Source organism: Schistocerca americana, chromosome X (assembly GCF_021461395.2).
Source record: "Schistocerca americana isolate TAMUIC-IGC-003095 chromosome X, iqSchAmer2.1, whole genome shotgun sequence".
NCBI lineage: Eukaryota > Metazoa > Arthropoda > Insecta > Orthoptera > Acrididae > Schistocerca > Schistocerca americana.
Genome location: NC_060130.1, coordinates 439,541,078 through 439,685,256, shown reverse-complemented (window position 1 = coordinate 439,685,256; position 144,179 = coordinate 439,541,078).

Below are 144,179 nucleotides of genomic sequence, written 5' to 3'. Positions count from 1 at the left end.
CAGCTTGAACTCTTAACGATTTTCTGCCGAGCTCGCTCGCAATCTCGCTCAAGGGTTTTGAGGCTGCTGTCAGTAGTCGAACAAAGTATGTTTCAGTGCATTTTGTTAGTGCAGGTTGCCCACATGAGGGCCAGGTATGCACTCAGAGGCAAACCTATTGTTCTCCTTTGATTGACAGGTCATTAACCAATTGTTCTCCTTTGATTGACAGGTACTTAACCTATCGTTCTGCTAAAAGGATCGTTCGTTTTGACTGACAGGTCCTTAACCTATTGTTCACCCCTCCCATCCCACCCCTCAGGAAACCTCCCACCTCACTGCTGCAGGTACATTTTCAGATCTGAGTTACTGGAACAGCCGCTATCAGTTTGATTGACTACTTAATTAAATTGATCAATTAATTAACCTCACCCATGCTGGTAAACCCCCCTCCCACCCTCCCTCCCAGAAATTGGCGGGAAAAAGACACAGTTGATCGGTCATTCGGACTAAATTCGATTGTAGTGTATGGAATATTCTTTAAACAATTTAGACAATGTATATAATATTGTTTAGTTATTTGTGGCAGTTTATGAAATACAATTTATTTATTTATTTCAAGAATTTTTCAGGAAATCGATCACCACCCCTACCACCCCAACCCCACCCCCTCACCCCCTCCCCTCTCCACCTCCCCTCCTCTACCTGGAAATTGGCGGTTCTGTGGTGGAGAGGAAGGATCTCACGAAGGGAAATTGAAGGGTATATTGTTTTTTTTTTTTTTATAAAAAAAGTCAGTTTGCAGGACTTGAATTTCTCTTGCTCATCACTCTCTGCTGTTTGGAAACATGCAGGTCTTATGAGAAGTAATTACATCGATCGCACTTCTTTTCTTATTCTGATTGCGCAAGGAATACCGTCATGACACACACACGTCACACGTAATTACACACAGTTACAAATCTTTCGATCATGAAGCACGCACTGCCCGCCGTCCCCTGTCCACTGGACCACACAGGACACTACAGCACACACTCCCAGGAGTTGGGATGCACCTGTGCCCCCCCGCGAAGTGACAACACAGCTGTCAGCTGCCGAACCATGCATAGGTGTCAGATCAGGTCCCGCAAGGATGGCGCGGTGGCATCCCTTTCATACTTGACACTCGAGAAATTCCTGTCGAAATATGTGTTCACCTAGGCACCATTGCTGGCATGATGACACAGAGCTGCGGGTACAGCATTATAGAAATCTGTTCCAATGCTTCCCAGGATAGCTCAGGTTGCATTGTTCCTAAAGATCCTAACGGGACATGCGAGACACCACGACCCACCGCTGGACAGACGAATACAGGGGCGTGATCCATCGCTCTCACGTCACTGCAGATGGCAGCCAGCAGGTGAAAGTCTCGTCTATTTTCGGGTATACAGTTAGAGTTCTTTGAGTGTTATACTGACGTCACATGTCAATGTAAATAAGCGCCAAGTCACTCTGTGAGCTGTGCGCATGTGTTTACCCTTGCTGGCACGAAACCTCTCTACCTGTGAATACTGACATCACAGGTCGCGCTATAGCAATCTGTTCCACTGCGTCCCAGAATAACATCAACTGCAGCCTCCGTCGTGATCCTAATGCGACAGTCCGTCCATTACTTATCAACTTCTTCTCAGAATTGTAAAGTTTCACAGAAATAGTTAACTGTCGCTTATGTAAGAGCTTTCGTGATGTCTCAGCTTGTCTGAATGGAAATTCTTGTCCTGACAGGATATGTTCACGAAAAAAGCTGAGAATAACACCGATTGTATTGTTCCTGATGGTCCTAACGAGGCTCCCCATCCATCACGTGTTACCCTTCTTGGAAATCGTTAATTCCTGCTTTCAACAAACATCTCCGAAACAAAAACTTTCTCACCGCTATGTAGAGACTCCTGTGTCCCAGCACAAAGGATGTCCTGTGAATGAATGGAGCATTCTGATTGGCTCTTACTGAATTTACTGGCCAAATTACTGATGCTGCCAGTGTGGAAGCAATGTCCGCCTTTTTTTTTTCTTTTTTTTTTTTTTTTTTTTTTTGCAGATGAGACTTTCAGCGGCAAAAGACTATTTTGTTGTACAGATCCCTATAGTGCACTGACAGTTAAACCCTGCAAAAGTGATCTGCATACCATCAAATACATCTCACATATTCACTGTGCCGCTGTGCAGTGCCGTCGGAGGAAACTACCATCGTAAACACTGCCATACATTTTATTTTTTCCACCACGACTTCGAGATCTGTGTCAGGTTCTCAACTGACATTAACACATTCTGATCCATTGCTTCTCACAGAAAACTAGACGTCCCACAGTACAAGTCATGTTGTTACTGCTGCTACCATAACATACCACATGCACAGGATGATTTTAAATAAAAGACAGTTACAACATAAGGAAACTGGAAGAGTTTTGGCAGTATTTTGTAGGGATTCAAACTGCTATCCAAAGATGATTGATGACCTCTACATTTAGACTCATCTGTCACAGTGACGGAATAGCTCATGGCTCTGCATCCCATTTCTACTGATTCCTCATATTGCAGTCATGTACGCAATCACTGTTTCAGTGCTAGCCATCCTCAGAAGTTGTTGCCTCTCCACCAATACTCTTTCTCCAACTCAAACAACCGATGTCAGTCAATCATTATGTATAACCAACAGCATACCAGTGGATGGATGGGATAGAAAAGACACCGTCGATGTACTGAAATAATAAGCATCACAGTTGATAGTGCGAACAATTTTAGCAATTTTACAGTAATTTCAACACTGACCAATGATGTGAAAGTATGTTTCCCAATTTCAGTATCATAGCTAAACCATCCCTTCACTACTTTGCGAGTATTATTGCGAATGTAGATATATGACTGTGCAGTATGTCCACTCATTGTTAATTCTCGAACATATATATAATCAAACTATACCAGACAGTGTTCTACATATTTCTAGCACCTCGAGCATAGTGCTTAATTTACGATCTACACTCCTGGAAATGGAAAAAAGAACACATTGACACCGGTGTGTCAGACCAACCATACTTGCTCCGGACACTGCGAGAGGGCTGTACAAGCAATGATCACACGCACGGCACAGCGGACACACCAGGAACCGCGGTGGTGGCCGTCGAATGGCGCTAGCTGCGCAGCATTTGTGCACCGCCGCCGTCAGTGTCAGCCAGTTTGCCGTGGCATACGGAGCTCCATCGCAGTCTTTAACACTGGTAGCATGCCGCGACAGCGTGGACGTGAACTGTATGTGCAGTTGACGGACTTTGAGCGAGGGCATATAGTGGGCATGCGGGAGGCCAGGTGGACGTACCGCCGAATTGCTCAACACGTGGGGCGTGAGGTCTCCACAGTACATCGATGTTGTCGCCAGTGGTCCGCGGAAGGTGCACGTGCCCGTTGACCTGGGACCGGACCGCAGCGACGCACGGATGCACGCCAAGACCGTAGGATCCTACGCAGTGCCGTAGGGGACCGCACCGCCACTTCCCAGCAAATTAGGGACACTGTTGCTCCTGGGGTATCGGCGAGGACCATTCGCAACCGTCTCCATGAAGCTGGGCTACGGTCCCGCACACCGTTAGGCCGTCTTCCGCTCACGCCCCAACATCGTGCAGCCCGCCTCCAGTGGTGTCGCGACAGGCGTGAATGGAGGGACGAATGGAGACGTGTCGTCTTCAGCGATGAGAGTCGCTTCTGCCTTGGTGCCAATGATGGTCGTATGCGTGTTTGGCGCCGTGCAGGTGAGCGCCACAATCAGGACTGCATACGACCGAGGCACACAGGGCCAACACCCGGCATCATGGTGTGGGGAGCGATCTCCTACACTGGCCGTACACCACTGGTGATCGTCGAGGGGACATTGAATAGTGCACGGTACATCCAAACCGTCATCGAACCCATCGTTCTACCATTCCTAGACCGGCAAGGGAACTTGCTGTTCCAACAGGACGATGCACGTCCGCATGTATCCCGTGCCACCCAACGTGCTCTAGAAGGTGTAAGTCAACTACCCTGGCCAGCAAGATCTCCGGATCTGTCCCCCATTGAGCATGTTTGGGACTGGATGAAGCGTCGTCTCACGCGGTCTGCACGTCCAGCACGAACGCTGGTCCAACTGAGGCGCCAGGTGGAAATGGCATGGCAAACCGTTCCACAGGACTACATCCAGCATCTCTACGATCGTCTCCATGGGAGAATAGCAGCCTGCATTGCTGCGAAAGGTGGATATACACTGTACTAGTGCCGACATTGTGCATGCTCTGTTGCCTGTGTCTATGTGCCTGTGGTTCTGTCAGTGTGATCATGTGATGTATCTGACCCCAGGAATGTGTCAATAAAGTTTCCCCTTCCTGGGACAATGAATTCACGGTGTTCTTATTTCAATTTCCAGGAGTGTATATTTCCAGCGCATGACATGCATCCTTCTTGCAGGTTTCTCTACTACAAACTATGGTAACAAATTGTAAAACGAAAAAAGGTACTTCCTTAAAACAGTGGTTCTGTGTGGTATGTGCACAATATAGCTTTCCAGAGATGTATGGCTTCCACTGTTCACATCTGATCATGGTTCAGAAATTATACTGTGCCCATATCAGTCCTATATAAAATGATCGTTAGTAATGTAGAATAACTCTTACAAGGAAACAGATAAACGCATAACAGCAGCGTCATAGATGTGGAATTCGTCATTCCGCCACTAACTCAAACAAAAGTTTCAGACAATGAAACAGGGTCACAGGGAGGGTCTCTTCGACTTGCAGTATAGTTTGTGGGATATGATCGTCCTCCTACAGTACAGGCGATGCACCTTTACACTGGTCCGTGCAGTGGATCAATAGCTGTATATTTAATAGGATCGTCACATGTGCTTGATGCCGGCATGTAGACAGTATTTATTTTCGATATATGGGAGGAGAGAGATGGGGTAGAAATCTTATCGAGTTCTCTGTCAGATAAAGTTAGTGGAGCTTTTATAGTTCGTAATTTCCCTCTGTTGGATGGTACGGGATAACGAAGATAGCAAGTTGGGGTGATAGACGTCAATGGGCCCTGAGGGACGCGGATCAGCTTCGGACAACAGTACTTGTATGTAGTTTGGGGACACACCACAATGCAGTAGCAAAATCCTCGTCCTTCTCCCAGTTCTGATACTGTCTTTTATACTACTTTTTGTTGCAGGAGCAGGCTTCGTCTAGCGCTGACCTTACACATCGTACATAGTTGACAGAGCTACGACAATATGTTCCCGTTTCCAGCGAATGGTCAAAACACAGTCATTTCACACTAACTCAGCTTGGCCTGTTTCTACACAGGTTGCAGAAGGTGGTAGATATAGCTTTTTCCGACTTCTACTCAGTTCCGACTTAAAATTGGAACGATCACAGGCGTAAAGCTGCAGAAATGGCAGCAGTTGCAAAATGCGTAGGGACTACCTAAACCGACATTGGAATTTTACTGTAGCAGATACTGAGGTGGGGGGTGGTGGTGATCGATTTCCTGAAAAATTCTTTAAATAAATAAATAAGCTATATTCCAGACACTGCCACAAATAACTAAACAATAGTCTATAAATTGTCTAAATTGTTTAAACAATACTCCATACACCACAATCGAATTCCCTTCAAATAACCGATCAACTGAGTCTTTTCCGCCAATTTCCGGGAGGGAGCATGGGAGGGGAGGAGGTTTACCAGAGGGGGAAAGGTTAATAAATTGATCAATTTAATTAAGTAGTCAATCAAACTGATAAGCTTGCATCGTGCTTTATGACATGTCCAAAACGACAACACCATAAAGTTGCAAGTTTTTGTTGTGACTGTGAACTTAGTTGCTCGATGGGAGGTATTATGAACCCCCAACGTAAGTGCCCCCTTGATAAAACCTGTTCTTCAGGTAACTCCACAGCCAGAAATCACACGAGTTCAAATCTGGTGATCTTGGTGGTCAAGCAGTTTGGAATGATTGACTACTGATTCGGTTTCCTCCATATGTGTTAGGGAGTAACCGAGCTACCTCATGAGCAATGTGAGGTAGAGCTGCATTGTGCATCAAAACAGTCAGCCCACAGCACCTCTCTCCCATGGAGCAGGGATCACATATTGCTGAAGAAGATCACAATACTGTGTTCTGTTCATGCTGCATATCGTTGGTCCTTGAGGTCTGAATTCCTCCTATGTCACTGGTGCCTTAGGGAAAGTCATGACACTAACGGTACTAACAACGCAAATCCTGCAATGCACAGTGTGAACATTATTCTTATAAAGCTGGGTACCTATGTGGTAAATCGTTTTCCATCTGCATTTGGTTATGTAGCGAAAGTTTAATTACAACCACCCTCTACAAAAATAAATTATATTTTAAGACTTGTCGCTTTCTTTTAAGTGCTTTCAGAAAAAAATCTGCATTTTTGTTAAAATACAGGTGTGGTAGTTTGGGAAAGTTTGATAAGAATAATCTTATTACTATACTTATTCACTACAAAAATTTGATCATTTTATGCTGTATGGTAAGTGTACAATTATCAAGATAACAAAATGATGTAGTGTGTGTTAGGGGATCATGTAAAAATTTGAAGTAAATCTGCCAAGAACTATTGACTAAACAACGTTAAACATTGACTTATTTTTATGTAGTAGTATAAATACAGGTTTTTAAAAACCACATATACTTAAAATGTGTAGTCTATTTCTCTCTGAACGTTAATTAGCATTGCATGTAAAAATCTGAAGAAAATTAATAAGGAACATATGGAGATTTTGCTAACTACATTTCCTGTTTATGTAGTATATATTTATATACCATGTGTATTAAGAAATACGTAGCTTATGTCTGTCTGAATTTTTATTAGAGCACCATGTAAAAATCTGAAGTAAATCGATGAAGAATTTTAAAGATTTTTGGTAACAACATTAAACTATAACTTGTCTTTATATACTAGTATAGACTACATACACCCAGAACTATGAACACCATCGTAGTTATCTTAATATGAACATAATATTAATTTTCTGCAGTCAAGGTTGCTGATAGTTAAAGGTTTTGTCTGTTGCTGGATTGAGAGCATTATTGGTTAATCTGTGGGGTGAAGCTATTTGATAATTCAGTGCACTTAAGCACCTGTCCATGGACTTGAGAAAGGAAGCAACAAGGTTTCTCATGGTGGTATAATTTCAGCTTGACAATAGTTTTTCATAAAGGAACATGAATAGCCAATCGCCAACTATAATGCAGTGTCTTTTAGTGCACTTGCATAAGGCATAACTATAGAATTTGGTATATAATAACTTTTATAGTTCATTTTATTTAACTGATGTCAGGTGCAAGAATGAAAATATTAGCTCTTAAATGAGTCTTCTGGGCATTGTACTAGTAAACAACATCCAACACATCACACAAGAACTTTCAAATTGCAGTTTCATACTGGAGAGCTGGCAGGTAATCTATATATGCCAAATATCGAAGTGTCACTTGTAGTTTCAATGGAGCCAGTACTGAATATGAATCCAATTATTTGAATAGAATTCAGTATGCAGCTTGAAAAGTGGCAAGCTATTTGGTTCGTCTGTTTTCATCTATTTATGATTAAAAAAGTGAGTCGAGGGGAGTCGAGTTAATTTACATGGGTTAATGAGATTAATATTCTTTAATCCAACAGTCAGTTACTTTTCTGGGTGAGCTTTGGAAGTGAGAAATGCTGTTGATACGAGACAGGTGACATGTAGGGAAACTCTCAGCTAACCAAGGGAATGTGGCAATTTGTAGAATTCCAGCCATGTGACCAACAAGTATAGCTGCTCCTGTGTTGTATTGGGGAAAGGTGGCATGGCTAGTATCATGCAAGCGCCAGCCTAGTGAGCAGTTTATTGCACATATCCACTTCAAACAGCCGAGCTGAAAGCATTCATTCCGGCCGACGAAACTCTGCCTGCAGGAGGTAGATGTTCGGATCATGTTATGAAAGATACTTTCAGTAGATAACCATTTTCCAGTTTTCCAAAAAACATGGTAAAACAGCTATGACATACCATTTGTTTGCAAGATGTTGGAGAGTTGGTGGCTAGCCTAGAGTGCAGTTTCTTTATCTTTCTCCAGGACCTGTAATCCAAGACTAGCTGGTGGCTGAGAGGGAACTGACTGGTAAGATCAAAGTGACGTCAGGAAGAAATAGCATATAGCGGGAATTTTTTAGAAAAGAGAGGAGGAAATTGATTATTTGTTGTTTGGTGTTTCGCCTCTTCTTGGCGGGATATTTTGTTAAAGAAACTATCACACCATTGGATGACCAATTTAGAGCGGACTGGCAGTCGAGTTTTTCTTTGTGGGAAGAAGGGAGCTCTCAGTTCTTTACCGACTTAGAAAAAAAGGACTTGGCGTTGAACACAGGCTGCACTCTCAGCTGGAGTCGCCGATGGGTTCGCAATGTTCTACTTCTTGGCAGAGCGACCCTAGCGTTGAACTTCACGGTGGCGAGAGATAGTTTCACCAAGCTGCTCATATTACACGAAAGATTATGGCCAGCATAGCTACCAACTCTGGGATATTAGGACAATCGAGAATTTGAATTTCAGATTCATGATAAATTTCACTGTCCCACTTCCATCCATACGTCCTCATATCTATTGGTTCTTTGGTTCTCTATTCAGTTGCTCACTGTAATTGTTATATTGTCAGGTTGAGATAAATTTCACAAGGTTAGATGCGACATCATGAAGCAATTTTGATGCCATTCAGTAACTTTGGCAGCCAATAGTCCAGGTTTTCCAATTCTCATGGTTGGTTCTGTGAGTGCAGTTCTAGTAATTTTATGATTGTTTTGGATGCTTTAAGTTTCTAATGCTTTTTGAAATAATCCACCCAGTTCATTTAAATCTTATATTTGTTATTAGATTTAATACTTTTCAGTGATAAAAAGCAAATTCTCTTTTTTGAGGTTCAGTGATAGGTTCACAATATTTCATAGTATTAAACAGTCCTTTGAGTACATTAATTCCAGAATCTATTTGTGTAGCAATCATATCAATTTTCTTCTGATTGTATTTGACTATTGGTTCAGTTATAATACCACAATCTGCACTACTACATAATAATTTCTGATGTTTGTGATGTTAATTGATGCTATGTTGAAAACTGTACAAACAGTAGAACGTGTGGCACCCTGTGGGAAGGATAGGTTATGGTGCCAGTAGAGTATGTCAACGAGCTGTGGTGCACTTTAGTTGTGCGTGTGAACCTAGTTTCAGTGAAACATAATATGGAATTATCGATTATAACGAAATTGAGGTTGTCTTACTTTTCAGTGTGGTGCGAAGTAGTGAGGTGGCATTTGTGATAGGTCGAGGAGAAGTCATGTGTTACTTGATATAAATCGAGTTAAGTGCAACAACAAAGTATGTAACGGGATTCTGTGCAACACCTGTGACAAATGGAGTCAGTTCCGCTGTGCTGAACTTCAGAAAAATAATCTACCAGACGAAAATACCAAGTGAAGGTGTCATGGTTGTATAGATACAAACGGAAAACGCGTTCTTCCAATCGGAGACATTATATCACTGTTAAGAGAAGATAGTAAAGTTCTTCAGTTAGAGAATGTGAAACTAAAGGAGAAGGTTAGTGTAATGGATTAGAATATTGAGCCCAACAACCGTACTTGTAACAACACTGCTGAAGCAACTGCTCAAATATATAACGTTGTTAGGCGATGGGCATCTCTTTCATGAGAAGCAACATTCACAAAGAAACTAGAAGGCTTTAAAACGAATTTCCCCTTTAAAAATAGCTTTGAAGTGTTAACTAGACTCGAAAATAAGGAATCAAAACTGTTAACTGATAAAGGAGAAAACTTGTTAAAAGGTAAGGGGTAATAATTTAAAAAATCGTGTGGCAAAGCCGGTAAAGAGAGACAAAGTAATTATCGAATAACCCCATCGATTCCACTATGATTGGATAATTTTAATTATAGCATTCCAGTTTTATCGTGATGAAAGCTGTTGTCACGATTTATAAGATTGTCGGCAAGACGTATTTCCATCAGTACTTTGATTACTGAATCCCAAAAACTGGAAACTGCAGCTAGAATTTTTGTTTTATTGTATCCCATTTAGTGTCTGATGGAACTGCTGACTTTAACGGTTGACGAAGACGGGTGTATCTTTCGTGTTCTGTACAATACTCCTGGATAATTTGTGTCATCTGGCCTATAAATGCAGCACCAGACTAACAGGAAATTTTATAACGTCCGTTTTTTTCAGTTGTAAGTCATCTTTAACGAATGCAACCAGGGACAAGCTCTCTCTGGTGAACAGAAGATAACCTTAATTTAAATTCTCCTATGCAATCTGCCTGTTTTAGAGGATACATTCCTGGCATATGGAAGTAACGCAGTTGATCTGTAGTTATCATCAGTGTCCTCAGTGCGATGCTTCTTGTTATTATGGCTGTGTGAGGACTTACTCATTTGGCGTTTAGTGTAGCCATTCTATGTAAAAACCTTGTCCAACACTTCTAATTCCGCATGGAGGTTTTCATTCTATGATATTACATGCGCCCAAGGTATTAAGGTACTAAGGACACTGGCGGTTTGTGTGGTTTGATGACAGTTAGACGCTTGGAGATATAGATGTATGTGCATGGGTTTTCTGTACGCAGAATGTCCCAATGACCCATCATGCTTACGGCGTACTAGGGCGTCTAGAAAGGGTAAAGTCCCATCATTCTGATTCTCCATCGTAAACTCCATGTTCGCATGTACTGAGTTTAAGTGCTAATCGAATTTCTTAAGTTCTTGCCTGCCATAAGTCCATACAACAAAAAAGCAAGTGATTGAAAAATTCCCTGCTAGTGTAGTGCCACATGTACAGAGTTATAATAAAATACTTTGAGAGGTGGTAGTACTCACTGAAACAAGAAAAATAAGTCCAACATACATGGATCTGGAAATGCATACTTTTCAAGTCCAGTAAACATGGGTCCGAAAGTATACAATTTCTGCGATAAACAGGTGTTTACAGGAGGTGTTCAACGTGGCGTGCAGTCATGGTAATGCACACCTTTTCCCTCTAGTGTAAGGAATGATGCACCCTTTGAAGTATACCCTGTTGCAGTTGTACAGCTGGCACGCAATGAAGACGCGACCCTGTAGTGTCCAAACGTTGTTGATTGGCGTGGCACAGACCAGTTTCTTCAAATGTCCTCATAACCCCAAGTCCAGGGGATTGAGGTCTGAGTAACGAGCAGGCCAAGGATCCCCTCCCTCTCCACCGAACAATCCAGTGGTCCTGAAATGTCTACATCAGATCTTCACGAACATTGTGACTAAAATGTGCTGGTGCGCCATCACGCATGAACCACATTTGATTCGTTGCTGTAATGGCACAGCCTCCAGCAAAGTAGGCAACAAATTAATGAGAAAGTGGTAGCACATATGGGCTTATGCCTGCCCACACATTGATTGAGAATCGGTGTTGATACCCTCTTTCCTGAATTGCTTGGGGATGTACATCTGCCCGTACGTGCTGGTTATGGAAATTAACAACACCATCTGTTGTGAATCCTACCTCATCAGTAAATAAAATCTTGGATGTGAACAGTGGATCTGCGGCACACTGCTGCAACAGACATTGACAGAACCACCGATCACCATGATGATCCTCTGGCCTTTGGGCCTGAACGCCCTGTAGATGTTATGGCTACATCAATTGTTCATGAAGTACCACCCAGATAAGGGTGTGAGGCACGCCCTACTAATTGCCGCACACTGGTTCCAGGGATTGCTTTCACCAAACGTAGCACATGCTCCTCCATGTCAGGCATACGGACTGTGCAGGACCTTCCAGTGTCAGTCTGCTGAGGTGCAAGGGACCTGTGTCCCTCAGACACTGGAAACGTCTACTGAGCAGCTCATCAGAGGGCACTCTGCGCTGTGGATATTTTTCGACATAGATCATGTGTGAACAGCAGTTAGGCCTCCGATCTGTAAATCCCATGATTGCTGGACTCCTTACTTCTGAAAATTTTGATGGTGATTATAATAATAATAATAAGAAGAAGAAGAAGAAGAAGAAGAAGAAGAATGATAATAATCATACAGTAGTGTACTACCTATTACAAAGTTACTGTTGTGTTGGGCTGTTAATGTTGCGATATAAATAATGAAGTAATATCAGATCAATTGTGGGTACTACGTACAACTTGGAGGAGGCATTTTTGTGAGATATTCAAGCACATGTGATGTTTATGTCTCAGTTTTACTGTTATGTAAAGGACGATCAAAAAGTTTATCTTTGAAGACTCTTCAGTCGATAATCGGTATGCCGATCAGGCACAATCGTCATGAGTTTTGAGACAATCATCCCACCAACGCACCAGGAGTAGTGGCCCAAGGTGGTTACAGCCCCACTCCCCACTGTTGCCAAATGTATCCAAGATGGCGGCAAAAGCGTCATCCAAGATGGCAGTGTGTAGACTTGGCAACAGCGCATGATTTCATCCAAACGTCATCCAATATGGCGGATTTTGGCGGGAAAATATGTCAATTGTGTTACCTCCACCAACCTAACTCCCCTCCCCTCCCCCAGAAAATGGTGGGAAGTTCAAATTACATCAGGACAATGCAACACACCTCTACTAACCTAAAAAAATGGCGGGAAAAAGGTCACTTGGGCTACCTCCACTAACCTAAGTCATCCGACCACCACCTCTTCCTAGGGATTCGTGGGAAAAGGACCCAGCCTGTGATGGACATAAGTCTTTATTTTGCATGCAGTCTTTATTTAAACAATTTGATGCAGTACAGCCATCCAGTGTATTCACCCCAAGGTCCAGAGTCCAACTAACCTAGAACACACTCCCACCACCAGAGAGCACTGTCATCCATTCTGTGACGAAATCCAAGATGGCGGCCATGACGTCAGCTGATGACACAAGTACCGTTATCCAAGATGGCGGATTTTGGCGGGAAACAGTGTGGTCACCACGAGGTCTGTACCTAGTACACAGTACTGTCACTAGAGCACACTGTCATCCCCCCCCAATTATGTAATCCAAGATGATGGTCCAGGGTGTGGGAAATGGTGGGAGCCAATAAGAACCCTTAATCAAGTCATGCGTTAAATTTCATCCAGTTGGACGGCAGTATCTGGTAACATCATTGGAGGGGATATAGGGGAGGCTCAGCAGTTCTGGGGCCTCAGTCTTGCTCAGTTATTCAGCAGCAGCAGAAGAAGAAGAACCATTAGGTTTCAACAGCAGTCGCAACCCAACACGGCCCTGCAGAACAGGAGGAAATGGAAAAGTAAGTACCCTATATCATATCTTTCTCTGTGGTTAACATTATTATTACTACTATTCATTGTTTCCGTGTGTTGGTTCATGTCTAATGCTTCCTTGTCTTTGTTCAGGAGTAGCCCCGATACATCAAAGCCAGCAGGGTCGAGTGCCAACATGCCAATCTGTGCCACATCCGGACCTGTAGCAACCTTGGCAGCCATCTTGTTGAGACCTGCAGTGACCTCTAGGCCTACGACAGCAACAACCTCCAGCACGTCTGAACCAGTAGCAGCCATGTGGGATCCTGTAGCACACATAGCCCACTTGCTGGAGCAGGACACGAAGCTGCTGTTGTCCATCCCACTCATCGATTTGTGTGATGAGGACACGTGATCTGCCCCCAACACATCGATCGCTGTTGCTAGTGGTCCTAAACAACATCAAGATGGAGGACAGTACTGCTCACCAACATACAACCCATCCCAGCAGAAGGCCCCTGATATAGTGCAACCACAGAGTGCAGATGCTGTGGATAAGAAGGCATCGACTGTACTCATGCTTTTCACTTCCACGTACAATTTAACTCCCAGTGGAATGAAACATGTGAACGTTGGTGTAGAAGCACATCATATCTGGGGCTTGCATGCAAGAATGGAAATTTAAAATGTATCAAAGTGTGTTAAAGTGCCAATTCCCGAGTTCGGCTGGGATGAAATATGCCGTGTAGAGTGCTATATCAATCAACAGATGACTACAGAGTATTATCCAACTCGTTCTCCCCCAGGCATTTGCATTACTGGTGTGACACTTTCTATTACAACAGTGTATGATGACTGTGCATTATGAGTGAAATCGGGCGACAACTGTGTTTATCTAAGGCATACCTCAGTTATGAAGTTATACGATCTGTACTCTGTGCTACGTCTTGCATTGGAGAGACTGAATCGTTGGTTGCCAAGCATAGAGTGCATACAATGATGATGTAAACTCCCTACGTTTGCATAGTGGAGATGTTGATGATCTGAAGCAGCACCTTTGTTTGCACATGAACGCTGAACCTAAAGAGAAACAGATGAAATACGTGCGTGAAAAACCTGAGTACTGTGAGGGAGATACACACGGAATTTATTGCATGTCAGAAAGCTTTGTTTGGGAATAATGTACAGGTGAGAAGAAGAAGATACATAAAGAGTTTAACGATTTTCCTGAAATACTACATGCCCTGTATGATATTTAAATAAATAACTAATTTATGTCTATATATAATGTCAAACCATGTTTGTGTTTTATTTCATTCCTTTCTCATTATAATCAAAGTATTACAATTATTAATATTTTTTTCAATGTTATACCAGTTATTGAGAAAATGAATGATCAAGTTACTCTTCATGGGTTAAATATATAGCTGTTTTCTCTATGTAGCCAATATAGCTCAGTCGGTTAAGTGATGGAGCTATAGTTGCTACACATACTATTACTGTCCCTTCAAGTCCATCTTTCTATATATGTCAACTACTTGTCAGTACCTGGTGTAGTTAGTATCATTGCAGGGTGGGCCAAACATCCTCATCGCAAGGACTTTGTTGTCGGTGACTGGTCCTGTGAAGATGCAAAAGAAGATCTGAAGAAGAACAAGAATTGAATTCTCCTTTCTGATAATATACGAGCAATTATTGTAGGTCCAACCAATTGTGGGAAGACTAATGTCCTCATGACGCTGCTAACGCATGTAGACAGAGTCTGATTTGAGCATGTTTGTGTATTCTCAAAAACACTGTTTCAACCCAAGCATCAACTATTGCAGGAGATACTGCGTGGTGTAGATGGTGTTGCATACACGACATTCAGTGAAAGTGGTGATATCTCTCCACCTGAAAAAGCAAAGCCAAACACTGTCTCCATATTTGACGATGTTGCTGTGGAAAACCAAGACCAAATTCTAAAATATTTCTGTTTCAGTCGTCATATGGGTGCTGATGTATTTTATCTAAGCCAAACATATTCCAGAATCCCGAAACAGTTTGTTAGGGATAATGCAAACCCCATTATAGCCTTCAAACAAGACAAAGGAATTTAAAACACATTAACCAGGCACATGTCGGAACTAACATGTCGTTCAATGATTTTGTAAAGATATGCGCTGACTGCTGGAATCATTCACGGTATTGGTTTCTCGTTATTGATAAACAAGAAAACTGAGTGATGGTAGGTACAGGCGAAAGTTTCAAGAGTTTTTGCATATATAGCACGGTAAGAGAGGTTAGTACGTCAGTATACGCTGCACCATGGACAAATTCGCGCGTATGTCTAGCTCTCAACCCGAGAGAATGGGCGTACACAGACAGGACACTCGCCTGTACATGGATGCGAGAATTCAGGCTATTGTGCATAAAGTTGGAGGTATGCGCAGGGAACTAGAGACGTATTACCAGACTCTTCTGAGAATGGTGAATGCGATAAATGAGTTAGTTAATGAAGTCCATAAAAAAGTAGCCGACTAAACAGAAGAAGTCGACGCTATTCAGGGGAAAATAGATGTAGAGTTCCTTGTTGTTGAGAAGGGGGAGCAGGTACACAGTAAGAGGAAGAAGAAATGAGCTGATATGGTTCAAATGGCTCTGAGCACTATGGGACTTAACATCTTAGGTCATCAGTCCCCTAGAACTTAGAACTACTTAAACCTAACTAACCTAAGGACACCACACACATCCATGCCCGAGGCAGGATTCGAACCTGCAACAGTAGCGGACGCGCGGCTCCAAACTGAAGCGGCTGGAACCGCACGGCCACTGCGGCCAGCGAGCTGATATATAAAGCCTCAAGCTTCGGAGATGTCTGATTAGTATACACCGAGATACCGACGAAGCAGAAAGTGCTTCAAGCGCGGAAAGCAGTTCGACAGAAATTACGGTTGCTGAGGATAGGGCATATGGATCGACAGCAAAAACTAAGAAAGGCCTTTAAGCCCCAATTACAGAAACCTTAATAAACAATCTTTTGTTGTAAAAGAAGTATGAAAATCGGTCTTCATGACATTAATGACAACTACTGACGACAAAATTTACACTTGTGATAATTTGATCAACAGGAATGTCATGTGAATAATAATATTTATCATGAAATAGAGATTGAATGAAAGAATCTGATAAGATACACCACAAAAACATCAAAGAAAGAATTGCAAATTAATTAATAACGAAGGTTAAAGCCTAGATGGTAAACTGGCCAAAGATAACATTTACCATAGAAGAGAGTTGTAGCCGCATCGAAAAGGAAGTTCGATGTGACTACAATGTAACTAGAAAATGGAAATGTTTGCTTCAGTTGATATCTAGTCGCTCTCTAGTACTATTGCGATAGTAGCATGCACGTAAGCGCTACTAAATTGTTTTAAGCTAATCGGAAGTTTGAAAGTTTTGTGATATAGACTGAAGTATTATTCAGAAGTTGTACTAAAGCAAAGTCATCTTTACCGTTAGCAAAATAACGGGATACGGAGATTCGCGACGAAGTTAAATCGTGTGAGATGTTCGATGGGACTTAGCCTTCGTGATACTGAACAAGCACGAACATTCAAGGACACTGAAAAAGAAAGATCGCCGACAGAAAAACAATTATTAGTCTCGAGTAGGTAACGTACAAACGCCAACACGAAGAATGTACAATTGCGTCGAGTTGTCAGAAGTTGTCGTCAACGACAGGATTACTGATACAAACGGAAGCAATTCTCTGAGTGAGAAATCGGTGTGCATGCTCAGCTTAGGGACAATTAATTACAAGGAACAATAAAATTGGATTCAAACTTTAATACTTCGTGTCGCCTACATAATTGAATGGACCTTATCATGTGTATTAGTGAAAATTAATTGAGTATTAGAATATTATGAAGTGAAAAGTGAATGCATGATTATTTAACAGTGAACAATCATCGATTTGTCCCAAGATTACTACGCATTCTGAACACTGCTTAAGTATATGTTATCTCTGGAATTACGTCGTGTAGTTATTGAACACACGACGTAGCGACGTCTTGACGACGGAATAACAATTTATCAACTTAACATCCTCGCAATTCCATAATGTGGCCTCGACTTGGGTGATGAATTGAAGATTCAAGGCATTATATTACTAATACTCAACATCTGTTATCTGACCAGGCGTAATACAAAGAAGAAGTAAGAGCGGCTTACACATTCTGACGTGCTGCTCTATCGAATATTGCCATTAATCACAAAAGACGGTATCTGAAATATGACAAAACCACGCGAGGAGTTTGTGTTTTCTTACTATTTACAGGCTGGCGTTGTCGTGAGCGACGGACGCCGTTTCACGTCATACCGACTGGGACTACCATCACCGGTGAGTCGTGTCAACTCTAAGGAGACGCAGACGCCACATTACTGACTCTCTCCGACAGCTCTCAGCAAAAACAAAAACACACGATAACGATGGTGTTTGCCATTGATGAATTCATTATCCGTCACGCCCCTGGTCAGATAGATAGAACATTCGGCGTTTAGCAGGGGGATAACGTACATGTTGGGTATGCATCATATAAATATAACTGATGACACAATACAGATTGGTGATGGGCGGTTTGAGAGAACACCTGGCTTAATGAATCTTATTTTCCTAAGACCTACCAAAAAACCTATAAATTATTCTGTTAATGATAGGGAAACGTACCGCGAAATACTGCACGTGACTGGTGTACATAAGATCACGAACACCCTGACTAACAAGCAATATAATACCATTATAAAACCAATACTTGAAGGTGAAAACAACAAGAACATCAGTAGCAGCAGCGGTGATGGTATCGACATTGAGCATAAAGCAGTGAACAATCGAATCCCGCAGCATATACACTCCTGGAAATGGAAAAACGAACACATTGACACCGGTGTGTCAGACCCACCATACTTGCTCCGGACACTGCGAGAGGGCTGTACAAGCAATGATCACACGCACGGCACAGCGGACACACCAGGAACCGCGGTGTTGGCCGTCGAATGGCGCTAGCTGCGCACCATTTGTGCACCGCCGCCGTCAGTGTCAGCCAGTTTGCCGTGGCATACGGAGCTCCATCGTAGTCTTTAACACTGGTAGCATGCCGCGACTGCATGGACGTGAACCGTATGTGCAGTTGACGGACTTTGAGCGAGGGCGTATAGTGGGCATGCGGGAGGCCGGGTGGACGTACCGCCGAATTGCTCAACACATGGGGCGTGAGGTCTCCACAGTACATCGATGTTGTCGCCAGTGGTCGGCGGAAGGTGCACGTGCTCGTCGACCTGGGACCGGACCGCAGCGACGCACGGATGCACGCCAAGACCGTAGGATCCTACGCAGTGGCGTAGGGGACCGCACCGCCACTTCCCAGCAAATTAGGGACACTGTTGCTCCTGGGGTATCGGCGAGGACCATTCGCAACCGTCTCCATGAAGCTGGGCTACGGTCCCGCACACCGTTAGGCCGTCTTCCGCTCACGCCCCAACATCGTGCAGCCCGCCTCCAGTGGTGTCGCGACAGGCGTGAATGGAGGGACGAATGGAGACGTGTCGTCTTCAGCGATGAGAGTCGCTTCTGCCTTGGTGCCAATGATGGTCGTATGCGTGTTTGGCGCCGTGCAGGTGAGCGCCACAATCAGGACTGCATACGACCGAGGCACACAGGGCCAACACCCGGCATCATGGTGTGGGGAGCGATCTCCTACACTGGCCGTACACCACTGGTGATCGTCGAGGGGACACTGAATAGTGCACGGTACATCCAAACCGTCATCGAACCCATCGTTCTACCATTCCTAGACCGGCAAGGGAACTTGCTGTTCCAACAGGACAATGCACGTCCACATGTATCCCGTGCCACCCAACGTGCTCTAGAAGGTGTAAGTCAACTACCCTGGCCAGCAAGATCTCCGGATCTGTCCCCCATTGAGCATGTTTGGGACTGGATGAAGCGTCGTCTCACGCGGTCTGCACGTCCAGCACGAACGCTGGTCCAACTGAGGCGCCAGGTGGAAATGGCATGGCAAACCGTTCCACAGGACTACATCCAGCATCTCTACGATCGTCTCCATGGGAGAATAGCAGCCTGCATTGCTGCGAAAGGTGGATATACACTGTACTAGTGCCGACATTGTGCATGCTCTGTTGCCTGTGTCTATGTGCCTGTGGTTCTGTCAGTGTGATCATGTGATGTATCTGACCCCAGGAATGTGTCAATAAAGTTTCCCCTTCCTGGGACAATGATTTCACGGTGTTCTTATTTCAATTTCCAGGAGTGTATATTATGACGACCCCACCGAGCTAATAGATCGACTACGGCTGCTCATGGCATCAGCTGCTGCAGCTAATACAACTCATTCGAATGAGGTTGTTGCAATAATCTCTGAGCTTAGAGAGAGAAGTATCATCGAATAAGTATGGAGACAGTAGTTCGAGAACTGCACAAACCAGCGCGAAAAACATTCCCTCGTAGACATGTTATGATTAAAAGTTTGTATGAATTATGTCAAGCTGAACATGACATTGCCGCAAATAAAGATCTATCAAGTCGTCACCTTGCAGACAGGATTTTGGCTGATAAGGCTAAGGCGATACGGAGAAGAAAGGATATTGGTATAGATCAACGCATCGCAGCATTTGCAGTTGATAACCATGCGAGGAAAAATTAAGTTGGATTTAGGAGTGTTGAATTTCGAGTGAGTTATGAATGCTGCACGTTGCGCACTAAAAAAGAAGAAGGACAAGGGCGGGAAGCAGAGCTGTTTGAAGAACTGTATCCTGACAGCGATGTATGCAGCTAAGAACGCACTGAAGCAGAATGATGCGGGAAGAATAAGAACAAGAAGAGGATCGATTAATGCACCTCGAGTTCCACCGATACCAAAAACATCTGGCGGTTTTATTCCATTTCTCAATCCGGCCCTCTCCGCGCTCTCGACGGTAGGTTCCCTCGCAGGTGGTGCTGCAGCTATCGCTCGAACGGTCAAGAACGCGCAAAACTCCCAAGCGCAGTTAGAAGAGACAAGAAGACATAACCACGCGATGGAAATCGCAGCCATCGGAAAAGGACTGTACTTGAAACCGTACAGGAAATGACTTGGTCTACTCATAAATTAAAAAAAAGCCCATTAGCGGTCCTACCAGATCGACCACTCACAAATACTGATCTTCTTAAGTTTGTTAGAAAGAAATTCAACATACCAAGATTCCGTGGTGTGTTTATGCGGGATACATTACCAAAGACTATGTGGAAAACTGGTGAATGCGGCACTGTGAATTTAGATGTTGCTGGAGGCCCCGGCACCCACTGAGTATCATATGTTATGAAAAGCCGGCCGGTGTGGCCGAGCGGTTCTAGGCGCTTCAGTTTGGAGCCGCGCGACCGCTACTGTTGCAGGTTCGAATCCTGCCTCGGGCATGGATGTGTGTAATGTCCTTATGTTAGTTAGGTTTAAGTAGTTCTAAGTTCTAGGGGACTGATGACCTCGGATGTTAAGTCCCATAGTTCTCAGAGCCATTTTTTTTATTATGAAAAATGCAGATACCGTCTACTATTTCGACTCATTTGGTGACCTGCAACCACCAGAAGAATTACAATGATACTTTAGTCACAGAAGACGTGTGTTCTACAGTTATCGGCGCTAGCAGGACTTTAATACATACCTCTGTGAGCATCTATGCATCATGTTTCTCTTGACGTTTGCACAGAAGAAGAAGATGCATGGTATATAAGGAGGAGCTTTAAACATTCCTTCGTCACTTGAGGTTCAGATGCAGTGTCATAAACTTTGACGTTCAAAGAACGATCATCTGTATTGCGTGCAAATTACTTCCCACCAACTGATTTTAGCTTTGGTTAATTGAGTATTGCATTGATTGGACTGGAGATGTACGACAGCATCCCAAATATAACTGAGAGTAACAACAATCTGCATCTGGATATTAATGGTGAAAAAGGTAGTATGGAAATGGAACTGAGTGCATATGATATCGACAATTTAAACGAAGTCTTAAAACAGTCTGGAAAAGGTATTGAACTACGTGCAAACATCAACAAACTTAAATCTGAAATAAGGACTGTAAATGCAACGATTGACTTTAACCAAAAAGGTTCAATAGGGCACCTGCTGGGTTTCACAAAAGGGCAGGTTTTGAAGAAGGATCCAAGTAAATTTTACAAGTCAGATCAGACTGTGGACATAGTTCCCGTCAGCACAATCCGAGTCGAGTCTAACATTGCACGCTTCAGTCCGGAACTGCGCGACTGCTACGGTCGCAGGTTCGAATCCTGCCTCGGGCATGGATGTGTGTGATGTCCTTAGGTTAGTTAGGTTTAAGTAGTTCTAAGTTCTAGGGGACTGATGACCTCAGATGTTAAGTCCCATAGTGCTCAGAGCCATTTGAACCATTTTTTTCTAACATTGCAATAAACTCCTATCTCAACGATAGTCTAATTCAGGCTATTTACAGATTCTTCCCCTCTGTTGTAACGGGTTATAAGATTGTTGGGACCCCTGCCAATGCAATATAACTTCCAGTGACAGCTCAGACAGTGGACTATATTGAGCTGCGTATTGTAGACCAGAATAATCAACTTGTTGACTTTCATGGTGAGGAAATCATTGTACGATTACATCTAAGGCAGGATGGGCATACAGTATAAAACAAGTGCACGCAATCCACAGCATGCCACTTCACTACTGAACAGCAAAGTGATAACACGTGCGAACTACGAGTTTCTTAAATCAGTTAGCCTGAAACCACGCAATGACGTCCTCACTCAATATAACCAGTCAAGTAGAGTATGATGAGAAAATTATACGTCAGAAATACTCCTCCCATAAACTTCAACCACATTTAACAAGAACAATGAAATTAGGATCGTCATCCAGCACCAAGATGCACTCACGCTTCCATGCAACAGTTGCATATATCTAGAGGGCTCGTTCAAGAAAACGACAGCAGCGATACAGTGGGATCCAAGCTTACACGTAACACTTTAGCATTTTTGTTCCAAGAGACACGCTATGAACTCAATGGGTCTGAGATCGACCATACACGCAATGTCGGCATAACATCAACCCTTAAAACATACATCTCTGCATCACCTGTAGATCTGCATAGTTTAGAAAATGCAGGATGGTTCATAGACGAACCTGAGCATAGAACAGTTGCAGAGTACAAGTTCAAATGGCTCTGAGCACTGTGGGACTTAACTTCTGAGGTCATCAGTCCCCTAGAACTTAGAAATACTTAAACCTGACTAACCTAAGGACGTCACACACATCCATGCCCAGTCACGCGGTTCCAGACTGTTGCGCCTTGAACCGCTTGGCCTTTCTGGCCGGCCAGAGTAAAAGTGATTTACTGCATGCATACCTCTAAAAATTCTTACGGGATACTTTGAGGACCTGAGACAGATTATTATGAACGCTAAACAGGAACTCATTCTGGTATGGAGTGCAATGGACAATAACTCACTCATTCAAAGAGCACAAGAGGATAATGTGATCACAATCAGCAAGATAATATGGAAAATGCCTCACATCAGTGTATCAGAGGAGGAGCGTTTGAAGCTTTTAAAAGTCCTGAATTCCGGTACATTTTTGTCACTGACATTTCACTTGTGGGAGGTTTTTGAGTACCCAGTGTTACCGATTGCGAGCAGACAAATATGGCTTATGGTCTTTCAGGTATGTGAAGACATGGAAGAGTGCAAGGTGGTTAACACATTTCTACCATGGAATTCACTGGGATGATCCTGGCATTCCCTATAAAGATATGGTGTCTGCACTTAAATTATTCCATCTCACGGGTACTATCATCTATGTGAAGGGGAAGGAGAAGATCTCATAGATGTGTCAAATCTTTAAGTTTGCTGCTATTCAAGACCTGGAATTGTACGGGTGCCCTTCTCTCCATCCAGTCAAGAACATGTATGAAAAAAGTGTTGCTGTATCTGCTTATGAAAATGTAAAATTACTTTTAAGTTGTATGAGAAATAAATGAATTTTTTCCTCACAACCTCTATGTTCTTCTTTCTCAACTCTGTTCCCATTGTGACAATGTACAGTTTTTCAACCACATGCTATGTCTATAATTTTCTTCAAGCACAGGGGATAAAATTTTAGACATGTCTGCTGTACTTTTTTGGAAGCGGACACAGCCATGTGCCTCCTACTCCCATAACCCAATTCGTGCTGTATGATAGGCAAAATTCCATGTAACTATTCTATATATTTTGTTATCTCCCATGTCAAACTTCACCTCCTTAATAGCACTCTTCTTCTGCAAAACTAATGTCATTTGAGGCATGCACAGCATTTTATATATACACATATACATACATAATGTAATAGGGATAGGGTTTATTTTTGTAAATAAAAACAAAGATGTATGGTAACTAATTTTTTCCTTGCTTTATTCAGTTCACCCAAAAACAATATAGTACTGTTGAGGTACAAAATAGTATTCTTGAGGACTAATACAGTATTCTTGAGGTACAAACTGACTCTGCTATCCCAATGCACAAATACTTTTAACTTACACACTGCAACAGTAACACTGGTAGGAAATTTTTTTAATAAATCTATACTAGAAAGTAAAGTGGAGATACTTTGTTTACCACTATAACTAAATTCGACAGCCCCAGTAGCAAAGCTTTTAGAATAATTCTGATGGACTGCACACACTTAGAATCTAATTTCAAGAGTCCACAATAGGAAAGGTTTTTACAATAACAATTCTGATGGACTGTGAGCTGTATATTCATTTAAAAACGATTCTGGCTTGGATGTCTAGTGGCAGGTGAAAACCTTGAAACTTATTCTATTTATAAAAAAAAACGCACATTGTGTGTAGATATATTTACGGCATAGAAATACATTGTGTATCAAAAAAATACTGAATATATATAATTTTTTTTATTTTTAGTTCTTTTAATATTTTTTGTGCTTTTTTTCTTTCTTACACACACATGGGGTGTGTTTCCCCTTTCTTTTCCCCACATTCTCTCTCTCTATGTATATACACGTGTACATAGTACACAAAAATATTCCTTTCTTTTTCACATATTCTCTTTCTCTCTCTCTCTCTCTCTCTCTGTCTATATATATGTATATGTATATATATATATATATATATATATATATATATATATATATATATATATATATATATATACACATGTACATTGTACACACAAAAAATATTTACACTACTGGCTATTAAAATTGCTACACCAAGAAGAAATGCAGATGATGAACGGGTATTTATTGGACAAATATATTATACTAGAACTGACATGTGATTACATTTTCACGCAATTTGGGTGCATACATCCTGAGAAATCAGTACCCAGAACAACCACCTCTGGCTGTAATAATGGCCTTGATATGCCTGGGCATTCAGTCAAACAGTGCTTGGATGGACCGCAAGACCGATACGGTCGCAGGTTCGAAACCTGCCTCGGGCATGGATGTGTGTGATGTCCTCAGGTTAGTTAGGTTTAACTAGTTCTAAGTTCTAGGAGACTAATGACCTCAGAAGTTGAGTCCCATAGTGCTCAGAGCCATTTAGAGCTTGGATGGTGTGTACAGGTACAGCTGCCCATGCAGCTTCAACACAATACGACAGTTTATCAAGAGTAGTGATTGGCGTATTGTGACGAGCCAGTTGCTCGGCCACCATTGACCAGACGTTTTCAATTGGTGAGGGGTCTGGAGAATGTGCGGGCCAGGGCAGCAGTCGAACATTTTCTGTATCCAGAAAGGCCTGTACAGGACCTGCAACATGAGGTCGTGTGTTATCCTGCTGAACTGTAGGGTTTCGCAGGGATTGAATGAAGGGTAGAGCCACGGGTCATAACACATCTGAAATGTAACGTCCACTGTTCAAAGGGCCATCAATGCGAACAAGAGGTGACCGAGACATGTAACCAATGGCACCCCATACCATCACGCCGGGTGATACACCAGTATGGCGATGTCAAATACACGCTTCCATTGTGCGTTCACCGCGATGTCGCCAAACACACATACGCCCATCATGATGCTGTAAACAGAACATGGATTCATCCGAAAAAATGACGTTTTGCCATTCGTGCACCCAGGTTCGTCACTGAGTACACCATCGCAGGCACTCCTGTCTGTGATGCAGCTTCAACGGTAACCGCAGCCATGGTCTCCGAGCTGATAGTCCATGCTGCTGCAAACGTCGTTGAACTGGTTGTTGTCTTGCAAACGTCCCCATCTGTTGACTCAGGGATCGAGATGTGGCTGCACGATCCGTTACAGCCATGCGGATAAGATGCCTGTCATCTCGACTGCTAGTGATACGAGGCCATTGGGATCCAGCACGGCGTTCCGTATAACCCTCCCGAACCCACTGATTCCATATTCTGCAAACAGTCATTGGATCTTGACCAACACGAGCAGCAATGTCGCGATACGATAAACCGCAATCGCTATAGGCTACAATCCGACCTTTATCAAAGTCGGAAACGTGATGGTACGCATTTTTCCTCCTTACACGAGGCATCACAACAACATTTCACCAGGCAACGGCAGTCAACTGCTGTTTGTGTATGAGAAATTGGTTGGAAACTTTCCTCATGTCAGCACGGTTTAGGTGTCGCCACCGTCGCCAACCTTGTGTGACTGCTCTGAAAAGCTAATCATTTGCATATCACAGCATCTTCTTCCTGTCGGTTAAATCATCTTCGTGGTGTAGCAATTTTAATCGCCAGTAGTGTACATGACACACAACCACACACACACACACACACACACACACACACACACACACACACACACAAAATTACTTACACTGTGCCCTTAAACATCCCAACAACCATCACCACCACCACCACTTACACTGTGATAAATGAGTCATGCTACTACTCTGCAGACTCTCTTTCTCTCTCTGTCTCTCTCTCTGTCTCTCTCTCTCTCTCTCTCTCTCTCTCTCTCACACACACACACACACACTTACACACACACATTCACTGTCACTCAATCAGAGTCCCCAACCCCTTCTCTCGCTGCAAGTGAGTAGTGTAAGTATAGGCGAGTTTCAGTCCCGTCATCACAGATGACCCTCTTATTGTCATGAGGCGACAGACTGATTTTAGACTGTAGTACAGTGTACACCTTGTGTCCTCTCGATCGAATACTGGTCTGCCATACCATATGCGGTGGTTGAGGTGCAGCACCGCAAACACCACTGTACAAGCACTGCCAATAGTCTTCAATAGAGAGGGCTCTCGATGCCATGTGACGCACACTCTTAGTCCGCCTCTGTGTGGCACCTTCCAGTGTGCGATACGCATACATTTTTGAGCGTAGACCTACAGACTCCACAATCGGCACATACACCAGGTTCCTTAAATGGATGAAGCTGGCCTCCCAATCTACCCGCATCTTGTATCGAGTCGCGACCAACACGGAACTTTGTGAACCTTTCCGCAAGGGTGGTTTCCGCCAGACATGCTGCCCTATACACATCTTCATTCTCTGATGGATGTCTATCGGTGTTTGTTCTCCAGTAGCCAAGAAAAGAATAATAGCATGTCGGCCCTATTTGGACGCATTTGGTATTAAGGTCGCCATTGTTAACGTTTCCACCTCCACGACACTCACGCACAGGGCCAGCGCAAGGCATGTGCGAAACGTGCGGCCCCATGGGGCGGCACTTTCCGATGGGCGGCAAATCTGCCGCCCCCCTTATTTTTAAGGACAAACTCGACATTCATGCCCAAGAGGGGATTCCAAACCAAACCTCAGAGGAAGTGGCTGTGGAAACTGTGCCATGGCACCTCGGCTACCTGCCAGCCTCCCATGTTGAACAATGGGAGGGAGGAGGACAAATTTCTTCCATGCCACTGTGGCAGCACCGTCGTATTTACGCAGGAGGAACACAGAGGGAGAAGCAGTCTGGCATACACGCCAGTATTCTTATGAGTGGAGCGCTGCCAGCCTGTTATGCACAATGCGTTTACTCACAACTAATTTTGCAGAAGACGAAATCTAATTTGGAAATTCGAGTGCAAAGTTCGATACTCTGGTTACATGTTAAGCCTGAAGCAATTATGCTAAGCCCTTCAATGGCAGTTTCCGAGTGTTTTATTCTTCCCGCATGATCGAAAAGAAATGGTTGAACATTGCTACAGTCAAACATGTTCAACACCTTCAATGGCTAGAAGTATTCCGAATGGGTAAATACGCTGCGAGTAATTACAAGGGATAAAGACATTGCTGATAAGCCTGGCATAAGTTGGATTTCGACGTATTTTTGAAAATTTTTGCTATCCGTTTCTGAGTGATAGTCGGACGTTTTGGTTTTTGAGCCATGAAACATCTGTCTCCGCCTGCATGAACAATAATTAAACTCTGACCGGCACTTTTGTTTGACAATACGACTCGCACACTATCACTTTGCAAACATTTATTTACTGTATAATGCGTGTGAATCGATGTTTCATCTTAGTAAACTACTGGTCGCTTTGATTCTGATGAAAACCTGAGAAAGTATGGTCTTTTATAGTCTGGGAGACGAGTCTTTGGTATTGACAGCTCGGTAGCGTCTTTCCGTTGCCTAGCGACCGCAGGCAGGCAGCCAATGACGGCCTGACTTTGAGCGGGTAGCAAGGGCCACGTTGCCGCTCTGAAACCCGGTTGCGCACGCTTATGAAACTGACCAGTGTCTCGCGTGCAGGCGGTGCGGTCGTTCGTCTTTTGTCTGAAGTTGAATTCGCAGTTTATTTCGTTTTTGTTGTTTTTAGTGTTTCTTTGTTTATGTTTCGTTGTAAACAATGTCTAGTGCGGCGGGTAGTACCAGCCCAACACAAGAAGTGAAACGGAGGAAGAAAAGTGTGCTACACACCCAGGCCCGTGAATTCGTGTGCTCTGTGAGGGATTACTTTGAGAAAGTAAAGGACAAAGGTGGGCCCTTGATTCCTGTTGTTCAGGTTGTGAAGAGAACTGCAGCAGCATTGAAAATAAGAACACTGTTGTAAAGATAGGGAAAGAACAGTATAGTGTAGATTGTGACGAGAGTGGCACAACAAAGCTGCACACACCAGGAAAGAAGCGACCGAGATTCGAGACATCGATTATGACGAATCTGACAAGTTCATCAGTGATTGTTATGGACAATGCGCCTTATCATTCCGTTGTTCACGATAAGGCACCAACCTTGGCAACAAAAAAAGACGATATCATTCAGTGGTTGAAACGGCGAAAAGTAGATTTCAGAGAAGATTTAAGGAAGGCGGAACTGCTCGAAATTGTGGCACAAAAGAAACCCCAATTTCCAACATATGTAATTGACGAGATTGCTAAAAGGCACGGGCATGAAATCGTTCGGCTTCCTCCATACCACTGTCACTTCAATGCAATTGAAGGAGTGTGGGCGCAGATAAAAAATTACATTGCTGCAAACAATAAAAAATTCACGATCTCTGAAGTGGAAACTCTCCTTCCAGCAGCTATCAATAAAGTGACAAGCGAGACGTGGGCTAAAATTGTAAAAAGCACTGCAAGTGCCATCAGAGAGGCGGCCAAAACCGAGGGGGTTGTTGAAGAATGCATCGAAAATTTAATTATACATCTGGGAGAGAGCAGTGATAATTCGAGTAGTGCTGAGGAAGACAATGTCAAATCAGATTCTGACAGTGATGTGAGTGGTGTTTTTCCATTACAGTAACTACAACGTATTCAGGAATGTAAGGAGGGAGTTTGCTATCGATCTACAACCAGATCATCATATTGTGAGTACTTTCTTCGGTTTATAACTCTTAGTACACTGACCAATTATTCTGTAGCTTGTAGTAGAACAAATTAATAATGCTAATACTTAACAATGGAAACCAAAACTGCTAATGTTCAACAACTTGCGAAAATAGTTTTCATTTCAGTTGTGAAGCTTAACAAATAACTTTATTATGTTTCAGTATCTTAGATACTTGTACTAAATAGCTCTTATCAGTTTTCGAGTTAATATGTTTCAAGCATCAACTTGAAATAAATTCACGCGTACCAATACGACTTGTATTTTGTCTCGCTTTTATTTCTGCTGCTAGAGAATGCGTGTAGCAGACAGGGCGCCGCGTGCTGTGAGCCACGTTCGGCAACAGCGCCGTCTGCCCGCTGGAACTGTCAGTACCAATCACTCGTCTCACGGACTATAGAACTTAGAACTAATTAAACCTAACTAACCTAAGGACATCACACACATCCATGCCCGAAGCAGGATTCTAACCTGCGACCGTAGCGGTCGCTCGGTTCCAGACTGTAGCGCCTAGAACCGCACGGCCACTCGGGCCGGCAATTAACCTGGAACGGCGTACAGTAGGACTGGATGGAATACAATTTCGCCTAGGTTCTGCGGCCGAAAAACCATTACTGTCGCAAGGAACCGCCCAGACGTTGGGTGGGCCACCTAAACTGCGTAAAAGATCCCTTAGGGATAACTCGTGAGATGCTATACCGAAGGGTACGGGGAAAATAATCTGGGCAGATGTTGGAGCTAGCGTGCCGGTAAATTCGTTGTGTGTCGTTGCACCTTTGTCTGAGAATGAGCCGCTGGATAAAATGAAGTGTTTTACGCGCCGTAGCGTGTCCTACGTGCGGGAGATAGAAGGAAAATAGGTTGTGCCTGTCAGTATTGATAATTTTCGCCTTGAAGAGGTGCAGTTAGCACGGGGTACCGTAATAGCGAATCTGGAGATAATAGGGGAAGATGAACTGGATAAGGATTTCGCAGCAGATTACACAATGTCAGGAGAGTCTGTCAGCTGGTCCGCACTGAAGGGTAAAGTAGCACATTTAGAAGTGCAAGACAGAGAAGTCATGGAGAACCTTTTGACGGAATATAAAGAGATATTTAATTCTCATGGTCCACTGCCCGCCACACCGTTAGTTCAGAATTACATCCCCACTGGGAATGAAGCACCGGTGTATAACGGTCCATAACGTGTTCCAAAAAGTTTACAGCCTGTCTTGGAAGAATTTATTAATCAACAGCTTAGGGATGGGCTAATAGAAACCAGTAGTAGTCCCTGGTCCGCTCCTCTCGTAATAGTGGGTAAAAAAATCACCTGATGGGGCAAGGCATATCGTTTTTGTTGTGATTATTGTTTCCTGAATCTAAAAACTGTATTGGATGCATACCCAATGCCTAATATCACTGAAACTCTGGATAATTTGAGTCAGTGTCTGTACTTCACGACCTTGGATCTTCGAAGCGGGTACCGCCAGTTGGAGGTCACCCCAGAAGACCGACCGAAGACAGCATTTTCAACACCTACAGGTCATTTTCAGTATCAGTGAATGCCTTTCGGACTCAGAAATGCTCCGGCAACCTTCTAACGGTTACTAGATAGCGTGTTACGAGGGCTGAAACCTAATCAATGTATGGTATATTTGGACGACATAATTGTTTTCTCAAAGGACGTGCAAGAACATGTGTGCCGTTTGCGCGAAGTTTTTGATCGTCTGAAAGCAGCGCAGTTAACTCTTCATATGGAAAAATGTCATTTTGTGTTGCAAGAAGTCCGTTATTTAGGTCATATTATCAGATAGGAGGGTGTCCGTGCGGATCCAAAACTTGTAGAGGCAGTAATGAATTTTCCGACACCTACAAAAGTTAAAGAGTTGCAGTCTTATTTAGGTTGGTTCAAATGGCTCTGAACACTATGGGACTTAACTTCTGAGGTCATCAGTCCCGTAGAACTTAGAACTACTTAAACCTAACTAACCTAAGGACATCACACACATCCATGCCCGAGGCAGGATTCGAACCTGCGACCGTAGCGGTCGCGCGGTTCCAGACTGCAGTGCCTAGAACCGCTCAGCCACCCCGGCCAGCCTTATTTAGGTCTCGCCAATATTTACAGGAGGTATGTTCCAAAATTTGCGGAAATTGCAAGGCTCCACACGCAGTTGTTGAAGAAGGGAGCAAAATTTCACTGGTCAGCAGAATGCGAAGAGGCTTTTCAAAAGTTAAAAAATTTGTTAATATCTAGTCCAGTTTTGGCTCTCCCAGGTTTTAGTAAACAGTTAATATTATCTTGTGACTCTAGCAATTTTGCTTTGGGTATTGCATTATCTCAGGAAATAGATGGGCAGGAACACCCGATAGCATATGCTTCCAGACAACTAAACAATGCAGAAAAAAATTACTCAACAACCGATAAGGAGTTATTGGCATTAATTTTCGGAATAACCTATTTCCGGTGTTATTTGTATGGACGACATTTCAAGGTGATTACTGACCATACAGCACTTAAGTGGTTGTTAGGGCTTAAAGACCCAACGAGTAGATTAACTAAGTGGGCTTTGCGTCTTAGTGAGTACGATTTTGATGTGATTCATCGACCGGGTAAATCGCACGGAAACGCGGATGGTCTGAGTCGTAAAGTATAAGCCATGAAATGCACAGGAATAAATGAGAACGAATGGGAGGAGGTACAAACCGCCGACACAGATTGTCAATGATTTACCTCACAGCGACAGTTCCTCGTGGAAGATGGGATATTGTACTGTAAAACTAGCAACAGTCCACGCATAGTTGCACCAGAAAAATTGTGAAGGGAAATTTTAAGGCAAGCACATGATTCAATGTTTTCTGGTCATTCGGGTCGAAGAGCAATGGAAAGGAGGGTAGCACAGAATTATTGGTGGTCAACGCGTAGGCAAGATGTTGATCAGTGCAACGCTCAAAGGGTGGAATTGAGTCATCAGAAAATTGTGTTGCAACGACTACCAGAAGCGGATAGACCTTCTCATTTACTTGCCTTAGACGTCTTGGGACCATTTGTACAAACATCAGCGGGTAATCGCTATGTCTTAACAATAATAAATCATTTTTCGCGCTATGTGTCTACGACAGCTATTCTGGACCAGCGAGCCGAAACGGTGGCTCACGCCATGGTACATCAATAGATAGTGAAATTCGGAACACCTGAAACTATAATTACAGATCAAGGGACAAACTTTATGTCCGATTTGATGATACAGTTATGCAAGTTGTTGCATGTAAAGAAATTGAGAACGAGCGCGTTTCACCCGCAGGCTTATGGTCGGACCGAGAGAGTTCATCATACAATTGCTAAGATGTTAAGTTATTATGTAAATTCGCAACACAACAATTTGGGTACCCTATTGGCGTTTGTAACCGCGGCGTATAACTCAAAAGTGCATGAAAGTACAGGATTGTCTCCGTATGAAGTACTGTTCAGTCAGAAGATGCCATCTTCGTTTGAATTGCTCAAGACCCTACCAGGAACTGATATTTCGGCTGTTAAGGATTTATCCACAAAGTTGAAAACATTCTGGTGGCAGGTGAAAAAAATGAACACTGAAGCGTTAGAAACACAGGTCAAAGTTCACAATAGAAAGGCGGCTTTACCCAAATATCATGTAGGATAATGGGTGATGATGACTAATCTGTATGTGCCAAAAGGCAAAACAAAAAAATTTGTATCCCATTATCAAGGTCGTTTCCAGGTGATCGAGATGACATCGCCGGTGAATGTAAAATTACAGCTTCCAACTCGCCCTACTATTGTGCATGTGAGCCGAATTAGGCCTTTCAAGTGGAATTTTGAGGAACTTCCTCCATTGTCTGCAGTAACTTCTAGTGGAGAGAAAGATGAAACTAAGAAAAAGAATAAAAAAGGAGTAGATAAACAAGAGAACCATGTTAATTGTGGAAGCGATCAGACATGCTATTATGCTCTTATGCCACGCGTAGAAAGGAAGAGCTAAGGTGAGTTGTTTTTCTTTTGTTTCTCAGGAGGCGTGATGTTCTGGTAAGACCAGCAGCTCCAGCGTCATGGGTTGTGCTGAAGAGGGAAGAGGGAAGGTGTGCACTATCTCTCAGTATAGTTATTCTGTTTTGCTGTTGCAACTTAGCTGAAGCCTTGAATGTACGTCCTATATCAAGTGGTGTTTTGTTCTTGCGACAAGCGGATGTAATTATGTCCGGACATCAATGGACCTTAAGGGTGCACTGTAATATTTGGGCAGTTAAAGACGAAATCTGTAAATTAGAGGGTACATTTAATGAACTTCATTCTATGGTGGCTAATCAGTCAAGGTATAATGACACACAGGGGGAATATCAGCTACTACTATCAGCTTTTGCACACTTACAAGCTCAGTTGCGGCAAACTGCAGGGTTAATCCCGCACGTCCGTAGGAAAAGAGGAGACACAGGTGGCCATATCCTAAAAACTGTTTTTTGGACCGCTGATGCAGAAGATATTAAAAGTATTAATGAAACGCTACGGCAGGTACAGGATAATGTGAATAGCAACCAGGGAATGCTAGATCTTCACACAACCCAATTACAGAGTTTGGAGAAAGATGTAGTTAATAATACGCGCCAGTTGCGAGCTTTGGCTGTGACCTTGATGTCCCACATTAAGGCCACAGCCGACACAACCAATTACGACTTGTGTATAATCAAGTACCGGTTGGATAACATCGATTCACAGCTGATAATCGCTAAGCTGCTCCGTTTTCTTGTTGATAGTATTACGAAAGCACGCATAGAAGCCATGGAACTACAGGAGGCTTTGTTACACGCAATGCGCGGGCTCCTAACCCTGGTACTGTTACCTTCGGGACAACTTCGGGAAGGATTACGGAAAGTTCAATCAGAATTGCCCGCATCCCTAGAGCTACTGACGACATTAACAGACGAACACTTATCTCTGTACTACAAAATGGCCACTGTTAGCAGTACACGGATGGGTACCCTGCTGAGAATTCATATCATAATACCATTAACATGTAAGGATTGTAAATTTGGATGTTATGCCTTGCATACGTATCCAGTGAAGTGGGAAATTTTGCAGTAATTCGTATAATTAACCGTACGAGAAATACTGTTAGTGGCACGTAACAGAGAAGCTCATGCGTTCCTCACTGCAGAAGACTTGCTGCGTTGTTGAACAGGTCCAGTTACCATCTGCCCCGCGAAATTGTTACATACTGTTCCCAAATCTTGTGAGTATTCTCTATTCCGCTCTCAAGATCCAGTTCAGAGTGCCCTAAGGAAATTATAGCAGGCACAGTGCAGTTCTTTCAGCAAGTGGGTCCACATTGGGTATTTTCAGTAATGGAAAACACAGTCGTTATTTGCGTTTGTTATGAGCAAGGTAAGTAAGGGAGTACGCAAACAATAGAATTGCAGGGGCAGGGACTGTTAATTAACGGCACACAGTGTGACGCTTCAGGGCCAACTTTCCGTTTACCAGCCGTGATTATTGGAGTTACAATCATGAACATAACACGCACATTGATCTATGTACTCGACCAACTGGTGCAATTCGTCACGAAAGAAAATCTCACTCTTGTTCAGCACACTAGACCTGACTTAGCTCGCCTCTTTGGACCGGATGCTAGCTGCACAGGATGGACGTATAACTATGGAACATCTTTTTCAATGAGTGCATGAGTACCGTAATGAGCATAAGCAAAGCTTACTAGTTATTGGATCATCAACCACCGCCACCTGTATTTTTATCTTTGTCGTAGGATTAGTGTACTATCAGCTCGAGAGGAAGGTAGCCCAAATCCTGCCCCTTATAACCTTTAACCTAGGGGTCCAGGCAAAATCACTGAACAGTTGTGGGGCACTGCAGCAGAACACTGAGTAATGTTCGTGAACAAAGATTAGACTGAGGATAGAAGTGAATGAACACAGTGTGAATAGTGAATCAATCGCATTTTGTGGTGTTTGTGAAGTGAACTGTAGTTGTTTAGACTTTTTGGTTGAATTCGGGGACGAATTATTTTCGTACGGGGGAGGAATTGTAGAGGACAAGTGGCTATTTTTAGGAAATATGGTGCGAAATTGTGATGTAGTGTGTTTCAGTGCACGATGCGCCAGCCTCACAGCATACGGCTGACGAAGGCTGGCCTGCGCGCTGTGCAGGTGACACAGTTTTGCAACGAGCATTGGTATGTGTGTACGTGAGCAGCAGCCATCAACAGCCAGAACACATGATTAGCAGAATTACACAGGCGCGGGCCGCATGTGGCGCGGTTGCGTTAGCCAGCTCATCAAGAACATTCAAATAATCACAGCGCCATGTAACTGGCAGATTCAGCATCGGTCTGCACTATTTAAGGGCATCAGAGGTGGGCATTGGCATCGGTTCGACTGATTGGGCGTTCGGTCGCTGTTACGTCGTCGTCATCAGTGGCGCTGTCCGCAATGACCGGCCGGCTGAGGGCGTTGCCCGCTGCTGCATCGGCGACTCCTGGCGTCATCACGAGCTGCTGCATCTGCAGGAGGCGAGCTAGGCTGGGCCTCGTGCTGCTAACCTCCTGCGGCCTGCACAGCCGCTGACCGAGCACGGCGTCGCATTCCCCGGGCTGCTCACACAGCATGTCTCCACCACGACATGAGCGGTGGGGCTGAGCTACCGGAAAATGTATTGGAAGAACCAACAATAAAGAGGAAGATTGCTAAAAACAGCCACCTTCTTCTACCCAACCACGCCCTACAACCCCAACCACATCAACCGCTCCAGTCATCCTATTACACTATTTTTCAATAATTGGCGTACGCGATTCGTATTTGCAACTTCATCTAGATGAGTAGTCTCAGAAAGTGTTTTTGGTCAACACATATGTAGGGCTATTCAAATTTTTGCGCTTACCCTTTGGCAGTGCTTCCGTGCCTGCCATGTTTCAACACTATTTAGAACAACTTACTGTAAAAGTTCCAGTCTGTTCAAATTACTTGGACGATATTGTGGCATCAGGACATACACCAGAGGAACATATCAGTAACCATTGTAAGCTTTTTCAATTACTTTCAGCCCGCATCTCGTGGTCGTGCGGTAGCATTCTCGCTTCCCACGCCCGGGTTCCCGGGTTCGATTCCCGGCGGGGTCAGGGATTTTCTCTGCCTCGTGATGGCTGGGTGTTGTGTGCTGTCCTTAGGTTAGTTAGGTTTAAGTAGTTCTAAGTTCTAGGGGACTGATGACCATAGATGTTAAGTCCCATAGTGCTCAGACCCATTTGAACCATTTGAATTACTTTCAGTTGCAGGTTTTAAGTGTTGGCTTGACAACAGACTGAAATTCAGTGCTTAGGCCATGTTATTAACAGTCAAGGTGTTCATCCCCTTCAATCACATTTTCAGGCCATCTGGGATATCCCTGCCTCATGGAATGTGATGGAATTGCGGTCAGTTATCGGAAAGATGACATATTATAGCCGATTTATACCCAACACAGTCCAGATCATGGCTCTGTTGCATTGTTTGCTCCAGTAGAATGTGCCTCTTGTTTGGACCAAAGAGTCTCAGAATGCATTCCAGAGACTTAAAAATGCCTTGCTGAGTGACAGATACCTTGTTCATTTCGATCCCGCTAAGTCCGTGGTTTTGGCAGTGGATGCATCTTCGTATAGTATCGGAGCTGTGCTATTGCACAGATTTAGTTCATTGGACAGGCCAATTGCTTTTGATCCCAAGATATTTCAAGTTATTGACCAAGATTCAGTGTAACTATTCCCAAATCGAGAAGGAAGCCCTCGCTATTACCTATGGTGTGACGAAGTTTCACCATTATCTGTTTGGTCGGGACTTTTACTTAGTGATGGAGTACAAGCCACTTCAGTCTTTGTTTCATCCGTCCAAACCTATTCCGCTATGCATGGCTTAGAAGATGCAACTTCGGGCTTTGTACTGGCCTACTTCGAAGCAGGCAAATGCTGACGCCCTTTCCCGCTTTTCTGTTGGCCCTGATTCTGAATTCAATGCTACTGCTGCATCTTGTAGTCAGATCAGCGTGCAGGACACTCAACATTTACAGGCTTTTCCTGTGCATTGTAGGACAGTTTCACATGCCATAGAAGCAGACCCTTACTTGAATCTTTTGTTGCACTACTTCTGTACTGTGTGGCCTCGTTCAGTGAAAAACATTCAGAATTCTTTTATGCCTGATTCTGGACAGTCGCATGTGCTTATTCCTAGAGTGTTGCAAAAAGATGTATTGCAATTGCTTCACCAAGGATATTGTGGAATTGTACGTACAAAACAGTTAGCGCGTTGGCACTGTAGCTGGCCAGGCATGAACACCCACATTTAACAGATGATGTCACAGCGTCATGCACGTGCTGAAAATATACCGCGCGCTGCAAACCTTTTCAGCTTGGCCAAAGTCTCAATCGCCATGGCTATGAGTGCTCTTTGACTGTGCTGGTCCCTTTTGGAACACTGGTTGGATAATTGTTGTGAACTCTTTTAGTTAAAATCCGTTTGCAGTTCCCATGAACTCGACTATGTCCCTTAGTAACATTCAGGCTTTGTCATCTATTGTTTGTTTGGAAGGTGCAAACCTGAAGTGTTGGTTACAGACAATGGACCACAGTTTACAGCTCAGGACTTTGAACAGTTTGGTATCACTCACGTTACCAGTGTTCTGTTTCATCTACATCTACATCTACATCCATACTCCGCAAGCCACCTGACGGTGTGTGGCGGAGGATATTCTTGAGTACCTCTATCGGTTCTTCCTTCTATTCCAGTCTCGCATTGTTTGTGGAAAGAAGGGTTGTCGGTATGCTTCTGTGTGGGCTCTAATCTCTCTGATTTTATCCTCATGGTCTCTTCGCGAGATATACGTAGGAGGGAGGAATATACTGCTTGACTCTCCGGTGAAGGTATGTTCTCGAAACTTTAACGAAAGCCTGTACCGAGCTACTGAGCGTCTCTCCTGCAGAGTCTTCCACTGGAGTTTATTTATCATCTCTGTAACGCTTTCGCGATTACTAAATGATCCTGTAACGAAGCGCGCTGCTCTCCGTTTGATCTTCTCTCTCTCTTCTATCGACCCTATCTGGTACGGATCCCACACTGCTGAGCAGTATTCAAGCAGTGGGCGAACAAGCGTACTGTAACCTACTTCCTTTGTTTTCGGATTGCATTTCCTTAGGATTCTTCCAATGAATCTCAGTCTGGCATCTGCTTTACCAACGATCAACTTTATATGATCATTCCATTTTAAATCACTCCTAATGCATACTCCCAGATAATTTATGGAATTAACTGCTTCCAGTTGCTGACCTGCTATTTTGTAACTAAATGATAAGGGATCTATCTTTCTATGTATTCGCAGCACATTACCCTTGTCTACATTGAGATTGAATTGCCATTCCCTGCACCATGCGTCAATTCGCTGCAGATCCTCCTGCATTTCACTACAATTTTCCATTGTTACAATCTCTCTATACACCACAGCATCATCTGGAAAAAGCCTCAGTGAACTTCCAATGTCATCCACAAGGTCATTTATGTATATTGCGAATAGCAACGGTCCTATGACACTCCCCTGCGGCACACCTGAAATCACTCTAACTTCGGAGGACTTCTCTCCATTGAGAATGACATGTTGTGTTCTGTTGTCTAGGAACTCTTCAATCCAATCACACAATTGGTCTAATAGTCCATATGCTCTTACTTTGTTCATTAAACGACTGTGGGGAACTGTATCGAACGCCTTGCTGAAGTCAAGAAACACGGCATCTACCTGGGAACCCGTGTCTATGGCCCTCTGAGTCTCATGGACGAATAGCGCGAGCTAGGTTTCACACGACCGTCTTTTCCGGAACCCATGCTGATTCCTACAGAGTAGATTTCTAGTCTCCAGAAAAGTCATTATACTCGAACATCATACGTGTTCCAAAATTCTACAACTGATCGACGTTAGGGATATAGGTCTATAGTTCTGCACATCTGTTCGACGTCCCTTCTTGAAAACGGGGAAAATCTGTGCTTTTTTCCAATCCTTTGGAACGCAACGCTCTTCTAGAGACCTACGGTACACCGCTGCAAGAAGGGGGACAAGTTCCTTCGCGTACTCTGTGTAAAATCGAACTGGTATCCCATCAGGTCCAGCAGCCTTTCCTCTTTTGAGCGATTTTAATTGTTTCTCTATCCCTCTGTCGTCTATTTCGATATCTACCATTTTGTCATCTGCGCGACAATCTAGAGAAGGAACCACAGTGCAGTCTTCCTCTGTGAAACAGCTTTGGAAAAAGACATTTAGTATTTCGGCCTTTAGTCTGTCATCCTCTGTTTCAGTACCATTTTGGTCACACAGTGTCTGGACATTTTGTTTTGATGCACCTACCGCTTTGACATAAGACCTAAATTTCTTAGGATTTTCTGCCAAGTCAGTACATAGAACTTTACTTTCGAATTCACTGAACGCCTCTCGCATAACCCTCCTCACACTACATTTCGCTTCGCATAATTTTTGTTTGTCTGTAAGGCTTTGGCCATGTTTATGTTTGCTGTGAAGTTCCCTTTGCTTCCGCAGCAGTTTTCTAACTCGGTTGTTGTACCACGGTGGCTCTTTTCGATCTCTTACGATCTTGCTTGGCACATACTCATCTAACGCATATTGTACGATGGTTTTGAACTTCGTCCACTGATCTTCAACACTATCTGTACTTGAGACAAAACTTTTGTGTTGAGCCGTCGGGTACTCTGTAATCTGCTTTTTGTCACTTTTGCTAAAAAGAAAAATCTTCCTACCTTTTTTAATATTTCTATTTACGTCTGAAATCATCGATGCTGTAACCGCTTTATGATCGCTGATTCCCTGTTCTGCGTTAACTGTTTCAAATAGTTCGGGTCTGTTTGTCACCAGAAGGTCTAATATGTTATCGCCACGAGTCGGTTCTCTGTTTAACTGCTCAAGATAGTTTTCAGATGACGCACTTAAAAAATTTTCACTGGATTCTTTGTCCCTGCCACCCGTTATGAACGTTTGAGTCTCCTAGTCTACATCCAGCAAATTAAAATCTCCACCCAGAACTATAGCATGGTGGGGAAATCCACTCGGAATATTTTCCAAATTATCCTTCAGGTGCTCAACCACAACAGCTGCTGAGCCAGGGGGCCTATAGAGACATCCAATTACCATGTCTGAGCCTGCTTTAACCGTGACATTCACCCAAATTATTTCACATTTCGGATCTCCGTCAATTTCCTTCGATACTATAACACTTCGTATCGCTACAAACACGCCTCCCCCTTCACTGTCCAGCCTGTCTCTGCTGTATACATTCCAATCTGAGTTTAGGATTTCATTACTGTTTACGTCTGGTTTCAGCCAACTTTCTGTCCCTAGTACTATATGGGCATTGTGACCGTTTATTAATGAGAGCAGTTCTGGGACCTTTCTATAGACGCTCCTGCAGTTTACTATTATCACATTAATATTGTCATTCCCTGTTGCATTTTGCCTACTCCTACCTTGCTGCGTCTCAGGAGGCGTCTTGTCGGGCCTAGGGAGGGAATTCTCTAACCTAAAAAACCCACATGTGCACTCCACACGTACTCCGCCACCCTTGTAGCCGCTTCCGGCGGGTAGTGCACGCCTAACCTATTCAGGGGGACCCTACATTTCTCCACCCGATAGCGGAGGTCGAGAAATTTGCACCCCAGATCTCCGCAGAATCGTCTGAGCCTCTGGTTTAAGCCTTCTACTCGGCTCCAAACCAGAGGACCGCGATCGATTCTGGGAACAATACTACAAATAGTTAGCTCAGATTCCACCCCGCGAGTCGAATGGAGCAGCTGAATAATTTGTGTGTGTGAACAAAGTACATATCTATCAGAAATGAGAGCAAGCACTGCTGATCTTCCTTGCAATATATTGCTCCCACTCCTGCAATGGTCCATCACCGGCGGAGCTTCTACATGGCCAGCGCTACTGCACACTGCTCCAGTTGCTGCACACTCCCCAGCACATGGCGCCTCCCAAGCTCCGCAGATATCGCTTTTTGCCTAATAGATCTATTTTTTCATAGTTTTTGGTAATACCAGAGGAACAATTCTTCGAAATTTGGGCTGGGATGCTGCGCCACTATCAGAACCAGATTCGTGCATGTCGATTGTGAGATTCTTCTGCAGATTTTCTGAATTCCAATTCGCTTCCTATCGCGATCTTGTGGCCAGCGAGGCCGCCCCCCGGGTGCCTCTTGGCACCATCTGCACAGCCAATGGAGCTGGACCCGTCGCCTTCACAGCCACAGCAACTCAACTTGCCAGCGCTTGTCCCAGCGCCTGCCGTGGACACAGCACCATGGTCACCATCATCATTGCCACCCACTCTGTTTTTTGTGAGACTGGATCAGGAAGTGGGTGTTCGCCTTTTCATGGGTTATCTGACCGACATTCTCCTTGGAGTACAGGACAGATGTCAGGGCGCGGCTGGGGGCTCGTTGTCGGTCTCAGTTGCGGCTCCTAGCTCCTCACACCACCCAGCCTCCTGCCTCCCAACCGCCTCCCCACCCTAGTTGTCGAAAGACGCCTCCCTACACAACTGTGCGGCATTTTGGGTGGGGGTGTGGGGGGGGGGGGGGTGCAGTCCTAAGGCATTGACTGCACACCAACCAGCACAGCGCCAAGAAACCGCATCAAGAAGGCACTGACCTCCACACCAATAGAAAGAGTGGGCAGTGCCACGCCCCTAGGAAGACGGAGTTCAGTGCCCCCTGTCAATGCTGACTTAACCAGCCGCCCATCGCTGGTCAAGCCAGTTCAGTCTGAGGCCTTGAGAGCACCAGTACTGAGTAATAGGAGGATGATACCTAGCCTGCATTCTGCGAGTGGTAATAGTGTGTAAAAGTCATTGCCTGTAGAAGGCACAAGAAGCACATCAAGCAACCCCATAATGAGAATTTAAGTGATGTTTCTTTCCATTTTAGAAATAAAGTGATCGATTAATCTGCAAGTGTTGTGTATAGATCATTTTGGATTCCTGCCACTGGCCATTGCAAATTCTCTCCATCCTTGTTTGTGTTGGTGCTGACATCATGCAGAGAGGTTAGCTTATTATAATAAAGAAATTGAAAGTTAATGCTTCCTGAGTCATGTATCTATTCCTCAAAAGAAAATAGATGATATGAAGAAGCTTGTTCAGTTCCTAAGGGACATGGCTTCTTTTATGATGAGGTGATTCAGTGGCCTATAGTTGAAAAAGAACTGTGAAATTTAATGATATGAGACTTTAATGTTAATTTGAGTTTGTTAAAAATCCGTTCTCATGTATCTGTTATAGCCAATCTCAGTTGTGTATTCAATGTTTAATGTAAGATAAATCGCCTTCATAATGTCTCAGTCAATCATTGCATTTTTTTTTTTTTACTTTTGTCTCTATGAATGAGCTTTTGTCAGCCCTTTGTTTATGAAGGGACTCTTGCTAGACAATGTTGATAGGCACTATCATGCAACATAAGCAACATAATTATTTTTAATCATAGTTATTTTTAGCAGTTAGTAGAATCAAAATAACTAGAATAAAAATCTGTTGTATTTAGAAATATTAGGAAAATAAACAGTTTTTTTAATTTCCCAACAGTTTTCCGTTTTGTGACAAGAGCCTTTTCATGAATAACCGATTCATATATGCATAACTGATAAATCAGTACCATTAAGTTTTGTACCCTAATCATCCATTGATCATTTTTATTTAAGAGATCTGTTAAACCATCTGTACCCTCACCTATTCCTTCTCCAACTGTTTATTTATTTCCATCAAATTTTACTGGTAATTTACTAACAATTTTAAATGTATTGACAGGTATTAACCCAAACACTTCATCTTCACTATGATTGATAAATTCCAGTATTCTTTTACTAATGTTTATTTCTTTAACATTTACTTGTTCTACATCTTTTAACTTTTTTCTATTTTTAGCATCTTCTTCCTATTCATTTAACATAATCTTGTATGTTTAATACAATTAATGTACAATCATATAGTCTAACTGGTGGTATATCATCAAATTATTCTAAATATTTAAGATTTTTATAAGGAATCATTTGTTTTTCTACATCTCTATTTTCTTCTATAGCTCTTAAAACATCTTCACCTCCTTGACATCCTTCCTTAACTTTTTCTAATGCATCAGGAACAGGTTGATTTTTTTATATATTCATACACTATTTAGGTTGTTTCCAACGGTTTTTATGTTATTCCTTTAGTCTCTCCTTTGTCTTTCTGTTTTGTTTAGCTTTTTTAACAACTTCGGGGTCATATTTTGCAAACATTCAATAAAGACAAAAACATTGATTATTTATTTTTTAAATTTTGTATTTTATATTTTTGGTTTTATATTTTATGTTCTTATATTTATTACTGTATGTTGCATACATTTAAAAAGTCTGTAATTTTATTTCTATGTTTACCTTCAATAATGTTTCTTAGTAATAAATCAGAATTTATGCAAGATTTACTACATGCTTCTTTAAATTAATCAAGTGGAAAATCAATATCAACAAACTTGTGGTATATATGGTTTATATTTGTAATTCTTGACTAAAAACACCAAAAAAATTTCGATGATTTGTAAGTAACTGTTTTGGCATCTTTGGAAAATGCAAAAAGCTGAATAAAAACAATCCATTTCTTTATGTCTACCTCTAGTAAAATGTTCTTTAACTATATCTTGATTTCCAAACTGAAAATCATCAAATATAGCAACTAAATTCATCTAATTGTGTAATTTCATAATTTTTGTCAATAAACGTAATAAATCCGAAGACTAACTTTTTTTACATGTTTTCATAAAGTCCTGATTTTTGTTTAATTTAAACATTTACAATAAGTATGTAAATGATTAATTTTATCCTAGTTTAACCAACATGGAGCTAAAATACAATTTTTAACCATTGATGTTGTATCACCAAATTGACTGGGTCCTATTACAGAACATCGAATAGAATTAGGCAAGAGCTTGCATGCTTATTTTTTAATTTCTCTTCTGGCTTTTGTACTTTTGTTTCCCAATATTTTCATTAATATTAAATAAGCTTTCATTAATATTACATGGGCTGATACCTATTTCGATTACAAAGTAATTCATCAATTGTCAAAAAGATATGGTTATAGCAATGTTACAGTAGTTGGTTTATATAAAACTTTTTGACCCAAAATATTGCTTCAAAACTAATAAATTGTATTCTGATAGAGAAACAATAATAATTCCTACTGGTCAAAATAGTTTAAAAATTTAGAGAAATATATTTTTCAAAACTGATATATATTTATTAAAGAAGTTAAAATTTCAAAATAAGTTACCATTGCGAGCAATGTTAAATTATATATGGATATAAAATACAGTACTGGAGAAGTTTTACACTTTTATAAACAGATTATTGAAGGTAAGAAAATAAACTAATGCCAATAATTTGTCAAAATTTATTCCATTAGAATTAATAAATATACATTTTAATTTAACTGCTGGGATATTTGCCATAAAGGATAAATATTCTCATCAAGAAACTAATATTATTGCTTCTTTCAAACCTAATTTAGAATTAGGTGCCCCTATAATTTATGAACCAAAATATTCTTTAAGTGTTCCAGTTCATGATATAATAATTCAGTGTTTAAAATTAATGTTCTGATGAAAATTATAATTTTATATCTTTTGATGGTGCTGTTGTAAAAGTTAATTTAGAAATAAATTTAAAAATGTTTCATCTCTATTAACTTTCATTACTACAAATGAATAAAATTGAGAGCTTTCAGCTATTCTTTTCCAGCAAAGGAGAAAAGTAAAAATAATGTAAACATTTCTAAGAAAAAATTGAAGTTAATATCAATATTGGTGATGGCTGGGTTCATCCATATCAGTCTCACTTGTATATGAGCTACAATATTATTCGAGCTGATGGTTCAGATTACCCTACATATGATGGAGATCTATTGCTAACTATGTTGTGAAATCATTTTATTTTGTAACAATAAAAAAGGCAAAAATAGAATATCCTTTTATTTCTTCATAAGTTTTATTAAGTGTATTATCTCTCTTTCCGATAAAATTTATATGGAAGGACATATATTCAATAATTGTAAACTAAAAAATAAAGTACTTTATGTTTTACAAATGTTAGGATTCTTTTAAGAATTATAAACAATTAGTGTGGGAAGGAGATTTAACTATATTGTTTACATAGTCTTCAAGACCTGAAGATTTTGTATTGAAATGGGCTGATTATAATGAAGCTTGTACTGAAATAAAAGGTACTTCAGGAAAAGAAGTTAAAATTATTGTTGAAAATATGGATATTTGACTTCCTATTGTTAAATATGAACCTGAATATGAACTTAAATTAAAGGAAGAAAGTTTATAAAATCGTAAAATACAAATATCTTTCTATGAAGTATAAACTATAGAATTTGCAGGTTGAGTATTACAAATAATTTTGAGTTAGACATAACAAGACATTATAATCAGCATTGTTTTATAAGCCTTGCTTTATTTTTTTATTCTCAAGTAAATCAAAAGCAGTCTGCTGCCAGATTCTTAATTATTTGATAATGTTAAATTACAGAATGTTTATTTAAAAATGGAAAAATAAAATTTTATCGTTAGGAGATGTAGCACTGAGGCCCATCATGTACCTGTGTAAATGCTTTTGATTCATTTCATGATTTTAAACGAGTAACAAAATCAAAAGGAGATATTGATATGAACCCATATGACTTTAGTGTAAATCGTCCTACTTACGTCATAAATATGACAAGAAAAAAAAATATTGTAGCAACTCAAAAAAGTACTTTGTTTTATGTGTTACTTTGAATGACAATTCCTGAGTATTCTATAGTTCATGTAACTTTTTCTGAAAAAAATTAACTTATAATGCTGACCATAGTGTTTTGGTTATTGAGTAATAAACTTTGTAAAATAACATATACATGTAAATATAATCGTTTAACTGTTCCATAAAAACATGGGAGAACTGCCGTAAGTCAGAAACATCTTGCCACGATATTTCGGCACAAAGTCTTTTGGCCATCTTCGGGTGAGTAAAGCTGTAAAAGTACTGGCGAATACGCGTGGAGGGCGCCAGGCACAGCGCACGGAGTTGTGAATGCGCACGCTAAACAGTACATGTGCAGCGCTTGCGCAATGCAGCCCTCTTTGGCTTTAAATAGCAGAGCTCAGCGCGTATTCGCCAGTACTGTTACAGATGTACTCACCTGAAGATGGCCAAAAGACTTTGTGCCGAAATATCATGGCAAGATATTACTGACTTATGGCAGTTCTTCCGTGTTTTTATGGAACAATCAGTACACTGGGAAAGTTTCAAACATCACGTAATCTTTTAACTTTTTGTTAAATTGTAAAATTCCTAGTTCTCCACTATACCTCTCGCAATCTTAGATAAGAGAGAGTTAAATTTTTTAATTTGTCTAAAAATATTTACATTTATTAGCTTATAATAATCATTTGCAATTTATTTATAGGCATTCTTACCAAATATATGAATATGCATCAACATCATTATGAAATTTGTGTTCTTCTTCTCCATAACTATATTTTAAAAACTCAATACCACCAGTATGTCCTATAATGAAAGATGAGTTAAAATAACAACAGGAAATATTACATTCAGCTTGTTTCCTTCTCTCTTGATTTATTATTTCTTTCAAGAAAATATTTCTTGTCACATTTAAATTCATCTCACACATTAGTTATATTTTATGTTCTAATTCATAACATAAAAGTTTATTAGACTTTAAAAATAACAAACGAGTTTGTTTCCATATCTGTTGAAATATTTCAATACTAGATTTGAGGTGTTATTTTCTAAGCTAAAAAAGTTATCTACTAAATATTTTACAAAATGGAAAAAACGATTTATTTTCTTTAGGTGTTTGTTTTTAGAGTTGACATTTTTCAAATTTTTTTAATGTGTGGGATTTTCAACTCCGTTAAAAATTTATAATAGTCATCTTCATTTTTGATTAAAATTTATAATTTTCTGATTTTCATATTTCATATTTGGTTAAATTTATAATTTAACTGTTTTTTTCAGTCACATTTGTTGATGTGATTCGGTGGAATTTTCTTTCTAATAGTAGATGATATTTGGAACAGCCCCACTTATCATAAACAGCTAAAATGTTTGATAAAAAGTGGAGGAGTAGCTCCAAATATCATCTGCTCCTGCATCACATGATGTAGCAAACAGTATACAAAGATTTTGCTGATGGTCCTGTCACATAGCTCCTATGATAACTCAATCTTCATAATAGTTCATGCATGTGGGAATGATCATGGTTTGATGTTCTGGGTGCCTCTCGAAGATCTCAGGTGTGAAAAATACCCCAGATGGTAAGCATTTATATTTCTGCTAGCTGAATAGAGTATTTACAACCAAGCTTGTTTGTGCCTCTTCATCTAATGGCTCTTACAAGTATGCATCTGCGTTATCTATCTTAGAAAGTATTCCCATCTGACAAAGTTTATGAGAAACTCTTCTGGGTGTGTTATAGGACAGGTTTCTACTCATGTCTCACCATTAATTGTTGACTTAAAATCCCTATGTAACAAAGGAGAGCCATTTGGTTTCTTTAATACTATCAGGGTCGTGGCCCAAGCGCTTGTTACAACCGATTCAATCACGTTAGCCCCTAGGAGACAATCATTCTGCTAGTAGATGGCTGCCCATAAGGAGCCCAGAATGATCTACACTCGGCAAAAAACAAGATAATCGAGGCGCAGGGAGATATGAGAATGGAAGTGTGTGTTGCACACCAGGCCAGATTCGTATACAGGAGCGAATGCTGCACAACAGTTCAAACAAAAAAGAGTCATCCAGACAGAAAATGTTCCCAGTTGAGTGACTGTTGAGAACAAATAACGTAATCGGCTGTGTGTCCTTCTATATATTCAGCTACATCTTCTTGTAGGCTGTGACTATTGTGAACTGACCCCACAGAGGGACTGAACGGTCCTTATATTTAGTCATATTATGGAAGGAAGGTGCTAGTTCTGGAGGACCTCAACATGCACACATTTGGAATTTTAGCAAGAAAACTGACACACCTGAGTCCAGTTAGAAACAGACGGATTTGTTCCCAGTGATGAGGTTTACAAATAGCTTGTTCACTGAAAGATGGCGTGGAAGAGCTATTGCCTGAAATTAATGCACTGTTCATTGAAGAATGCACTGAAATGGATTCGATGTAGTGATGATTTGTGACACATTGTTTTGCAGATGACTATCTTTTCCTTTAATGGATGCAATGTACACAGCTGTCTGGACATATTGCACATGATTGTCCTGAGAAGCAATCTAGGCCTCATGATAACCCCTACCCCATACACCAATGGAATACGAGTGTCTATTAACAAACCATTGACATATTTGATATTGCTGAATCCTGGCACTATCATCTTGGAACAGGTATGCGGATATTTCGCGTTAATAGGGAGCGCTGTGCTACCTTGACCACTACTACTTCTTGTGGTCAGATCATGAATGCTCATTTGTTGCATGTGTGAGCTCGTTACAGTGAGCTATTGCCACAAAAAAAAAAAAACCGATGGGTTGTCTAGTCCCATCGTTGATGTGTGTACTTCGGTGTCGAGAGCCAACTGCATTTCTATGTCAGAATAAGGAGTCGTCATGTGATGTCGTTCATTCAGAGTTCGCGCAAGTGAAGTCGCATAAGCGACTTAACTGTTGCAGGTCACTGAGGAGCGTTACGACTGACCAGCCAATTTTTGGTGTTGACAAAATTCGAACTGTGATGCGACCACATGCGCATCTTTGTGACTAGTACTGTACTTCGAAAGAGCGACCGCTGGAGACCATCATCAATGACCTGAAAGCTATAAAGTGTAGCTTTAGGGAGTGTAAATACCTGTCGAAATCCTCTCTGGCATGATTAGAGGGCAGGAACGCGTGTGGGTGGGTCTCTCGCCGAGACATTCCCACAGCTTGTATTGGGTGGGTACCCTGTATCTGCAGTTGATCCCTCAGAAGCTGAATTTATTGGTGAAGCAACCTATTTCGATGCCTATACTGTTGCTGCTGGAACTGTTGGTGCTGTTGCAGCTGTTATGTTGTTGTTCCAGAACTTTACGAACCTCGTCTTGTACAAGCCTCGTCTCCAGCCATTGTGACAGAGGTAAGACAGAATATCGGGGTTAACATGAGAATCTGATCAGAACGTGCTGACCAAACTGGGCTGCCAAACAATGGACCACAGAAAGTGAACAGACAAGACGGAACAATGAGGAAATGGATAAGTGGAGATGGTATGACTAATATGCTAAGTTCAAAGAGTAATCCATGGGGAGAAAACTAGAATTGTAGCGAAACAGAGATTGTGAACCAGTGGTGTGTTACGATGGGACGATAACAATGTAAATACACGACTGCCTTCCGTATCATATGGCCACTGCGAATGATGGTTGGCCGGAGTGGCATCCACGGGTGCTGCAAAGGGCGACACTAGTGCTTGACGACTATGGGTAACACTCAGTTCAACACCTGAAACGAACATGACATCACACGCTGCATTGAAGACGACAAGAGCGAGCTATCAAATTTAGTGATAACTTAGGAGGCATTGTACTGGATTTCGTCATTCTTAATTGAAGCTCAAATTTGGTTGGTTTATATTATAACTGATGTCCTATGAATATGTACTGTTTCAAAATACCAGCACACTTAGGATCTGTCGAAAAAGCGTCGGGTTTCGTGCAACATGTTGTTATAAGATGACGAGAAATGTCATATTTGTGGTAAAGGAATGTTCGTATTTCGTTGATTGCATATGTTGCATATTACGAAAGTATGCCGTTTCAAGACAACAGCACATGTCGTTCTTGGTACAATTTCTTATAATTAAATTTCAGGTCTCGTCATATCACGGACAAAAGCTTCTAGCAGGTGCCACTGAAAGGACAGAGTTATATGTTTTAGAAGATCATCGAGTTGTATTGGATACAGGCGTGGAATTACAAACTGAAGCAGTTAGTTCGAGACCTGCTACTTTAAAAAAATATTTAATTCGCCTTCACATTTCTAAAAATTCTCGACATTCTTAATAATTTATAGAAGTATGTTCTGTAAAATTCAATGTTACATACACAGAAGAGCACTGTCTCTTAGGAGTGAGCTACCATAGCCAATAATTTACAAATTAAGCATGATACGTACACATGTGAATAAACGTTCAAATCGAGTATATCATCTGGAAAAACAAACTACCACTCATAATAAAAAGCGTAGAAGGGAGTAGCACATTTGAAAAAAGAATTAAGAGGTAACTTAGTGAAGCTGTCGAAAAAGTATAGAGGAAAATTTAAAGCTTGTCATTTTAGGAGACTTCTTTTTCTCACAGGAGCATCTTAAATTACTTATACAGATGAGGTGTATTCCAGTACCAGCACAGAAATGTTCACACTGCTGCTTTTTCTCCTTGTTTCAGTTACTATTTTTAAGTGCAAAGGAAGAAGTTTATTTCTCTCGCAATGATTTTACTTTTTCGCACAAATTAGAAAATTTTCCACACAGCCAGCACACTTATTTACTGTTGGGATAGCATATCGTGAAGTTATTTTCTTAATACAAAAGTAAATAATGAGTACGAAGTTGGCAGGTTCTTACATTCAGAGAAAGAGTAGGCAGCAATAGTTTCCAGAATTGCAATGAATATTACCAACTGTAAATATAATGAGCTGCTGCTTTAATTCAACTGCTACAATACTTACCCATCCTTTCAAACTAAAGACCAATCCTTGAAACTAATTTCCACGGTTCCTAAAAATAAACTTATTTTGGTGAGGAACCTTAATGAAGCCTCTTGAATATATGTGTTATTGGATTTAGTGCAGGCAGGTTCTAAGCCTTTTATTTGTTTATTTATTTTTGTTTGTTAATCAGCAAGGCGTCTCACTTTCGTTAAGAACAACTCAATTCAATTGACACTAAGTTCTAATAAATGTCAATTTGCGATAGAAGAAGTCAGTTATTTGTGCCATATAACAAGTAAGAGTGGAATAAGAACCAATCCTAGATTAATGCAGGTACAACTGGTCCAAATGTCCAGAAACACCCTCATAAAATCCAAACAGAGAAGCGAACGGTAAAACAAAGTCCCTGCACATGAGGAAGGGAGGGTAAAAACATAAAGCCTATGTCACCAACATGGCGGCCATCTTGAAAGCTGCCATCTTGGATCCAACTCGAAAGTTTCCAGTAGGAAGGAGGTCATGTGGCATGTCAGACAAATAGAGAAATTCACCAGAAAAACAATGACGTTATTTTAAACGTAGCTTTATTCATTCTCGAGCTATAACATGATTGTGCCAGCAGTGATACGCTCAGCAGCAAGAGTGGCATCAAATAAAGTTTGAAACGGTGCAAAGTGCAAATGCATTGCCTGACATAGTACATACGTTTAAATATTAGCTAAAATTATCTCATGCTCACGTTTGAACGTTGTTTCCTCATTTACAGGTTACGAAAATGTCCTTAATACAAGAAGAATGCAGGAGAACAAAGCAAATGGGTCATAGCTGACAACAAGACAACCCATTTCTCACAGTGCCATTGCCAAACTTTTAGCCAAATTCTGGACAACAGGTTCTTTAGCAGATAAACCAAATCCTAGAAGACCAAAATCCATAACTGATGAAGCACAACACTGAGTGTGCTGGCATCGTTTTGCAAGAGCCTGCGCCGGCTGAAGTGGCCGTGCGGTTAAAGGCGCTGCAGTCTGAAACCGCAAGACCGCTACGGTCGCAGGTTCGAATCCTGCCTCGGGCATGGATGTTTGTGATGTCCTTAGGTTAGTTAGGTTTAACTAGTTCTAAGTTCTAGGGGACTAATGACCTCAGCAGTTGAGTCCCATAGTGCTCAGAGCCATTTGAACCATTTTTTGCAAGAGCCTGCAACAGAGAACTCATGGCCTGTCACAAGAATGTGAGGTTAGCCATACCTGAATTCTCGAATTTTATCTCAGCACAAATGGCACCCATACAAAATTCAACTGCTCCAACACATGAATGAGAATGACCCAGACCATTGGGTACAATTAGCAGAACGAGTGATGCAGCAACTGCAGATAAACCCTCCTTTTCCCTATCAGTTATTGTTTAGTGATGAAACCAGTTTCTGATGAATCCAGTTTCCTTATCAACTGTGAGGTGATCAAGCAGAATCACAGATATTGGTCGGACACAGATCTGCACTGGATTGATGTATCTGACATGGTCAGCTCTCCAAAAGTGATGGTCTGCTGTGGTGCAAGCGGTACACAAGTGGTGGAATGGTGTTCTATTGAAGGTTCATTAACAGCCAACGGTTATCTGAGGTTGCTGGATGAAGAGGTGTTTTCTTCACAGTTAACAGAGAATGGGACATTTCTGGAATTCTTCCAGTATGATGGAGCCCTGCTGCAATATGCAGACAGTGCGTGGGCGTACCTGGATGTGCAGTTCCCCCAAAAATGGATTGGTCATAGGGATGTAGGGTAGTGGCCACCATGTTCACCAGATTTAACTCCTTTGGATTTTTACTTACGGGGTCACGTCAAAGTACTGGTTTATGCGATGAAAGTATGGAAACTGGTTCATAGTAAGCAGCTTATTGTTAATGCATGCTGTCAGATTTAGCCAGATGTATTGATCAAAGTTTATTAGAACTGGGTTCAGAGTATACCATCAACACTCCGACATAATGGACAGCATATCGAACTATTCCTCTGATTCTTGGTGTTCTTCGGGAGTGTGTAACATCGGCTTAACGCATTTCCGCTATGTAACACTCATGCTGTCGAGCATATCACTGCTGCCACACATAATGGTTATAATTTGAGAATGAATAAAGCTATGTTCAAAATCACAACGTTATCGTTTTTGTGGTGAAATTCCCTATCTGTCTGATGTTTCGTATGACCACTGGAAATTATCGAGTTGACTCCAAGGTGGCGCCATGTTGATGATGTAGCATTTCAGTTTCACCCCCTCCCTTTCCTCATGTGTTTTACTGTTTGCTACTCAATTTGGATTTTATGAGGATGTTTCCAGACTTTTGGACCGCCCTGCAACGCAATCTTTTCAGATAACAGGAACAATCAAGGAGTTACAAACTTTCTGGGTCTCGCAAATTATTATAGAAAGTTTATGAAGGGGCTTCCAGATATTGCACGACCATTTACGCAGTTGTTGAAGGAGGGTTTTAAGCTTTTATGTTCAGAGAAATGTCATGGACCATTTGTAGAATTAAAAAAGGTGTTAACATCGAGTCTAGTGTCGCTCTTTCTGGGCATTCTGAAGGAGTCTTCATTGTCATGTGATGAGTCGAACCATGATCTTGAATGCGTTTAGGGCCAGGAGTTCGGCGGTAAAGGACATCCTATTTCCTTTACATGAAAACATTTGAGTGGGGTGGGCAAGAATTATTCTACAATGGAGGGAGAGATATGTTTAGAAAACAGGAGTAACAGAAAAAAGAATACACACCATGAAGGAATTACCCAACTGGGATGGAAATCAGTAGATGTGATGTACATGTACAGAAAACCAAATGGTTACAATTTCGGAAAAATTGCGTGATATATTCAAGAGAAAGAGCTTCAGAAATTGAGCAAGTCAGTAACGTGTTTGTCCACATTTGGCATTTACGCAAGCAGTCATTTGGCTTGGCATTGATTGATAAAATTGTTGGTAGTGCTCCTGAGAGATATCGTGTCAAATTCTGTTCAATTGGCACTTTATATTTGCAAAATCCTGAGCTGGTTGGAGGGCCCTGCCCTAATGCTCCAAATGTTCTCAATTGGGGTGATATCTGGCTACCTTGCTGACCAAGGTAGGATTGGGCAAGCATGAAGAAAAGCAGTGGAAACCCTTGCCGCGTGCAGGAGGACATTATCTTGCTGAAATGTAAGCCCAGGGTAGCTTGGCATGAAGAGCAACTAAATGGAGCGAAGAATATCTTCGACATACTGTGGCCTGAGCTTCCAGTTGGTGCACATCGACAGCGCAGAAAGATACGTATATAGCTTCTTTTCTATGTTTACTTCGTAGATTCTTACTTAAATTGCGTGTGAGTTTCGTATAGGAGGTGTAATTTCGAGTTTTAGTTACTGTAATCGTAAATTCAGGCAGACTGTAGCGCAGTCGTTAGGCATTTGTACAGGTTACTTCATACATTCTTTGCGTATTTCCCTTGCGTTATCTAGGCATGGACTCGAGTTTCAGTAACTGTTGTTCAACATCGATTAGAATGGACAGGGACTGTGATTGCTGTGTTTGGATGAGGGCTGGGTTGGCATCCCTTCGCTCACAGCTACAGGCGGCGCTGACTTTGGTCGTGCAGCTTGAGGCTGTAGCCAATGAGCACCACTGTGGGGAGCCGGACTTGGGTATCACGGGGATGTCAACCTCGTCCTGTCTGTCCCCAGATCGGTCTGCCGCTGTGGTTGCCCCGGTTGCTGCCCACAGTGGGGCTGAGCCCTCGCCTGTGGTTGATTGGGAGGTCGTTCCAAGGCGTGGCAGGCAGAGATAGACGTCCCCGGAGGCTGGTCAGAAAGCCTCCCCAGTGTGTCTGACAAACAGGTTTCAGGTACTGTATCTGGGTGAGCCAGATGCAGTTGCCTGCCCTGTTTCAGAGGATGACTCTCAGCCTTCAAGGTCCGGGCAATCACAGAGGGTGGGCTTATTGGTAGTTGAAAGCTCCAATGTTAAGTGCGTAATGGGGGCACTTAGGGACATGGCGGCTAAAGAGGGGAAGAAATCCAGTGTGCACTCCGTGTGCATTCCGGGTGGAGTCATTCCTGACGTGGAAAGTGTCCTTCCGGATGCCATGAAGAGCACAGGGTGCAACCAGCTGCAGGTGGTGGCACATGTCGGCACTAATGACGCGTGTCGCTTTGGATCTGAGGAAATTCTCTCTGGATTCCAGCGGCTATCTGATTTGGTGAAGGCTGCCGGTCTTGCTTACGAGATGAAGGCAGAGCTCACCATCTGCAGCATCGTTGACAGAACCGACTGTGGACCTTTGGTGCAGAGCCGGGTGGAGGGTCTGAATCTGAGGCTCAGACGGTTTTGCGACCGTGTTGGCTGCAGATTCCTTGACTTGCGCCATAGGGTGGTGGGGTTTCGGGTTCCACTGAATACGTCAGGAGTTCACTACACTCAGCTGGCGGATACACGGGTAGCGGGGGCTGTGTGGCGTGGACTGGGCGGTTTTTTGAGGTCAGAAGTCCTCGGGAAAGTACGGAGTGGGCTGCAATCTCAAAGAGTGCATGGCAAATACAGGACGTGCTTGGATCAAGGAACAGTCGGAATTGTAGTTGTAAACTGTTGTAGTTGTGCTGGGAAAGTCCCTGAGCTTCAAGCGCTAATAGAAAGCACAGAAGCTGAAATCGTTATAGGTACAGAAAGCTGGCTAAAGCCTGAAATAAGTTGTGCAGAAATTTTTACGAAGTCTCAGACGGTGTTCAGGAAAGATAGATTAGGCAGAGTTGGTGGTGGAGTGCTTGTGTCTGTCAGTAGTGGTTTATCTTGTAGTGAAGTCGAAGTAGATACTCCGTGCGAATTGGTTCAAATAGTTCAAATGGCTCTGAGCACTATGGGACTTAACAGCTGAGGTCATCAGTCCCCTAGAACTTAGAACTACTTAAACCTAACTAACCTAAGGACATCACACACATCCATGCCCGAGGCAGGATTCGAACTTGCGACCGTAGCGATCGCGCGGTTCCAGACTGAAGCGCCTAGAACCGCTCGGCCACACCGGCCGGCCTGAGAACTGGTATGGTATGGAACTAAGTTAATAATTGGCTCCTTCTACCGACCCCCAGACTCCGATAATATAGTTGCTGAACAGTTCAGAGAAAATTTGAGTCTCGTAACAAATAAATACCCCACTCACACGGTTATAGTTGGTGGTGGCTTCAGCCTTCCCTCGATATGTTGGCAAAAATGCTTGTTCAAAACCGGTGGTAGGCAGAAAACATCTTCCGAGATTGTCCTAAATGCTTTCTCCGAAAATTATTTCGAGCAGTGAGTCCACGAACCCAAGCGAATTGTAAGTGGTTGCGAAAACACGCTTGACATCTTAGCCACAAACAATCCAGAGCTAATAGAGAGCATCATGACTGATACAGGGATTAGTGATCACAAGGCCGTTGTAGCTAGGCTCAATGCCGTTTCTTCCAAATCCACCAGAAACAAACAAAAAATAATTTTATTTAAAAAAGCGGATAAAGTGTCACTAGAAGCCTTCCTAAGGGACAATCTGCATTCCTTCCGAACTGACTATGCAAATGTAGACGAGATGTGGCTCGAATTCAAAGATATAGTAGCAACAGCAATTGAGAGATTCATACCTCATAAATTGGTAAGAGATGGAACTGATCCCCCATGGTGCACAAAACAGGTCCAAACGGAAAAAGCATGCGAAGTTCAGAAGAACGCGAAATCCCGAAGATTGGCTAAAATTTACAGACGCGCGAAATATGGCACGGACTTCAATGCGAGATGCCTTTAATAGGTTCCACAACGAAACATTATCTCGAAATTTGGTAGAAAACCCGAAGAAATTCTGGTCGTATGTAAAGTACACAAGTGGCAAGACGCAGTCAATACCTTCGCTGCGCAGTGCCGATGGTACTGTTACCGACGACTGTGCCGCTAAAGCGGAGTTATTGAACGCAGTTTTTCGAAATTCTTTCACCAGGGAAGACGAATGGAATATTCCAGAATTTGAAACACGAACAGCTGCTGACATGAGTTTCTTCGAAGTAGATACCTTAGGGGTTGCGAAGCAGCTCAAATCGCTTGATACGGGCAAGTCTTCAGGTCCAGATTGTATACCGATTAGGTTCCTTTCAGATTACGCTGATAAAATAGCTCTCTACTTAGCAATCATGTACAACCGCTCGCTCACCGATAGATCTGTACCTACAGGTCACACCAGTGTTTAAGAAGGGTAGTAGGAGTAATCCATCGAACTACAGACCTATATCATTGACGTCAGTTTGCACTAGGTTTTTGGAGCATATACTGTATTCAAACATTATGAATCACCGCGAAGGGAACGATCTATTGATACGCTATCAGCATGGTTTCAGGAAACATCATTCTTGTGCAACGCAGCTAGCTCTTTATTCACACGCCGCTATCTACAGGGGATCTCAAGTTGATTCCGTATTTCTAGATTTCTGGAAAGCTTTTGACACCGTTCCTCACAAGCGACTTCTAATCAAGCTGCGGGCCTATGGGGTATCGTCTCAGTTGTGCGACTGGATTCGTGATTTCCTGTCAGGAAGGTCGCAGTTCGTAGTAATAGACGGCAAATCATCGAGTAAAACTGAAGTGATATCAGGTGTTCCCCAGGGAAGCGTCCTGGGACCTCTGCTGTTCCTGATCTATATAAATGACCTGGGTGACAATCTGAGCAGTTCACTTAGGTTGTTCGCAGATGATGCTGTAATTTACCGTCTAATAAGGTCATCCAAAGAGCAGTATCAGTTGCAAAGCGATTTAGAAAAGATTGCTGTATGGTGTGGCAAGTGACAGTTGACGCTAAATAACGAAAAGTGTGAGGTGATCCACGTGAGTTCCAAAAGAAATCCGTTGGAATTCGATTACTCCATAAATAGTACAATTCTCAAAGCTGTCAATTCAACTAAGTACCTGGGTGTTAAAATTACGAACAACTTCAGTTGGAAAGACCACATAGATAATATTGTGGGGAAGGCGAGCCAAATGTTGCGTTTCATTGGCAGGACACTTAGAAGATGCAACAAGTCCACTAAAGAGACAGCTTACACTACACTCGTTCGTCCTCTGTTAGAATATTGCTGTGCGGTGTGGGATCCTTACCAGGTGGGACTGACGAAGGCCATCGAAAGGGTGCAAAAAATGGCAGCTCGTTTTGTATTATCACGTAATAGGGGGGAGAGTGTGGCAGATATGATATGCGAGTTGGGATCGAAGTCATTAAAGCAAAGACGTTTTTCGTCGCGGCGAGATCTATTTACGAAACTTCAGTCACCAACTTTCTCTTCCGAATGCGAAAATATTTTGTTGAGCCCATCCTACATAGGTAGGAATGATCATCAAAATAAAATAAGAGAAATCAGAGCTCGAACAGAAAGGTTTAGGTGTTCGTTTTTCCCGCGCGCTGTTCGGGAGTGGAATGGTAGAGAGATAGTATGATTGTGGTTCGATGAACCCTCTGCCAAGCACTTAAATGTGAATTACAGAGTAATCATGTAGATGTAGATGTAGATATAGATACTGCCATGCTGTAAGGGTCCCACAGAAATGAAATGGCACCCCTGACCATCACTCCTTGTTGTTGGGCCATACAGCAGGTGACAGTCAGTTTGGTATCCCACCACTGTCTGCAGCGTCCCCAGACACATCTTCACTGGTCATCGGTGCTCAGTTCTATGTGAGACTAATTAATGAAGGCAGTTCTCCTCCACTCAATGAGATTCCAGGCCAATGATGTGTTTGGTGATGCCTCAGACAGCGATGAGATACCAATCTGACAGTCACCCATCATATGGTCCAACAACTGGGAGTGATGTTCTGGTGTGACATTTCTTATCAGAGCAAGGCACCTTTGGTTGTCATCTGCGGCACCCTTACAGCACAGCAGTATGTTGACAATATTCTACGCCATGTTTTATTGCCCTCCACGCCAAGCTATGCTGGGCTTACATTCCAGGAAGGTGATGCCCACCTGCACACAACGAGAATTTGCTTGTCTTTGCGCTTGCCAAACCCACCACTGGCAGCAGGTGCGTAGAATCTATCCCCAGTTGAGAAGGTTGGGAGCATTATGGGCATGGCCCTCCAGCAAGCAACAGCAGTTTAGCACATATGATGGATAATTATGTAAAGAAACAGAATTAGGGCCATGGATAGTTGTGTTAAAGCAAAAATTAGAACTTGTAATGCATGATCATGTTTTATCAGCCCATGAAAAATAAAAAAAAAATGGTGGCAAAGTACTGAGAATATGTTGATCAGTACGTCAGAACTTGTGCAGAATGTGTGCAGCATGCAGATTTGAATCAGAATCAGGTACTATTGCAGAGGTTGTGAGAAGCAACAGAAGTGTTTAGTCTGATTGTTATGGACGTGTTAGGAACATTCCACTGAATGCTAGCAGGTAATCGGTTTGTGCTGACCGTAATAGACCATTTTTCTTGTTACATCGAGATGGTGCCAATGCCAGACCAAAGTCAGCCACTGTTGTGCAAGTGTTAATTAATAGGCCAGTACTGAAGTTTGGGATGCCAGAGACAATAATTACTAAGGGACGAACTTCATGTCAGATCCGATGAAGGAGTTGTGTCAGTTATTAAAAGTAAAAGGCTTAAGAACTAGTCCACTTGGTCCTCAAGCTAATGGAAGGATGAAACGAGTTTGTCGAAAGATGGGAATATCCTTAGTTATTATGTGAATGCACACCATTCAGATGAGGACGTGTATTTATCCTTCGTAGTGACTGCTTATGACTCCAAATTGTACACTAGGGCAGAACTGATGCTTTCAATGTAGTGAGTGGCAAGAAGATACCATCGCAGTTTAACATAATTAGACAGAAAGGAGACAGGAATGGAGAGTCAGTCTGACAATTTGCAAGGATGGTGAGGTAAATGTGGAAGGAGGTCCAACAAGAAAATACTAAGGCAATGGAAAGGCAAGGAGAAGCAGCAAAGCAATTGAAAACGTTACCTCAGTACAAAGTAGGCCAGCGGGTGACGTTGTCGAATCCATATAGTCCAAAGATGAAGACAGGAAAGCTTCTAACATGATATCATGGCCTGTGCCAAGTAATTGAAATGCATTACCAGTAAATGCGAGGCTACAGTGGCTAATGAGGTCAATGATTGTGCATCACAGGCGCGTACAACCACCTAAGTGTGTACCAGAAACAATTTCACGAGAAGTATTAATGAAGTCAAGGAAGGTGGCAAGGAAGCAGAAGTGGAAAGATGTGCATTGGGGAAGGAGGTCCATATACCTCAAGGTCGGTATATGTTGAGGTAGGTGATATGTATTGTGACTTTAGGATTTTCAGTATTTTTCTTTTGGTATTTTGTATAGGGTATTGAAGATGTTTCATATAATGTTACATGTCTTATTAAGGTAGGAATTATCTTTAGTGTGGTAGTACATGGTCTGAGACAACATGCTTCTGAGAGTAGACGATGTGATAATGGCACTATTCTCAAGTTGCTGTTTGGAGAAGAAGGATGCTAGGTATGACTGTGCTGTTCCTCTTCACTCGGGTGGAGTGGGAGTGCTCCAAGATCATCACCTGCATGGATGAGTTCTATTTTCCAGGCACCAAGACATATCATTATCCATCCACAGATGGTTATTAGGCTTAGTAGGCAGAACACTAGAAACCATATTTGGGACAACAGACACACGGGGTGAATGAATTGAACAAAACAGTGGAAGCAGCAAGTGGGCTAATGGAGTCAAATAAATCAACTATGGAGAGGTATCCCACACAGATTGTGATCTTGGAGAGCAGTGTGTTGAGCAACATATGCAGGCCTTGACAGTTTACTCAAGAAGTTGTGGATTATGCCAGAGCCTCAGCTACCACTCTAAACTGGGATTTTGAGGCAGTTCAAGCACGGATGCAAGAATTATATGTAAGAACAATACAGTACAAGTCATAAATGAGACGTCAGTACACGACAAAATGCCACTTGAATTAGACATAATTCAGAAGGGAGTGGAGAAAATGCTACAAGATGACATTCTATCTTCAGACAGTCCTTCGACCTCTCCTGTGGTTGTTGTGAAGAAGGACGCCATATGGGGTTTCTGTGTCAACTACTAACGACTGAACGAAGTCATAAACAATACGAGACTGGAATAGAAGGGAGAACCGATAGAGGTACTCAAAGTACCCTCCGCCACACACCGTCAGGTGGCTTGCGGAGTATGGATGTAGATGTAGATGTAGATGAAAGATGTCTACCCACTGCTGTGTATTGGTGACACCATAGACTGCTCGAAAGGAGCAAAGTATTTCTCAACTCTCGACATATAGGAGGGTACTGGCAAATCGAAGTTGACAATGCTGACAGACAAAAGACTACCATCACAAGTTATGCTGTTTCAACTATGTAACGCTCCAGCCACCTTTGGAAGCATAGTGAACAACCTGCTTCAATACCTTAAATGGATCACATGCCTTAGCTATCTGGACAGCATTGTCATTTTGTGGGAGGCATTTAAAGAACATGTAAGCCACCTGAAAACTGCGCTGCAGTGTGTTCAGAGTACAGGTCTCTGTCTGAATCTAAAATGTACCTCTTCGGCACCCAAGAAATATGAGAGCCATTCAATAAATAATTCAACACATTTTTTTCTGAAAGCAGGTTGGCTTTATTCAGGATTCCAATACACCATAATATTCCCCACTCTTTTGACTTCAAAATCCTATTTTTCCGCATAATCACCATTCAATGCGATGGCCTCACGCCACGTTACTGGAAGGGCCTGTATGTTAATATGATACCACTCTACTGCTCGATGTTGGATCTACCGTCTTGCTGCATCAATTACCTCCCCATCATCCACACACTGGTTCCCATGGAGTGCATCATTCATTGTGCTGAACAGATGGAAATCGAAAGGTGTTAAATCAGGTTGTAGGACTGATGAGGAAGAACAGTCCAGTGATGTTTTGTAAGCTCCTCTCAAGTACACCGACTTGTGTGAGGCCTTTTGTTGTCATGGAGGAGGAGAAGTTCGTTTGCATTTTTGTGCCAACCAATATGCTGAAGTTCTTTCATGTTTTTCCTGAGGGTAACACAATACACTTCAGAGCTGATTGTTGCACCATGAGAGAGGACATCAAACAGAATAGCCCCTTTAGAGCTTTAGAAGACCGTCGTCATGACTTTACCGGCTGAGGGTGAGGCTTTGAACTTTTTCTTTGAAGGAGAGGTGGTGTGAAGTCACCCAGTGGACTCTCGTTTTATTTCCGCTTCGAAACGATGTACCCATGTTTCATCGCCTATGTAGATGTTTGACAGAAAAGTGTCATGAAAAACCTTGCAACATGCAAGAAACTCCGCACAGATGGCCCTTCGTTGCTCTTTATGGTCTTCTGTTAGACGGCGAGGAACCCAGCAGAGACACATCTTTGAGCACCGAAACTGATGTACGAGTGTCTCAGCACTACCAACAGAGATGTCCAGTTAACAGAAAGGTGTTTAACTGTTATATGTCGATCACCTCGAATGAGAGTGTACTCACGGCACAACATTGCGAGGCGCCCAAGGACTCATAGTGCTTTTGTTCACTGCCCACAGTACTTTAGAGGCACCACCCAATCTGACGACGGCTTGCACCTCCCTGGTTCCTCTGCCAATCATATTGAGATACATTTTACATTAACAAACTCTAAGTTTGGTGGAAAACGCGTTCAGCTGAAAGCTAAACCTCGCTGCCCTTCATATTATGGCTAGCAACAACAGTGTTTTACGTCACTTATCCCCACCCTCAGGGCTCCCACGACGGGAGCCACTGTTCCAACAGCTTTTTCCGATCTCACTCTAATCTGTGTAATTCCATTGACCATGCATGCTGTTCTCAGGAGCAAGTATCAAGCTCGTCATGTGAGACGTGCCTGTTTGCGACCACTGTCTACTGTGACATCTTACAACGGCATCTAGGGAGTGTATGAAGTTATCAGTTAGTTCTCTGAAGTGATACTTTTACCATGGGACAACTGTCCAGAGCATCTGCAGTTCACAGAGTTCTACCATTACCGTTTATCTCCTGTAACCTAAATGCTAACACTTTTGCCTGCTCTGTACATTGTGTCTCAGATTTCCTATCGTGGAATGCCCTCGCTGGCTTCCATCAGCCTTAAGCCTAACGTTGTCAAGTTGTCAATAATTGACATCTCGCCCCATGGGAAAAATTTGTTGACAGTCACATGGCAATAAATTTACAACTTGGCTTCTGTTGTTGTTAAACCATGTTAATTCTAAAAATTACATTATATACATTCCTGGTTAATCACTTTAGTACTCTTTACATTTTGCACACAGTAAAGTTATTTTTAACTTCACCTTTGCACACATGTGTACATCAACATAAAACATTGTTTAATTTTTCACTGTACTTTACAGACACATAGAAACATCAACATAAATCATTGGTTAACATTTTCCCCCACATTGTATGCACATATACACAGGAGGAAATTTTTGTCTCTTTTGATTTCACGTTACATTCATTTTTTAAAACTTTTATTCACCTTAATACACATTTATGCACTAATACACATTAATACAAAACATCATCTACCATGATTACAGTAATAAACCTGAGAAAGAACACACACCTTTACAGTATTCTTGTATACTTTTTCCCTATTTGATTCACAATACTAATTGTTATGTACTAAGGAAGTTTTGCAGTACCTTGCAATGTGTTTGATCTCTGCATGGAGTAGATATAGGTAACGAAGCTCCTTCCTCATTGTGTCCAAATGTAATGGAGCATTTATCACGCTCTTCACTATTTTCTCTACTTGGACAATGTGGTTTTCTACTACGAATGGATGTCATCTCCCACCATTCAGATGTTTTTACTGTCGTTGTCCTTGCACAAGCACTGCCACAATAATTATCGTCTGTGCCTTTCCACATATTCCTAAAACAATCTCTAAAACATTTACAGTATCTTCACAAACAACATATGAACATAATAGTATGTTTTACAACTCATAAGTAAGACAGGAAAGAATTAAATGCCAAAGCATTTCTGAGAAACTATGCTGCTCTTGGAAAGCTATTTCCTCTTCTATTTCTGCTATTTTATGGCTTGCTGCTTGAAGCTTATATAAAAATTGTATTACATACTCCAATGGTGTGTCCAACTTTAACTCAGAGATGTTCCTGTTTTCTTAATTTATTATATAGCAATGGATCATCATGTTTAAAGCTGGTGCTATGTTTTCACTGGTCACATTAATCTTTATCATTTTTACAGGCTGTATGAACACCTGTGTGTCCATACTCTTTACTTTTGTCTTAAAATGTTAGTTTTCCTGTACTTTGGATCATTACATCTGTCAATTTGTTTTCATTACACACCTTTCAGAGCAGCATACAATCATTTGGCCTAACTCAGTGTAGTCCAAATACTATCATTAAGTTTTGCAAACTTATTAATACAATCCTTGGGAATTTCCCTTGCTGGCTGCAACATCCTAGCTTCACATACTTTGTGATCATATGTGGATATCAAAATAAACTTTTGCTTCTAGATTTTGTGAAAGCGGTCTATTTCTTTATTCAATAGTTGTTCATTACTCAGTTTTGCATGGTGCTGCCTACATGCGTCAGTTAACGAATAATCTTTCTCTGGTAGCACATACATGAATAAATTCTGACTTTTGTCAGTTTCAGAATGTAAGTGCTATACTCTGTACAAATTAAACATTTCATTGACCAGTAATGGGACAGTCAACAAATAAGTTAAGATATAGCTAGACACAAAGGTATCAATATCAGTTATGCATAATAACTGGTATCAGCTCTGTTCTGTGAGAACAACTGCCAAGTTCTTGTGCTTAATGTAATCCCAAATTAAATGCAAGTATTAAACTACTTACACTGGATTAAATATGTGAGGTTCCTGAATTCCTTTCTGTGCATTTAAATCAGTCTTCGATTTGAAATATGAAGCATTCTGTTCATTTAATATCCCAAATAATACTTTACTAAATTACCTCACGAAATTTAAGACACTTCGTTTCCTATGGGCTCGTGATTTGTTAATTGTCCAATTAGCCCTAACAAATTCTCGTTTTTTTCACGTGCCATTCTGAGGCTTGCTCAACAGTTCTACATTCTTGATCTCTTGTTCCGAAACTTCTGTTTACAATATCCCACTAATAAATGTGCCACTGTTTACAATATCCCACTAATAAATGTGCCAGTCTCTCTGGCAGAAGTGTTAGCATTCAGGTTGCAGGAGGTAAACAGCAGTGGTGGCTGCTGTGTAAGAGCACAAGAGCAAGTGAACACCAAACTTTTGACACCTTGCGGATTTATTGGTTATTTTCTTTGAATGCTGTTAAACGTAACACAGATGCGATAATCTGAAATATACGGCACTTAAATCTACCGTACAATGCTTCACTGCTGTTTCTCTAGGCTTCTTGAAGCTTGGCACCAGGGTTGCGAGCACATCTTCAGTTGTCCACGTTTTACAGAGCTTTTGCGCATATGCACCTGGTATGACACAATTGCCTTATGGGTCAAATACGTACGGATTCGATAAACAACCTGCTCGGTTCGTGGAGCGCACGGCTAGTCCTTACCATTCAACTACGCGTTTAGTTGGCACTAGGTGATAGCACACTACGACAGACGTTTATCCCTGTTCGCTTGTTGATTTTCATGCATCCCATTAGATGGAAGCATACTTCTGAAATATGCAGTTCACTCACTATATAATAAAATTAGTTGAGACGTCATTATTACGCTATTATTACTAATTATTATTATTATTATTATCGACAGTGCCTGCAGTTGTATAAATTTGTTCATAATCTTAACTGTTACACAGCAGATGCTACTTCACAATTTCAAGTTTATCTGAATCAAACAATTTCTGAACATCCAAAATGTATAGTCATGAGCCGCCAGTGGTAACTGGTAATGGTAAAGCCCTGTGAATTGCAGACACTCTGGACAGCTGTCTCAGCGTAGAAGTTTCACTTCAGAAAATTAACTGGTAACTTCATACACCACCTAGACGCTTTTGCAAGATGTCACAGTAGACAAAGATCGCAAATCGGCACATCTTAGTATATACAGTAAGCTTGACAGTTGCTCCTAAGAACAACAATGGCAGTGGGTTTACTCAGGTTAGAGTGAGATGGAAAATGAGTAAAGCCGTTGGAACAGTGGTCTCCACTCACGAGAACCCCCAGGTCGGGGCCAAGTGACGTAAAACATAATCGTTGCTGGCTATAATAGGAAGGACAGTGATTAGCTTTCAGCTGATCTTGGTTTCTGTCAAACTTGGTGTTTGTTAATGTAAAAGCTACTACATCCCCACCAACAGAGTTGGAAAAGGAGAGGGATCTGAATGTTCTTTGCCAGAGCAACCAGGGAAGTGCAGAGCAGGACATCAGATTGGTCGAGGCCTGTAAAGCACGACGACATATCTTTGTAAGCTGAATGACAATGTCATTTTATGGGAGGCCTTTGATGACTGTGTAAGCCGCCTGAAAACTGCGCTATAGTGTGTTCAGACAGCAGGCCTGCATATGAATCTCAAATGTGCTGTAGTTCTTCATCGCCCAAGAAATACAAGGGGCAATCAATAAGTAATGAAACACTTTTTTCTGTGAGCAGGATGTTTTTAATTAGAATTCTACAAGCACCATAGTATTCCCCACTCTTTTGGCTACAAAACCTTATATTTCAACATAATCTCCATTCAATGCAATTGTCTTATACCGACTTACTGGCGGGAGAGGGGTTTGGGGTGGGGTGGGGGTGGGGGTGGGGGGTGGGGGTGGGGGAGGCTGATTCCCACTGAGTGCATCCTTCATTGAGCCAAACTGACGGAAACCGGAAGGTGTGAGATCCGGGTTTAGGGCGGATGAGGAAGAACAGTCCAAATGAAGTTCTATGAGCTCCTCTCAGGTGCACAGACATGTGTGAGGCCTTCCGTGCCAAGGAGAAGAAAAAGTTCATTTAAATTATTGTGACAATGAACATGCTGAAGTCGTTCCTTTAATTTCCTGAAGGTTGCACAATGAGGGAGGACGTCAAACAGAATAACTCATTCAGAGTCCCATATGACCGTCGTCATGAATTTACCGGCTGAGGGTGCGGCTGCAAACTTTTTCTTCAGAGGGGGGGGGGGGGGTTGTGTTGCGTCACTCAGTGGATTGCCATCTTGTTTCCGGTTCGAAACAATGAACCAGTGTTTCATTTTCTGTGACGATCTTCGACAAAAATTGTCACGGTTAGCATTGCAACGTACAAGCAACTCCTCAAAGATGGTCATTCGTTGTTCTTTATGGACATACGCTAGGTAGCGGGAAGCCCAGCAGACACACAGCTTTGTGTACTCAAGCTGGGGCATGAGTGTGTCAGCACTACCGACAGAGACGTCCAGTTAAGCAGCGAGGTATTTAATGGTGATCTGTCGATCACTCTGAGTGAGAGTGTCCTCACGTTCCAATATTGCAGTAATCATTCTTTGAACCTTTTCATTTTTAATATGATGAAAGGTGAATGATATTTACTTTTTGTACGTGTCTTACTAAACCACGAACCAATGAGTCATTGAGACAATTGGCACTGTTTATTTCCAACAATCTCTTTTTTTTTGCGGAATGATGACGCAGTTCTCAGTGCATCAGGAGTGCTAGTTACAAATCGTTCTCTAAACACAAGCTATCCCCACTGAGGGTACACACTTGCAACAAAACACCACTTCTGTCCCTATCGACATTTGTTTCATCCACACCCTGCACCCTGTTTAAAACAATCAAATTAAGATGTGTGCACAATAATTAGGCCTACTGTCTGTGAATCTGGTGATCGCTGAACTCCTTATTTCTGAACGTTTAACGACCCCCTTTGTTACGCAGATTGGATGACCGTTAATTGTAGTAATTGTTCATGAAGAAATTAAATATTGGCCGAGTCTAGATGTAGTTTTAAAGAAAAAATACTCATCTTGTTTTGAAGGATCATCATCAATCTGTTGCTTGAATTTATTCTGTCTGGAAGCCAGGTTCTCTTGTAGGTCTGGAAACCCTATAGGTTGACGTGTTTCTTGAAATAATATAGATGACAAACTGATTTGTATGTAATTTTCAATCTGAATAGTCCTAGACGCCGCGGACGTATATAAGGGGGGGGGGGGGGGGGGGGGAGGGTGTCCAGGGGGTCCGGACCTCCCTCCCTTCCGTAGTTTACACAAAAAACGCCAATATTAGAAGAATATCCACTTTTGAAACCCCATGTCTCAAAATAGTCGCGCATTGCGCTTGGTTGACGTAGTGACAAGCCATGGAGGAATGAGGCTGCAAAAAATAGCTGTGCCCTGCGGCGGGGTGTCTACCCCCACCCTCACTATGTGTGCAACGAAAGTGAATGAAAAGGGTCAACAAGGCAGGTTTTTTTTTACTGTACTGGCTGACGAAACGAAAGACATATCACGCCAAGAACAACTAGCGTTATGTTTACGAAATTAGACTGCTCATCTGGAAAATCGATTATCATGGAGGATTTTCTTTACTTTATCTACGTGGAAGATGTTTCAGCGCAAGCATTGGCAAACACGATCATAACACATCTCTTATCTTATAACTTGGATATGGACAAATTGGTAGGGCAAGGCTTTGATGGCGCTGCAGTAATGAGCGGCCGGTTACGAGGCGTGAGAACAATAATTGCACAACAATATCCGAGAGCGCAATTTGTGCACTGTGTGGCACATGTTCTTAATTTAATTCTTGCGCATTTGTGTGAAATACCTATGATACGGAACTGTATTGGAAGAATAAAAAGTATAGTAAACTTTTTTCGACAATCTCCACTTCGAGACAACCTTTTGAAGAAAATTTTAGATGAAACTGACTCATCTCATTTAACGCTGATTTCCCTTTGTGAGACGCGGTGAACCGAAAAGCATGTGGCTGTTGAGAGATTTGCAGAAATGCTTCCTGTAGTACGCGCAACACTTGATACCCTTCAAGACGCTGCTAGTAGGTTCAAATGGCTCTGATCACTATGGGACTTAACATCTGAGGTCATCAGTCCCCTAGAACTTAGAACTACTTAAACCTAACTAACCTAAGGGCGTCACACACATCCATGCCCGAGGCAGGGTCGCGCGGTTCCAGACTGAAGCGCCTAGAACCGCTCGGCCAAATCGGCCGGCTGCTAGTAGGGATGTCGCCACTGAAGCATGCCAACTGCAGACTGCCATGGAAAATAGCCAATTTATCATGTCGCTTCTTATATTACGAAAAGTTTTTTATATACAGCGAACCTGAATAAAGCAATGCAGAAGGTCAATGTTGACCTGATGAACACTTGCAGTTAAGCGAAAATATTTAAAACTACTCTAAAAAATATTCGGAATGAAAGTGAGTTCTCAGTCGTTTTCGAACAGGTAAAGCAGATGAGCTCAAGTGACATAACTGCTCCTTTAACGACTGGAAGGCAAACCCAGCGCAGCAATGTACCAGGTAGGTAGGTGGTTAGTGTTTAACGTCCCGTCGACAACGAGGTCATTAGAGACGGAGCGCAAGCTCGGGTTAGGGAAGGATCGGGAAGGAAATCGGCCGTGCCCTTTCAAAGGAACCATCCCGGCATTTGCCTGAAACGATTTAGGGAAATCACGGAAAACCTAAATCAGGATGGTTGGAGACGGGATTGAACCGTCGTCCTCCCGAATGCGAGTCCAGTGTGCTAACCACTGCGCCACCTCGCTCGGTAGCAATGTACCAGGAGAAACTGCTGAAATATATCGTCGAAATGTATTTTACGCATTTATTGAACATGTGATCACAGAAGTTGATGCTCGTTTTAAACCACATGAAGAAACAATCGAAGGAATTCAGATGCTTCTGCCTGTGAAAACCAATAATGACTCCAGGACAAAAGAAAGTCTTAAGAAGATAGCGCAAATATTTCTTGGTGAGAATGTAGGCACAACAATTCTGAGTGAATACGAGATATGGCACAATCACTGGAAATATGTAGAGGAAAAATCTGTCACTGCAATAGAAGTTATAGATCAGTGTGATGAACTGTTTTTCCCTTCGATAAAAAAGCTTCTTATCATATTAGCCACACTCCCAGTGTGAACGGCGACCCCTGAAAGATGTTTCTCGCCTATGAAGAGGCTAAAAACTTACATAAGGAATAAAATGGGAGGTGAAAGACTTACTGGTCTTGCTCTAATGAGTGTTCAGCGTGATCTGGCGGTGCAACTAGATTGTGAAGAAATTATTAGTAATTTAGCAGCAAGACGTAAAAGGCTAAATATAATACTTTAAATTAAAGTAATTAATGTTTATTTTTAAATTAACTTACGACCTGAAGTTACAGCAAAATGCCAAAGTATCACAATTTAAATACAAAGACTAATATAATAATATTATTGCTTAATATAAATGATTAATAATGATATTCAAAAATATGTAATTACCTCCAATGTTAGCTTACAATTTGTTGCTTTTTCATAAATAAATACCTCAACAGCTACAATACATGTTTTATTTAAAGACGCTTGGATCAATTAGTGTTTCTCTACAGTTTTACCCGCATGTAATATGGATGCTAACGTATTTGTGGGTTTTTTAATTTCTGCTTGATTGACTCTATTGGCGTTATCAGCAAAACCATTTTATGTGGCGGGCGAAGACAGGTTTACCTTCCTAATTGATAGTGTTGGACCCCCCTCCCCCCCTCCATGCAAAAGCTGTAGGTACGTTCCTGCTAGATGCCTTGCTGTTATCAGTTACAATGTTCACTCAGCGAAATACATTCCATTTGTACGCAACTCCAGAAAACTTTACATTTCTCCTTCGTTCCTTCCCGCTAGTCAAAATAGAACCAAACTGCACCCAGTTAACATTGTTTCAAAGTACATCAGTAAAGATATAGTCATATTAAGATCGGAACAGAACATTAAATCGAAAATAATTTACAGAAAAAGAAATTTACTCAACAGCACAATAGAACAATTACGATAACATATATTCACATAAACAGAAATATCTCTTTTTGTAGTACAGTAGCCCGCATCTCGTGGTCGTGCGGTAGCGTTCTCGCTTCCCACGCCCGGGTTCCCGGGTTCGATTCCCGGCGGGGTCAGGGATTTTCTCTACCTCGTGATGACTGGATGTTGTGCGCTGTCCTTAGGTTAGTTAGGTTTAAGTAGTTCTAAGTTCTAGGGGACTTATGACCACAGCAGTTGAATCCCATAGTGCTCAGAGCCATTTTTTTTTGTAGTACAGTAATTTTATTAAATTTGTTTTTTATCACAGGGGTTAATTGTGTTAAAACGACATATTATACAGTCGGAGTTTAAAGCATTTTAAAAAAGATCGATTGTTAATTTGAGAATATACATGGTCCAGACAGCCTATTCCACATTACACAGCTCCAAAGAGTTTCGCTAGCATCCCAAAAAAATGGTAAATGTGTGTGAAATCGTATGGGACTTAACTGCTAGGGTCATCAGTCCCTAAGCTTACACACTATTTAAACTAAATTATCCTAAGGACAAACACACACACCCATGCCCGAGGGAGGGCTCGAACCTCCGCCGGGACCAGCTGCACAATCCATGACTCTGCAGCTAGCATCCCACTGTGAGAGAAAGTCTTGCAGGTGTACACAATGTTTATAGATATGAAAAGTAGAACATGTAGTAAAATAGGCGTTTTCGAAATATCATTGTAGGTTTCTGTGGTCTGAATAGTTGAAGGCTGGTAAAAAGAGGCGTCTGGTGTGCGCTGAATTGGAGGGTGGTGTCCGATGGTTCTTCATACTGCTGATGGTCTTGATGATTATTTTTTTTTAGGGTTGGACACTGTTCCCATGGTATTTCCTGCAACATTTCGCAATGTATCAGCTTCAGAATCCAAAGTTCCCTAACCACATATATAAAATATTTCATGGGAAAATTGCAAGATTAACAAGGCTCTCAGAACCTGAATTAAAAAATAAAGAAAACAGTAATGTCAAAATGACTTCTTAACTTATATCAAGTTAAGTGAGAAGAATACTTGGCAAACCCTTAGGTAACAGCAAATACTAACTCATCGTGAAAAAAAATTGAGAAAGCTTACTTCTCGCAAAAAAATATTTTAGGTTTTGTCAGACGTAATTATGCTGTTGAAATTTGTACAAATACTAATCAGCAATATTAAAGAAAAAATTACCTACACTAAGACAAAAACTGTAAAGCAAATATTACTGGATTATGGGTAACAGGACTAAAATCAACACTCAACAACCAGTAAATTTTAACCTGGATGCAGAAAATAATAAGCTTAATGATTTGTTCTCTTATACATTTGACTTCCTAAAGTTACTCAATTTTGGAAAAGTTAATACTATTTTGAAAGCAGTCTTTTCTGTTAATTTCATCATAACTGTAAAATACAATACCACTTGCAATACTGAAGATTATGATACCAATTTCACTGCCGAAAAATGCGATGCCACATTTCAGAAGCAAGTCCTCTGTGCCTTTTTGGCAGTACCATGGCTTACAATACCATTTTACATTGTCAGCAGTTCACGAAGTACTGTGTGCAGCATAGACAATACTAAAATGTCAAAGCATTTCATAAAGTTCTGTGAGCTGCATAAGCACTACTCAGTTCCAGGGTACTATACTATGTGTATAGTAGTTCAAATATAAGTCCAGTGTGCTAACATGGGACAACTTCAATTTGGAATACCATATGGTAGAACCTATCACTCAACTAGAAGTTCTTTATGACAAGTTAAGTACAAGTCCAGTTGAGGATACCATATAGTGCGTATAAACACACAGCTAAGTTCACTATCAATTTGGTTTAACTCTTGGTTGAGGATACTATACAATATCAATGATATAACCTATATTTATAAGCACTACGGTGAATGTCCATAGAACATGTTGTGTAACTAACACTTAAAGCACAAAAATGAAAACGTCCTCCCCAGATCATGGGGTTGTCTGAAATTTACATACCATTTCTGGTTGAAAATTCATTTGAAACTAGTTAAATTTGGAAAATGTCCACTTAGGTAATACATAGCGTTATATATTGTACACAGATGATATTATGTATCAAATTTTGGGAAACAAGTGCCCACAGATTTCAGTAACTCTCCTGATATCTTTTACACACTGATTCATTTGTTTCTGAGTTCTGTGTCATGGACATCTATGTAAAATTGCATAGTGCGTTCTGCAGTGTTTACAAGTAGACCAAATATAAAGAATATTATACATATATTACTAGTTATCGGACTGTATCTTCAAGGTATTTACAAAAATGATAAAATGTTATGCAGTATTTATGGCGTATGGGTATAGTAATCAATGGCAAAGTAGTCTTTTTACCTGTTAATAACTTTCGAGAATCACCCCCATACTCATAGTTGGTTACATAAATAACAAAACACCAAAGAAAATATGTAATAGCACTAAGATATTTACAGGTCATTGTGAGGGATATGGTTGTTTTTAAACACTTAAAAACTAGAATTTCTGGACAGACAAATGTTGATCATGACATGATTTAATAAGACACTATATGATTGTAACCCTTGGTGCACATCAAGCACAAGACAAATTCAGTATAAACTCTCCCATCTATGGTAAAATGTTTCAAAACTTAGTATATACCTCATCATGTTTTCAGAAACGTAACAATATAACTCCCACCTATCATCAGATTTTCTGAAACAGTAATGGAACAGTTATACGTGTCAAATATATAGTCTCATACAATATGTAGTTAAATTTATAAAGCCTTTTGAGTACTGAATACATTTACCATCAAGTATTTAGATGTGTCGTCCTGACTTACCTTATATGATTCAATGTAAGTATAAAAAATTTCATCAGTTCAGAAGTAAACAGTTTTCACTCCTCATTACCTTTCAACAGAGTACAAGTATGTAGTGGTGTATAGATATAGTTGTTAATTCACTAAAAACATTCTCCAGTTTAGTTCCTATTTTCAAGTATCATGTTCTTCACATTCATTAGCAACAAGTTGCACTTTTCAGTATACAGATTACTGACATGCTGCCTAATTACAAAACATGTCACACTTCAAATAGAATCAACCTTTCTTCATAAATATAACTGAGTATTTACTTGCATCTGTTACCTCAGTTTTAAAATACCTTGCATTACAAACCTTGCTGACTATGTGTGTGTTTAATGAACTTTCTCCACAGTAAGAAAAGTCAGGTTCCCTAACCCGTCCCTACCTAACATCATTCTCCTCATTACATCAGTAGTTCATTAAATACATCAAATATCTCCTCATTGCATCAACATAATAAATTCACCTCATATCCTCATAATATCACCCCATTACTCCACTAAATACTCCATAATAATAGTCAGCTAAGAAAAATCACCCGTTTCATCTTACACAACCGATCAACCTCACACAGTAACATCATGTAGCAGCAGATCTCACAACTGGTACAGCTTTTCCTATAACAATAGAAACAGACATTAAACTGTTTACATGTTTTATTAGATTACATTACTGTTTGTATTGCTTGCACAAATCATTATTGTATATAATCATATTACTTCATAAGGCTCAGAAAGGTAACACTTCCTGCAATCACTTCATTACTTTCAAATGCACTTCACCAGGCAACTGTACTTTCACTTGTTACATTACACAAACACTTTGAAAACTAGTGCATGATACTAAATATCTCAGGTGTACTCTTCTACTAATAGCTATATATATACCATATACTTCCTCAAAATTTACCAAAAATTATGTATACACTGTGTGCTAATCTCAATAATCCTGCAATTCTACAACCTTTTACACTTTCATGTTTACTGTTTACTCAGGGTGTTCAATATAATTTGGTATACAAGTATATTTTGTAAAAGTCCATTGCCTTACCTTTTTGGTATAATCGAAAAACGTTTTTCACTACAAACAGAAAAACATCCTCCTGATTACTTTTGTGCTCAGAAAATAATCAAATAGGTGTTAACTCGCTAAATTTTACATAATCAGTGTTGTATAGGTTTTATGTTTCTGTTTACTGCCAAAAATGACTGTTCACCAATATTTCCGTCAACTGAGAGGGTTTCAGTTTTACCTATCACCTTTACTATCATTATCTCTCACATGTGGGGGGACTGGTTATTATTTGTCCACAGTCCACCTCTATTTCTGTTCCCAGAATTTCTATTCTCATAAACCTGTTGGTCCCCACGGTTTGGTCCTACATCTTGAGAATTTCTAAAATTATTTGGATTCCTGCCATTCCTCCCCAGGGTGGTGGTATTTTGTCCATGCTTAAAATTGTCACTACTATTAGTATTTCTATCATGATTGTGGTTACTCCAGGATGGCCTCCTGAAACCAATACGGTACTGGCTATATCTGTTATATGCCCTTTCCAACTGTTCTACATATTTCAGGAACTTGTCAACAGAATCATCTGGCCCATAAACTAACCCCATTGGAATTCTTTCTGGTAGCCTTCTCTTAAATACATCCATGTGAGTTAATTCCTCCAAAGGTTGGTCTAAGTGTGCGCGTTTCATGATCTGGTCTTTGCAAAACTCTTCATACCCCATCTCTGCCCCCTGTACATTGGATGATTTAAAAACTCATTCTTTGTCCTTGGTTATTCAGTATCAGACCAAAACTTTATCAACAGACACTTTTCAAATTCATCTATGAATAAATTGCTACAGTCAAGTTGGTTGGGCCACGACAAGGCTTCCCCTTCTACTGACCTTATAATAAACTTAATTTTTAATTCATCACTCATACCAGGGAGAAAACTATCCACAGCAGTGTTGTATAAAATCAACTGGATGAGAATGCTTGTCACTGGGGAAACACTTTAGTGGCATATTAGAAAAGCTTGGGTTTCCCATATTACACAATTTTTTTAGATAACCCCCTTATTGTAACTGCTGTACTTGTTTTTTGATAATAGTGACATCACTATGCAAGTCTGACAAAATTGAGTCTGTTATCTCAGCTATCTTCTGAACTTTTTCATCTACATCTATGGCAACACTGTATACTTTTCATTTAGCTTATTTATTACGGTTACAGCTAGTTTACTAGTGTCTCCAACAGCATCTTTACATCTAACTTCAACAACACCTATCTCATATCTGAGATTCTTTTCCACTTCCTCTATTTTTGTCTCTAATGAGTGCATTTTGGATTCTGAACTCTACTTTCTCACACATTCATCTATAGCTTTCACTTGAGAACACACACCAACTAAGTCTTTTCTAACATTTGAAATTTGGGCATTAAGCTCTGCTCTAATGAGATTACATTCTGAGACTATCGACTTTTCAAGTTTTTCACTATTTGTTTCTATTGATGACGTTAATGCAGTAAATATGTCTTGTAAATTTAACTGTTTGGATTTTTCACTCAACGTTGTTTCACTTACATGTGACTGTACTTGTGTCTCACGGTCTGGACTCGAATCTGACACGCCACCGTCTAAAAATCCCGAGTCTGCACTGATTTTATTTAACTGATTTGGTTGACTATTGTCTAATACACCCTGAAACATGCCTTCATCGGCTATGTCATGTTTAAAGCCACTAGTTGAAGCTGGTAGGTTCAGCATATTTATTTCATTGTTCAGATGAAGATTCATTTTTGTAAATTTGTTTGTAAAGTATCAATGCAAAAAAAAAAAAAAACAGGTCATAATGTTCACATAACACTGTACTGAGAAAATACAAAATTAAATGTGTTAATTGGTACTAAGCTTATTTTTGTCCTGGACTGGGTAGGTGGCATCAACATCAGTAATAATGCTTGAACACTTTACAATCATGTGTGTCCATAGTGTTGCGTCATTCCAAAACATCTCCACATATACTATTTCAAACTATGTTTGGTTTAAAATCATTTCACTTTGCAACACAATTATATGCTTTTTGGTCACCTGAAACACTGTCAAAAATCCAAACATACAAGTATTCTCACTTTAACGACCACCTTTGTTACACGCATTGGATGACCATTAATTGTAATAATTATTCATGGAGTAATTAAATATTGTTCGAGTCTAGCACTAATTTTAAAGAAAAAATCGTCATCTCGTTTTTAAGGATTTCCTTTAGTCCCTTGCTTGAATTTCTTCTGTCTGGCATTCAGATTCCTTAGATATGACTATCCATTATGCTACTTGGTCTGAAATGGTTTGTAAAATTTATCATGAAAGATTCAAGCCGTACTTTAACCATTCTTTACTATAAGGGAAAGGCAGCTGGAACCTTGATTTTTGGGCTAATAGCCAACAACCAGGTGCTCACTACACTACACCAGTATTATGTTTTATGAGTAAATAGTTCTGATTTTATTGACCCCTGTCTCAAGCCTCAAACTGGAAATAGAAAATATCTAGGACTTTTCAGGATCAGTTATCTATATTGCTATCAACTCTGATCTTCTTTTTATTGACACCACTGAAAAGATCACATTTTTTGCTACAAGGGATTTGAAAAAGTAGAATGCTAATTTTCCATACAAGGCGGTTACAATAAATTAAAAGAAACCTAAGCTGTTACACTTGCCACATGTATTACCCTGTTGGCAGCTGTTGTGCTGGAGAATGTCAAGGCACTTGTGATGTGATTTGTCAGTAAAAATTATTTGCAGCATGATACTTTTGTTCCTCTGATGTGCAGGTACAACTGTTTCATATATGAGTTCCAGAAACTTCTGGAAATTAGATATGCAGGTATGACTGTTTTATAACACAGGACATGAGTTCCAGAAATTTCTGTAGATTGAGATGCAGATATTGCTATTCTATAACACAGGCGTGGTTTCCAGAAACTTCTGGAAATTCGATATGCTGGAATAACTGTTTTATAATAGATTCCAGAAAGACCTGGAAATTTGATATGCATGTATGACTATACTATAAGAGGGCATGGGTTCCAGAAATTTCTGGATATTTTATATCCAGGTATGACTGTTTTTTTTTTCCCCCCCATGAACCATGGACCTTGCCGTTGGTGGGGAGGCTTGCGTGCCTCAGCGATACAGATAGCCGTACCGTAGGTGCAACCACAACGGAGGGGTATCTGTTGAGAGGCCAGACAAACGTGTGGTTCCTGAAGAGGGGCAGCAGCCTTTTCAGTAGTTGCAAGGGCAACAGTCTGGATGATTGACTGATCTGGCCTTGTAACAATAACCAAAACGGCCTTGCTGTGCTGGTACTGCGAACGGCTGAAAGCAAGGGGAAACTACAGCCGTAATTTTTCCCGAGGGCATGCAGCTTTACTGTATGATTACATGATGATGGCGTCCTCTTGGGTAAAATATTCCGGAGGTAAAATAGTCCCCCATTCGGATCTCCGGGCGGGGACTACTCAAGAGGATGTCGTTATCAGGAGAAAGAAAACTGGCGTTCTACGGATCGGAGCGTGGAATGTCAGATCCCTTAATCGGGCAGGTAGGTTAGAAAATTTAAAAAGGGAAATGGATAGGTTGAAGTTAGATATAGTGGGAATTAGTGAAGTTCGGTGGCAGGAGGAACAAGACTTCTGGTCAGGTGACTACAGGGTTATAAACACAAAATCAAATAGGGGTAATGCAGGAGTAGGTTTAATAATGAATAGGAAAATAGGAATGCGGGTAAGCTACTACAAACAGCATAGTGAACGCATTATTGTGGCCAAGATAGATACGAAGCCCACGCCTACTACAGTAGTACAAGTTTATATGCCAACTAGCTCTGCAGATGACGAAGAAATTGAAGAAATGTATGATGAAATAAAAGAAATTATTCAGATTGTGAAGGGAGACGAGAATTTAATAGTCATGGGTGACTGGAATTCGAGTGTAGGAAAAGGGAGAGAAGGAAACATAGTAGGTGAATATGGATTGGGGGACAGAAATGAAAGAGGAAGCCGCCTGGTCGAATTTTGCACAGAGCACAACATAATCATAACTAACACTTGGTTTAAGAATCATGAAAGAAGGTTGTATACATGGAAGAACCCTAGCGATACTAAAAGGTATCAGATAGATTATATAATGGTAAGACAGAGATTTAGGAACCAGGTTTTAAATTGTAAGACATTTCCAGGGGCAGATGTGGACTCTGACCACAATCTATTGGTTATGACCTGTAGATTAAAACTGAAGAAATTGCAAAAAGGTGGGAATTTAAGGAGATGGGACCTGGATAAACTAAAAGAACCAGAGGTTGTACAGAGATTCAGGGAGAGCATAAGGGAGCAATTGACAGGAATGGGGGAAATAAATACAGTAGAAGAAGAATGGGTAGCTTTGAGGGATGAAGTAGTGAAGGCAGCAGAGGATCAAGTAGGTAAAAAGACGAAGGCTAGTAGAAATCCTTGGGTAACAGAAGAAATATTGAATTTAATTGATGAAAGGAGAAAATATAAAAATGCAGTAAGTGAAACAGGCAAAAAGGAATACAAACGTCTCAAAAATGAGATCGACAGGAAGTGCAAAATGGCTAAGCAGGGATGGCTAGAGGACAAATGTAAGGATGTAGAGGCCTATCTCACTAGGGGTAAGATAGATACCGCCTACAGGAAAATTAAAGTGACCTTTGGAGATAAGAGAACGACTTGTATGAATATCAAGACCTCAGATGGAAACCCAGTTCTAAGCAAAGAAGGGAAAGCAGAAAGGTGGAAGGAGTATATAGAGGGTCTATACAAGGGCGATGTACTTGAGGACAATATTATGGAAATGGAAGAGGATGTAGATGAAGATGAAATGGGAGATATGATACTGCGTGAAGAGTTTGACAGAGCACTGAAAGACCTGAGTCGAAACAAGGGCCCGGGAGTAGACAACACTCCATTAGAACTATTGACGGCCTTGGGAGAGCCAGTCCTGACAAAACTCTACCATCTGGTGAGCAAGATGTATGAAACAGGCGAAATACCCTCAGACTTCAAGAAGAATATAATAATTCCAATCCCAAAGAAAGCAGGTGTTGACAGATGTGAAAATTACCGAACTATCAGCTTAATAAGTCACAGCTGCAAAATACTAACACGAATTCTTTACAGACGAATGGAAAAACTAGTAGAAGCCAACCTCGGGGAAGATCAGTTTGGATTCCGTAGAAACACTGGAACACGTGAGGCAATACTGACCTTACGACTTATCTTAGAAGAAAGATTAAGGAAAGGCAAACCTACGTTTCTAGCATTTGTAGACTTAGAGAAAGCTTTTGACAATGTTGACTGGAATACTCTCTTTCAAATTCTAAAGGTGTCAGGGGTAAAATACAGGGAGCGAAAGGCTATTTACAATTTGTACAGAAACCAGATGGCAGTTATAAGAGTCGAGGGACATGAAAGGGAAGCAGTGGTTGGGAAGGGAGTAAGACAGGGTTGTAGCCTCTCCCCGATGTTGTTCAATCTGTATATTGAGCAAGCAGTAAAGGAAACAAAAGAAAAATTCGGAGTAGGTATTAAAATTCATGGAGAAGAAATAAAAACTTTGAGGTTCGCCGATGACATTGTAATTCTGTCAGAGACAGCAAAGGACTTGGAAGAGCAGTTGAATGGAATGGACAGTGTCTTGAAAGGAGGATATAAGATGAACATCAACAAAAGCAAAACAAGGATAATGGAATGTAGTCTAATTAAGTCGGGTGATGCTGAGGGAATTAGATTAGGAAATGAGGCACTTAAAGTAGTAAAGGAGTTTTGCTATTTGGGGAGCAAAATAACTGATGATGGTCGAAGTAGAGAGGATATAAAATGTAGGCTGGCAATGGCAAGGAAAGCGTTTCTGAAGAAGAGAAATTTGTTAACATCCAGTATAGATTTAAGTGTCAGGAAGTCATTTCTGAAAGTATTCGTATGGAGTGTAGCCATGTATGGAAGTGAAACATGGACGATAAATAGTTTGGACAAGAAGAGAATAGAATCTTTCGAAATGTGGTGCTACAGAAGAATGCTGAAGATTAGATGGGTAGATCACATAACTAATGAGGAAGTATTGAATAGGATTGGGGAGAAGAGAAGTTTGTGGCACAACTTGACCAGAAGAAGGGATCGGTTGGTAGGACATGTTCTGAGGCATCAAGGGATCACCAATTTAGTATTGGAGGGCAGCGTGGAGGGTAAAAATCGTAGAGGGAGACCAAGAGATGAATACACTAAGCAGATTCAGAAGGATGTAGGTTGCAGTAGGTACTGGGAGATGAAAAAGCTTGCACAGGATAGAGTAGCATGGAGAGCTGCATCAAACCAGTCTCAGGACTGAAGACCACAACAACAACATGACTGTTTTATAAAACAAGGCATGGATTCCAGAAACTTAAATGCAGATACAACAGTTTCATATCAAGGCACTAGAAACTTCTTGAATTTTCTGTAACGTTCTAGAATGTTCTCCAGTATTCTCATTTTATACATCCACACTATATAAGATGTAATTTGATTTGGATATCATTCATGTTTGTATGAAAATTATCAATCATTGTATAATTTGTGGTTATTACCTGTGAATGTTTACCTTGCAGCTTGGTTGATTCCTTCAATCCATTGTTGAATCATTGCTGAAGTTACAACTTGTTATAGCTTCAAAGAATGGAAATATCGACCTAGAGCAGTGCACCACTGGTAAAATTAACAAGTCTGTGTGTCATTTAACTAATTTCACCAATGACAAATGCCTTCTGAAGTCAATTAGTGACCTCTCTGAGGAGGATCGGAATTTGCTGATTCAACGAGTTGGGTTTCATCTTGATTGTGATGCCAAAATGTGTTTACATCATAAAGCAGGTTTCAATATCTGCAGAAATCGTGCTGCAATCCATTTCAAAAGAAGAAGCATGTGTTCAACAAAGGTCTGCGTCCTATTGATGTTGCAACAGCTGACTTTTTTATACAACTTGCACCAGATGATGTTAAGCCTGGACAGAAGCTTTGCCCTGCTTGTAGAGTTGACATCAATGCAAAAAAGGCCAAGCCATTGCCATCACCAGAGCCTGATGAAAATGATGCTACAGTTGCTTCAGACAGCTTGAACTCTAGCTTGACAGCAATTGGTGTGTCACCACTAAAATTTCAGCATGTTTCAAACCAGGATTCTAATGGATATGCAAAACGAAAGATAAGGCAATTTCAAATGGTTGTGGTTACCAAAATTGCGGAAATTGGTGGGATTAAAGCAGATGATGTCATAGAACCGCAACCAGGCCAAAAATGCCACGATTGCTCTCCGTACAAAGTGCTCATCAATGAATTGAAAGCAAAGCTGGAGATGTCTTCAGCTTCTGAGAAAATTCAGATTTTAACTTTGGCCCCTAGCAGTTGGAGCATTAATAAAACGATGGAAGAATTCAACATGTCTGAGCGAAAGGTGAAAAGTGCCAGAAATCTGAAGGAAAAGGAAGGCATATTAGCGAAACCAGATCCAAAGCTCGGAAAGGCTTGGCAAGAAGATATTAAGGAAAGTGTAGCAAAACTATACGACAGTGATGAAGTCAGCCGAATCTACCCCAGAAAAAAGACTTTGTTGCTATGAGGACACCAGGTGGCCCAAAAGTTCATATGCAGAAACGTCTGCTGCTTTGTAACTTGCTTTGCCTATCAAGAATACTGCAGGCAAAATTTACCAGAAGTTGGCTCTTCCAAATTTTGTGAGCTCCAGCCAAAGTGGTGCATCACAGTTGGTTCAGCAGTAACACACGAACTTTGTGTTTGTACAACTCATTAAAATTTCAGGTTGATGCTAGCAGCGACTCCAGTTAAGGATGACTACAAGAATTTGTTGGCCAAAACGGTTTGCAATATGGATTCAAAAGATTGCATGCTCCGACGATGTGACCAATTCCCTGGATTAGAAGTCTTGGCAAGATTTGTAGAAGCTGCATTTGAAGGGAACGACACTGATGAAGCAATTGAATACAGGGAATGGATACACACTGACGGAGATACCCTGGGGACAAAGCAGTCAACGACTGAAGAATCTATCCAAAACATTGTGAGCAAAATTGTGAGTCTCTCATCTCATTACATAGCAAAGCATCAAAGCAACTACCTAAAAGAAACCAAAGAAAATCTAGAATGTGGAAAGCTGGTTGTTCTGATGGATTTTGCAGAAAATTATTAATTTATTGTGCAGGACGCTGTACAAGGCTTCCATTGAGAAAATGGTCAGGCCACATTACATCTAGTAGGTATTCATTGCAAGGCTTTGACTGGAATGATCGAGTCTCTTAGCTTCTGCATCACCAGAGATTACTTGCGACATGATACAGTTGCAGTCCATGTTTTCTGCTACAAGCTGATTGATCACCTGCAAACCCACTTTCAAGTGCATTTGAGCGATGGCTCAGCAGCCCAATACGAAAATTTCAAGAACTTCATGAATCTATGTCAACACTACACTGATTTTAGTATCAGTGCACAATGGAACTTCTTCGCCACAAGCCATGGAATGTCTCCATGTGATGGTATTGGTTGCACAACAAAGCGATTAGCAGCAAGAGCAAGTCTCCAACGGCCAACTTCAGATGAAATTCTAACACCAAGTGATCTATTCAGATTTTGTGACGAACAAGTTCAGGGAATCAAATTCCTTTTTATCACAAAGGACGAAGTTGATGCTGCAAGACCTTTGCAAGAAAGGAGATTTGAAAATGGTTGCACGGTTGCAAGGACCAGAGAAAACCAATGCTTATGAACCAATCGATGGAAAATGGTTAAAAATTAGCAGAGTTTCCAAAGACACAGTGTTATTTATTGCAAGTGTTGATCAATCAGCATACTTCTCGAGTGTTCCAATTGATAGCATCCAATCTGGGCAATGCATACCCTGCATTTATGGCAACAAATGGTGGATTGGAAACATCCGTGACACATCATTGGAAGAACGAGATGCCTTAGTCAGTTTCATGCATCCACATGGTCCAACCAACTCATTCCATTGGCCCCTAAGCAAGGACACCTGCTTGATCCCAGAGCAGCAGATAATCGGCATTTTGACAGCTCCAAGTGACAATTCCACGGGTCGGCGATACACTTACCCATCAGAGGTGCTGCAGAGCATTGAAGTGAATTTTAGAGCCACGAAAAGGGTTTCATGAACTCCGGCAACAAATTTATGATATTTGGTTGATTTTGTGAACTTATTGCTTTGTTATGTTCACAAAAATGTTATTTATTTGCTCATTTTCGTGTGCCATTCATTAAAGCTATTCTGTCAAGCACGCAGTATGCGCAAAAGCTAAGGTATCTTTGAAGCTAGCTTAAAAACCTTATATGGAAAATTGCCATTCTACTTTTTAATGTTCCTTGTAGAAAAAAATGAGCTCTTTCCAACGGTGTCAGTTAAAAGAAGATCAGAGATGGTACCCATATTAAAAACTGGTCCTGAAAAATGCTGCAAATATGCAATTTTCAATTTGACACACGGACCAGGGTCAATAAAATCAGCACTATATACTCATAAACGCTAATATTGCTGTAGCATAGTGAGCACCTAGTTGTTGGCTAGCAGCTCAAAAATCAAGCTCATAGCTGCTTTTCCGCTATAGTAAAAGATGCTTGAAGTCTGACTTAAAACTTTCGCTATAAATTTGACATGACACTTTCAGACCAAGTAGCATAAGGGATACCAATTTCTGAGCAATTTGAGTACTATAGCTGCATTTAGCACTAAACGTTGCACTAGTTTCCAAAAATCCAACATGATAGATGTCACAACAGATGCACAAAGCTATACCAAAGTTGGCCAAATTAATCACAACGTGCACTTTATGATTTGGTATGGGTTCAGTAAGGCGGCCCCAGCTCTGGAACCACTGAAAGAATTGAGCCAAAATTCTGCACAGTGACCTAACACATACATAAGTACACACATATACATTTTTAATAGAATCTGAGATGGTCGAGTGGGGATCGCTAGGACACTTGATGTGGAATGACCCTATAGGTTGACGCGTTTCTTGAAATAACATAGACGACAAACTGATTCGTATGTAATTTTCATTTTTAATAGTCCTAGACACCTTACTGTCATCAATTACAGTGTTCACTCAGCGAAATACATTCCATTTGTAGCAACTCCAGAAAAATTTACATTTCTCCTTCATTCCTTCCCGCCAGTCAAAACACAACCAAACTGCATCCAGTTAACACCGTGCTGCATACAATGTGGAACAGCAGGTAGCACCACTGGCTGCAGTGCTGCGGGTCGCTAGTTCAAACCCAGTCACCATAAAGTATTTGTTCTTTAGTATTTATCATTGCTGGAAGGATCTCGAAATTTCTAAAGTTTGTAATGTTTGCATATTCTGGAACATTCGAGGTTTGTAGAAACAGAAAAACTCTTCGCCAACGAGGGAGTTCTGTTCTGTCTATACATCGGTGTGGCCAACGGCCTTGTCACAGTTGCAACCCTGGTTCCCATCAGATCACTAAAGTTAAGCTTGGCTAACACTTGGATGGGTGACCATATGGGTCTGCAGAGCACTGTTGACAAGGAGGTTGCATTCGACCCTTGTGAGGCCAGCTGAGGAGCTACTTGATTGGGAAGTAGTGGCTCCAGTAATGGAAACTGACAACAGCAGGGAGAGTGGTATTCTGACCACATGCCTCTCCATGTCTGCAACCAGTGACGCCTATCGGCTGAGGATGGCACAGTAATTGGTCGGTACCGCTGTGGCCCACCAAAGCCTGTTTGGACAGAGTAGAGAGGAGTGTACAATCGTATCCATAACAAACGTGTTTTCGGTGCTGAGGGTTGTACTTCACTGACGAGCCTGCTTTCGGATTTGGACTTCATTGTGGTTATGATGTGACATATTTTACATGTTGACCTCGAGGTGCTTTCTCGTCTAAATACACCCCAAAAACATAACATTACTTGGATAATAATCTGATGGAAGCTTGTCTTGTAGATCAAAAACGATCTGCTAAGTTTTATTTTCATTCAGCAAGAAGTGGAAGCAGTTTTTCCATTCGTCTGTAAAGAATTCGCGTTAGTATTTTGCAGCTGTACTTATTAAACTGATAGTTTGGTAATTTTCACATCTGTCAACACCTGTTTTCTTTGGGATTGGAATTATTATATTCTTCTTGAAGTTTGAGGGTATTTCGCCTGTCTCGTACATCGTGCTCACCAGATGGTAGAGTTTTGTCACGACTGGCTCTCCCAATGCCGTCAGTAGTTATAATGGATTGTTGTCTACTCCCGCGGCCTTGTTTCGACTCAGGTCTTTCAGTGCACTGTCAAACTCTTCACGCAGTATCGTATCTCCCATTTCATCTTCATCTACATCCTCTTCCATTTCCATAATATTGCCCTCAAGTACATCGCCCTTGTATAGACCCTCTATATACTCCTTCCACCTTCCTGCTTTCCCTTCTTTGCTTACAACTGGGTTTCCATCTGAGCTCTTGATATTCATACAAGTAGCTCTCTTTTCTCCAAAGGTCTCTTTAATTTTCTTATAGGCAATATCTATCTTACCCCTAGTGAGATAAGCCTCTACATCCTTACATTTGTCCTCTAGCCATGCCTGCTTAGGCATTTAGCACTTCCTGTTGATCTCATTTTTGAGACGTTTGTATTCCTTTTTGCCTGCTTCATTTACTGCATTTTTATATTTTCTCCTTTCATCAATTAAATTCAATATTTCTTCTGTTACCCAAGGATTTCCAGCCCTTGTCTTTTTACCTACTTGATCCTCTGCTGCCTTCACTACTTCATCCCTCAGATCTACCCATTCTTCTTCTACTGTATTTCTTTCCCCCATCCCTGTCAATTGTTCCCTTATGCTCTCCCTGAAACTCTGTACAACCTCTGGTTCTTTCAGTTTATCTAGGTCCCATCTCCTTAAATTCCCACCTTTTTGCAATTTCTTCAGTTTTAATGTATAGTTCATAACCGATAGAGTGTGGTCAGAGTCCACATCTGCCCCTGGAAATGTCTTACAATTTAAAACCTGGTTCCTAAACCTCTGTCTTACCATTATATAATCTATCTGATACCTTTTAGTATCTCCAGGGTTCTTCCATGTATACAACCTTCTTTTATGATTCTTGAACCAAGTGTTAGGTATGATTAAGTTATGCTATGTGCAAAATTCTACCAGACTGCTTCCTCTTTCATTTCTTACCCCCAATCCATATTCACCTACTATGTTTCCTTCTCTCCCTTTTCCTACTCTCGAATTCCAGTCACCCATGACTATTAAATTTTGGTCTCCCTTCACTACCTGAATAATTTCTTTATCTCATCATACATTTCTTCAATTTCTTCGTCATCTGCAGAGCTAGTTGGCATATAAACTTGTACTACTGTAGTAGGCGTGGGCTTCGTGTCTATCTTGGCCACAATAATACGTTCACGATGCTGTTTGTAGTAGCTTACCCGCACTCCTATTTTTTTATTCATTATTACTCCTACATTACCCCTATTTGATTTTGTATTTATAACCCTGTATTCACCTGACCAGATGTCTTGTTCCTCCTGCCACCGAACTTCACTAATTACCACTATATCTAACTTTAACTTATCCATTTCCCTATTTAAATTTTCTAACCTGCCTGCCCGATTAAGGGATCTGACATTCCACGCTCCGATCCGTAGAACGCCAGTTTTCTTTCTCCTGATAACGGCGTCCTCTTGAGTAGTCCCCTCCCGGAGATCCGAATGGGGGACTATTTTACCTCCGGAATATTTTACCCAAGAGGACGCCATCATCATTTAACCATACAGTAAAGCTGCATGCCCTCGGGAAAAATTACGGCTGTAGTTTCGCCTTGCTTTCAGCCGTTCTCAGTACCAGCACAGCAAGGCCGTTTTGATTAGTGTTACAAGGCCAGATCAGTCCATCATCCAGACTGTTGCCCCTGCAACTACTGAAAAGGCTGTTGTCGCTCTTCAGGAATCACACGTTTGCCTGGCCTCTCAACAGATACCCCTCCATTGTGGTTGCACCTACGGTACGGCTATCTGTATCGTTAAGGCACGCAAGCCTCCCCACCAACGGCAGGGTCCATGGTTCATGGGGGGATGAGGTCAGTAGGCTCACCGAAATAAAACGAAGGAAGAAGCGTCAAAATCAATGGACAAGGGAAAATAGAGAGAAATAGGAGTAACGAATCGAATTGGGTGACGTATATGGTGAAAAGGTGGAATATTGATGAATAATTCCCTCACGCCTCGTAAAATTGTTTGAGAAGTACGTAATCTTGGTTAAGGTTCAAATGGTTCAAATGACTCTGAGCACTATGCGACTTAAGTTCTGAGGTCATCAGTCGCCTAGAACTTAAAACTAAATAAACCTAACCAACCTAAAGACATCACATACATCCATGCCCGAGGCAGGATTCGAACCTGCGACCGGAGCGGTCGCTCGGTTCCAGACTGTAGCGCCTAGAACCGCACGGCCACTCCGGCCGGCTTGGTTAAGGCAGATGATCAGTTAACAGATAAATACAGTCATCAAAATATATGTTATAACAACACAGTTTTCTAATTATATGTGTGAGAAAGCAAAATGAACAAATGACTTCTTTAGCATACTAATCCGTACGATAACCGAACCTTATGAAGATAGAACTTACAAAAGTAATTAGATTTTCTAAATAATGCAACATCTAAAATATTAATGTAAATTACAAACTAGCCCAATATGTGACTATTTAAAAATATATGTCGGTTTTAAAACATAATAGCTATGGTTTATATATAAAAAAGAGAATGGCAAATTTTGTGATTCATGCTTAATAGTGAAGTAAAATGTCACAATTGTCTGATGTAACGTATTGCGAATAACCTTTTTGAAAAGGTTAATAACAATTTTTCAAATACTAAATTGGAATAAAATTGGAAAAGAAATTCTTTCTCGTAACTTCTCAATTGTTTATTTGAACTATAGAAGGAAAGTAGAACACAGAACGTGTTTAGTCCTCCCTTAGATGTAAGTTAAGAACAAAGCTTAGGCTATGTTACCTGTTTCCCTGGGACATGGAGGCTTGATGAAAGTCAGCCTACAAGCTGCAGTGGAGAAGGAAGCGAGGACACGATCTACAGTAAACCCACCCCTTTCTCTTTGTTACTGTGAAGAACACCAAAGTAACTTCCCATCCTCCACCTCTAATGTTTTAGTGAAAGTGGTTCCTATGGACGCTTACAGTTGTGCCTACGATTGTGATTAAATAAGTGAGTACTGTAAAGAAAAGTGAAATCTTTTGTTTCTCTTTCAGGTAAAGACTGATAAATTTAAATCACAAATGTAATTCTGTAATAATTGAAAATTTTATTTCATCTTTCTGTGTACATGATTTCTAAAAGAAGTCGATTATGTCATGTTTTATGTGAATGTGGTTAATTTTCTGAGTGCAGTATTTAGGAATATTGCTAAAATGAGTTTCATTTAAAAGATATCACCTACAATAACATCACCTGTTTCTAAAGATTAATTTTCTTCAAAAATAATTTTTTTCTCAAGAATAAATAGGGGGTGATGTGGCGAAACAAGCGCTGTATCATTTGAGAGGTACAGAGGCGAGCGAGTGTGCCAGGACTTACCCCAATTCATTGCTAGTAGCGCCACGTCATCACAGCGCGTCTGTGCGTAGCATACAGAGTATTGCGCCATGATATAAGAATGAAATTGAGAATTAAAGTAGCTTTCCCAAAGTTTGTCAACATATGCTTCAGTATATTAATGTTAAAACTGTTAGAGCTCAGAATGCTCAGATTAAAATGTTTCACTAAATACAGTGTTTTATGTAAAAACAAGTGGTGCTATATATTATAGCTAGAAAGCCAGATATAGTTCAAAATGTACATATGTGTGTCGCAATCAACTGTTACAAGTTCCAACTTCCTTGGAGCAATATTTTGGCCAAAAAAGGCCTTTTTACGAAAAATTGAAGGCGCTAAATATTAGACTCAGAAAGATGAAAATCGGTATGAGGCTTCAGTTTGATATAAAAACATTAACTAAGTGACCCCATTAAGCTGCCTCTAATAGTTTTCAAGTCATTTACTAAAAACTGAATCTGGAACAAAAAGTCCTTATTTGTAATAGATTAATTATCATTTATATTAATGATAGAAACAGAACTTGATTACATCCATTAAATGGTAAAGCTATAATAAGTTTCAAGACCCTGATGTAAATAACAATCAATACAAGGTCTCTTAAATAAGTAGTTCAGAGTTCATGTTCTACTGTCGGTTCCGTTCTAAATATTCTAGCCAGCAAAGTTAAAATGCAGTCGAGTTACAACTTTCTCTGTAATTAAAGCCAACTTAACTCCATTCATACATAACTACCAAGATTGTAAATTGATTAATGACCGAGTTAATTAATAATACGTGTCCGAGAAAGCGGCCAGTTATGTGCTACTACATTGGCGTAGAGCTGATGACGGCAGGTGTTCCATTCGGCCGTCCGCTGCGTCCATGTACAAGGTGTTTATAAAAGAAATATCGGGGTTTTAACGCTTTATAATATTTATTACATTAAACTTACAGTTATAAATGATATGTCAAATGAAAGAGCAACTGAGTAACAGTTGTGTTTGGCACCAGTGCGCATGCGCAGCGTGCAATGTTTCCGCCGCAATCCGCTAGACATTGGTTGAACTTCACTGTACCCAAGCGCTGGATAGGCCGCAAGGGGCCCAATGACAGCGCTTGCTTTGCATGACTTCCACATTCACCCGACCTAACGCCATGAGATTTTTTCCTTTTTGGGCCTTATCAAGGATCGTGTGTACGGGCTTTCCTCTACCAGCAGACCTCCCTGAATTAAGAAACCGGACTGAAGCAGCTGTTGCGGTTTTTTAGGTTAGACAGTCTCAGGAAAGATCAAAAAGGGCTCCAGTCTCAAAGGGTACAGGGCAAAGAAACGACAAGAATCGACCAAGCAACAGTCGGCATTGTAGTTGCAAATTGTCGTAGCTGTGTTGGAAAAATACCAGAGCTTCAAACGATGATAGAAAGCACTAAAGCTGAAATCGTTATAGGAACAGAAAGCTGGTTAAAGCCGGAGAAAAATTCTGCTGAAATTTTTACAGAGGCGCAAACCGTGTTCAGAAAGGATAGATTAAATAAAGTAGGTGGTGATGTGTTTGTGTCTGTTGGTAGTAGTTTATCTTGTAGTGAAGTTGAAATAGATAGTTCCTGCGAATTACTATAGGTAGAGGTCATACTCAACAGCCGTATCAAAATAATAATTGGCTCCTTCTACCAACCCCCAACTCAGATGATAAAATAGCTGAACGGTTCAAAGAAAACTTGAATCTAATTACTAATAAGTACCCCAGTCATACAGTTATAATTGGTGGAGACTTCAATCTACCCTCGATTTGTTGGCGAAAATACATGGTAGACACAAAACATCTTTCGAAATTGTACTAAATGCTTTCTCTGAGAATTACTTTGAACAATTAGTTCATGGGCCCACACGAATTGTAAATGGTTGCGAAAACACACCTGACCACTTAGCCACAAATAAGCCTGATCTAATAGAGAGCGTCATGACGGATACAGGGATTAGTGAACACAAGGTCATTGTAGCTCAAAACCATATCAACCAAAACCACTAAAAATAAACGCAAAATATATCTTTTTAAAACAGCAGATAAAAATTCGCTTGATGCCTTCCTAAGAGAGAGTATCCATTCCTTTCAAGCTAATTATGTAAGTGTAGACCAGATATGGCTCAAATTCGAAGATTCAGTATCGACAACAATAGATAGATTCATACCGCATAAGTTAATAAGTGACGGGACTGATCCACCATGGTACACAAAGCATGTCAGAACACTGTTGCAGAAGCAACGAAAAAAGCATGCCAAATTCAGAAGAACGCAAAATCCCCAAGACTGGCTAAGTTTCAAGGAAGCTGGAAATATAGTTTGGACGTCAATGCGAGATGCTTTTAATAGTTTTCACAATGATACATTGTCTCAAAATATGGTAGAAAACCCAAAGATATTCTGGTCGTATGTACAGTACACCAGTAGCAAAAAAACAGTCAATACCGTCACTGCGCGATAGCGATGGAAATGTTACCGATGACGGTGCCACTAAAGCGGAGTTACTAAATACAGTTTTCCGTAATTCATTCACAAAAGAAGATGAAGCAAATATTCCAGAATTCGAAACCAGAACAGCTGTTAGCATGAGTGACATAAAAGTAGATATCTTAGGTTTTGCGAAACAACTCAAACCACTTAAGAAAGGCAAGCCTTTCTGTCCAGATGGTATACCTATCAGGTTTCTATCAGATTATGCAGACACAATAGCGCGTTTCTTAGCAATCATATACAACCGCTCACTTGATGAAAGGTCTGTTCCTAAAGACTGGAAAGTAGAGCAGGTCACATCAATATTCAAGAAAGGAAATAGGAGTAACCCATTGAATTACAGGCCCATATCACTGACCTCAATTTGCAGTAGGATTTTGGAGCATATACTGTACTCGAACATTATGAATAACCTTGAAGAAAATGATTTTATGAAACATAACCAACACGGATTCAGAAAATATCATTCTTGTGCTCTTTATTCCCATGAAGTAATCAGTGCTGTCGACAAGGGATCTCAGGTCGATTCCATATTCCTAGATTTCCGGAAGGCTTTTGATACCGTTCCTCAGAAGCGACTATTAATCAAATTGCGTGCATATGGAGTATCGTCTCAGTTGTGTGACTGTATTCGTGATTTCCTCTCAGAGAGGTCACAGTTCGTAGCGATAGACGGTAAATCATCGAGAAGAACAGAAGTGATATCTGGCATTCCGCAAGGTAGTGTCATAGGCCCTCTGCTGTTCCTGATTTACATAAAAATCTAAGTGATAATCTGAGCAGCCCCCTTAGACTGTTTGCAGATGACACTGTAATTTACCGTCTAGTAAAATCATCAGACGATCAATTCCAATTACAAAATAATCTAGAGAGAATTTCTGTATGGTGCTAAAAGAGTCAATTGGTACAAAACAAAGAAAAGTGCTAGGTCATCCGCATGGGTACTAAAAGTAATCCGATAAATTTTGGGTATACGATTAATCGTACAAATCTAAGGGCTGTCAATTCGACTAAATACCTAGGAATTACAATTACGAGCAACTTAAATTGGAAAGACCACGTAGACAATATTGTGGGGAAGGCGAAACAAAGACTGCGCTTTGTTGACAGATCACTTAGAAGATGCGACAAACCCACTAAAGAGACAGCCTACGTTACACTTGTCCGTCCTCTGCTGGAATATTACTGCGCGGTGTGGGATCCTTACCAGGTAGGACAGACGGAGGACATCGATAAAGCGCAAAGAAGGGCAGCCCGTTTCGTGTTATCACGCAATAGGGATGAGAGTGTCACTGATATGTTACGCGAGTTGGGGCGGCAGTCACTTAAACAAAGGCTGTTTTCTTTGCGGCGAAATCTATTTACGAAATTTCAAACACCAACTTTCTCTTCCGAATGCGAAAATATTTTGTTGACACCCACCTACGTAGGGAGAAATGATCATCATAATTAAAAAAGAGAAATAAGAGCTCGAATGGAAAGATTTAAGTGTTCCTTTTTCCCACGCGCCATTCCAGAGTGGAATGGTAGAGAAGTAGTATGAAAATGGTTCGATGAACCCTCTTCCAGGCACTTAAGTCTGAATTGCAGAGTAACCATGTAGATGTAGATGTAGATGTTGCTACAATCACTGAAGACACACTTATCAACGTTTGGGAAGAACTCTGCTATAGACTTGATGTGTGCCGTGTGACAAATGGTTCTCACATTGAACATTTATAAGGTTCTTGGTAAAACTGTTTGAGTTCCTCTTTCATTTGTCATATCATTTAAAACTGTAAGTCTAATATAATAAATATTATAAAGCGTTAAAACCCCGATATTCATTTATAAACACCCTGTATAAATACGGCCAGAGAAGCACTTAGCACCTAGCTACCACTCTGACCGCGCCCGTCAAACTTACTCGCTGTATCGGATGACGTCACAGCCAGGCAGGCTGCTGCTAAACGCGTTTTCGGTACAAATAGGAAGTGAACTTGCGAGGACTGTACACCGTCCTGGATCGTTTTAGATTTCACGGAAGTAACTGTTTGTAACAAAACCGCGTGGCGAGATTGTTTTCCACTTTTGTGGCGTGCAATTGGTTGGTTGGTTGGTTTTGGGGAAGGAGACCAGACAGCGTGGTCATCGGTCTCATCGGATAAGGGAAGGATGGGGAAGGAAGTCGGCCGTGCCCTTTCAGAGGAACCATCCCGGCATTTGCCTGGAGTGATTTAGGGAAATCACGGAAAACCTAAATCAGGATGGCCGGACGCGGGATTGAACCGTCGTCCTCCCGAATGCGAGTCCAGTGCCTAACCACTGCGCCACCTCGCTCGGTGGCGTGCAATTAACCTTGATGATTAGGAGTCAGGGTGAAAGACCATTTAATTGGAACTCACCGTCGCCTCTGAACTGCTCATAATGCTGTTTATGATAGAGACATTATTATTATTATTATTATTATTATTATTATCAGGACCATTACTATGTCTGTGCGTGTGAACTTTTACTGAATATATTAGTAGTTAGAACTCAAAACTTTTATGTATAATCATGGTTCCTGATCCCGCTGTGTAAATAGGAACTAGAAACACTTTTTTCAGTGAGCACAAGAAGAATGTGGACTTGCAGACTGGAAACTATGTCAGTATGTTCTCCATCGCTTTCTGGCTGACCGCAAAAATAGTTTTCAGGCACCCGTAAAAGACGGCAAATATACTACGTAAATTATTAACCCACCGCCCCACACTACCTTAATGCGTTCTGTACTGGACATTTCTTTTTCCAACACTGACAAAGGAATTTCAGTTCAGTAGACAGAATTTTAGTAGTAGAGGGTGTTATCTCTAATGGAATAGAAGTATTTCTTTCTGGAAATGATGTATGCTCCACACAGCTTTTCTTAGAGCTCAAACAGTGATTTGAGGAAAACCTTTGTCCTCAAACACTTGAAAGAGGCATCTGAGTACAGAGTCCATTGCATCAGCAGTTGACAGGTTCTCCCAGAATAGTGGTGCACTGAATCTGCAACACACTTTCACTGTTTGCAGGCCGACAAATCTGTAAGGTATCTTGCGCGTTTGCACCAGGTTTTATGAAGCCTGTAGTTTCGAATCCACAATGGAAACTCTATTTTCGATTATACCTGTACGATAGATGTCAAAAATTTAAACTGATTTATTTGCCTGTAAACAACTGCAGTATTGTATAAAGCATCGTCAGTATATACATAGTCAACGGCTGTGCTGAGGTTGATACTGTAGTTCCCATTAGATCGCTGAAGTTCAGCACTATTGGGTGTAGCCAGTACTTGGAGGACTGACAGTATGTTCCATGCTGTTGACAATTTCCCCTTTCCCTTTATGGCAGAGGCCCCAGAAGTGTCGGTTGCGTCAATCTCCTGATCACCAGTCTTCGCGCCAATGCCTTGAATTAAATTGCAAACCTCGCTGCACCGTTTCACGAAGTGAGAGCTTGTGACACTGTTGATGGTGACTGTCGTTGGATGGGAATGTTAAGCTTAGCTGCTCCTTTGGCGCTGTCTTCTGCCAGGAGAAAATTCCTTTTGCCACAGGAGATTTTCCTCAAAACAGTATACCACAATTTAAGTGTGTATAGAAGAAGACATAGAATCCCATAAGTATGATTCTTTACTTACACAATCCTTCAGTTTCCTTAGGAGACATAAAACTGTTGGCAATTTACTGCAGAGTTTTACTGTTTGGGCATTCCAGCATGATTTACATCGAGGTAGGTGCCAGACAATTTTACACAGTACTTAAGTTCATTTTCTCCATTATTAATATTTCTAAGGGTAAATATGACATGTTCAATATTATTGTTATTTAATTTCAACCTATTTCCCTGGAACCTCTGAGCTGCCTTTCATATCATGTAGTTGTTCATTTCTTCGACAACACTCACATAATTATGTGATCTAGTAAAATTTGTGTCACTGGGATACATCACAGATTTACAAGGTAATAGGTTGGACAGGTGATTCCCCTAGGCCAATTGTCCCCACTTGGAACTAACTACCCACCAAGAGGCTCAAAAAATGGTTCAAATGGCTCTGAGCACTATGGAACTTAACTTCTAAAGTCATCAGTCCCCTAGAACTTAGAACTACTTAAACCTAACTAACCTAAGGACATCACACACATCCATGCCCGATGCAGGATTCGAACCTGCGACCGTAGCGGTCGCGCGGTTCCAGACTGTAGCGCCTAGAACTGCTCGGCCATACCGGCCGGCCACCCACCAAGAGCTACAATGTAATTTTCTGACGGATAACGTCAAAAGGGTTCAACTGTATTTCATTCATGAACCTAAATTTTTGTAATAGATCACTACTGTTATTTCCATTGTTTCATTCCAACGTTTTCTTTCAAATACTGATATTAATGTGTAACAATATGTGATGAGGCCTACAGTTGGTGTAACAACTGTATGAAGAACATCTTCCTCACATAGTACTTTGTACCATGAATCTATACCATACCATGAATCTTTGTACCATGAATCTACAAAGTGTGATCTAAAAGTTTCCGTTTGAGGGCGTTGCTGTAGCACATATGCAACGTAGTGTCACTCCAATGCGGATATATATGCACCGACATAAGTAGGCAAGGGATTAGTGGGGCATTCGTGTCTTTCTTGTGTGAGTCGGGCCGGCTCAAGCCCGAGTGCCGCCCGGTGCGAGCTGCTAAATTGCCGCCCCGTGTTTTTTTTTTTTTTTTACGAAATATTTGTGGAATTTTATTTAAACAAATCTGCAGGAAATGTCAGCAATCGATCACAATTTTTGTTTTAAGATCTACCTAGGTTTCGGCCACTGAGTGGTCAGTCTCAAGGCTTTTAATATGTGCTTACATGTAAACCGTCATGTTGACAGTTACGTTCAGCATGATGGTATAGATGTAAACATAACTCAAAGCATTGAGAATAGCCACACTGTCCCGAAACCTACGTGGATCTGGAAAATAAAAACACAAATTGCGACTGATTGGTGACTTTGTCTACAGATTTGTACAAAACAGTCGCTGGTCACCAGCTCAAAAATGGAGTCAAACCTGATTAAAGAAATCTAGCTAATTTTAATAAGCCTTGTGAATTTACAAAAATGTTCAAGTCTGTGTGAAATCTTATGGGACTTAATTGCCTAGGTCATCAGCCCTTAAGCTTACACACTGCTTAACCTAAATTATCCTAAGGACAAACACACACACCCATGCCCGAGGGAGGACTCGAACCTCCGCCGGGATCAGCCTCACAGTCCATGACTGCAGCGCCCCAAACCGCTCGGCTAACCCCTCGCGGCATGAACTTCCAGTTAACGTAAATAAACATTTTTAAATGGTTGTGAACAGATAATGTATTCAACGGAAAACAAACTATATTTACAATTTAACGGTAATTTGGTTTGAACAATAATATTTACAATAACTATTTAATGTTGAACAAAATAAGAAACAACACAGTAAATAACCAACACACTGATCATAATACAAAAATTTAAAAAAATACTACACAAATCGAACCTTCCTGCCTTATGCTTGTGCAAACTCTTTCACACGATGTGTGTAATTTTAGTCCTCGGCAAGCTCGTGCCCAATCGATATTGTTGCAAGATCATTCAAACGAGTTCGGCTCACATTTGATCAGAGGTATGTCTTTATCAATTTCAGTTTTGAGAAACCCCTCTCTCCACTCGCAACTGTCACTGGGAATGTTAGGAGAATTCTCAGAGCAATGTTAACATTAGGGCAAAAATTATATCTTCCTATAAACTTCAGAGTCTCTTTTGGACCTATTCCAGGTTTCAACAATGTTGAAAGCACTTTTAGTTCTTCCCTCCAGTGCATCAATGTCGCTTGACTCATGATCTTGCAAAATCGCTGCGAGGTTTCTACACTTTGTGTCCAGGCTGTCAGAAGATGCGTTCTTCAGCTCGCTAATGTCGTAGAGAAAATCAAAATAATCGCAATGAGATTTCAGTTGATTGAAGCTCTCATCCAGAGACGTGGTTACTATATCTGAAAGATAATAGTAGAATTCAATCTTGTAACGTTTTGTTGGGTCATCTATTGTCTCATCCCTTCCTCCATAGGTAAAGTGTATTGGCTTCTTACTTCGTCGCCGGAAAACGCTTATCCGTGGTAACGTTAGATCTTCTAGCTCTAATTCTGTAGCCAATTCTTTGGAATCCGTCAAGAAAGACACAAACTTTTCTTCTGTTCTGCAGGACTCAAAATATGCTTTCATTTTTTCAAGCATTTCCACGCCTCAGAAACATTTATGTCAATGGTCTGGAGGGTCTTACTGACTACACTGAGGTGAAGCAGAACGTCGTACCAGATTACCAGAGGAATGAGAAAGGTGTAATTTTTTATTTGACTCGCAAGTGACGTTGCGTCGTGAGTGGTCATGCCATCGAATTCTTCTGATATCTGAACCAGTGCATCATAAACGCCTCCAGTTTGAAATCTCAGGGGAGTAAGTGCATCGATGCGACTTTCCACCTAGTATCGCTCAGTGGCTTCAGCGACAGGTTAGGCAGATACTTCTTCAAGACATCCCAACGTCGAACGGAGGACGAGAAGAAGTCATACAAGCTTTTCACTGTCGAAAACATGGAAACAGCATATTTAGAAGACATAGCGACATCGTTTATAACAAGATTCAATGAGTGACTGCTACATGGTACGTAAAATGCTCTCTTGTTCAAACCTGAAATTCTTTTCTCGAGATCAGACTTCTTTCCTTTCATGTTTGCCCCATTGCCGTATCCTTGCCCCCTTATATTACACAATAGGAATTTTTTATCTTCCAAGAACTTGAGTACGACCTGTGTCAAAGTGGAGCTTGAAGAATCGGGCACTGACAGAAATCCCAGGAAATGCTCCCTAATTCGGCCATCGTATACCCTGTCGAGTCTTGTCTTCTGGACGAAACGTACCACAACTGTTATTTGCTCAACTTTTGAAATATCTGGTGTGCAGTCCAGAATTATACTGCAGTACTTTGCAGATTTCATCATTAATAGAATGTTGTTGGTTATAGATGATCCAATAAGATGAATTATTTCATTCTGTGTTTCTTTTCCAAGATAATGATGACCCTTGTTCTCACCTTGCTTTGTTCTGTGCAGGTGCTTCATCATCACAGTGTCGAACTTTCCGAATAATTCAACGAGTTTCAAGAAGTTTCCGTTGTCAGGCTGAAAGAGTGTATCTGTACTTCCTCTCAAAGGCAGACGTTGCCGCCCCAGGAAATGAATTATTGCTATTAAGCGCTCAAGAAAATTTTTCCAATGTTCGCTATCAGTATTCAGAAGCCTTTGGTGATGGGCGTCGACAGTTTGTGACTTTTGCAGTCCCTTGGAAAACACGACCCAATATTTATGTGAATTCAAATGCTCGGTAGACTTCCCGTGACTTTCGAGATGCGAAGCAACCTGCCGCCAGTCGCTTACACCGTTCTTTTCAATTTTTTCTGTAGATGACGAAAAAAGTTTGCAACAAAAGCAGAACACAGCTTCCTTGCTCTTTGAGTACACCAACCAATGTCGATCTGCTTCTTGTAAATTCTTCAAAGAATAGTTGTAGTGCACAGGGCTGAAACGCCGGTTGTCCGCGTTTTTAGGACATTCTTCAGCTTCCTTAATGCACTCGGGAGGACCTCGCATGACCAAAGTCTTCCAGTTTAGGCTCGCCTTCGATCCCTTCTCCGGTGGTGAGTATCTCGGCTGATGTTCCTCCGGTATTTCCCGAATCGGGTCGCCTAATTTCAGTTCTGCCTGATGTTTCAGTCTCGGAGCTTTCGTCACAAAGCAGGTCTTGAGTCCAGACCAGGTCTGTTGACCATGTTGTGGATGGCCCACCGTCAGCATTGCTACTGTATGCGGTGGTCGCGGTACTGTGTTCGTCCGCTTTCTGGTCATGTCCTGAAGATAAAGATGTAGCTGCAGTAACTCCACTAGTTTCTGTACTTTCAGGATCTATTTTTCCACCCTCGCCGCTGCTAGGTCGTTCTCTCTTTGGCTTGAAATATCGTTGTTGTGCATCCTTTTGCTTCTTATCGTCATCTTCCTTCAGCGCCCGTCTTTTCCTATATTCACTGCCAGACAGTTTTTTCTACCGTCGGACATGTTTCTATCCAGCCTGTAAAGAATGGTTACCTGAAACTAACTGTTGATGTCAGTGTATTAACTTTATTTGCAACACACTTCGTAGACAATTTCCTGACATTCCACTGCACGTAAACGGAAAATTATATTACTGTAGGATACACTGTTCAGGAGATGAAGTCATAAGAACTGAGCCGCGTGAAATTGAATTTCAGGCCGAATTTCACTACAGACGAAGGTGAAACGGTCAAAGAGTGGGGCGGAAGACAATGGAGAGAGAAAGAATAAGGAGATGGAGTAACATAATAATGCAATAAATACACACCCGGACATCGACGGGTACTATTGCTAGTCGAAATATATAAACTCACTGCACTGCGATTGTTCATTTCAAAGAACTGACACTCTTCATCTGTCGTAATTTCCATGTGTCACTTCTTTCGTGTCTCATTATGGAATAAGGGGAAACAAATTAGTCATCGCCGTATCACTTCACATTTCTTCGCTTTATTTTCATTCTAGCTGTTGGGACGACGCGTGCTAATTTGCCGACTTGCCAATTTTTGAAGGAACAGATCAAAAGAAAAATAAGTTTTCCTATCCTGCAATCTTGAAATAGAAAAATTCTAGCTTATGAGTAACGTGCATGCGCAATACTAATTGTACGTTGTATGAAAAGCACTTACCTATTACATCCCAAGTTGCAAGAAATTCGGACGCACCAATTCTTCTGTTCTTACGGAACGCAATGAAAGTGCTTCTGACCAATCTTGACTTCCTCGGCCAACTATCGAAACGAATTCTGTAGTTTTCGTTGTGGAGAACGCAACAATACCTATTCCCTGGAAAGGCGAAGTGGTGACGCGGCAGTGCCAGGAACTAGGTCACGTGACGAGGTACAGCGAGGCTACGGTTAAACTAGTGCCCAAGAAGAAGAAGCAAGAAGCTCACAATAAGTATGTGACCTATGATATGGATAAATGTATTATCAGGCAGCAATTTCTATGGCATTACGAACAACAGAAAGAAATACGAACTTTGCGAAAACTGCACAACTTTTGTCAAACAGAAATGAGCTTCAAAGGTAGCAAGGAAACCCTTAGAAGCAATGTTCTGTCTATGGATTTTCGGTTTAGAAGGTGTCAAAATTAACGTTTTGTTTAGTGGGCCGGCCGTTGTGGCCGAGCGGTTATGGGCGCTTCAGTCTGGAACCGCGCGACTGCTACTGTCGCAGGTTGGCATCCTGCCTCGGGCATGGATGTGTGTGATGTCCTTAGCTTAGTTAGGTTTAAGTAGTTCTGAGTTCTAGGGGACTGATGACCTCAGATGTTAAGTCCCATAGTGCTCAGAGCCATTTGAACCATTTTGTTTTGTGCGGACGAGAGGGCATTGTTACTATAGTCCGTGAGACGAGTGATTGGTACTGACAGTTCTGGCGGGCAGACGGCACTGTTGCCGAACGTGGCTCACAGCACGCGGCGCCCTGTCTGCTACACGCATTCTCTAGCAGCAGAAATAAAAGCGAGACAAAATACAAGTCGTATTGGTACGCGTGAATTTATTTCAAGTTGATGCTTGAAATATATTAACTCGAAAACTGATAAGAGCTATTTAGTACAAGTATCTAAGATGCTGAAACATAATAAAGTTATTTGTTGAATTTCACAACTGAAATGAAAACTATTTTCGCAAGTTGTTGAACATTAGCAGTTTTGGTTTCCATTGTTAAGTATTAGCATTATTAATTTGTTCTACTACAAGCTACAGAATAATTGGTCAGTGTATTAAGAGTTATAATCCGAAGAAAGTACTCACAATATGATGATCTGCTTGTAGATCGATAGCAAACTCCCTCCTTACATTCCTGAATACGTTGTAGTTACTGTAATGGAAAAACACCACTCACATCACTGTCAGAGTCTGATTTGACATTGTCTTCCTCAGCACTACTCGAACTATCACTGCTCTCTCCCAGATGTATAATTAAATTTTCGATGCATTCTTCAACAACCCCTTCGGTTTTGGCCGCCTCTCTGATGGCACTTGCAGTACTTTTTACAATTTTAGCCCACGTCTCGCTTGTCACTTTATTGATAGCTGCTGGGAGGAGAGTTTCCACTTCAGAGATCGTGAATTTTTTATTGTTTGCAGCAATGTAATTTTTTATCTGCGCCCACACTCCTTCAATTGCATTGAAGTGACAGTGGTATGGAGGAAGCCGAACGATTTCATGCCCGTGCCTTTTAGCAATCTCGTCAATTACATATGTTGGAAATTGGGGTTTCTTTTGTGCCACAATTTCGAGCAGTTCCGCCTTCCTTAAATCTTCTCTGAAATCTACTTTTCGCCGTTTCAACCACTGAATGATATCGTCTTTTTTTGTTGCCAAGGTTGGTGCCTTATCGTGAACAACGGAATGATAAGGCGCATTGTCCATAACAATCACTGATGGACTTGTCAGATTCGTCATAAGCGATGTCTCGAACCATTCTTGAAATACTACACTGTTCATTTCTTCATGGTAATCTCCCGTCTTTTTTGACCGAAACATTTTCAAGCAGTTTGGCACAAAACCTTTCGATGTTTCTGCATGTAAGACAATAATACGCCCTCCTTTGCCAACAGGCACTGCCATTGTCCCCTCGGGCGTTCCATCATTCCAGCCTCTACGTAAAGAATGGCTGGCATTGACCCAAGTTTCATCTAACCACACTATACTTTCGAATTCCACACCCATGATCCTGCGCAGAAATCTGCACCGCCATGCAACTACATCTGTCCTTTCCATTAATATTTCGCGTCCCTTAAACAGTGAATAGCTGAAGCCTATGTCTTTCAACACTGTACGCAATGAAAATTTGCTCCCTTTAAAAAGATCGTCTTTCTGAAGCGACACCTGTAATTTAGATAGAGTGGGATGTTCCCTTCTCTTATAATAGCTGTATATATGACGACGAATAGCGTCTTTCTGAAAATCGTCCAAAGCTGTCACCTGCTTATTTCTCGGTCGCTTCTTTCCTGGTGTGTGCAGCTTTGTTATGCCACTCTCGTCACAATCTACACTATACTGTTCTTTCCCCATCTTTACAACAGTGTTCTTATTTTCAATGCTGCTGCAGTTCTCTTCACAACCTGAACAACAGGAATCAAGGGCCCACCTTCGTCCTTTACTTTCTCAAAGTAATCCCTCACAGAGCACGCGAATTCACGGGCCTGGGTGTGTAGCACACTTTTCTTCCTCCGTTTCACTTCTTGTGTTGGGCTGGTACTACCCGCCGCACTAGACATTGTTTACAACGAAACATAAACAAAGAAACACTAAAAACAACAAAAACGAAATAAACTGCGAATTCAACTTCAGACAAACGACGAACGACCGCACCGCCTGCACGCGAGACACTGGTAAGTTTCATAAGCGTGCGCGACCGGGTTTCAGAGCGGCAACGTGGCCCTTGCTACCCGCTCAAAGTCAGGCCGTCATTGGCTGCCTGCCTGCGGTCGCTAGGCAACGGAAAGACGCTACCGAGCTGTCAATACCAAAGACTCGTCTCCCAGACTATAGGCGACTGATGACCTCAGAAGTTAAGTCGCATAGTGCTCAGAGCCATTTGAACCAGGTTAAATTTTGCGCGATGCGCAACCAGGACATCCAATTCGAGTATGACATCATAGCTGCTGCTAACAACTGGAAGAACTTTTACCTTCACCTGGAAGTTCCTCATTTCCACTCGGAAGTTTAACACCACTGATCCGAGTGACTTCACCTGTCCCCCACCCACGCCACTTAACGCTCAGTGTGGTGGTTTTAATTCTACTTTACCAAGTACATTTCTACTCGCCACGGATACCTGAGACCTGGTATCCAATAAAAATTTGCACGGTCTGCCCCTCACCAAGCCGGTCAGAAAAAAGTCTGCCACTGATTCTGCACTAGCATTAATCCTCACCGGGGTGTTGCACAGTGGACACACCACCCCCTGCCCCATTTAACTGACGGGCTGTGAGGCCCACCTTGCGGTTTCCTATCATGTTTCTGCCAGGACCCATTGCAATCACGCTCCCGATGACCCCAACGTCTGCATTTCCTGCACTGCACTTCCTTGCAATTGCGTCTAATGTTTCCCATCTGACCACATCTGAGACATTTTACTTCTGCATTAACTACTGCTTTGCTGTCCCGCGTCTTTGTTACTGCTTCAACTTCCTCTAACACCACAGCAATTCCAACTGCCAAATTGAGAGTCTTAGGGAATTCCATCCTAATGTTGCGGGAGGTTTCGGTTTGTATTCCCCACAAAAATGCGTCTAGTGCCCTCTGCTCAGCTTCCTGCAGAATGACTTCATTAATGTTAGCTCATAGTTATTAACATTAACTTTTCGAATTCGATCTACAAATGCCTCTATTGATTCCCCATTCCTTTGATACATTCTATTCAATTGTTCCCAATAATATCTAGACGTATTTTTCCTCCGATACCTTTCCAGCAACCCTTTTTTGAATACTTCAAATGTCTGAGCATCCCGTAATTCTTCATGGCATGTAACATACGCTCTGGCATCCCCAGTTACTTTCAACTTACCTACATGCAAAAGTGTTTCTGTACCTCAATTTCCCAATTTTGCGGCTGTACTAAGGTTCTCATAAAAAATCGTAACATCCTCCCCAGCTTTTCTCGAGAAAGAGGTAACCAAAAACGCAGCGTTAGTGTCAAGAATTACTGCATTAACAGGAAACCGTTCGTTGCTCGCTTCTTTAGACTGAGCAAGCTCTATCTCTAATTCCAACACTCGCTCAAGTAGCTGCTGAATAGCCACCTCGGCTGACACAGACTGCTCCATCACTACCAGCTATCGAATCAAGACTACAGTAAGCCCAGAAAGAAGAACAGGAAGGGAAGACGGACTATGCTACAGGTTCAGAAAAACCACCAAACGAAAAATTGGTACTTACTTGTCACATTGCAGGAGCTGCTGATCCATTGTTGCCCTTCTCAGGTGCCACATATCCTCGTCGATTACCAGCCACAATTTCCTCCAAATCCAGGGAGAAGACCACTACTGTCACCAATTGTAACAGGAGTGTGTGATGCGCAGGTTGCCTGACTGATACCACTTGTAATAGGATGACCGGAGCGGTTGATGTGGTCAGGGTTGTAGGGCGTGGTTGGGTAGAAGAAGGTGGCTGTTTTTAGCAATCTCCCTCTTTATTGTTGGTTCTTCCAATACATTTTCTGGTGGCTCAGCCCCATCGCTCCTGTCGTGGTGGAGCCGTGCTGATGCGCGCAGCCTGGGGAACGTGACACCGTGCTCGGTCAGTGGCTGCACAGGCGGTAAGAGGTAAGCAGCACAAGGCCCGGCCTAGCTCGCCTCCTGCAGACGCTGCAGCTCATGACGACGCCGGGAGTCGCCGGTGCAGCAGCGGGCAACGCCCTCCGCCGGCCAGTCCTCGGGGACAGTGTCACTGATGATGACGACGTAACAGCAAGCCGGCCGCTGGTGGCTGAGCGGTTCTAGGCGCTTCAGTCTGGAACCGCGCGACCGCTACAGTCGCAGGTTCGAATCCTGCCTCGGGCATGGATGTGTGTGATGTCCTTATGTTAGTCAGGTTTAAGTAGTTCTTAATTCTAGGGGACTGATGACCTCAGATGTTAAGTCCCATAGTGCTCAGAGCCATTTGAACCATTTTTGAACGTAACAGCGACCGAACGCCCAATCGGTCGAACCGATGCTGACACCCACCTCTGATGCCCTTAAATAGAGCAGACCGCTGCTGAATCCGCCGGTTACACAGCGATATGTTTATTGGAATGTTCTTGATGAATTGGCTAACGCAACCACGCCACACGTGGCCCGTGCCTGCGTAATTCTGCTAATTCTGCGTTCTGGCTGTTGATGGCTGCTGCGCACGTACACACATACCCACGCTCGTTGCAAAACTGTGTTACCTGCATAACATGCCGGCCAGCCTTCATCCGCCGTCTGCTGTGAGGCTGACGCATCGCGCACTGAAACACACTAAATCACAATTTTGCACCATATTTCCTAAAAATAACCCCATGTCCTCTACAATAGCAGCCTGCATCAATCCTGTCCACTAATTCTTCACAGTGGGGCAACGGATAAGTATCAATTACTGTTTGTGGATTCACTGTGGACTTAAAGTCAAAATAAAGACAAAGGTTTCCAAAAGGCTTTGGTAAGATTACTAGGGGAGAAGCTCATTGTCTAGCCTGGAGAGGAGCAATGGCACCATTGTCTTTCCATTCTTTATACTCACTTGCAACTTTGTCTCAAAGTGCATGAGAGATGGGATGCGCCTGAAAAAACTTAGTTGCCCATTGTCCTTCATTGTAACATGCACCAAAAATTATTTGCTCTGCCAAGTCCTTCAGAAAATAAATTTGGAAGCTCCTCAATCAATTTAGTAACATTGTCTTTTGGGTTGAAAACAGAAACAAAAAGTACATTGTCTCAAGGACGCAGATTTACCGGAGGCTGACGCTAAGAAATTGTTACCCCAAGGTCCGGTACCGCCTAGACTATATGGACTCCCGAAGGTTCACAAAGAGGGGGTACCATTACGCCCCATTGTCAGCAACATCAGGGCACCTACATATTTGTTGGCCAAATACCTGACGGGAATATTAAGTCCTTATGTGGGTAAATGCCCTCATCACATCCGTAATTCCGTGGATTTTGTTAAACGCCTTGATAGCTTCAGGTTGGATGAGTCAGATATCATGGTGAGTTTTGACGTCGTTTCCTTGGGTACCCCTGCGAGAGTCACTAGAATTGATTAGTCAGAAGTTTGACGAGAAGACCACTGAACTTTTTAGGCATGTCTTGACTTCCACGTATTTTCTTTTTAATGGAGAATACTACGAACAAACGGAGGGAGTCGCCATGGCTAGCCCACTCTCGCCGGTGGTAGCGAATTTGTACATGGAGAACTTCGAGGAGGAAGCCCTGTCGTCATCCGTATGGAAACCTACTAGCTTTTTCCGTTACGTGGACGACACGTTCGTCATCTGGTCACATGGCATGGATAAACTCCTTGACTTCCTTACACATCTAAACTCCATACACCCCAACATCAAATTCACTATGGAGACTGAAACGGAGAGTAAATTACCTTTCCTTGACGTCTTGGTCAAGAGAAGGGCTGACGGCACCCTAGGTCATGGGGTGTATCGGAAGACTACGCACACTGATCTATATTTGCACGCAGACAGCTGCCACCACCCTTCACAGAGGAATGGGGTACTTAAAACTCTAGTACATAGGGCGCGCACTATCTCTGACGCAGAGAGTCTACCCCAGGAATTGGAACATCTGAGAACTGTATTTCGAAAAAATGGGTACTCAGAATGGCAGATTCAACGTGCTCTCCGCCCAACCACTGCAGCACAACCTGTTGAGATGGATGAAGTCACGAGGGAGGAGGTAGGCACTGCATTTATTCCATACACAGGCGCACTCTCGGGGAAAATCGCCCGCATTCTGAAGAAACACCGGGTCGGAACTGTGTTTTGTCCTCCAAATAAAACTCGTGCACTGGTGGGGAGCGCCAAAGATGACCTCGGTTTGAGGAAGGCCGGCGTGTACCAGATTCCGTGTCAATGTGGCAAGTCGTATATTGGTCATACGATGCGTACCGTCGAGGATAGATGCCGTGAACACCTGAGGCACACTCGACTGATGTATCCGAGCAAGTCGGCGGTCGCTGAACATTGTTTGTCGGAAAATCACGCCATGGAGTATGACCGCACGAGGATTCTGGTACAGACGTCGAGATACTGGGACAGCGTTGTTAGAGAGGCCATCGAAATTCGCACCAATGACGACCTCATAAACCGTGACTGTTGCTATAGTCTTAGCAAGGCTTGGGAACCAGCGATCGGGTTAATCAAGAGTAAATCGAGCAAACGTATAGTTGTGACGACCACGGCGGACAGAGCCATCACACCGACGTCATCTCAGACGCCGTCGCAATCTGTTCCACCGCGCGACCGCGGCGCGGGGCGCGGACGGCGGAGGGGGCGCGCCGCGGGCGGAGGGTATTTAAATCGGCCGCCGCCGCGACCGAACCCAGTTCCCTCTGAATAGCCATAGCGTACGGATCTCCGTGCCGGCACGTTCACAGGAGCTCAGTCCGTCAGTTCACCTGATGATGGCGACATGTATGATCGCCGAAATATTGTGCCCGTTGGACACTATAGACCGGCAGCATACCCGTGGATATTTTGATTACATTGTCCTGAATCATGGATCATGTTGTAATAGTGGGTGGAGCAAGGAACAGTATCGATAGTGATCAGGGCTACGGTATTGAGAGTGACCTGGTAAAAATAGCATCAGCAACGAACCATACTAATGTTGTGTTTGGGCCTGTTTTGAATCGGCACGATCGATCCCAGTTGAACAGTTCTGTGAAGAGGGTCAATATGGAGGTGGATCGACTGCTTCGGGCTGCTGCTGGGTCAGGGATTGGTTTGGTTCCTGTTGACACTATTCGTAGGTGGAGCTTTACTTCTCATGGCCTGCATCTCAATAGAATAGGGAAGCATATACTGGCTAGGTAGATAGCAAATTCTTTAAGGAGGTACACTGCAACTCATGGAAGTAGTTCTTTTTTAGGTTACGCTCATTATCTACACATTGAATATTGAAACAAGATGTATCTGAAAATGTTAAGCATATTACTTGTGAAGACAAAAAAGTAACACTAAATTTACTAAATCAAAATATCAGAGAATTAAAAAACAAAATTAATGAATTTCAGATCTGTTTAAATGAGCTACAGTCTACAAATCCTGTTGATATTATTTGTATTTCTGAACATCATTTGGGTAGTGAAATTAGAATACTTAATATAGAAGGGTATACCTTAGCTTCAAAGTATTGTAGAAAAGAGATGGAGAAGGGAGGGTTTGCCACCTACATTAGAAAGGGTCACAATTATAAAAACATTGACATTCTTAGATATTGTAGTGATCATCATTTTGAAGCATGTGCCACACAAATAGAAACACACCCAAGAAAAATAATTATAGTCATGGTATACAGGGCTCCAACTGGTAATTTCCATGTATTCACTAAACAGCTTAAAGCAGTATTAAATTTCTTAACTTCTAAAAATAATAAACTCTTACTAAGTGGAGATTTTAATTTAAATTTTTTGGAGGATGGTTACTCAAATCCATACTAGAGTCTCTTACCACTTCTTATAATCTCATTCCCTTAGTACAGTTCCCAACCAGAGTTATGGGTACCAGCAGCACTGCTAGTGATAAAATTTTCATACATACTACCACACTAGCAAATCATAGTATAAATCCAATATTTAATGGCCTTTCAGATCATGACCCCCAGCTGCTTACATTTAATATAGTTGGGTCTGATTCAACTAATAACAGGAAGTGGGAAACTATATGAATAATAAATGAAACAGGAATTGAAGGTATAAAAAACTGTTTGAGGAATACAGACTGGAAAGATGTATACAATTCACCCGGTATAAATGAAAAACATATCAAAGGTCTTGTAAGTGATAAAGATTGGTTTCAGAGTGAATTAAAGAACTTCCTGTTGGCCAACTCCTTCTACTCCATCGATGAATATCTTGACATGGATTATAGCTCATAACTCTGTCTGCATTAGAATTGTACAATATCCATGTATCTGAGAAGAAAAACAACTTTGACTCTTTCCACATCCTAGAGACTCCTCGCCAAGGGATCCATAGAAAACGATAAATGCAATATAATGTACGAAGACCAAACAAAACAATCTAACCCAAAAATATTTTCTTAATCTCACAAACGCAAAATTGTAAATGTCACTGTACTGGTGTGGGACTGGAATGTGGCAGGGAAACTACATGTACCAAGCACTGGAAAGTTCTGACCATTATACGCAGTAAGACCAATTTTTTGAACAAGTGGACTGTATCGCCATGGGAAGCCCTCTGTCTCCTGTGGTGGCCAATTATTTTCTAGAGGACTTTGAAAAAAAAAGCACTACAGTCAGCCACTCTCAAACCCTCTTGTTTTCTGCGGTATGTGGATGATAACTTTGTGGTGTGGCCACATGGACTTGATACTCTACCTTCGCTTCTTCAGCATATGCATTCGTTCCATCCGAAAATAAACTTCACAATGGAAGTGAAAAAGGATGGTGCTTTACCTTTTCTTGATGTCTTGGTACGAAGGAAAGCAGATGGAACATTGGAACACAGCGTGTACCGCAAGCCAACGCATACAGATCTATATCTGCAGGCCACAAGCTGCCATCATCCTGCACAAAGCAGTAGTGCATTACGTACGTTGGTTCATAGAGCACATGTGGTATCTGATACTGAGAGCCTGTCGAGTGAATTACAACATTTGAAGACAGTGTTCCGAGAAAACGGTTATTCTGAGAGACAGGTACGTAATGCATTCAGGCCCAGGCGAGTTCAATCAATGGAGCAGAATGAAGATACGAAGACACCCACCACTTTGGCCTTTTTGCCGTGTTTTGGTGCCATGTCGTCAAGAATCGGAAGAGTCCTCGGGAGATACGGAATTAAGTGTGTTTTTCATCCATATGCAAAACTGAGAAACCTGTTGGGTTCGGTTAAGAATGACCTTGGACTGAGGAAATGTGGTGTGTACAAGATTCCTTGTCAGTGTGGGGCAGCGTATATATGCCAGACATGCCGCACAGTACAAGAACGCTGCGATGAACATCTGCGTCACACACGCCTTCGTCAGCCGGAAAAGTCAACAATTGCGGAACACTGCCTGAATACAGGACATCGTATGATTTATAAAAAGACGGAAGTTTTATCCCCGGCATCATCTTCCTGGGACTGCGTCATTAAGGAAGCAATACATATCCTTACAGCCGATAATCTCATCAACAAGGATACGGGATTTCAACTGAGTACAGGCTGGAACCCTGCATTGGCTGCTATCAAATCACGACGCGTAAATAAAGATTCTTCGGTAACAGGCCCGTCATAACACTGGCCTAGTACGGCCGTTGGTGAGTAACGTCTGGCCTCACTTGACAAACGCAGCGTACAGCGCTCCCGCGGGAGAGCCGCTCTGCGATTTTCGGCAGAGGGAGTTTGAATATGGCAAATCACTGCGCATGCGCGATTTCCGCGGCTGCGCATTCTTCGCGCGCGTGTTCTAAAAACGGGGCGTCGGTGTGCGGGTACGTCAGTCGTACCTAACCACGAGCAAGGTTGAACCACCTGAAGAAGTCGGACAGTTGCTCCGAGGAAATATTGTGGAATTTACACAACGTGGTCCGGCGGCAAACCCGTGAAGACTATTTACAACAATTTATTTCTAAAAAGGAAAGAAACATACTTAACTTATCATTATGAGGTGGCTTGATGCACTTTCTGTGCCTCCTACAGGCAATTACATTTACACACTATTACCACTCGCAAAATACAGGCTAAGTATCTTCTTCCTATTACTCAGTAATGATGCTCTCGAAGTTAGCATCGACAGGGGGCGCTGTCCTCTGTCTTCCTGAAGGTGTGGCACTGCACAGTCTTTCCATTGGCGTGTTGGTCAATGTCTTCTTGATGCTCTTTTGTGGCACTGAGCTGTCGGTGCACAGGCAATGCTTTAAGTATTGCACATTTTTGGTTTGTGGTCGCTTTTTTCTTGGTAACTGCGGTATGGCAAATTGATAACTATGGAAATCGACAAATCAATGGAGGAGAGTTGAGGGATGAGTGATGGAACACAAATCATATCTGTGTGTGATATGCAGAATCAGAGTACACAGGAAACTGTCAGGCTAATTGAGGAGAATTTTGGGCAGGCTGCAGAAACACCAGGCACGTCTGTGGGGAGTACACAAATTCAGAGTACACAAGGAACCAACAGGCCAACTGAGGAAAGTCTGGCGGTGAGTGAGGAAACACAGGCCACATCTTTAGCGGATCCACAAAGTCAGAGTCGACTGGATCGAATTCTCGCGATATTAAAAAACCACATATCTCAGTTAACTGCCATAAGGGAGGAAAATAAACACAATTTTAAAGACTGGAAGCCAAGCTAAAATTTTGCAGTCAAAAGATTAATGGGTAGATCACTGAAGTTAGGCGTGAATTGGAGACTGAAACCAAAAATATGTGGCCGGAGGTCACCAACAGCCTGGACGAGATGAAAAAAGCGTGTGAAACGAAACTTGACAACATAGAAATGTGGATAAACGCGAAGATGACTGACATCTCCACACGAATAGGTGAGGAAAGTAAATCATCCAAGGAAAGACAAACTAGAACGACAGTCCTGGAATAAGAAGTATCTGCACTACAACAAGGTAATGTCTTTGTAATGCAGGTCACGCTAACGAATCTGCATGCCGCATTCCCGATGCACAGGGTGAACGCATCATTGCCCTAGTTTAGTCAAACATCCAGTACCCACCCAAGGGCATACCTAAAGAAATTAGACATGTATCTGCTTGCAAAAGGAGTGGCGGAATGCAATGCTTTACTTGCTGTGTGGCTGACGTTTGACCAGAAAGAGGCTGCCTGGTTTTATGTAACAATTCATGTGAACCATAGTTACAAGGATTTCTGCAACAAGTTACGCACAATGTACTGGAACCTGGTCCCACAGGCCACTGCGAATACAACCATACATCAGAGACAGTATGTGTCACAGTCATGTCAATCCATGGTAACACGCGCTGCTCACTTTGTCATTCTGGCAGGATAGTTGTATGACAAAATGATAGATGAGGAATGGTGTACCATGATGAGCTCACATTTTGCCATTAACATACAATGTGTATTCGTTTGGGCACTGTCAAGAGAACAGTTCATCGATATTTTTAAGGTCTGTGGATGGCACTGAAGAGCAGGAGAAACGAAGGATGGCACATGTTAACGCATTAAGGGCAGAAAATACTGTGCCACAAGAGGATATGGGGCTCTTCCATCCATTGCCTACATCTACCTACTGATGCCATGATATCGCTGCTTTGGCTATGGCAGCACCTCTCCACACCCATCATTTTAGTGGGACTACATGCTAGAGTAAACTGCCAGCCCTGCTCACTACACAGTACTCTGCACTGGAGGAAAAGGTCTCTGTGATGACATCAAGCATCAGGACCGACTTCACTCGACACATTGATTGTAGCAACTACTAATCCATAGACCATATATAACATGTTACCTATGGGCCATGTGGTAACCTATTTTTATCTGTAGCCTAAAATCACGATCTTTGTTCCAGAAATTCCTGTTGGGCTGGCTTCTTGAGTTCTGTGTTTCGTGGTAACATGCTTTGTATCTGATTGATGTACAACAGTGACAATGAAATTCTTAGACAAAATGTCAATACGTTACTCTACCCACCTCTTGCTACCAAGGATTTCCACACGATTTTCCACTAAACTACGAAAAGTCATCTAGTTAGGAAAAGGATATTTACACCACAAAACAAATGTATTAAACTATTTCACTTGCTGTACAACTCACGTCATTATTTTCGACTACTGTATTTTACTTGAAAATGAATGTGATTGTCTCAGTCCGCTAGTGGCAAAACAATACTGTTGTTGTGTTGGAATTATTCATTCAATTATCATTCAACAGCTGCAAAATGCCAACAATGGAAGAGCTTATAACAATATACATTCATTACGTAATTTTTCACTAGTGGCGAATTCTTTGACGTATATATAGATATAGCTATAGATATACCTCCAATTTGTGAAAAATAAAAATTGGGGCCTGGCTGTGACTCGAATCCAGATTTTCTGCTTGTTGTGACTGATCATCTTAAGGATACAGGATACTTTTCCAGCTCAATGTTATGTAAAAACCAACACCTATTTCTTTCAGGCACTGTTTATGTGTATGTTCTACAGATTTTTTGTTGATATCAGGTAATTCAGCACACTTTCTAAACAAATTAGAAGTATTTTGAATATTTTTGAACCTGCTTAGGGTTATTAAAAAATTACAAAGAAATTGAAGAAATTTTTGTCCAAAATGCTTCCTCGAATTGAGGTACCAATTAATCCATTTGAAGGACACCAAATTTTTACCAGATATGCATGACATGATGGCTGAGGTACCAGACCTATTTCATTCCACGTATTATGTATATTTAACGACCTAGAGCGGTGTGCTGACCATACACCCCTCCTATCCAGATCCTCAGATGAGGATGACATGACGGTCAGATGGTCCCGATTGGCCACTTGCAGCATGAAGACATAGTACTTTTTTTATTATGTATATTAGAAGGATAAAAAATATCATGTCTTACATTTTAATTTTTTTCCTAATAAAAATGTTATTTTTTCTCTAATTTAGCTGATTCTGCAATAAAGCTTAGGTCTACTACATAAGTATGGACTATTGCAAGTTACAGAAAAAAATTAGAGCAACGCTTTATAAACTTTAGGAAATATTTGTACCTGGATTCTCAAGTATACAACTTGTGGGAAATTGTGAATGAAGATATAAGTCCAATTAAAGCGTGCCTCAGACTACTGTCTTTTGCTTTTTAGTAACCACACAAAGAATCTGCTCCTTTAGGGCAAAGTCCACGAGCAGGGTGGTCATCTGTGGTCAACTTATGAAAGTAGGTGGCCCATACAGCTTTTCTCATTGCTGTAACATCACTCAGAGGTGCAGTTCGTCTAATGACCAGTCCACAATAACTCTGAAGAAGGTCTGTTTCAGTTTATGCCTCTGCCAAACAGAGATTTCTCCTCGTAGCTTCCTCAATCTAGCGCCAATCACCTTTTGCACATGTCCACAAAACTCCAATTTTGTTACCCAGGTAGCACCATAAACATTGAACTCATTAATTTGAAAGTTTTAGAGTCCCCATTGCCTAGGTACTTCGTATATCTAACATTATAAATGAGCACCGACCTCTGAAATATTTTTAGAGCTCCATCACACTCCATACCTTCACTGTAACCATCATAATTCTTAGGTCACTGATGTTCAATGTATCATTCAATGTTACCATGGCAGGTGTGGCAGTACTTAGATAAGCACTCAACATCAACAACTTTTCCATTGTCCAGGGAAGTCTCACTTACAACACTATTCAAGGAACGATGTCCTCGACGTTGCAAAGTCCCATCAATTGCAATAGCAATGTCCCTGTTTCCACTAATATTTACAGTTTGTTCTACTGCACGTTTTATAGATGCTTTAGATACTAACGTCAAGGCACCTAAAAGTATTTTTATGTACTTGCTGAACCTAATAGGAGGAGGAGGAAAGTCCATCAAACCACAAACCGTTTGAGCAGCCTTTTTTCCTTTTCCTGTTGTACACATTGCATACACTAACTTCAGATTCACATCATATGAATTATGCACAATGTTCGAAGTCATTTTCGAGGTATATTTATTGTAGGATCTACACAGAACAGCTAATTTTGATGCTAAACCCTCCCTGCTACATTGTTGTTCAGTTATTTCCAGACAGCCTACACCATCACATTGTTTACATTTCGCCACTTCCTTTATAGAAGAAGATAAGATGCCTACATCAACAACAAATCCACTACAAACAGCATCACTGTCAACACAAAAGTTTGAATCACCAGGAGGCGTGTCACGTGGGAGTTTCTTCTCTGTAGAACTGATACATAGGTTACTTTCAACAGTGTGGCTTGCTTTGTTTGTGAGCTGGTTACCATGGAATTTCCTTTTTTTTCAATTTCTTGATGTGTGACATAGTTCGTATTTATTGCACACTAAAGGATATATACTTCCAAAAATATATGTAGCACTTGGGCAACATTCAGTAGCACATGAACAAACTGCTTCAACAAAACAAAAGTAAATACTAGCAAAGGTAATCATTTACAGACACCAGAAACCTGCACTGTTACCAACCTATACAATGTATCATATGTATAATCACTGGAAACAGAAAGTTCACAGTTCTTTTCGAAATAACAGTGGTTTCTGTAACAAAAGTAAAGGGGGCATGGCGGCATATATGACCATAACTTTAAAATTGGGTATATATATGTCATTTTTCATTTGAAACCCTATAACGTATATATCAATGTAATCAGGAAAGACTATAGAATTTAATAAAGTCATAAAAATTTTCGATTTTTCCACCATTTATAAGTACCCTGTATCCTTAATCACTTTAGCTGTTCGAGCATGCACCACAGGCCGATCCAAAACTCCATATGCCACGTCCCCTATTGCTCAAACATCCAGATTCCTGCAACAGGGAGAATGAGATTGCAATGAATCAAGATCAATATTAGTATAGTCGTTTTTCCCATTGATGCATGTAATACTTCTTTAATTTACAGTGTCTTTTCTTTCAGACATGCATGTCTGAGGGAACAGATATTGTAAATTAAATAAATTACATTCAGTTGTGCAGCAGCGCTGTTGACAGTGAGCCTATGTTCTCAGTACGTCGAAACATGCAATTTTCTTCTGGTGATGATACTGAACGCAGCAAATCTAGTGAAGACTCCATAGATATGGGAGACGACAAAGGCAGTTCTGAGGAAAGCTTCAGCGATAGTAGTGAAGAATCACATGAAGATAATAGATTTGCAAGTTGCCGTGTGCTGAATGAAATTGATGTATTTTTGCTCTTGCTCCACAGTTTTCCCTTTTATTTCAATCCTCGTAGTAAAAACAAACTTAGATACAAACGCTACACCATTTGAGGATGTACTTTGAAATGTTTTTGACGAAATGTTGATTTGTGCTATGGTAACTGAAATAAATATGTATGCATACCAGGATATCTCCAAGTTGTACAAAAATAGGAATTGTCACTGAAAGAAATGGACACATGCTGGTAAAGATAAAATGAAAGTTTTCATAGTTATTTTATTACTATAAATTATAGTCAGTTCACATGAATGAGAAAGATACTGGTCCAAATGTGAAATAATTCATTCGATTTTTTCGAAAATCGAGCAATGAGACAGATTCAGATTGATTATGAAATACTGTCACTTTTCGGATAATTTTACTTTCAACCAAGATAAGCATTAATGTCAAAAGTTACGAAAAGTATACTAAGTCACTGAATATTAACAAAAAAGTTCAGCTCAGCTTTAGTTCCACAAAGAAATGTCAGTATTGATTAAAGTTTATTGTTATTCAAAGAAAGGTTTAGCGGGAAACAGTATATACCAATGAAAAGATCTCATTTTGGTATAAAATCATTTGTTCTGTGTATATCACAATAAGGTTATGTATGGAACTTCTTACTTTATGTTGGCAAAAGATCACCATATTTGGATAAGTATGAGAAATACCCCATATCTACAAAACTATTTTAGGTTAATGGATTCCCTATTAGTCAAAGGCTATTGTGGAACAACTGACAATTTTTACACATCACCCGAACTTGCCGATTATATGGTACAATGCAGACTGACATCCTATCGATCATTCTCTATTCAATGCATTTGTTTTGTTATAGAGGCCTGTCCCCAAAATATACAAACATGAAGAAAACTTTTTTTTTTTTTTAATTTAGAATGGAGGTAACTGAAGTGATTTTTGAGAAATACATACATGCATTACCTCCACATGTACACAGACATTCAAGAACAACAAGACTGATAGAAAGGCATTTCATATCCCACATACCTCTGAATCCAATAAAAAAGGAACCTTGTAGAAGGTGTGAAGAAGAAACGCTGAAGTGAAAAATACGGAAAGAAATAAGAGCCTGATGCGAAGACTGCATCGTGGGCTTGTGTGTGGAACCTTGCTTTAAGCTTTACCACACTCAGAAACTTTTTTAATGAGATTCTGCTGTGTTTAAAACATTAAATGTGATTTTCCATTTTTCGGCATTATGTAGGTTACGTGTCGATAAAAACTCACTTCAAAATTCCGTTTTTGATTTTCTTGTTTCTTTTAATACTATCCTCACAAATATTCTAATCATTTAACAAAAATGTCCCGCAATTTTGTAATAGAAAAATCGGAAAATTGCTTGCAGTTGGAGAGTTAAGACGACAGTTATCAGATTTGGCTAAAAGCATTTGGACACCTGTGTAAACATGAATGCAAGTGCACTACTCGGTGGCTATCTTGGGTTATAAATTAGAGTAATTAAAATTACAGTTATGGGTCATAATTAAATCCTACATAAACACAATTAAGAGCCCAAGTGCGTGGTTTATTTACATAAGAGGGGGAGGAGGAGTAGTAGTTGATGTTTAATGTCCCGTCAACAACAAGATCATCACAGACGGAGGACAAGCTCGAATTAGGGAAGGTTGGTTGGTTGGGTGGTTGGTTTAAAAGAGGGTGGGGAGGGACCAAACTGCTAGGTTATCGGTCCCTCGTTCCAATTATATTAATTCCACAAGGGTGGGAGTAAAATATTCGAGACATACAAAACACAGCTGCAAGAAAGGAGAAAACCACAAGAATGACAGAAGTGCAACAAACACTAAAATGGACAAAATCGGACAAGAAAACCACAGAGAGACGCAAGAAACATGTAGAAGAGATCAAAACAAGAGAGCAGATTACTATGACTGGCCCGTCATGAGAATAAGAAGGAGAAGCCAGCCACTCTGCTACACATTAAAACCTCCACCCTAAAAGCACTAGGCTGGAGGACACAGACGGACAAAGGACATGCACTAAAACTTAGATCAAATGATAAAACCCACCCTCACGAATAAAACGTAAAACTAAAGCTGCTGTTGAGACATTGTCGTCCAATACCGAAGGTAGGGTGCTGGGAAAGTTAAAAGTCCGCCGCAGAGCGGCTAAAAGTGGGCAGTCTAGCAAGAGGTGGGCGACTGTCATTTGTGAGCCACAGCGACCCTGAGGTGGATCCTTGTGACGGAGGAGGTAACCATGCGTTAGCAACGTATGACCAATGCAGAACTGGCAGAGGACAACGGATTCCCTGTGAGAGGACTGCATGGAAGACTTCCACACATTCGTAGTCTCAATAATGACATGCAGTTTGTTGTGCATACTGTTATGTCATTCCGTCTCCCAAAGCCAAAAAACCCTATGGTTTAAGTCAGAACGCAGGTCAGTTCCAGAGATGTCCATCTCCAGAAGCGGTTTCCACATACCATGTTTGGCCAGCCTGTCGCCAAGTTCGTTGCCTGGGATTCCGACATGTCCTAGGGTCCACACAAACACCACTGAACGACGGGACCAATCCAAGGCATAGATGGACTCCTGGATGGACGCTACCAAAAGATGGCGAGGGTAGCACTGGTCGATAGCTTGTAGGCTGCTCACGGAGTCAGTACACAGGAGAAATGACTCGCCAGCGTATGAGCAGATGTGCTCAAGAGCACGAGACATGGCCGCCAGCTCTGCAGTGAAACACTGCAGCCATGTGGCAAGGAGTGCCGTTCAATATGTCTTCCATTAACATATGCAAAGCCTATGTGACCATCAGCCATCAAGCCGTTGGTGTAAACCACTTCATGGCCCCAGTTCATCAGTGGAGGGATATATGGCTTTACGTCACAGTGTCAGACCATCACCTTGACCTTCTCGGGTTATGTGTCAACCTCAAACGCCAAGATGAAAGCACTGATGGCAACCTGATTATGCCTCGGACTCTGGTGGACGTGCCAGATGAAATGGAGTCCTCACCACTCTAAATTGGGGAGCTGTTCATCGTCAGACTGCAAAAGAAGGTCCCTGTGAAATATGGTGCACTGGACCATATTTAAGCTCTTATGGGGCGTGATGGAAACAGAAACATCCCCTAGCTTGTCACAGGCGAGTATCGCCCGTGACTGGGCAAAGGATGCTGTTTTGATGAAGACCGAACCTGACCACATTTTGGACAAGCCCTCTACCTCCCCAAACTTCTCCTCTAAATTCTCCACAAAAAACTGAGGCTTCAATAACAAGAAAGATTCCCCATCAACTCTCGTACGCACGAGGTACTGGGGTGCATAAGCTTCGCTGCCATCATTAGCCTGGTGTTCCTTCCATGGTGTGGCTAGGAGGGGAGACGATTTTGGTTGTATTTCTTAGCATTGAAGTTACACCTTGATCACTTAGAGACTGCTGATGTATGACCACCAGCAAGAGATGACGTACTACACTTCATGGCGTGTCATCCACCCTGATGCCGCCCACTCTGACCAGTGGCCCTCCCCACGCAGGTACAGCAAAGGCCACCTGCCAGGATGGCCATTGCTGGGAGTCCCAATGCCCGAGGGTGATGGGCATCTACTCCTTGGTATACATGGGGAGTTAACGGTGCAGGCATCAGCAGAGCGATCCCTGTGTGGTGAGGGGGCTACAACCTACAGGGTGCACGGCAGCCCCACCACAATGGACTGGCTACCGTGCTGGATGTCAGATGCAAAGTCCATTATCACGACAGCACAGAAAGCGATACTGCACAGAGGATGGAGGAAAACGCACCTAGGAGGGTGACGTTGCCCAACAGCTGGAGAATGAGCAGAAGTGCAGATCCACGTTGACAAAGGATGCGAGAGGTCCTCAGTGCATGATGGACACTATGCACCACGTAAGGTGTCCTTCCCCAATTGGCTCGCTCTTAGGGAAAATTTTGAAAAATGGAGGTCAAACCGTACAGGGGACCATCACATAAAGGCCAAAACATGTGAGACGCCTTTTAGTTGTCTCTTACGACAGGCAGGAATACCTTGGGCTTATTCTAACCCCCAGACCCACAGGGGGTGATTAGGTAAGGATGGAGAAGGAAATCGGCATGTCCTTTCCAAGTAACCATCCCGGCATTTGCCTGAAGTGATTTAAGGAAATCACGGAAAACCTAAATCAGGAGGCTGGATGTGGGTTTGAACTGTCATCTCCCAAATGCGAGTCCAGTGTGCTAACCTTTGCATCACCTTGCTTGTTTGTTAACATAAGGACATTACGGCAGGCAGCTGCTTGTTTACATAAGGAGAAAATGCACCCCTGGTCCAAAACCAGTCAAGCTCCATTACTCAACAGAGTAGTTTTTTTCCAACTGTGTGGTTGGAGCCCAGGTAACAAGTACACACAACTCACAGCACCTGAAGTTACAGCAAGGTCAATCATCAAAATATTGTGCTAAAATAGAAACAAAAACTTGACTGAACAACTGGAACTGCACCATTAATCAGTCATGCTCAGAAAACCTGATATATCATAAATATATCTAATACTAATGACACTATCAATTAGTGAAGTATTGAGGACAGCAAAGAGACTATGTTCCTGGATATGTGGATTCAAAATAACATCATATAGAATAAACACATTGAATCCACGAGCTCAAAATCGAGTAAAATATGCTTTGCATTGCATGTTTTCATAGCCACTTTCCATATGGACATATAACAGAAATGACCAAATGTGTTTTAATAACAATATTCAGAAAATGAAGAGGATGCATAGAAGGATGCACTTTTGGTTCAGAAAAGAAATGTAGAAATGTCAAGAAGTAAAGGTTACTATAAATTTGTGTGTCTATATCAAGATCATTGCACGAAGCATGCAACTATTTCTACTGTCATCCGTTAGCAAAAAATCTTACAGAGAACTTGAGAAAATTCTGGTCCTACATAAAATCACTACACAGGTCAAAGGCTTCTACCCAGTCACTCACTGACAAATCTGATGGGGCAATAGAAGACAGTAAAAGGAAAGCTGAAGTTCTAAATTCCACATTTCAAAAAATCATTCACCTTGCATTGAGAAGCAACTGAGAGAGTTGAAAACAAATAAGTAGAGATGTCCAGGTGGAATCATGATTAAATATTACAGAGTACTCTTCGGCATTAGCCCTTACTTAACTGGAATTTATCGCAAATCTTTTACGCAGTGCAAAGTTCCTAATGACATGAAAAAAGTGCTGGTGACTCCTGTATATAAGAAAGGTAAAAGAATGAGCCCACAAAATTATAGACCAATATCATTAACATCAGTTTTCTGCAGAATTATTGAACATATTGTGAGTTTGAATGAAATAAATTTCCTTGAGACAGAAAAGATTCTGTTGGATTGGGTTGGGTTGTTTGGGGGAGGACACCAAACAGTGAGGTCATTGGTCTCATCAGATTAGGGAAGTATGGGGAAGGAAGTCAGTCGGCCATGCTCTTTCGAAGGAACCATCCCAGCATTTGCCTGGACTGATTTAGGGAAATCGTGGAAAACCTAAATCACAATGGCTGAACACGGGATTGAACTGTTGTCCTCCTGAATGAGAGTCCACTGCACCACCTTGCTTGGTAAAGAGTCTGTCCATAAATTAGTATGGACTTAAAAAGAATTGCTCCTGTGAAACTCAGCTTGCCATTTTCTCACAAATTATCCAGTGAACCACTGGTGAAGGACAACAGGCAGATTACATATTCCTAGATTTCCAGAAACTGCTTGACACAGTGCCCCCTGCTCACCCCCCCCCCCCCCCCCCAGCAGCAGATATTTAACCACGGCCTGAGCATACAGAATAGATTCTCAAGTATGTGAGTGGTTTGAAGACTCCGTAGCAGAACCCAATACATTGTCATGGATGGTGAGTGTTCATCAGAGACAAGAGTATCATCAGGAGAGCCCCACTGAAGTGTGAGAGGACTGTTATTGTTCTCTCTATATATGAAAGATCTGACAAGCATGGTGAGCAGCAATCTCTGACTGTTTGCTGATGCTGTTCTACTGTTAACGAAACTGTCATCATTGGGTGACTGTAGGAAGATACAGGATGACTTAGACAAAATTTCTAGTTGGTGTGATGAATGGCAGCTGGTTTTAAATGTAGAAAAATGTAAGCTGATGCAGATGAGTAGGAAAAACTGTCCTGTAATGTTCGAATATAATATCCATGGTGATTTGCTTAAGACAATCTTTTTGATGAAATATATAGGTGCAACATTGCAAAGGGCTACAAAATGGAACAAGCATGTAAGGTTAGCAGTAGGGAAATCAACATGGTTTCTAGGAAAGTGCATCTCATCTATAAATGAGACCACATAAAAAATGCGAGTGTGACAGATTCCTGAGCACTACCTGAGTGCCTAGCCTGGGATAGCCATCAGGCTGGATTAAAGAAGAGAACAAAAAAGTTCAGAGGCATACTGCTGGATCCATTACTGATAGGTTGGATCAGTGCATGAGTACTATAGAGATGCTTTGAGAACTCCAGTGGGAATTCCTGAAGGGAAAACGATTTCCTTTTCACAAAATACAATTGGAAAAATTTAGAAAACAGGCTTACTTCAGAAGAATTCTACTGTCACCAACATACATTTTGCCTAAGGGCTGCAAAGACAAGATAAGAGAAATTAAGGCTCGTACTGAGGCATGTAGACACCATGCACTGGATGGTGGCTTACAGAGTATGTATGTAGATGTAGATTAAATACTTTCAAAATCCAAAAAATAGAGCTATTGGAATAGTAACTGACATAAAAGTAGGTAAAATTTTAGGTCTCTAGTTAGTAAACTAGAAATACTACCACATCTTGCTCTTATATTGCTGAAATTTCTTAAAAGTAGTATCGTAGGTAGTGACATCAGCAGTATCCGTAACCATAGTACAAAAATGCAAGACAACCTGTGTGTATTACGTGCAAACTCAAAGAGAGGAATTTTACTTATAGAAATTAAGCTGTTTCATATCTTACTGCATGTATTAAGAACAATGATACTACAAAATTATGCCAGAAGTCGATTAGGGGATACAGGGCCAGTTTGAGAACAATTTTCCTCACGAATGATAAATCATTTGATGGTATGACCCCCTTTCCTTCAGACACTGGCAGCCTTCCATGGGCTTTTATTCATTCTATTAATAATTACAATCATCTCATCCATTCCTGAAAGACAGTGTCCATGCTTTTCATGTGATTGAGCCAGGTTCAGTCTGTGGTGAATGCCCCAATTTAGGCTGACAAACCCATGATTGAAATGATGTCAGATGAAAATATCTGCACAAATCTGTGAGGGAAATGAGATGTATTATTATACATGACAGATCAAAATTAATAGGTATAACACACATAGAAGGATACAATAACAGAAGCTAAACATTCCCTTAAACTTGGGCCCACAAATGAACCAACTTGGGCCCACAAATGAACAATTTGTGAGACAATTTTTAATCTGTGGTTATGAGCTGCCATGCATTTTATTATGAAATATTGTCCTGGTTAGTATAAACGTCAGCAACTGGAAGCATTTACTTCTATAAATTATCTGGGAGTAGGCATTAGGAGTGATTTAAAATGTAATGATCATATAAAGTTGATCATCGGTAAAGCAGATGCCAGACAGAGATTCATTGGAAGAATCCTAAGGAAATGCAATCCGAAAACAAAGGAAGTAGGTTACAGTACACTTATTCACCCACTGCTTGAATATTGCTCAGCAGTGTGGGATCCGTACCAGATAGGGTTGATAGAAGAGATAGAGAAGATCCAATGGAGAGCAGTGTGCATCGTTACAGGATCATTTAGTAATCGTGAAAGCGTTACGGAGATGATGGATAAATTCCAGTGGAAGACAGTGCAAGAGAGACGCTCAGTAACTCGGTACGGGCTTTTGTTGAAGTTTCGAGATCATACCTTCACCAAGGAGTCAAGCAGTATATTGCTCCCTCCTACGTATATCTCGCGAACAGACCATGAGGATAAAATCAGAGAGATTAGAGCCCACACAGAGGCATACTGACAATCTTTCTTTCCACAAACAATATGAGACTAGAATAGAAGGGAGAACCGATAGAGGTACTCAAAGTACCCTCCGCCACACACCATCAGGTGGCTTGTGGAGTATGGATGTAGATGTAGATGTAGAACGTATATGAATGTGCAGTTTCAGACTAAGTTACCATTGGGCTTCAATTTCACCCACAGTATACCACATTGTGCACCACGATGGGGACTGTGGCACAATGAGGTGCATCACATTTTGGTGCTAATAGAAAATGAAATTTAATGCCCAAGTATCATACAAGATGAATGGATCAAGCATGGTCTGTACAGGTATCTTGAACTCATAGGTCGCCTGACCTGAATCCTCTGGCTTTTACTATCTGGGGTCGTCTGAAAAGTGAAGTATATGGCACTACCATTGATACAGTTGAAGAATTGGAGCAGTGAATTGTACAATCTTCCCAAGATTTAGTAGATGATGCAGGGGTGTTTGAAAGAATCCGTATCTGCTCCATTTGATGTGATTACACCCTATGTTTCCTCTCCAAGAGATATAATTCACACCATTTCAAAGCAATATCCCTCATTCCATACCTGTTGAGTTTGAAAAGCATCAGGGCATGGTTTACAGAGTCGAATGCTTTTGTAAGATCACAGAATATTCCTGTGACCTTAGCTTTCCTATCTAGTGATGAAGTAATTTTTTCGATAAACTCATTTATTGCATTTACTGTGTTTTTGCCTTATTGGAAGCCAAATTGGTTATGTGAAGCTTTGTATCTGTAAAGCAGCAATTTTTTCAAGTATCTTTGATATGACAGGGAGTATAGAGATGGGGCAATAATTTCCCATATCATCTTTTGAACCTTTTTTAAACAATGGTTTTAATTCTGCATATTTCAAGAGATCAGGGAAGTAACGTTCTTCAAAGGATTTGTTTATTATGAGAGAGGGAGGATGAGCTATTATGCTGTAAACTTTTTTAATTGTTTTGATGGGTATCCTATACCAGCCAGCAGAGTTTTTGTCTTTTAAGGAGAGTATGACACTTTCAACAAATTTTGCTGAGATTGTGTTGAATTTTTTGAGACATTCACTGGTATTGCCTTTTAATCCACAACTATTTACCTTCTGCTCATAATTTGCTATGTCTAAATCAGATTTTGCTACATTTATGAAGTACTCATTGAAGCACTCAGATATCTGAACTGGATTTACAACTGATTTTTCCTTAAGTTTGATTTCTAAAATGTCTTGTTTATGATTTTGGGCACCTAATTCAGACCATACGGACCTTGTTTTATTTTTCTGCCCTACAATGAATTTGTTATTTGCCATTTGTTTTGAAGCTTTCACAACTTTTTTTAAAAATAGTTTTGTAGTTTCTAACATATTTTACAAAATCAGGATTTTTGTTGTACTTCAGTTGATTGTGTAGCTTCCTTTTCCTCTCACTCGATATTTTTATTCCTGGTGTGATCCATCTTATCTTACTTGATGTTTTGTTGCAATATAATCTTGGTAGGAAAGCTTCATTAAATACTTCAAGAAAACTGTTTAAGAATGTACTAAAGTTTTCATTTGTTGAATCACCAACCCCAAAACACCACTTAACTTTACTTAGTTTCTCATAGAATATTTCAATACTTGATTTATTGAAACTTCTTTTGATATATGTTTTTCTTGTATTATGTTTATCAGTTTTTGGCAGTGAGACAAATAAGGCTGAGTAATCAGAAAGTTCTAAGTCTAGACAGAATTTACGTACATTATGACAGTAGTAATTTGTTACAATGTTGTCGATGCATGTTGCTGAGTGAATTTTTTCTCTGGTGAACTCTGAAAAATTTAGTTTAAAACCAGACTTTTTAATTAAATCAATAAATGTTGTTGATTCTTTATTGTCATTTGCAGTGTTTATATTAAAATCTTCTGCTATTACAATTTTTTCTTCTTTTCTTTCTTTACTTTATCTAGTAAGCAATGGAATTTAAAGAGCAATGGCGTGACTAAAGCCCTTTCTAGAATTCTGTAAATTGAAATGATCAACGTACTAAGGTCTTTAAGCTCTATGCAACAACTTTCAAATATGCAATCTTAATTTAAACAATTAAAATCTGTTTTCACTTTGTAGCTTATAGAAGAGTCCAGGAGTATTATTAATAGGTAAACAATCTTTCCATTGTGTTGTTATATTGCACATCAAGTTGTGGCAACAATGATTACCAATGTACAAAGGGCAAATAAAACAAGCAGGAAGATATATATGTACAGCAAACTGGATAAAAAATCAGTAATGCCATATCTCAGTGAGGAACTTGAAACTTCCAGCATGGTGCAGGAGCATGTAAAGAAACTATGGCTCAAGTTTAAAAGAATGGTTGACCATGCACTGGATAGATATGTACTCAGAAGAACAGTTCATAATGGGAGGTATGCTCCATGGTACACAGTCACTGTGAAGAAAATTCTAAAGAAACAGACTACTGTATAACAGGTGTAAGGAAAGCATACGGTTGTAGAGAGTTGTTAATGAAACAGGTTTGGTGTCAAGAGGGCAATGTGTGAAGCCTTCAGTGACTACTGTAGCAGAATAACATCAATTTAAAAAACAAAAAAAAAAAAAAAATGAAATTCTGATCATATGTAAAGGCTGTTAGTGGCACCAAAGTTGGTGTCATTTCCTAGCAGACAAGAACTGAAATTGAGGGTAGCAAAGAAAAAGCTGAAATGCTTGACTCTGTTTTCTAATGCTCCTTTACAAATGAGAACCCAGGCAAATTGCCCTGATTTAATCCTTGTAGCACTGAAAAGATGAGTGAAATCAGTATTAGTGTCAATTGTATTGAGAAACAGCTGAAATTGTTAAAACTGAACAAAGCTCCAAGGTCCAATGGAATCCCTTTCAGATTCTATACTGAATTTGCAGCTGTGTTAGCCCCTCTTCTAACTGTAATCTATCGTAGATCCCTCAAACAAAAAACCATGCCCAGTAGTTCGAAGAAAGTGCAAGTAACTACCGACTACAGGACGGGTAGTAGACGTGATCCACAAAACTACCATCCAATATTTTTGACATTGATTTGTTGTAGTATTTTAGAACATACTCTGGGTTCAAACATTATGAGATATCGTGAACAGAATGACCCCCTCCATGCCAACCAGATGGGTTCTGCAAACATCGATCATGTGAAACCCAAATTGCACTTTCTCACATGATATCCTGAAAGTTTTGGATCAAGGTAGCCAGGTAAGTGCAGTATTTCTTGATTTCCAAGAAGCACTTGACCCAGTAACACACATACACTTATTTTCAAAATTTTGATCATATGGGATATCAAGTGAAATTTTTGACTAGGTTAAGGACCTTTCGGTAGGGACGACACAGCTTGTTATCTGGGAAGGAGATTCATCATCAGATGTAAAAGTAACTTTGGATGTGCCCCAGGGAAGTGTGTTGGGACCCTTGCTGTTCATACAGCATATTAATGATCTGGTGGACAACTAACCTGAGACTTTTCACAAGTGATGCAGTTAACTGTAAAGAAGTACTGTCTGAAAGAACCTGCATAAATATTCAGTCAGATCTTTTTAAGTGTCGATCTTCAGCAACTGTAATCATATATACCAGTTTCAAGCACTTAGTTCCCTTCTTCAGAAGGTTATGCCTATCACATTATTTGCAAATGTCAATAATAAAGTGCATACAGCAAAATGTCACGGTCATGTTGTTCACAGAGTCTGCATAAAACTAGATTGCAAAGTGGTGCAAAGATTGGCAGCTTGCTTTAAATCTTCATACAAGTAAATGCACTTCACAGAAAAAAAATGCGGCCTATTCTAGAATATTGCTCAAGAGTGTGAGACCCATACCATATAGGACTAACAGGGGATATTGAATGTATACAGTGATGGGCAGCACAAATGGGCATAGGTTTGTCTGACCCATGGGAGAGTGTCACAGTGACGCTGTGACTAAACTGGCAGACTCTTGAAGATGGACATAAACTATCTGAAGAAAGTTCACTAACAAAGTTTCAAGAACACCCACATAGGGATTATGAGGATAATATTAAAATAATTACAGCATGCACAGAGTCATTCAAACAATCATTCTTCCTGTGCCCCTTACGTGAATGGAATGGGAAGAAATCCTAATAACTGGTATAATGGGATGTACCCTCTGCCAAGCACTTCATGATGGTTTGCAGAGTATGGATGTAGATGTAGATGTAAATATAGAAGTTTCAAATCACATTGTATTCCATTGTGGACTATTCTTATATTTAAAATGAAAAATTCTATTGTGATTATGACCAGAAGTTTCAAACCCAGATATATAATGTTGAGCATGTAAATGCATTTTTAATCTTGTGTTGTAGTGTACTATATTGCCCAGTATCACATGGTAAAATTGTACTGTTGATGTCATGAATTGGTGAAACAAACAAACAAATACTTTATCATTCTGATCACCTTGATGCCTGGCTTTCAGGATGTCATGTGTGGAAAGTGTGAATTGTGTTTTGCATGAGTAATGCTTGTGGAAACCATGCTGACTGGTATGGAGGAGGCCATTCTGTTCAAGATATTTTACTACATTTGAGCTGAGAATATGTTCTAAGATTCCACAGTGGATGGATATCAAGGATACTGGATGGTAGTTTTGTGTATAACTTCTGCGACTGGTACCCTTTTGTACGTTGGTGTGGCCGGTGCCTTTTTCCAACTAGTGGGCACAGTTTTTTGTTTGAGAGATTTGTGGCATATTATGATTAAAAGTGGGGCTAACTCAGCTGCAAATTCAGTGTAGAAGCTCATAGGGATACTATCAGGCCTTGACACGTTGTTCAGTTTTAGCGACTCCAATTGTTTACCTATAACTCTTCTACCAATAATGATATCATTCATCTCTGTAGTAGTGCAGGAATTAAATTTGGGTAACACTCCTGGATTTTCCTCTGCAAAAAGATGTTTGAAAATGTAGTTCAGCATTTCTGCTTTTGCTTTGATGTCTCCAATTTCAGTTCCTGTGTCATCCACAAATGTTTGGACAGTGACTTTTGTATGACTAACAGCCTTTACATATGACCAGAATATTTTGATAATATTCTGTTACAGAAGTCTATGAATGCCTGACACATTATTCTCTTGACTGACAAACATGCATCATTCAGCATCTCTCAAGCTATAGCCCAGTTTCTTGTTTTACAGCTATTATGCAGTAGTCTCTGATTCTTTAGAATGTTGTACCTCAACTATTTTTAGTGTTACTGAGTAAAGTAGCTACACTTGCATGGCTGTTGCAGAAGGCCATGGTAGCACATGAGCACTGAGCAGACCAAAGCACTGTAACATCAGATGCAGTCATGTCACATGTCTATTTCCACATAGCAGGCAGCAACTTAATAGTGCCAATACAGCAGAAAGGCAGGGCAACCACAGCATTGGAAGGCTGGTTACTATGCCTCCAAGCCTTGGACTTATTTCGTGTACTTGTTTGGAAGCAGTGCTTTGGTGAAGCAAGCAGGCACCAAACTAGTATAAAAACCCATCACTTTTAGACAAAGTGGTCACAGTTTAGCAGCACCATCTACTAGAGAAGATCTATGATGGTTTATGGGGCTATATAGTCCTTCAAGCAGCCACTATGAGATTTGGTATCCACCAGCTGCATATCTACTGTTGGCAGTGAGTCCACTGCTGTGAATTTAGTGCGACCAGCTGATGGACCACCTCTGAGCTAAGATCAGCTGCAGACAGCCTTCTGCGCTGGAGGGCAGCTACTCAAGACCAAAGTGGTGCAGCCACTTAACCACCTATGCCTGGGTGGGCATACTCACATTGTAAGCCTCGAATCACGAGGGCGGACTCTACTACTGAGGGCTGCCTTCCTCCACAAGGATCACCTGCTTCCATAAACTCCACTCCACATATCAGGATTCCTGCCCATCTGCTAGCATCAGACATGTCACTGGCCACCTGTTGCATCAGCACCACAGCACTTGCCATTGAATGTGCACACCAGAGCGACATGGCCATCACAGAGTGTCACTACATGTGCTGTAGTGTACTCTCCAATAAAATTTATGACTAGTAATGATGTTCTCTTGAGAAACCATTAGTCATCATCAAAAAAACCACCATCTCAATCCTACCACTGTAGAGGTCATCGACCCCAGGTCTCTTCATTTTGGTGTCAGAAGTGGGATCAACATCTGCAGCTGGACTGGGAACCTCATCTCCAGCTGCGGCTTGTAGTGCCAACAGTCACTGGGGTAAGTGCAGTGTTTTTTTTTCTTTTTTTCCCAGAGGTTAAATTGTATTTGTAGGTGCAGTATGTGGCACGTAAACTCAAGCAGTGTTATGTGGATGGGTAAATATGAGTGTTAGTTTTCACCTAGTTAATATGGGCAATATGTCTTACCTTGAGCAAGGTGCCTGTGGCTCATTGTCTAGATGTGTACAGGGCATTAACCATGTGTAGCAATCCAGGAAGTGATGCTGGGTTTTGTCAAGAAGTATTTGGATAGTTTTATGTGTAAGTGTCCTTGTCACCATTCTGTTTTGTTCTTGTTGTTTTCTGATAAAGGGGTAATCATGTTGTCCATAACAGAGCTGGCTACCCTGAATGAAATTTTATGAATCTTAGCAACTGAGTAGCTTGATTGCATGCTGACTTTCAAAAAGATCAGAGCTCTGTGCAGAATACCATAGGCAAGTTTGGAAAAAATAAAAACAGCAAATGGGGGTAACAATTTACAAAGCTTTGAAACTTTGGGAAAATACTCATATGGGGGTGTAGTAGTATGGAGGGTTCATACCCCATTTCCCCCCACTAAATGTCAATTTCTTCAAATGTTGTAATCTTTTTGCACAAATAGTTCATTTTCAGAGGAGAACTGCAATAACAAAAGTATTCCTCATAAAATTCTACACAAAAAAGGTATTGTGCATATTTTAGGTTAGATGAATAGTTTTAGAGATATATATTACTACTCATTAATTTCAATAAACCCAACAAATGACATCTAGTTCTCTGTAGATAAGGTCTAATACCATGGATACAGTTGAGGAAGCAAAGGAATAGTACAACAGTTCTACACATGTCATGATGTTTGTTTGTGGTCATTGAGATACAATAGTATCCAACAAACAATGTTGTGTATGTAAACATTATGTACCTATCTGATATGTTTGTTTACCTATTTGCTGATGGACACCGCATTTGGTGCACCTGTGTTGTTCACTGTAGTGATGTGATGTCCGCAGCGAACGGCAAGCATTGCTACGATACATAACATGTGGTTCCTGCATGTCAGTTCCTTCGTGACATTGATGTGTGCACATCACTAGTATGGCTCCTAGAGTGGAGATATCCATAGAAAAATGTGCTGCAATCATAGCACTTAGCCAAGCTGGTTTATATATTCACCAAATTGCGAAACAGTGTAGTGTGTCTATAGGGAGAGTTCAATACACCCTTCATTGACAGAAGACAACAGGTAGCAATAAAGACATACCATGACCAGGATGACCTTGTAAAACAACTAAAATTGATGATTAATATATCATAATTACCAATAAAACAAATAGATTCAAAACAGCACCCCAAATTCATACAGAATTGGTAGAAATAAACACAACAACAGTATCTGTTGCAACAGTAAAAAGGAGACCGACTGAAGCCGGCTTGAAAGGATGTGTCACAGCAAGAAAACCCCTTCTAAGGCCCATAAATAAAAAGAAGAGACTTGAATGGGCTAGAAAACATTGTAATTGGGCATTGGAAGACTGGACAAAGGTGTTATTCACCGATGAATCAAAGTTTGAGATTTTTGGAACCAGAAGGAGAATATTTGTTCGCCAATTTGTAGGGGAAAGGGTAGCCCAGCAGTGTGTTCTACCTACAGTTAAACACATTGGACGTTCTATTATGGTTTGGGGTTGTTTTGCCGGAGATAGAGTTGGCGACATTGTGAAAATAGAAGGATGTATGGATCAGAAGCAGTACCACCGAATACTTCAGTATCATGCAGTACGAAGTGGATTGTGCTTAATAGAGAAAGGGTTCACCTTACAACACGATAATGACACAAAACATTCATCAGCATAATGTATGAACTACAATGCATCAAAGGAAAAACAGAAAGTACTCAATTATATGGTATGCCTGTCCCACAGGCCCGATTGTAATCCCACTGAAATGGTCTGGGATGAAGTGGACAGACGTATCAGGGAAGTTAATATATCCAGCAAGGAACATCTCTGGAATATTGTTAAGGATATGTGGAATCATATAGATTCTCGATATCTACAAAACCTGATTGACCGCATGCCTCGAGTTTGTGAGACAGTAATTAAATCCAAAGTAGGATACTTTGATGAAAGTAAAATATAATGATTGTGATTGTAATATATATGTGGAAGTTAATATAATTATATTTTGTGAGAAAAAACATTTGAATTTGTGTTGTAAATCTGAAATACCAGGGTGTATTGAAATTAATGAGTGGTAGTGTAAGAGTTGGAGTAGCATTCTGTTAATGGATAATTTTTGCAGCTTAGACAGTTATGTAACTAAAAGAGTAATTAAGTATATGGAAATATTTCATATATTTCAAGTTGATAAAACTTTTTGTGTGTTCAGTAATGCTGAAATCAGGATTAGATCTCCAACAATGAAAACAGCAAATTCCCCTTCCAATTCACTCACAATTCCCCTGCCACTGACACTGCCATTTTTCCCTACACATGTCCAGTTTAATTGAGTATATGTCACAAACTTATTAAACTCATGCAAAACAGTTCAGTTTGTTGTATAATGTAGTGTTTCTTCTCTCACTCTTTTCTTTTCTGTGGACTGAGAGAAGAATAATGATGGCTGCTAACCCATGTTTTATTTGCAATAAATCTGTTTTGGAAGGAGAGATGTCAGAAGTGATGAAGGGGTTGGGAATTTTGATACGTGCCAGCACAGAACGGAAGGAAGTGGTCATAATTTCCTACAAAACATTGGAATGATTGACATGCATAAAGTATGTCAATGTGAATATATTAAGCAATGTAATGTAAAGGATCTAATTAACCAGAAAGCTGCACAGACAGATGATAGAAGTTTAAGATTGTCTTTGTCTTATCCATTCAGTTTCAAAGACAACAGTTTCATGTGTGCTGAAAAATTTGACTTAGAGGCTGAAAGAAAAAAAATAGATAGTTTTGGTATTGAAACCAGTATTGCACATGATGATGCAGATTTTGACATTGTTGGAAAAACAATAATTGACTCAAAATTGTATCGACATGTTGTTATTCTCGGTCAAGATGCTGATCTTCTCGTGCTATATATAGATCTTGCTGCAGGTGACAAAGATATTATTATGTTGAAGGAAGGTAAAGGCAGCATCAGAATGAGGTGGAACAGTTCTAAAGATATATGTAACACCTCACTCAGCCATAACTGCAAGGAATCAATCCTATTTCTCCAAGCAGTAAATGGTTGCAACAGCACTTCAGCCTCATTTAGTAAAGGGGAGTTGCAGGCTTTCTAACTATTTAGCAACAGCCACATCTTCATAATATTCCACTAATATTCAAAAATCCAACTTCATCTCCTGCGGCCACTGAAAAAGCAGGAGATTAATTCATCCTCTCTCTCTCTCTACACAAAAACAGGAAAGAGTCCTGGTGATGACACCTTAAATGATACCAGATTTCAATGTTCGAATGTACTTGTGGGTCAGGCAAGCAATGCTGTCATAATCTCTTGTTTGCCACCTGCTATTAACACAGCATGCCTCCACTTCTACTGAGTACATCTACAAGTCCAGCTATGGCTGAGGAACAGCTTGAACCCCACAAACTGGGGTCAGAGGGAATCAAACTTATCCCTTTTTCCAATTCACATGAAATGACCACCGGCTGTAGACAAGATATTACTACTGATTTCATGCAGCTATACTCAAGGTTGCATACGACAATGTAAGAGTGTGAAGGATGACTTACACTGCACAACAATGTGCAAAAGCTGTCAAGCACAAAGCTGCACTAACATGACTTGCAGCAATTTGACAGAATATTTGGAGGATGGTTTTCTGTACATAATTATATGCAACAGCCTATTCTTTCAAAAGATATTGTGGTATTTTAGTTGTGTAGGTGTTGTACATGTGATGATTGTAAATTTTTTATAAAGGCAGTAGTTGTTGATTATTTCTTCAGTAATTCTTAATTCTCATGACAAACGATTCTGATTCCAATACAAACTATAAGGTACATAATACTGAACAAAAAAACTGTATAGCAGAATAGTTCTGAATCAACACATGTCAGTTTTAAACAGATTTTCACTTTTTTTATCTTCAGATTTTAGTACTGACATTTACGTCTTGCAAATATGTTTCTATATGTGTAACAGACAAGTACTTGTGGAGGAACAGGAGAAAGATATAACTGCATTAAAATTTAAGCAGCAAATTATTCCAAACTCAAAGGCTAATGAATTTTTAATATTCTAGATAGAATGTCTCAGTAACTGGTCATCTAGCTTTAAACATGCATATGGCCTTCCCTGGGCAGAATTTCAGAAAAAATATTTTTTGCCATAGTAAATGTCTTAAAAAATGAAACATTTTTTGCAAACATTGAAAAAGGTAAAAAATTTGAATTCAGGGGTAGGGGTGGGGGATGACAATCTGCTAGGGAAGCAAATTTGTCTGTTAAGTAGTACTACATCCCATAAGAGTGTCTTCCCATAGTTTCAAAACTTTATACATTATTTCCCCCATTTTTCTTAATTTGCCTGGGGTAGAAGAGTTACTCCAGGCTATGCAGAGAAAGGCAGATAGAATTTGATGAGTGGTTGGTTAAAAACAAGCTTCTAGAGCTAAGGAAGATGAGGATTTTGGAGTATCTGGAAGAAAGTAAAAAGGGTAGTACTTGCATGGATGCAGAAAGTAGTAACATTGTAAAAGTGGCGTAATGTAGAATTAGCAATTTCAATACCTTGTAAAAATGGGGACTCTGTAGTGCCAGTCAAACTAAGTGTGCACTGTATTCAAGTACATAAGTGTGTGGATAGCAACATGGGTGATGTAAGAGCAGTGGTATCTACCCTACTGGGTGATAATTGGTGTAGTGCAGAGGTCGTGGGGCCTGGGCCAGAAATACAGGGAAGTGCATGTGCCAATGACCTTTGTGTCACGCAGAGTAGGACTCCAGACAGTAATTTTGTTGTAAATACTGCAAAGAAGGCACAGGAAGCTACCAATGAGGTGATTATGTTGCAGATTTTGTGACTAACGAAATGGTACAGATGCATTTATTCCCGAAGGAATCTGCCTTGTTACCACCTGCGGTAGAACTGCCTCCTCAGAAGTAATGTAGGGGTAGAAGAAGGACAAGGAAATAAATGTGTCAATAAGATTAATGACGTACCAACAAGGCTGAATCTTTTGAGAAATGTATGCCTAAGGATCAGATGGTTATGATGGTGTGGGCACTAGGTCACAGTCTTGCGGAGTGGCAGAAAGTGCAGGTTGCTGATGCATACTGTTCACAACACAGCCGCAGTTCACTGAGCATGACAGATGTTATGTATAGGTGAAGAGATACTGCACAAGACTACAGTTAGATTTTTAATGTAATTGTCATGAAGAAATTGATCTTCAGTGAGATGCAGTGGAACTCTGGGGCAATGTTCCAGCTAGAGGAAGCTGTCCCCAATAAAATACTGTCACAAGGTTTGTCTATCATGAGAGACAAACCAGACAAACCATACAAAGTACCTGGGCTTAATTTGCATGATATTTAATTTACGTAATATACTGCTGTGTGGCATTGAGAAGTTGCCCTGGGTGATCAAGGGTACACGAAAGCATAGTATTATGAGAAGCATTCAGTCTGTGATTAAACTGCAATGAGGGAAATAAGGGGAATTATCCATCAATGTACTTGCATTATGGTGTGGTAGTACCATATGTGGGTTTTGTGTGAGCATAGTTTTAGAAGCGTGTTTTCTAGGAATATGGAATGGGAACTATTGTCACAGAGATGAAGTTCCATGTGATGTACCAAAACAGCAGGTTAATAACCCAGTGTATAGACAAAAGGAGATGCAGAACATGAGCGATCAGCAGAGTCAGACTGTTTACTGTTAGATGATTTGGTAAGGCTATTGTGTTAAGAGAGAAAGAATTTTCCAGTATTATTTTTAATTTGTTCTCTATTTATTGGTGATGGTACTAGAGGGTTAGTTATTTAGTGTGAATGTTTACTGTGATTAATGGTAGGGGTTTATTTTTCAATGATTAAGATGTCTAGCTCCTTCCTATTGGAATAAATTTCTGCTTGAGAGAAAAGATCAAAAATTATTTTGTAACTAGTAATGAAGTGTTGCAGAGTACATAAGATCAAATGCAACATGTGTTATACATGCCAAGTATAACTGGGTACAGCACATATTTACAAAAACTGTCATTTGAGAAACTGAATACTTACAACATTTCATTTATTAAAAGATTTTTATTTAATATTTTGATGATACATTTATAGGATTTACATGATTAAAAATGAACAATACATGATGACAGACATTTTAAATAATTATATATAATACAGTGTAGCCTCATTCATGAAATTCTTAGAAACACTTTATTCTCTTGTTCACACACAGATACTTGAGTACTGTCTTTCCCAAAAAAGTAGTTAGAAATAGTCATATAGGCAATGCCAAGAAGTCTTGGATCACTACAGGGATAATAACATCTTGTAGAACAAAGAGGATGTTATACAGTTCTCTCAGGACTTGTAATGATCCAAAGAAACGACAACACTACAAACTTTACTGTAGCATTCTCAAGAAGGTTATAAATAAATCTAAAAGTATGTGCATAAAATCAGAAATTGAAAGCTCAGAAAATTAAATTAAAACTATATGGAACGTAATAAAGAGGGAAACTGGCAGGACAACAGGGAACATGTCTCAGGTAGAGATTAATACAGGGGACAGTATCATAAAGAAACCTGAGTTGGTTGCAGAAATATTTAATAACCACTTTTTGAGAGCAGCAGAGAAGACAGGCTGTAATGGTTCTATGGAAGAATCATTGTCCCTCCTACAGAAAGCTATTAGCAACAGAATCCCACAGTTATCCTTACCTCCAGTTACTGTAAGCGAAGTCATAAGAGTAATTAGATCATTAAAAAATAAAAATTCTGCTGGTGTGGACAATATTTCTAGTAAAATACTGAAACACTGTTATAAATTTGTTAGTCCCGTCTTATGCAACATATACAATGCATTCCTACAAGATGGGATTGTCCCTGACAGACTTAAGTTGGCTGTAGTGATTCCTCTCTTTAAAAAAGGGGATAAAAGCATTGTTACAAACTATCGCCCAATATCCCTATTAACTACCTTCTCGAAAATTCTAGAAAAACTCATGCACAGGAGGATTGTAGACCATCTCAACTTCCACAGTATCTTAAGCAAAAATCAGTTTGGGTTTCGTGCCGGTCTTTGTACTGAACAGGCAATATTCTCTTTCAGCAACCAAGTTTTGGAAGCCATTAACAAAAAAATGTCTCCAGTGGGTATTTTTTGTGATCTTACGAAAGCCTTTGACTGTGTAAACCACCAAATTCTTTGGAAAAAGGCAGAATACTATGGTTTAGGTGGTACTGTTGGCTTGTGGCTACAATCATATCTACAGGATCAGAAGCAGACTGTAATGCTAAATGGCTCTTCTGGAGAACCTGCCTCGTCTGAATGGGGCACGATAACGTGTGGTGTGCCTCAAGGCTCCGTTTTGGGCCCACTGCTTTTCCTCATCTTTATTAATGATCTTCCTCTTTGTTCTGAGACAAACAGCAAATTTACCCTGTTTGCCGATGATACCACAATTCTAATTGACGATTTGATTGATCATGATCTTGAAAAAACTACAAATACTGTTTTTAATGACATCTTAAATTGGTTCTCCTCAAATGGTCTCTCGCTCAATGCAGATAAAACTCATTATATGAGGTTCCATACATCACAAAGTAATCTCGATGAAATTAACATAAAATGTAGAGATCAACCAATACAGAAAGTTGAAGACACAAAATTCCTGGGTGCTTACATAGACAGTAAATGTAATTGGTCGGTTCACATTCTTCATCTATGTAAAAAACTTAGCTCGGCAACATTTGCATTACGGGTAATTTCTTCAGTGGCTGAAGTTGACACTATTAAGGTTGCCTACTTTGGCTACTTCCACTCATTGATGTCATATGCTATCATATTCTGGGGGAACCAACCACTTGCAAAAAAAGTTTTCACCATCCAAAAAAAAGCAATCAGAATAATGTGTGGGGTCCATCAAAGACACTCTTGCAGGCACTTGTTTCAGAAGATAGGTATCCTAACAACTGCCTCACAGTATATTTTTTCCTTGCTGACCTTTGTGTGCAAAAATTATTCCATCTACCAAGACAACAGTAAATTCCATGGCTATAACACCAGAAACAAAAACAATCTACATTTAGAAATGAAACGTCTCACTCTGGTACAAAAAGGAGTTTACTACTCCAGCATTAAGCTGTTCAATGCTCTACCACTACATATCAAATGTGTTCATACAGAACTGCCAAAATTTAAACAAGTTCTCAAAGATTACCTGACAGAGAAATCTTATTATACTGTGGATGAATACCTGAAAGAAAATGTATACCATCACTAAACTTATTGTGTCTAGAAGTAGTTCAATTGATTTTATTGTGCATTTGGGCATTAGCGCACTTTTTGTAACAACAGATTGGCTGTACATGTATTTACTCTTGTAGGTCTAATATCTGATTTAACTTTGTGCTCTTATCTTTAACCTTTATTTGAAACTCCTTTTTCTGTCAAATGGTAGTTATGTTATCTAGCTGACATTGTATCTGTTACTTTATTTATAGTATGTCTTACTTAAACTATGTACAATTTTCCATTGAATTGCCCTTGTATTTATTGTAAGTTTAAATTGAAACCTGTACAATTTGACACGTTCCATATCCTTGTGATTGACTCACTAACTGGATCTATGGAACAAGAAATAAATAAAATAAATAAATAAATAAATAAATAAATGTCTGTCCTTAACAATTTGGTTTTCTACATCATTGCCTCATGTCTCTAACACAAGGTTGTAGGGATGCCACAAAAGGGGAACCTCTCTGGCCATTGACTGCATCTTCACCAAGCATATTTTTGTAAGGTGGACTCAGTTCATTCTATGGCTGCCAAGCAGTGACACATGCTTTTGTATTTACAACATATGATAAATAAAGTGTGTTCTGATCAGCACCGTGTCATTATAATCTCACCTTTATCTTATCCTGGGGTAAGATTCTACAAGGCCCATGACCTACTACATCAGTTCAGGTAGACTTACCTGGTTTTTTTGGACCCTGATGCATATTGCTTTGTAGGTATTCCTCTACACTGTCTGTAAACTAATCTCTCTTTTTATTCATTATATCTCTTTCCCTGCTTGCATGAATAACAAGGCCTCAGAGATCGATCACTAATAAAATAAAGGCCTCAGAGTGTCAGAGGTTCATTAGAATTTCCACATTGCAATAAAAGTGTTATACGAGGTGGAATCCAAAATTTTCGGGACTGGTGCTGCTATTTGGAAAGTAGGTGGTGAGAGCTGCATATCTGATGTGTCAGTGTGCAGAGTGGCATTCAGCTCGAAAGATGTGTTGCGTGTCCACAGTGATTTCTGTAATATTCTGTGTTTGGTGTGTGGTGATTTTACGATGAATCCACGAACAGAACAGCGCATGTGTATCAAATTCTATGCAAATCTTGGGAAAAGTGCTATGGAGACCCTTGCAATGATTCAACAAGTGTTTGGGGGACAGAGCATGACCCGTGCGTGCGTGTTTGAGTGGCATGCTCGGTTCAGGGCCGGTTGTACAGACGTCGAAGATGACTCTCATACTGGAAGGCCCGTTAGCCGCACAATGCCAGACATTATAGCCAAACTTCAACAACTGGTTCATGCGGATCGACATTGAACCATTCAAGGCCTTGCGGATGAAGTGGGTATTGGTTATATGGGACATGTCAATGAATGTTTACTGATGAATTGGGCATGCGTCGTGTCACTGCAAAATTTGTGCCAAGGTTCTTGACTGCCGATCAGAAGTCACAGCGTGTTCAACTGCGCATGAGCCTTCGTCAGACTGCATCTGATGATCCAACCTTCTTGTCATGGGTTATCACTGGCGACGAGAGCTGGATTTACGGTTATGACACAGAGACAAAGCAACAATCATCCCAGTGGAAGAGCCTGGGCTCTCCAAGACCCAAAAAAGTGAGACAGGTGAAGAGCAAAGTGAAGAGCATGATCATTGTTTTCTTTGATACCAAGGGAATTGTGCACAAAGAATTCGCCCCACCCAACCAAACAGTGAATACATGTACTACTGTGATGCTTTGCAATGGCTCCATGAAAACGTGCGGCGACGACAGCCCAAACTTTGGCGTCAAGGGAACTGGCAAGAAACAACGTGGCTGCTGTACCTCACCCACTGTACTCACCAGATTTGGCACCTTGCGACTTTGTGTTATTCCCAAAACTTAAACTCAAGTTGAAAGGTCATCGGTTCAACACTCTAGAGAAGATTCAAGAAGAATCTGGTGGTGATAAACGCCCTCAAAGAACAGGACTTCCAGAAAACATTTGACCAGTGGCAGAAGTGCTGGGAACAATGTGCATGTGCAGATGGGAACTTCTTTGAGGGTGATGGTGACCATTAGTCCAAAGGTAAGGTTTTCAACAGATGGCAGCACCAGTCCCAAAAATTTTGGATAGCACCTCGTACACTTATGAGCCAAAACATTATGCTCACCGCCCACCGTCAGGATAACTGCATCCTGGTAGTGTTGCAGGCACATGACACAGTAAGGAAGGAATGTAAGCAGAAGAGAGATGAGTGGGCAGTCATTATAGCGAATATACGGGCCAAAAATGCGGAAATCCACTGATATAAGCGATTTTGACAAAGGGCACATTGTTAATGACAATCTTGAAACGGCAAAGCTGGCTGTCTGTTAGCATACTACTGTCATGAGCACCTATGGAAGGTGTAGCCTATATGGTATCACACAACCATGTCTCATCATAAGACGTAGAAGCTGGAAGATCCCTCACTGTTTAATCAAGGATAGGCACCAATCTGTGGCAGATCTGACAACAGAGCACAATGCTGGTGCAGGAACAAATGCTTTGAAGCACACTGTTCAAAGGCCATTGTTACACATGCAGCTCCACATCACATGACCCCTACATTTTCCTGTGGTGACCCAACAACATGATCAGTTATGATTGCAGTGGGCACAATGTCACTGAGTTCTCATAGTGGATCAAAGGAAATGTGTTGTTTGTCAAATGAATCACATTTCTTGTTACACCAGATCAATGGTTGGGTCCTTACATGCCATCATCCAAGTGAATGGCTGCACGAAACATGCACTGTGCCACAGGTGCAGGCCAGTAAGGGCAGAATTATGCTATGGGGTACAATAAGTTGGGCTTCCATTAGATCTGTGGTGGTAATCAAAGGCATCATGACAGCAGTAAACTATGTGAACATTATTGCAGACCACCTGCATTGCATCACGCTTTAAGTCTTCCTCGATGGTGATGACTTCTTCCAGAAGGATAACTGTCTGTGTTGCAAGGTCAGACTTGTGCTGCAGTGGTTTGAGGGGCATTTTAGTGAATTCACATTGATGAATTGGCCAGCAGATGTGCCTGATCTGTACCCACTGGAACACATATCAGGCGCCAGCTGTGTGCCCGTAAACCAGAATCCCATAATTTGTGAAAATTGATTGAGCTGTGCGTAGCATTTGGTGCCACATACTTCTGGAATCCTGTCAAGGACTTATATAATACATGCCAAGCATAATCTCTGTTGTATTGTGTTTGAAAAGTGGAACAACACGCTATTAAACAGTTGGTCATAATGTTTTAGTTCATCGGTGTATAATCAGTCAAAAGATGTTGCTCTGGGATGTTCATATGAATCATTGGGAACTTCTAATAAATTAGATTATATATACATTAATAATGAACACTATTGGTCTCTGAAGTATTCTTGTGCAGCAGATCAATGGAAATATTCGCTTTCACTTCACTTGATTTCATCTCCTGCATGCAGCCACAAAGGTACACATATGCATAGTGACGTGTATTTTACACAAACAGTATTTTTTAATTAATTTGTACATGCAACTGGCATTACTTTGTTACAACAAAATATTATTCACATCACATCACCGATACTACAGAAAAAACTAATAATTTGGAGAACTGACCTTACCTCTGTATCTAGCTGTAATGGTACAAAAAATGACAATAACTTCTTGTGTGTGTGTGTGTGTGTGTGTTGTGAACAAAGGCATGATCAGCAGGTCACTCTAGAAGTACCAGAAGCACTCAGGACATGTCAGAAGCATTGGCAGCTTTGTGTAGAACCTACACCTACCATCACTGGCACTCAAAAACAATTAACTTTCCATTGATTAATATCACTTTGGTATGCTGTGAATTTGTGATGTTCAGCATTAAGGGGTTAATGAATGACAGAAGATTCTTTTCATATGCTATAATGCACTGATGAGATTAATGACATAGTGCCCTTAAGGAATTTTTTGTGTGATGATAAATGAGGAATGTAAACAATTTACAACACATGCATACTTGGGAGTGACTAAGAGGACCAGCAGGAGTCAGTGTTATCAGTTGTATTCCATTTTGTCTAATTTTGGGGGAAATTTATTAAGCCAATTTACTGTTAAAAAGTTGTTAATGAATGGTAACTAGGATTGAACAATCTGGTAACATTACTCTGTTAGTTTATAAGTGGACATTCAAGGTAGTTATTGGTCTCAGGAAAATGTACAAAGATACTGGGCTAATACCATAGGTTATGTATGCAACCATAGAACCATGTGGTTTAAACTGACTAGTCTACAGAAAAATGTACTGTACATAATTGTCAGTTTGAGAATGTGTTGTTTGAGTCTTTGCAAAATTCCTCAGAGCTACGATCTGGAGAATGGATCTCCCAGAGAGGGCAAGTGTGTATATTTTGGCCTTACTTAGTAAAGTAGTGACACTGCCATGGCCGTTGCAAAATGCCACAGAAGCAGGCAAGCACAGAGCAGACCAAAATATCATTATGTCAGATGTAGAAATGTCACAGTTAAAGTTCCACATAGTGGGCTAAGCTGGGGGCCAGCAACTCAGTAATGTTGGTACAGTGGAATGGCAGGGCAACAGCTGCATCAGCAGGCTGGTTACTACATCTCCAAGGCTCGGGTTTGTTTTGGTGTGCATGATTGGAAATGGTGCTTTGGCAAAACAAGGAGGCACCAAACCAATGTAAATACACATGATTGTTAGCCAAAGGGGTCACAGTCCAC